Below are 116,388 nucleotides of genomic sequence, written 5' to 3'. Positions count from 1 at the left end.
AAGTTTCATTATGGAGCAGCCCTCAAGCAACAGAGTGGCACATACAATAACAATATATTTACGGAACAACTCTTAGAGCAAAGGTTTGTAAGTTGTGTTGGGGTCTTCATTTATGAGCTGAATCCTCTTGGAAGGTTTTTTGAAAAGCATGACTTTGATGGACTCTGCCTCACTAGGTAACTGTGGGTCATGTTCCATTTACTTATTTTTGAAAAAAAAATGTAAATTGGCCATACACCTTGAGATGTATCTGTAGTGTCGGATATGATGGGCCAAATTAGCATGCGACAATATAAATCAGCCCCCAGGCCAACTAGGGAATTAGGAATGGGGAGAGGATTGCACCAACATGTCATTGTAGTCCTAGTTCTACGGGATGTTCAACCCTGCCCGGTACATTGACCAGACACTGGTCAGATGAAGGAACTGAATCAGCAGCTTTTATCTTTACGTGTACGGAGAGTTTTAGGCTCAAATTTCGCTCGTTGGATTAATCATGAAATCACTTTCATCTCATAAAATCAAAACTGGGCCTATGTGCCTTAAAGTGATAATTAATTGCAGGAAAGAGTGAGTAATTCCAGTGTGTGACAGCCAACGCTAGCAGGAGTATTTGTGTAGTTTTTATTGAGTCATTTAGCAAAGTATCATCTGCCTGTGTATAATTCATTAGGAAGACATGGAATATGAGGTGAAATTCCACACGGAAGATTCAATAAAGCCCAGAGATGGGTTGTCATATTAATACAAGGCTTGGTGGATCTCATTTATGAGAACAGGGCTGGTCATAGAGACATTGCTCCAACAAGTGAGTTAATTACCTAGTAATAATGTAATAAAGTGATCCATAGAATATTTTCTCTGTAGATCTTTGGATCAGTAGTAAATCACATATGAAGTAAAAATAAAACCATTGCATATATACATATCGATAAATGTCCTTTAATCAAATTAATGTAGCCTTGGCACCATAGGCAAATGACAAGTTTTGTGATAGGGGAGGCTAATTAAAGACAATTTTTACACAAATCCCTGTATACCATGCCAGGGTCCTTTTGACATATAATACCCAAGAACACATGCTACCCCAAAAACAAGCAAAGCAGCGTATTGATTGCCATTTGAAAGTAAACATCTGATTGGTTGCTATGGGTTACTAGATCTGGAGCAACCATGGTGACATTAAGTACATTAATTCCCCAATTAAATGCAGTGGGATCTCACATTACTGGATCCTGAATATCTGCTATTTCAGTTCTAGCGAGTTATGGTATCGTTTTGTCTGCCAATCTGCCATCCAATGGGATAGGCCAGTTACCTGGGAAGGAAGTAGGACCAAGGAGAAACCTGCAGTTGAAGGTGATTCCACCTGAGTTTATTAAGGACTCTCTATAACCATTCCCAGGAGAGACAGCTGGGGGCCCAGGAGGGCAATGAGTCATAAGCAGTTGCAGTAAATGGTTATGTCTTATTTCCAAAGGCAATAGTTTTGCTGCCGATTGTTGCTTTACAGGCCCGGACTGGCAATCTGTGGGTTCTGGCAAATGCTAGGCTGCTATAAGGTGCCATAGAAAGTAAGTATTTGGTGGGCTGGTGGGGGCTGTTTGGGCCTCTGTGTACCTGAAATGCCAGGGCCTATTTTAATTCTCAGTCCGGACCTGTTGCTATATCTGTGTGTTTGTATTTTAGTGGGACTCACCAAGGTGTATCCCTTGGAGCCCATTAATTAGAGGCACCACGTCATTAAGTGTCAGGTTTCCCAGTTTCCAAAACAGTGGAGGATTCTCACATCTGCCTGATCTGCGGGCAGGTATGCTCCATGTTGACTTGTGATTCTGTCCTAAAAGATAATGCTGAGAAAGATCTACACGGGCTTATTGATGTCATCAGTTATAATCGATGCTTAGTGATGTCATTTCTCTCATATGATGCACTGAAATGTCTGTGTGTGTATTATAATAAATAATGTACTCCCTGCTGTAAAATATGAGGATATTAGAAGTCACCTCGGGGTTCCCTGAGTCCTTCAGCTGTTATATGGTCATGGAACTTCTCTGCGACTTATAATATCCTTATATTTTACAATAGGGGGTACATTATTCACTATGTAACCACAATAGGCCACACCAATTACTTATTTCCCTGCAATGGTTAGAGCTCTGCATAAATCTCAGCGATAACCTCAAACTCTGAGCTCATGGAGACAAGGAGAGCAACTGCAGGGATCACTTAAGGATCTGGATGTTTGTGGGTGCATTTGCAACCATAAGCTATTTGCTTGACTACGTCTATATGAATCTATACAGTCTTCTGCTGAGATGTCAGTATCCCCTTAAGTACGTGTGCTTGGAGGATGGATGAAAGGGCTGCTAATTGCTTTACAACTTGTCAGCTGTGTTCATGTGGAAAAGATGTGGATGTGGATAACAACAAGCTCATTTGTTGACCAAAATGGAAAAGCAATTTATCAGTGCAATCTGTTCTGTACACATATGCAGTGAGCTTACTGAAACAGGGAGCCAGAGCAACTTATACAGGTATGGGATCCATTATCTGGAAAGCTCTGAATTACAGAAAGGCCTTCTCCCATAGACTCATTTTATCCAAATAATTAAAATTTTTAAAAATGATTCCCTTTTTCTCTGTAATAATAAAACAGTAGCTTGTACTTGATCCCAACTAAGATATAATTAATACTTAATGGACTCAAAACCAGCCTATTGGGGTTATTTAATGTTTACATGATTTTCTAGTAGACTTCAAGTATGAGGATCCAAATTATGGAAAGATCCATTACGTGGAAAATCCCAGGTCCTAAGCATTCTGGATAACAGGCCCCATACCTGCACAGGCGTGCCAAATAGGGATGCACCGAATCCAGGATTCGGTTTGGGATTCGGACAGGATTCTGCCTTTTTCAGCAGGATTCGGATTCGGCCGAATCCTTCTGCCTGGCCGTACCGAATCCGAATCCTAATTTGCATATGCAAATTAGGGCAGGGGAGGGAAATCGTATGACTTTTTGTCACAAAAAAAGGAAGTAAAAAATGTTCTCCCCCTTCCCACCCCTAATTTGCATATGCAAATTAGGGCTTGGATTCGGTTCGGTATTCGGCCGACTCTTTTGCAAAGGATTCGGGGGTTCGGCCGAATCCAAAATAGTGGATTCGGTGCATCCCTAGAGCCAACTAGATGCAATTTCAGCTGATTTTTGCCAAACTGGATATCCCTCAGTCCATGTGCGGGGGTCTGATCAGGCCATGACTAAGGTTTTTGAAGGCTGGATGGATTTAGTCGGCTCAACAAATCTCAAGTCTAGTTACACATTTATTTCAAGTGGACTGGAATTTGGTATGCTATGGGACATGCCTAGCTTTAGTCATGGTGAATTAGGATGTGGGCTTAATATCCCAATGGTGCCCAAAACCAACCCAGGCAGACCAGGATTCATGTAGAGTGAGGACAAATGCAAGCCTATATTCAGAGCAAGAACAGAAATACGGTGTAACTTTGACACAGCACCGGCTCATTCTTGTGTCAAAGGGAAGACATATAAATAAATAGATATATATTCGTTTGTTTCTTTTTTTTCTAAATAAACATTGGTTCCAACTATATAAGGCTGCAAGGTTATGAAATTTGAAAGAAGAGGCCCAGGAGATTTTCATTTGTGCTCTAATCATTTGTTTACATCATTGAGGTCAAGGATGAGTAAATATGTAATCAGGTTCCACAACAGTTGTATCTATCAGAATGGCACACACATTGTGTGAAGGTATCTGTTATCCTAAGAGGAGTTTCTGGTCCTGCTCAGGCTTGACTGGTGCTGGGGTAAGGGTTACTTTGTCAAATTTGTACCTTTACTTATAAGAGTATAAAAAGATTAACACTAGCTCCTGACCTAAACCAGTGGTGTATTGTTGATATTACAGAGAGAAACTTGCTTGTAGTGTATTTTTTTTTACATTTTTGGTTTAAGCCCAGAGCTCCCTACCTCCCACGAAAAACCAACCAAGTTCTGTGCCTTGCTATGATTCTCAATAAAATAAAGAGTCCTGCTTACATTTTTATTCCAGCCTATGGAAGAAGGCACCATGGCCAGTCGAGCATCACCTACAGAAGTCTCCCTTATTACATCTCTTGTAGAGACAGGAGAAGATAGTAGTGCTAGCTGGGGGTGTGCTTAGGGACAGTTTGGCTTAAAATATATTCTACTGGTTCATCACAAGTGTTACTGACATTAGATGTGTAGTGAACTGTAAAGTGTATTTTTGGCAGTCTCGCATCTTCATTTGTATTTTTGGCAGTCTCGCATCTTCCTTTGCTTTCATTTGTTAAAGAAAAATGTGCCCTCTGTTATTTCCTCATTGTAGATAATGCGGTGCATGAGCAGGGACAATATAGGCCAGAACCTGTAGTAGGAGGCCCCATGTAGGATATGCGGAGAAGCATTGGGGACTCACCAAGGGAAATCAGAACTTAAAGTACATAAGACCAGATCCATGATCTACCAAGAGTAACCATATGGGGTATTTTAACACTAGAATAGAGTTGCAATGCAATTAAATGAAAGCAATAAAAGGACAATACCACAGTCATCCAACAACATTTTATCAATATTGTGATGCTGTATATTGTTCTAGTCAGTGCGTGCCCTTCAGGTGTACCAGGCAGCCAGCACGGCTTTCTGCTTACACATGAATCCCCAAATTAAACTGATAAATTTCATTTGTCTGCCATTAAGCGACAGTTAGACTTTCAGGCTGACCAGTCCTATTTTGTACAGATAGACCCAAACTGTTGCACACAGGCTCAGTATAAAGCACTGGCCTATGGCATCTTAAAGCAGCCCCTGGTCTAATTGGTCCTTTAAAACAACAGCCCTGTCCTGGTTTTCTTCTTACCTCACTAATTGTTCCTTCAGTGTCTCCTACAATGGAGTTGCATCTTCACCCCTACCTCTTTCTGTTGGGGTTCCTCAAGGCTCTGTCCTGGGACCCTTATCATTCTACCACTATACTTCCTCCCTTGGCAAATTAATCAACTCGTATGGTTTCCACTACCACCTCTATGCTGACGATACTCAGATCTATCTTTCCTCTCTTTATCTCAACCCAGAACTCCTAACTCGCGTCTCCTCCTGTCTGTCCACTATCTCTACCTGGATGTCACAAAGCTACCTTAAATTAAACCTCTCTAAAACTGAAATGGTTCTCTTTCCTCCAACTAACAACAGTAACATCCCGGAAGTATCCATCATAGTTAACAATTCCACTATCACCCCTCTCCCCAGGTCTGGTGCCTTGGGGTTATCCTAGATTCTGCCCTGTCCTTCACTCCTCTTATCCAGTCACTTATTAAATCATGTCACTTCCACCTAAGGAACATATCCAAAATACAATCATTTATCACCAAAGATGCCGCAAAAATTCTTATTCACTCTCTCGTCATATCACATCTAGACTACTGTAACTCTCTTTTAATTGGCCTTCCCACGTCAGATACTGTCACCTCTCCATTCTGTCAATCCCTGCACTGGCTTCCACTACCCTTCAGACTAAAATTCAAATTAATAACCTTGACATTCAAAGCACTTCATAACTCTGCCCCACCCTACATCTCTGAACTCATCTCTATATACTCACCCAACTGCTCACTATGCTCCTCTACTGACCTGCTACTCAACTCTTCTCTCATTACCTCCTCACATGCTCTCATTCAAGACTTTGCAAGGGCTGCACCCCTTCTCTGGAACTCTCTCCCATGGCCTGTCCGACTTTCTCCCAACCTTTCTGCTTTCAAGAAATCTCTTAAAACACACTTCTTTCGAGAAGCCTGCCCTCACTCTGCTTAGCTACCAAATGCAACACCACATACAGTACCACATTTCTCACCCACTTAATTTGATGTGGCCCACTCCCACACCTTGTGTATTACTCCCTTCCTTTTAGAATGTAAGCTCTTTCTGCATAGGGCTTTCCTCATCTTTGTACCGGTATTGATTGTGATGTATGTAACTCCATATGTTCTATGCATAAAATTAATGTGATTTAGTTGTATAATCACATTTACTTTCCAGCGCTAAGCAATATGTTGGCGCTATATAAATACATGTTAATAATAATAATAATAATAATCATAATAATAATTATCTATGCATATTGACACATGCAGCCCCCTTCTCACTTGCAGCTGACATTTCTTTATCTCTGTATCAAGCATACACACTGTTGTGCTCCTGAACACACAATTTGTGAACTCCAAGCCTGGTGTCAGGAATAAAAGTGAGATATGTCTCGCCTACTCTGCAGGGTAATGAATGCACACAATAACTCACAGCAGCCTTGCACGAGCCTTGAGCTTCCCATCTTCTCTTGTCAAATAAAGCCCCATTACCAAGTCATTTCCTTTACTGTCTCGGTGGGATCCCTGTGCACTAAAATAATGGGCCTGGGATTTCGGAGAAACTTGTCACATCAACAAGAGATATGTTCCAAACCCAAGCATTCATGAGCTGGTAGTGTCAGGTTTATAACACCAAAATATATTTATATATAGCCATCTCTACAACATGGGCAACAATGAGCCACTTGGCAAATTGCTTCTGTTCATCTCTCTGCAACCAATGGCTTATCAGGGAATTCATGAACCATATTCTAGAAAACATTTCAAGGGAAGTATACCCCCAACAGGGTCCCACAGTGCTTAGTACAAACAACACTGAGAGTGACACTCAACACTACAAGTATGGGATCCATTATCCGGAAAACTCTCTGAATTACATAAAGGCAATCTCCCTTTTCTTTTTCTCTGTAATAATAAGGCAGGACCTTATACTTAATCTAAACTGATATATAATGAATCCTTATTGGACGGAAAAACAGCCTATTGGGTTGATTTAGTGTTTACGTGATTTTGTAGTAGTCTTAAAGGGGTTGTTCACCTTTAAATTAGTATGATGTAGCAAGTCATATTCTGAGACAATTTGCAAGTGGTTTTCAATTTTTATTATTTGTGTTTTTTGTGTTTTATTTAGCAGCTCTCCAGTTCGCAATTTCAGCATTTGGTTGCTAGGATTCAAAAAAAATCCTAGCAACCATGCATTGCTTTAAATGAGAGACTGGAATATAAATAGGAGGGGGCTTGAATGAAAAGATTAGATGAGTAATAAAAAGAAGCAGTAACAACATATGTGTAGCCTTTCAGAGCATTTGTTGTTTAAATGGGGTCACTGACCCCCATTTGAAAGCTGGAGAGAGTCAGAAAAATAAATAATGAAGATCAATTAAAAAGTTGCTTAGAATTGGCCATTCTATAACATATTATAAAATAACTTGAATGTGAACCCCCCCTTTAAGGTATGGAGATCCAATTACAGAAAAATCCAATATCCGGAAAACCCCATGTCCCAAGCATTCTGGATAACAGGTCCCAAACCTGTACTACAATTATTACAGTCATTTATGGCAACCTACTAGCTGTCGGCTTTATTGAGGTAGGGTAGTTGGCATAAATAAACCAAAATTATGGTTTTTAAGTGTTATATTTACCCTTTATATGAGCTCTAACCAGTGCTGGGGTCACTATTTTATGGCACCACAAAATATAGAGCAAACACTCCAAATGCATCAACCCTTAAAGAGCAAGGAGGGCTTAGAAATGGAAGCTGGCAGTCAGTCAGAAAGGCAGACAGAGGTCAGTGCAGACACTCAGAAAACAGAGAGAGAATATGTCGGGCTGGAGCTCTTCTCGTCCTTTGCTGTTTTCCTTGTTTGCGCCAGAAGCCCAGCATTCCGGAGGGGCCTGTGGGAAATGGGATGAACAGATGCAAGGTTCTCCTTTGGGGTGACGTGCTCTGACTTCTGATTGGAGGATTTATCTGTTCAGCTGTGAACCGTAGCACCCCCACGAGTCCCATTTCCAACTGTTTATAAATCTGCTGACAGTTGGCATCCCCAGAGATTTGGATCGTCAGCTCTGGCCATTAATAATCATGTCCCCACCTCTGTTTATGCATGGAGGTGAATCTGCAGCTATAGGGTTTATATCCCTGTTATATCTGTGGGGTTTATATGGAATCTGTATTCCATTGTCTGTATCACAGTCTACACTCTCAGTCTGTTCACAGATTATCCAAGATATCCTTCCTATAATAATATGCAATTAGGCTGAAATAGATATGACTTAAAGTCTGTATTACGCACCTGTTTTTTTTTTCTAGTCTATCCCTTGAACAAAGAGAAATAGATGAATGTATAATGTATATAACATATCATTTGCATCTCTGCTTTTACCCACATCTGAACTGAATACTATCATCAATTCACGACCACTAGATGGTGCTGCTCTAGTCATGTTAATGGAGAATTCTTTTGCTGGCAATTTGATTCCATAGTTATTTATCAATGCCCTGGATGCAAATGCAAGGAGCAAAACACTTTGCTTATTCACCAAGCACTTGCATCTAAGGCAGGGGTCCCCAACCTTTTTTTACCCATCAGCCACATTCAAATGTAAAAAGAGTTGGGGTGCAACACAAGCATGCAAAAAGTTCCTGGGGTGCCAAATAAGGGATGTGATTGGCTATTGGTAACCCTTATATGGACTGGCAACCTACCGGAGACTCTGTTTGACAGTACATCTGGTTTTTATGCAACCAAAACTTGCCTCCAAGCCTGGAATTGAAAAATAAGCACTTGCTTTGAGGCCACTGAGAGCAACATCCAAGGGTTTGGTGAGCAACATGTTGCTCGCGAGCCACTGGTTGGGGACCACTAATCTAAGACATAATTGTGCTTTGCACCTTGCACCATAATAACAGGTCCTGAGCCACCGAGCAGTGATATCAGGGTGGGGTGCAGAAAGCATGGTGGATTTCAACACCTGTGAATGAGGCCCACTGTCTATTGATGGCAAAAACATGGAACTGTAACTGTTTCAGCTTTCCATAATGTTTGGATAAATTCACATCTGGTTTTGAGCATTCAGTTTGTTCAACCTTAAAGGGGTTGTTTACCTTTAAATTATTTTTTATTATGATGTAGAGCAGTGATCCCCAACCAGTAGCTTGTGAGCAACATGTTGCTCCCCAACCCCTTGGATGTTGCTCCCAGTGACCACAAAGCAGGTGCTTATTTTTATATTCCAGGCTTGGAGACAAATTTTAGTTGTATAAAAACTAGATGTACTGCCAAACAGAGACTCCTGTAGGTTGCCAGTCCACATAGGGGCTATCAAATAGCCAATCACAGCCCTTATTTGGCACCCCAGGAACTTGTTTCATGCTTGTGTTGCTCCCCAGCTCTTTTTACATCTGAATGCTCACGGGTAAAAAAAGGTTGGGGACCCCTGATGTAGAAAGTGAAATTGTGAGACAATTTGCAATTGTTTTTCATTTTTAATTATTTGTTGTTTTTACATCATACTAAAAGTTAACTCAAAGGTGAACAGCCCTTTTAAAGTTGAACGGATGTAGTACAAGTATAGTCAATGCCAAAAAAGTACTATATTGCCCATAGTCATTGCCTAGCAGGACAGTCCTATGAGGTTGATGGGGGGCATACTATCCAGTGTGGGCAACATATATATTTTCTACCCACAAAAAATTCTCTGCTGCCCAGGTGGGCCCCAGAGCCGGGCCAAGCCGGGCAGGTGCCCTATGCTGCTGCGCGGGCTAGTTGCGCGCTTCTGTGCATGCGCTAAAAGACGCTTCAGAGCATAGATGCTTCAGCGTATGCACGAATCGACGCATGCGATCGCGAACTCGCACAGATGGGCGGTCGGCAGAGAAGGGACCGGATTGGGGTAGGAGTAAGTACGTGCCTGGCTCCCCTCCACCTTTGCGCCCTAGGCACGTGCCTACTCTGCCTACCCCTAGTTCCGGCCCTGGTGGGCCCAAAGGGATACCTGCGGGCATTTTTGAAAGCAAACATCTGATTGGTTGCTATGGGTCACTAGCTGCCTTTATACAGAGCCCCAACATTTTTCTAACTCTGCCACTAATTTAATTGCTACTAATCTGAATGCTGCTTTATCTGCTTCCTAGATGCAAAGCTCATTGGGTCCTATTTCAATATAAATGCCACACACACACACACACACTATATAAACTAATGATAGGAGTTTTAATTAGAAGCCTCTGTTTGAACTTTACTGTGATGCCATATTTACAATGCAGGTATGATTCACAATAGGTGATATCCAGTAAAGAAAGTCAATGTAAATACTGGGTAATTAGCAAACAGCAGGTCATTGAGTCACCTAATTAAATTAATGGCACTATGTGAAAGGCCGTATTCTTTATTGGATGCCATACAAATCCAATATACAAAGGCTGTGCACACTATGCTATTCATGTATTTATACTCAGGAGTGGGTACAGTCGTATGGTGCTAAAATTAACATTGAGGGGAAGAGCTGGAGAAATTAAAACATGGCAGCTACATTCCGTGCCATGGTTTTAATATTTTATTATTTGAGTTTTTTTTATTTATTTATTTATTTTACTTTTTATTCAGTAGCTCTCCAGTCCAAATTACTCTAGTAACCATGTACTGATTTGAATAAGAGACTGGAATATGAATAGGAGAGGGACTGTATAGAAAGATAAGTAATAAAAAGTAGCAATAACAATAAGGGGCAGATTTACTAAGGGTCGAATTTTGAAGTAAAAAAAACTTCGACATTAGAACATCGAATTAAAACAAATTTCAACAAATTTGGCAACCCTGCGATCAAATAGCGAAGGATTTCATCGATCGATCGAACGATTTTACTTCAATGTGTAAAGACTTAGAAAATGGTTGTAGAAGGTCCCCATAGGCTAACATAGCACTTCAGCAGGTTTAACTTGCCGAAATATTGAAGTCGAAGTTTTTTTAAAGAGACAGTACTTCGATTATCGAATGGTCGAATATTCGAACGATTTTTACTTCGAAATGAAGTTGAAGTAAATTCGAAGTCGTAGTATCCTATTCGATGGTCGAAATATCCAAAAAATGACTTTCGAAATTTTTTACTTCAAATATTCCCTTGAATTCACTTTGACCCTTGATAAATCTGCCCCTAAATGTGTAGCCTTACAGAGCATTTGTTTTTAGATGGGGCTAGCAACCCCCATTTGAAAGCTGGAAAGAGTCAGAAGAAGAAGGCAAATAATGAAAAAATATAAACAATATAAAAATAAAGGCCAATTGAAAAGTTGCTTAGAATAACCCATTCTATCGCGTAGTAAAAGTTAACCTAAAGGTGATCACCCCTTTAATGCAATGTCCAGTTGATAGATGGAAGCGAAATGACTTTTTATTCTGCTTCTTTACAGCAATGAATTTACAATATCTAGTAATTAGGGTGAGTGGCCAGAAACTGTTCTAGATTGCAAAGTGGAAAAGAAATAGGAGAGGACTTAGATGGTACCTTCTAGTGATCTATCATTATTTAGCAGCAATGAGTATTATGCAAATTCTTAGAAATTTCATCATTTAAATGCAGTGCTTAGTGATGTTAATTGAAACCAGTATAGCTGCATAAATACTATGTGAACTGCCAGAAACAGATATAAATGTATTTGTCTGTACACAAACATACAGGTATGGGACCTGCTATCCAGAAAACTGATCTTTCTGTAATTTGGATCGTCATACCTTAAGGGGCAGATTTATCAAAGGTCGAATTTCGAAGTGAAATATACTTCGAAATTCGACCATCGAATGGCTATACTTCGGGGCAGATTTATCAAGGGTCGAAGTGAATTCGAGGGAATTTTCGAAGTAAAAAAATTCGAAATTCAAAGTAATTTTTTGGATACTTCGACCATCGAATAATCAAAGTACTGTCTCTTTAAAAAAAACTTTGACTCAATACTTCGCCAAATGAAACCTCCCGAATAGTGCTATGTTACCCTATCTACAACCATTTTCTAAGTCTTTACACATCGAAGTAAAATCGTTCGATTGTACGCTAAAATTGTTCGAATCGTTGAACGATTTTTCTTCGATCGTACTATGACCAAATTCGTTGAAAAATACTTCGACTTTGATATTCGAAGTCGAAGAATTTCAATTCGATGGTCGAATTTCGAACTATTTTACACTTATAAAAAGAATACTAATACTAATAAAAAACGTACAAAAATGCATTAGAAGGATCTCATAGGCTAACACAGCACTTCGGCAGGTTTAATTTGGCGAACTATTGAAGAGACAGTACTTCGATTATCGAGTGGTCGAATATTCGAAAAATTTTACTTCGAATTGAAGTCGAAGTCATAGTATGCTATTCGATGGTCGAAGTCTCCAAAAAAAAATACTTTGAATTTCGAATTTTTTTACTTTGAAAATTCCCTCTAATTCCCTTCGACCCTTGATAAATCTGCCCCTAAGTCTGCTGAAAATGATGTAAACATTAAATCAGAATTGTCCATACTTTACTAATGCGAGGTCTACTTTTAGTGATATTGTCCAATTATGATCTTCACCGATAAAAGCATTGTTAACATTCTGTTCCATGGAAAATATTACTTAAATATTGATTTATAAGAAAATGTAGATTGCTATATTTAACCAACAACTATTCTTTTAGGAGGGTGATTTAGACAAGCTGTTTGATGACCTTGAGATCTACTGATCACCAGCTAAAGGTCTACGATCTACCTTTTGGGCTTCCCTGCATTAAATAAACCCAATAGGCTGGTTTTGCTTCCAAAAAAGATTCATTATTTAAGTACAAGGTACTGTTTTATTATTAAAGGAAAATAATTTTTTAAAAATCTGGATTTTTTGGATAAAATGGAGTCTATGGAAGATGGCCCTCCCATAATTCTGAGCTTTCTGGACACCGGATCCAATACCTGTAGCTCATTCTGTATCCCACCCCAGAACACTTTTGGTCTGAGACTGCCTTGGACCCTTGTACTAAAAGCAGCTCCTCAATTTAGGAAACAGTATTATAAAATGAAGGCAGGGAATTTCATATTATCCCTATAAATGCAAGGGATTGAGAAGCAGATCTTTAGTGACCAAGATAACAGATGGCCCTCCCTGTCGGCAACATTCTCTGCAGGATTGTCAGCCCAAAGCACTGAAATTAAAATGAGTTGTGCTGAAGGATCACACACATACACACACACAAGCACACGGCATCAAGCAGACAGCAAAGTATGTGCTAGAAAACCCTCTGAATAGATATATTCCTGGTGACAATATTCTTCCCGTAGCTTCTGTGGAATCCGACGCAGCACGAGGGGCACAGCTGGCTGACAATCATTAGTGCCTCTTTCATAAAACAGGCTTTATTCTATTCTTTATTCTACGCTAAGAATATCCAATAGATTTATTCTCTTGGGGGCTTGGGAGGTGAGATCAAATGACATTACATGACTAGAAAGCCAAGTCGTTTTTTATGTTCACCAAAGAGATGTTCCTTTAAAGCGTTTGCCTGGCATGGAAACGCCATCCACCCACGGGCAGCCTGGGAGTTGTAGTTCACAGCGAGCGAGATGGGCCTGCTAGATACCAGATGAATAAATAATGCCTTTGATTTCAGAGATGAGCCTGCCAAACGTAAATGCATTATTTAGAGCTAGAAAATCTGACAGCAGAAAAGAAGCAATAGCTCCATTTTCAGCCCCCTTAAATGATTTAAGCAGATCTCTCCCTTGGTTTTATCATTTGTCTTCCATAAAAACATAGTGAATTATTGTTTCTGCTTCGCAGAGAGTTAGCAGCGCAAGCATTCCGTTCATCTACGTTGGCTTTTTTAGACCTGAGATTGATGCTATCAGTGCCAAGCAAAGAGAGTGCCAAGTGCTTCTTGCAGCGGCTAGACAGTCGGGTACCTTGAAAAGGTAAAAGTAACATTGGCAAGGGATTAGGGAGCATTTTGAGTTCTGTTTCAATGCAAATGAGTTGCTGTTCACTTAGGGGCAAATTCATCAAGGGTCGAATATCGAGGGTTAATTAACCCTCGATATTCGACTGGGGAATGAAAATCCTTCGACTTCAAATATCGAAGTCGAAGGATTTTGCGCAAATACTTTGATCAAACGATCGAAGGAATAATCATTCGATTGAATTGTTCGATTCAAAGTCGAAGTCGTAGTCGAAGGTCGAAGTAGCCCATTTGATGGTCGAAGTAGCCAGAAAAACACTTCGAAATTCGAAGCATTTTTTCTTCTATTCCTTCACTCGAACTTAATGAATGGGCCCCTTAAAGGTGTTGTTCACCTTTACGTTAACTTTAAGTATGTTATAGAATGGCTAGTTCTAACCAACTTTTCAATTAGTCTTAATTTTTTCTTTTTTTTATAGTTTTTGAATTATTTGCCTTCTTCTTCTTACAGTTTCCCATTTTCAAATGGAGGTCACTGACTCTATCTAAAAACAAATTCTCTGTATATTTATTGTTATTGTTACTATTTATTACTCATCTTTCTATTCAGGCCTCTCCTATTCACAGGGTTGTACTGGGGGGCTCGGGGCCCACCGGGGCTGTTGTCACAGGGCCCACCTCCCAGCAGTCCCTCTCACTCCCCTGCCTGCCTCCACGAATGCGAAGAAAAAACGCAACGTTTAGATGACGTGCCGCGGCATTAATTTCCTTTCTTACTTTTCTTGGGAAGCAGGTCTGGGCTGGCAGGGACCCACCGGGTTTCTTCCCGGTGTCCCGCCAGCCCAGTCCAACCCTGCCTATTCATAATCCAGTCTCTTATTCAAATCAATGCATGGTTGCTAGGATAATTTAAACCCTAGCAACCAGAAATGCTGCAATTGCAAACTGGAGAGCTGCTGAATAAAAAGCTAAACAACTCAAAAAGCACAAATAATAATTCTCAGAATACCACTCCCTACATCATACTAAAAGTTTAATAACTAAGTTTACTAAAAGTAATTTTAATTGGTTTTAATTTTTCATTATTTGTGTTTTTTTGAGTTAATTCGTTTTTAATTTAGCAGCTCTGCAGTTTGAAATTTCTGTAATCTGGTTGCCAGGATCCAAATGACTCTAGCAACCATGCATTAATTTGAATAAGAGGCTGGAATATGAATAGAAATGTAGCAATAACAATACATTTGTAGCTTTTTAGAGCATTTGTTTTTTAATGGGAAAGCTGGAGAGAGTCAGAAGCAGAAGGCAAATAATTAAAAAAAACATAAAAACTACGTAATGAAGACCAATTGAAAAGCTGCTTAGAATTGGCTATTCTATAACATATTAAAACTTTTAAAGGTGAACTACCCTTTCAATCATCGCAGGGGATACCTGCAGGGGATGTCATGTTGTACATAATAGTGCAATTTCTAAAGAAGAGCCCTGGTTAGAAGGTTAGTATATTTATTTACTGATTTGTATGTCATTTCTATGGTGACTTCATATAACATTCTATTGTACAACGTAATGTTTAAAGTTTGAACATGGAGGCTACAATGTCATGCACTAAATGACAGACAAGATCCAGAAAAGCCAATTCCCAGTCATTAATTCTGAGCTGTTTTACAGCATTGCCTCCATCTGACATACAGATCTTGACTAAAGCACAGACATATTATAGATATGTGTATATCACTTTAACCCTTTTAGAGTTTTTTTATTTTAACTCAGTTAATGTGTATATTGTTTTCTTTTAACTCGTTTCACTTACCCTTTGTCCTGCCCTCTGTGACCTTGGGTTACCCCTGTCTCCACCTCACTTGCACTCTGCAAATCCATAATCCTCCCTGCGTCCCATACATTATTCAGGATTTGCAGCCACCCACTTACTGAGCATTCCTGTGTCACCATGTGTTGCCTGATTCTTAAATCAATAATCATTTCTGACACCTCTCCTTCACCTCAAGAATACAAGGGACAGGCAGGAGACTGCTAAAATCTTCAGTAATCTCAATCAAATCACAGGTTTGACAGATAGATAGATAGATAGATAGATAGATAGATAGATAGATAGATAGATAGATAGATAGATAGATAGATAGATAGATAATAGATAGATAGATAGATGATGGTGATGATAGATAGACAGACTGACCGACAGACAGACAGACAGACAGACAGACAGACAGACAGACAGACAGACAGATAGATAGATAGATAGATAGATAGTGATGATAGATAGACAGACAGACAGACAGACAGACAGATAGATAATAGACAGACAGACAGACAGACAGACAGACAGACAGATAGATAGATAGATAGATAGACAGACAGACAGACAGACAGATAGATAGATAGATAGATAGATAGATAGATAGATAGATCGATCGATCGATCGATAGATAGATAGATAATAGCTAGATAGATAGATAGATAGATAATAGACAGACAGATAGATAGAAAGATAGATAATAGATAGATAGATAGATAGATAGATAGATAGATAATAGACAGATAGATAGATAGATAGATAGATAATAGACAGACAGATAGATAGAAAGATAGATAGATAGATAGATAGATAGATAGATAGATAATAGACAGATAGATAGATAGATAGATAGATAGATAGATAGATAGATAGATAGATAGATAGATAGATAGAAAGATAGTGATGGATAGATAGATGATGCAGAATGTGATGCAGAACTCTGGCTGCTGAAGGGTTAACCTGCAAACCATGTGGTCGCTTTTGCTTGTGTGTAACGTGTGGCAGCTTATTATGTGTGTGTGTGTGTGGGGGGGGATATCTCACCTCAGCCCATCTCTGCTAATTAAAGACATATCATCATGTACATGTAAAGGGGTAGGGGGAGTGTTCATTAAAAAGGTGTAAATTGAGTAGTATGAAAGGGCTGTGTTTCTTTGTCCAAGTCTAAACATGCAAGAAAGACAATACGTGAGTATAATTCCTGTATCAGCCACATAATGAATCATATCTGATCTGCTTGGAGCTGATACTCCACACATAGTCAATATACAAATACATGGCACAGACACTGGGCAACAGTTAGTATGATTATCAAGCTAAATAACCTCATAGTATTAGAATAATTGCCCCATGATTCTCTTCTTCATAACCTGATCCAACACACTTCTAATTGTATTTCAGCTCCCTTTCCAGAATTCTTCACTTATTGCATATTTTCGTCACCTATCCATTCACCCCGAGCACCATCATTGGCCAATTTCCCTTGTGCTCGTGAAGATGGAATGGGGCTACACAGGTCAGTATTTCGGTTGAATAGAGATTGTGTATGCTTTTTTGTCATCTCTTTGTCATGCACACTGTGCAGTGTGGTATAATGTCCCATTAATCAGCTATAAATATTTAAGGTCTTGTTTGCTTGGAATTTTTAGCCTTTCTCCCTCGCTCTCACTCAGATTGAGTCATTTGTTACCAGCCAATGTTCCCATGTGATACAGGTTCCCTCAATGGAGCAGCATGTATGTGTGTTATTCAACATGTGTATCATTAATATGTTGATCTCTCTCTTCAGTAATTCTAACCTGTTGCTTGACAGTTAATTCAGGTATGGGACCTGTTATCCAGAATACTCAGGACCTGGGATTAACTGAAAAAGGGATCTTTATATATTTGTATCTACATGCCTTACGTCTACTAAAAAATCATTTAAACATTAAATAAACCCTATAGGATGGTTTAGCTTCCAATAAGGATTAATTATATCTTAGTTGGGATCAAGTACCAGACACTGTTTTATTATTACAGAGAAAAACTTAATCATTAGAATTTTTGATTAAAATGGAGTCTATGGGAGATGGTCTTCCAGTAATTTGGAGCTTTTTCGGTAATGGGTTTCTGGATAACCTGTCCCATTTCTGTGTTATCTGGATATTGGGTTATGGGCCGCCTACTTGTATAAATCCCATGGGGTGATTAGCTTCCACTGATTTATTCTTATGGTGCCAATTATAATGAGGTATTTTGAGAAAGATATTCCATATTGTACTGCCAAGGCGAGCTGAACAGAAGAGTTTGTTCCGTACAGAGACCTCCAATGTAGGGACTAGACTTTGGTGAATTATCAGCCTAACTAGGGCATACATTCTCTTATTGAAAGGCTGGGCCCCAAAAAAATGCACAAGCAGTGGATGGGGGTGGTAGTGTCAGATTTGATGTAAATATTTTTACATTGTTTTGGATACTCCTAAAACTATAGTAGGGTAAATATGATATTTTATATATATTATCTGAAGTCTTCCTTGGCCATAGGGAGTAGATAGCAATGTAATATTACAGTTTGGGACAGTTCTACATACATTTGGGAAAATTCTCAACTTTTTTTTCCTGAATGAGAAAACAAATGAGTATTTCCCCAACGGACATTAAAAAAAAAACTATATCCCCATGCAAATAATAAAACTTTTCGAATTGCAATGGTACATCTCCCCTTTTGCAGATAGGAGTGGCCAGTTTGAGCTCATCAGAGATCCATTTAATTCTTCCATAGCCAGGAGAAGGTTATTTGCTTGGGATTGGTAGTTCGCAAGGGCCCATTTGAACCAACACATGTAGACTAGTGATGTCTTGGTCAGGTAAAATCCGACTTCCGGGTTCCTTTTATAGACCCACGCGACCTGCCCTGCTGATGATGTCACAAAAGGGGTGGGACGAGCAGGCGCACGGCTATAAAGCGTCATTTGAAAGTTGCCTTGCGGGCCAACTACAAAGAGGAGTGCGGGTCCCGCAGGTATCGGGCGGGCCCTCACATCAATAATGTAGACCATAAGGGTAAGGCCGCAGCTTGTTTATTTGACCAACACTACTATAACTCTTGAGTAGATTCCCAATTAAGCATTGATAACTGAAAACTTAAATGATCCCCTTTTTAACGACCCGCCTCTGTTAACCTCAGCAGGCTGTCTTATCATATGTTTAAACACAAGATCTGCCATAACCAGGCCAGAAATTAACTCCTTGCTATTTCCACTTAAATCTCCTCTATGCAAGCTGCGACAATCAATGCATTAATGTGTGTTTTTTTTATAAAATCAATCTTAGTACTGGGTGGGCGGGTGAGTAAACGAATCACGCCCTTCCTCCACTGGCTTAATTAGGAAAGAGGGTAAGTCCGCACTTTTGGGGAGATTCAACCCCTCTGCTTCCTTGCTGTTTCTGAACCACCAATAAGAAACCTCCTGGCAGCACTGAAGCAGACGCACAGCACAGTAGCCTACCTGCGCTTCCTACTTAATCCCACTCGCACCAACCACATTGGTTTTGCAAGAGAATTAACTCCCTGCTCTCTACTTATCTGGTGAAGTGGTTATCTAATAATACAGGGTGCAAAACCAACTGCTGATACAGTAAAAAAAAGTATTTGAAAAAAATACACAGAAATATAACAGAGCTGTGTGTTTTTGCATCTGGGGCTGATGTGCCAGGGGTGTAACTATAGAGGAAGCAGACCCTGTAGCTGCAGGAGGGGGGCCCTGGAGGTATAGGGGCCCTAAATAGTGAGCAATTTCAAAATGTATTGGTCAAAAAGGACAACCTCTGGATATTGTAGGGGCCCTAGAATTAATTTGCTGTGAGGACCTTTAATATCTAGTTCAATGGAATGAGCCTTTTTTTGTAACCTAAAAATTGCAGTGGGGGAAATTGCTTTTGTTGAAAACTTGGACTGCAGGAATGTCAGCAAGTGGTTATAGAAGACAGATTTATATGTTATATATCACCTGGGCCAACATCATTGAGCACTGCTCTGTGTGGCCCCATCATAGAGGGACATGACTGAGGTGGATCTCAGGGACATGGTTGTGCATGTGCAGGACAATTTATTAATTGGGACACAATTCTACTTGTCGGCAGGGCTCTCCATCCAGGGAGGGCAGGTGACCAATGGATGGGATGGCCCTGATAATTTAGTGGTATAGAGCCCTGTAATTCCTGATGGTGGCCCTGTATCACTAGAGTTGTCACAAAGCCTCATACAAAGAATGCAGGCAAGCAGCTGAGGTAGTAGCCAACTCAAGCTCGCTGGTGCAATAATGAGCCTCATATCTGTAAGAATTTTTTACCACTTTACAGGAAAAATTTCTGCTAAAACCAGGAAGTGGATTCATGTCCCCACCAGAGATTTGGGGCAAGGTTACAGCTGATCTGCAGAAATCTTCATCTGTCCAATCCCCTTTCCGGAGAAAGCATTCCTATTATTTGTGGCGACTAAAGGAAAGGTAACAGATGCGTGCCGTGGGAATAGATTTCTGTCGCTTCCGCCTGCGATTAAATTCTGAATTATGTTCTTTCTGCATTGGTAATGAGGTTGGCGGAACAGATGGCGTTGCTCTAAGTAGAAGGGACATCATCGTACAGAATACTTGCTTCATGCTGCTGAGTTTTCTAGTTGATATAATAACGACGACTATAAAACCCCTTTCTCGCTGCCATTTGAGGCTCATTTGTCCCAAACTAGATGGCTGTGTTTTCATCTATGGCTTCAGTAAAGAGTCAATCATTTTTTACTTTAGTACTTATATTGTAAATATCCACATTCTCTTTCTTCTTTATATTACCTTTGACTTTAATGTTGTATCGTGCCCCTCCCTTTCCATTCCTACTGCAAATGGGATCAGTCAGTCATCACATATCCATATAATGTAAGTATATATTTCTGTTCCCCAGTTCCAGAGACTGGGGCTAAATCTTACTCATTCACAGCCAGTGAAGCCGTGTGCATGTTATCCAATAAAAGAGACACACGAGACAACCCCCTTTGTGATATACAGTTTTAACTGTGTGTGTCTAGTAAGTTGTGCTGTTAAATATCCAAGTTGACTAAAAATAATTATTAAAGAACAGCTGTTGTTGTGTTTGTTTTGTATCTGTTTCTGATAAGAAACCGCAGCAGGTCATGAACAAAGGTAGTGGTCAGAGGGTAACTATAGGGGCAGAAGGCTTTGTGAGTGAGGGTCCCAGGAGATTGGGTGCCCATAAAGACTTCCCACTCATGCTCCCGCCTGCCTGCACCTCCCAGTGTATACTGTACATATGGAATGCATGAGGGTCCCAGGAGATTGGGTGCCCATACGGACTTCCCACCCATGCTCATGCCTTCCTGAACATACCAGTGTATACATGTGGAATGCATGAGGATGCCAGGAGATTGGGTGATCATAAGGACTTCCCACCCAGGGCTGCCATTAGAAATCACGGGGCCCCGTACAACTAAATTTTTGGCCCCAGCACCCAAGCCCCACCCCAGATCCCACCCACTCGACATCAAAGTTAAAAGACCACACAGACAGCAGCGCTAAAAAAGGTAAACCCCCCCACACAAGTTATAAAAAGCTTTTGGTGACCAGGGCCCCCCTTACAAGTTAAAAATAAAATTGGGGCCCCAAAGAATATTTTTTAAAAAAACATTGGCGCCAGGGCCCCCCTTACAAGTTAAAATAAAATTGTGGCCCAAAGAATATTTTTTAAACACATATTGGCGCCAGGGCCCGCCTTACAAGTTTAAAAAAATTGGGGCCCAAAGAGTATTTTTTAAACACATATTGGCGCCAGGGCCCGCCTTACAAGTTTAAAAAAATTGGGGCCCCAAAGAATATTTTTTAAACAAATATTGGCGCCAGGGCCCCAAAGAATGTTTTTTTAAAAAAACATTGGTGGCAGGGACCTATAGAATATTAAAATAATATATTGGTGGCCAGGGGATTAAAAAAAAACCACACACACACATTGCTGTTCAGTAGAATTGAACTCGTGGCTTCAGGACTTCAACTTCGCCTCCTTTCATGACTTCGGGCCTTTTTGCCGCTTCAGGACTTTTTCGGCTGTTTTCTTGACTTCAGTCTTTTCACCGCTTCGGAACTTCGGGTGTTTTTGTGACTTCGGGTCTTTTAGTCGCTTCGAGACTTCGGCTTTAGCTATTTTTGTGGCTTAGAGTCTTTTCGCCGCTTTGGACTTCGGCTATTCGGCTTTTTGACACTTCCACATTCGGGACTTCGGAAGGAGGCGGCGCGGCTTCGGCGCTGTCAAGGGGGGCCTGGCTCTTTTAAAAGTTCCGCACTGCCCCCCTTCAGGCCCGGGCCCAGTACACTTGTACCCCCTGTGCCCCCCTGAAGGTGGCCCTGTTCCCACCTGTGCTCCTGCCTTTCTGAACTTTCCAGTGTATACATGTGGAGGGGAGATGAGGGGATCCCAGGAAAAATTTTGCACACAAGTTTGTAAATGATGCTTAACATTTATCTAAAGTAAATCTGTTCTGTAGAGCTGAACTAATTAATTATGTGTTAATTACCCGCACACAAGCACCAACACACCTATACTAATGACAGCCTCCCTGGCTCATTGTAAGACCCAAAGACACTATTGACCAACTATTGACCAACATTTATTGGAGATTTGTCTCTGCCTCTTATTCACAGATGGTTGAACCAGAATTACTCTCAGAGGTCTAATACAAAACTATTATCTCCACTGGTGCCTTACAAAGAATTGTGTGCAAATGCACCTACCACCACCCTGTACTTCCAGGGTTCCCTCAGTGTGTTTCATCAATAGGCTTGCAAAACTTGCACCCAAAGAAGAAGCATTCCCATTGCAAAAATTCTAGTCACAACTTGATTTCACAAGCATGCATGCAACTGCGTTTATTGTGGTGCATGAAGCTCAACAGCATCAGACGCAACTTAGAGCACAGCTGCAATTGCACTGGAACAATGGGAAGAAATGCTGCATTATGGGTAAAAAACATGGTTTGTGTACAAAAATGCCCTTTACAAACTGCACTTGTGGTCCTTAATGGACCCTTATGTGTTAACATAGTATGGGAATCTTATGATAATAATCTTGTAAAAGCTGCTGTTTTTTATACACTTGAACAGATATTAAATTACTGATAAATCAGGGGACCAGGAAATGCACAGAGTTGGGGGTCAATCATCAGCAGAGACTAGAAAACCCATGGCACTTTCATTGAAAGACTGATTTGTGTAGTCACCTCTGCTGTGACAATGTCAGATATCAAAATCTCTATTCAAAATTATTAACATAGGATCGGCAAATCACAACACATATTTAAAGGGCAAGTCAACCCCAACATCAAAAGAAAGCTTAATTCTAAGCAACTTTCCAATATACGTTTATTAAAATGTTCAGAGCTTTTAAAGTTATTTGTAAAAACAATTGCTGTTGAAAGCAGCATTTGCTTAACTCCTGGAAGTTGCAAATGTCTTTCCCAGCAAAAACAGGTCTGTTAATCAGCTGCCTTGCCTTTCAACAGTCTGAGACACCAGTGCAGAGAATAGAAAGGGACAGACAAACATTGCTTTCAATAGCAATTGTAGCAAAAAAATAGTAATGCATGTATATTGCAAAGTTGTTTAGAATGATGCTTTCTTTTTTTAGGAAAAAAATTGTTTTTTTTTTGGGTTGACATTCCCTTTAATCCCCTGTCCAATAAGCTTCTTGTCATGCCTTGAGCATATACAGTATATGTCTCTGTGCTTCTACCATGATGAGTATGTTGTAGAACAGGCCAGCTGAGGAGTTGTGGGCTCCCTACCTTCTTACAGCCTATTATATATGCACAATGACCATGGTTTGAGATATATATCGCTATATAAATATATTCTATGTTACATATGACCAGATGGTTCAAAATTCCTGTAATTACTGCTTCTGTATATTAACAAAACCCCTCCAGTCACATTTAATTTCTTTCATTTGCCTCTGGACAGGCCACAATGCACATTTAGTAGCCACAGGCCTGTCACTTGCTAATAAAGCTTTGCCTGGGGTTCAGCTGCTAGGAACCAGCAATGCATTGATCTTAATGTAATACTTGTCATGCCATGACCCCTATGTAAGTTTATTCCCAGGAGGGTGACCGGCACACACACAATTACATCCTCACAGTCTCTGATTTACATAGGGACGAGGGAGAAAATGATTAAGCGATGGCCCCGCCTGGACAAGAACAAAGAATAAAGAATTTGCTCTATTGATATTTTTGTTACAGGCTTATTGGGGCGATACCAACCATATGATCCCTTGAGCAAAGCTGTCCAGCATTTCTTTAGTAAACACTTTCTTCATACTTATTAATATACTATTTATTGCTTTGAAGGCACCAACAGATGCACCTGGGTGCAGTTATAATATATGCATTGTATACAAAACACACAGCCTCTGCTCTAGAAGTGAATGCTATTATGTACTGAATAAACTATTCTTTATTTATGACTGATTTCCTTTTACACTATAACAAGTTGGGGAAGGGAAATAATGTTTTCTTCTTCAAAAATGTCTATTTTCAAGGAATATGAAGCTTACCCACTGGGGTTTGACGCTTAACTAAGATCCCATCTATATACCTGTTTTGCCTTTATGGGCTTCAATTTAATCAGCAAGGCTGTAATGCTTTAAGATGTGAGATGATGTGGTGTTCATTCCTAATTTTTGAAAAGGAGAAGCAAATGTTTCATATTATTACTGATTCTGGACACCTCTTCTCTACCACATCATTAACATTGGAGTGCAGCAGTGCCATGGAGGCCTTTTTTTGATGAGCGTAGACAAAGGCAGAGAAGCGGCTTTCACAGATGCAGAACATGACTAGGAATAAGAGGGTCAAAACCCCCACAAATTTGTATGTACAACAGTAGGAAACCAGTGAAGGTATCAAGGTTTCACACTTTTTATAGCATAGAGTTTCCCAGACATTGTAACTATAGGTATGGGACCTGTAATCCAGAATGCTGGGGACCTGGGGTTTTCCGGATAAAGGATCTTTCTGTATTTTAGATCTTTATACAGTACCTTAAGTCTACTAGAAAATCATGTAAACATTAAATAAACCCAATAGGCTAGTTTTGCCTCCAATAAGGATTGATTATATATTAGTTGGGATCAAGTATAAGATACTGTTTTATTATTACAGAGAAAAAGGAAATCATTTTTAAAAGTGTGGATTATTTGGATAAAATGGAGTCTACGGGAGATGGTCTTTCCGTAATTCTGAGCTTTCTGGATAATGGGATTCTGGATAATGGATCCAATACCTGTACTTCCCTAAGGAGGGCCAAAGCATTGAATGGGGAACCCAATTATCTCAATAATGAGGGAGAATGTTCATTATTTTAGTGAAACCCCAGTGTAAAGGGCGAGTACAGAAAGATATGCAGTACTCACTGGCAGGCATATATTTATTGATACTATAGTAGAACTGCTGATGTGACAATGTTTCTATAAATGAATTATTGTGTTATTCTATAAAGGGGACCTTGACCAACAAATGAACCCGAAATGAGTGGAGTGAAAAGCAATGCCCATTAAGCTGATGCTTCCAGTGATCCCCAACCTGTGGCTTCTGAGCAACATGTTGCCCACCAACAACTTGGATGTTGCTCCCAGTGGCCTCAAAGCAGGTGTTTATTTTTCAATTCCTGGTTTAGAGGCAAGTTTTGGTTGCATAAAAACCATGTGTACTGCCAAACAGAACCTCCATCAGGCTGTCAGTCCACATAAAGGAAAATAGCCAGTCACAGCCTTATTTGTCCTGCAGGGACCTTTTTAATTCTTGTGTTGCTCCCCAACCTCTTTTTCCAAATGAAGTGACTCATGGGTAAAAAAAAGGTTGGGGACGACTGGGTTAGATGCTAATAAGCTCCTTCCGATCAGCATCTGCATTGATAAAACCATTTATGAAAATTCCCTTTCCCAATTTATTTTGCTGCAATTGTGTCTCAAATATTGCAGCCAATTTCTAAAGCATTGCATTAGGTTTGACTAAAATTTGGATGAAATGTTGTGAAATATCACCAGAATATTGAAACTTTTTTTTTTTTTTTAAAAATATAGGTTATTGACATTTTGTAATGTAATTGAATATCACTAACAATAACTGTCAGTTTTTTGCGACCTTTTTGGGGTAATTAACAAAGACCCTGGGCAAAAGTGTGAGAGCATGAAGGAGCCCAGAGCAGCACTTCTGTCCAGGATCTGGCTCCTCTCTGCAGGGACCTGTTGCAAGATGTGCCTGAATGATGCTCAAGTTAAAGGATTATAAGGGGTGGATAAGAGGACACCTATGTGCCACCCATCGCCTACCATCTCATAAATACAGCCCTGCCTATATACAGAGTGTGGAGACCTGCAGCAATTTATCTAGGGTGAAAGGCCAGGTACAAAATCCAAAAAGGTGAACAGATTTGCCCATTTCTTGCACTTTGCACCCTGCCTTCCCTATTGTAAATGATCCCCTTTGTGTAGGAATGCGAACTTTCTGTTTATAAAGCATTGAAAGCTGCCTCACCAGTATCTTCTGAAAGTTATTTCTTAAGAAACAGGCTCCAGAGTTTGTAAAGTCGCATATATCCACCGGTTTAATGGCAGCTCCTACTTCTAGCATCAAGTACAGTCTCTGTACAACATGCAGTGTCCTCCTTATCAAAAGTTAAAATTGAAATAAAAACCCTTTTCATAAGACTCTCTGTAATGTAACAAGACTCCCCAGTCATTTCACAAGTTAAAATTTTTAAATATTAAAAATATAAATAATAGTAAATTAAGATTATCAGATTATTCGAGCATAAGGGTCAGGACCCTTTTTTATCTTGCAGTGGTCTATATTACTGTGTATTGTAATAAGACTAAATATATTCTCTGCCCTACGTTTGAATTATTTGCTTTCTGTTTCTGACTCTTTTCAGGTTTCAAATGGGGCCCATTGACTCCATCTAAAAACAAATGCTCTGTAAGGATACAAATGTATTGTTTTTGCTACTTTTTATTGCTCATCTTTATATGTAGACCCACCCTGCCCATAATCCAGTCTCTTATTCAAATAAATGCAAGGTTCCTAGCGTAATTTGGACCCTAGCAACCAGATTTTAGGATTTTTAAACTGGAGAGCCGCTGAATGGTATAGGACCTGTTATCCAGAATGCTCTGGGCCTGCGGTTTTCCAGATAACAGATCTTTCCTTAATTTGGATCTTCATACCTTGTCTACTAGAAAATCACTTAAACGTTAAATAAACCCAATAGGCTGGTTTTGCCTCCAATAAGGATTAATTATATCTTAGTTGGGATCAAGTACAAGCTACTGTTTTATTATTACACAGAAAAAGGAAATCATTTTTAAAAAATTAGGATTATTGGTTATTTGGATAAAATGGAGTATTTGGGAGAGACATTCCGTATTTCGGAGCTTTCTTGATAACGGGTTTCCAGATAACAGATACCATACCTGTAATATTATGTCGATATTCTCATCTGCTAGCTGTGCCTTTTTTGGGTGTTTAACCTTTATTTTCCAGACAATGTAGAATCTATGGCCCAGGTGTAAAACTACCATCATGCTGCCACCATAGATTCCACTTTCCCGGATTCCCTTTTGATTTATTCCTGTGCTTGTAGTTGAAAAACACACTGGCGCTAAAAGTGTCCGACTGGATCTAAGGATCTGATCTAGGGGTTGGGCTTAAAGGGAAATGGGGTGGGTTTGGTGGATCATCACATGACTGGTTTTAATTGGGCATGGCCTATACAGATTTAAGGGTGACCTAAAATCTATCAAGTTTGAAATCAGGAATGTTAATCGGGAAATTTGCTGTCTTGTTCTATCTCAGCTCACAAACCAACAACAATGTTTTAACAAACAGTGACTAATTGATCAGTCTCACCCCAGTACCCTATCTGAGCTGGGGAGCAGCTGAAACTATAAATGGCTTTGTAGGCTAATAAACAAGACGTCTGGGAGGAGGTCAAGCAGCGTGACAGTTTTATTTTGCTCATTTAGCTGCAGCTCTGCCGCTGATTTCCAATATTCATCACTGAAATGTCAGATGTTGCCACATTAATCTTTCATTTGTTATTGATAATATGTGCCGTTAATTTAGCCATGGTATAAAACATTTAGTGATTCTCGTGTTTTTTCAAAGCTCTGTTCCAAAGATTTTTAATGCAATAATATATTTTTTTTTTTTTTTGAAAGACAATGGCAATTTTCTTGTAGCAAAGTCTCGTGAACACGTGAATCTTAGCAAGTGACAATACAATAGTTTTGTGTCCTATATGTTAGTTGTCCCATAAACTCTGCTTGGAGAGAATTCCAAGGGTTTTGGGTTGGCCGCTTGCATTGCAACAGTTGACAAGGCACTATATAATGACTTCAAAATTTTATTTTTCTGAAAATAGTTTTGTGGCTGAGAAATGCCTTTATCTTACTCTATATTAGTTCAAGAACAGCTGGCACATACTGTACACTGAACAAGGCTCTAAAGCCTAAAACACCTTGCAGGTCAAGTATGAAGACAGTTTCATCATTTTGAACAATTCTTCCCCAACTGTGAGGCTGTTCCCCCACAGGGAGTACATGAAACAGTGGTAGGGAGACTAAGGGGGAAGAAGTTAAGGGGACAATAGGAAGAATAGACATTTGCCCTCCTACAAACACCTAAAAGCCCAGCTTGAACATCAGTTAGAGTTTAGGATATTAATATTATTAGTTGTTGACCTAGATATTCTTGAAACTATGGCTGAATGAATAATACACCAATATTTTCCTATAATTATACCAATTTCACAAGCTAAGGGGTTCCTGTTGGGACAGGTTGGATTCCAGGAGAACAAATCTCACACAAATTGGTCTTTAGGCTGAGCCAAAGTTAGTGCTGTGGTCCACCATTTGTGACAGAGGGTAGTATGAGCAATAGAGATACCAATGATGAACAGCAGCATTGTGAAAGTTAAGAAGGCTCAATATAATATATAAATAATAATAATAATAATATTATAAATAACAATAATAATAATATTATAAATAATAATAATAATATGTTATTATTAACATTATTATTAATAATACTAATCATAATAATTATAATAATAATCATAATAATAATATTTCCTTGGTTCACACAAGACATTATTAAAAGCAGTTGAGCAATACAGGCATGGAACCTGTTATCCAGAATCTGGGAATTTCCGGATAAAGGGTCTTTCTGTAATTTGGATCACCATACTTTGTCTACTGAAAAAAAATAATCATTTAAACATTAAATAAACCCAATAGGAACAAGTAAAAGGTACCGTTTTATTGTTATAGATAAAAAGGAAATCATTGTTGAAAATTGAAATGATCTGATTAAAATGGAGTCATGGGGTGATGGCCTTTTTTGTAATTCTGAGCTTTCTTGATAATGGGTTTTCTTATAACAGATCTTATACCTGTATAAGGTTTACTATAACCTTTACCTATCTAGTTTCACCATGTTCCGCAGCACTGCACAAAGATTTTACTGTACATCATTCACATCAGTGGCTGCCCAATAGAGCTTACAATCTAAGGTCCTTATTACATCCATACACACTAGAGTCAGTTGTATCAGGATCTTTCATCCATTCAGTAATTTAAGAGATAGCAACAAACATGTAATAATGGTGTACATACTATTAACCCTGTACCCTGTAAACTACATATCTTAATTAGTTTAACTAATTATCTGCATTGACAATGTTGACACGAAGTGTCGGACTGGGGGGCCCAGGGCCCACTGGGCCTGCAGCCTCGGCCCCCTACTCCATCCCCCCCAGCCTCAAACTTCTCTGTGCAGCCGTTTCTCCTCCCACCTGCTCACGCGCACATGAATTTTTCCTGCGCTGCAGCGTGAAAAAAAAGGGAGCGCAGGAGCGGGTCTGGGCTGGTGGGACCCAAAAGAGCTGGGGCCCACCAGGGTTTTTCCCAATGTCCCACCTGCCCAGTCCGACTCTGTTGACATGTGACAATTTTTTTCAACGACAAATTTTTTCACCCATGGTGTCTATGGGAGTCCTTTTCACAGCAAAACTTTCAAATACGCAACTACTGATATCTATAATGGAATAGTAAATCTTCAGTGCTGAAGAGACTAGGGGTATGTCATTGACATATCTACAGCATGCACATCTAAAGAACAACTGCAGCCCAGCAGAACAAGACCCCACTGACCAATAAAATTGCTAGGATGTATGAAGAGCAATATTTGCAGATTGTATATATGATATTTCAAATATATAGTCTTTCAGCAAGAACATTTTACTGGCCCTATCTGATATTTGTGAGCCCCAAACATACACAGCAACGTAACTAGAGGGGGGGCGGGCCCTGGCGCGGGACGCACAGTGGCGCGCGAGCTGCCGGGGGGGTGCGGGCCCTGGCCCAATCGCACCCACTGCTCCCCCGGTAGTTACGCCACTGAACATACAGTATATCATCTCAGCACTGGTCTTAACCCTACTGTAATGGTGAGCAATGGTTACACAATATATACTAACAAAGTGCACTGCTTTCCAACATCTCCTCAGGTTTCACCAAATGAACAGATGGGTCGGCCATTGGGAGTGGCTTTTCTTTGATGCTAACCCACCTGGGCTCCACTGTAAATATACTAGAAATATACAATGTTGGGGAGCCCCAAGTCCAGATTTAAAAATCTGGCAAGTGTTTTAATAATTGGTGCACTGAGTACAAGAGTACATGAAATAAGACCATCTACAGAGAGACATTTAATGCATGTTAAATTCCCAGAGATAATACGTAGGAGAGTGTTCTGCCATCTAAATGGTTAAGCACTCATCCTCTTCCCACCATATGTTCTCCACCCCCGCCCAAGCTGTAGATTCCACTCAGTTCTCAGCTGGTTGAAGGTGGAACATGTCACACAATTTTGTACTAATGCACTGAATGCACTCCAGCCTTGAACACTGTCAGGGAATTATAAATAAATCCGAATGTGCCACATCCTCTCTGAGCTACTGAAAAGCGATAGATGATGATGATAGATAGATAGATAGATAGATAGATAGATAGATAGATAGATAGATAGATAGATAGATACATAGATAGATAGATAGATAGATAGATAGATAGATAGATAGATAGATAGATAGATAGATAGATAGATAGACACCAACTGACAAAATGCCAAATAACACAAAAAATAAACAAATTCAAAGAGCAATACGTCTGTGACTGGAGGAACAAAATATCAAACTCCCAGAAACTTTCCATCTACCAATCACTGGGGAGAGAGTACAGACTGGCCCCATATCTGGAAAGGCTACAGAACCCCAAAGACAGACAGGTCCTAAATATGTACAGACTGAGTGCCCACAACTTGGAGATAGAACTGGGACGGCACAGACAGACCTACAGACCCAGAGAGAACAGACTGTGCCAGCGATGTGACCAGGAGGCAGTGGAGGATGAGGCCCACTTCTTGCTACAGTGCCCCAAATACTCAGCACTGAGGGACACCCACTTCCAGAGATTCTCCCATCACATCCCAGACTTCACATCCACAAAAGAAGAGAGGAAACTCCACTTCCTACTGGGAGAAGAGGCACTGACAGTAACATATGTAAGAGACTGTCATAGACTGAGAGAGACAAGACTTTCCCCTATTCCCATAAACTGCCCCCCAAACCCACCAATTTCACCCCTCTACCTGCTTTGGGAATGCTTAATGTATTTGGTCCTGCCAATAAAGCTCATTTGATTTGATTTGATAGATAGATGATAGAGAGAGAGTGAGAGAGATAGATAGATGATAGATAGATAGATATATGATAGATAGATAGATAGATAGATAGATAGATAGATAGATAGATAGATAGATAGATAGATAGCTGATAGATAGATAGATAGATAGATAGATATTGTAGATAGCTAAATAGCTTGATTACTTTGAGCGAAACGCTCTTCAGACATATTCTAACCTTTTCTTTAGCCTTTAGCTTCCTTAGTGCATTCCTTCTCCACTCCTAACCATAGATTTTATCTTAAAAAGTCTCTTTGCTGGACATACTTTCTCAAAGGTGGGAGGGTGCAGCTGTATGGGTCATTCTTTTTTCCTTCTCTCTTTCATATGTTATAGAATGGCCAATGCTAAGCAAGTTTTCAAGTGGTCTTCCTTAATTATTTGTTATAGCTTTTTAATGGATTGCCTTCTTCTTCTGACTCAAATGGGGGTCACTGACCCTATCTAAAAAACAAATGCTCTGTAAGGCTAGACATTTATTGTTATTGCTACTTTTTATTACTCATCTTTCTATTCATGCCTCTCCTATTCATCATATTCCCGCCTCTTATTCAAATCAGTGCATGGTTACTAGGGTAATTTAAACTCTAGCAACCAGATGGCTGAAACTGCAAACTGGAGAGCTGCTGAAATAAATCTAAAAAAAATGAAAACCAATTGCAAAATCACTCTCTACATCATTCTTAAAGTTAATTTAAAGGTGTACAACCCCTTACATGGCACATTTTGCAGAACACAGTGTTGCCCCTGATGCATGTTTGATTTTACCCCCTTAGTGTTTCTGCATTTGCAGCAGTAAATGACCTCAAAGAACGTCTAGGTGAATTTATTTTTGTAGAGGCCCCATTTTCCTTTAAACATCTCACTGACCAATCAGGAGTTGCTTGGAGAGCTAATTGTGTCTCTGAAATGCATGCAAACTTACAACATATTGCGCTTCCTTATTTATTTTGGTGAAAAGGGGAATATGTCCTTTTGACTTTTAGTATGTTAAGGACACGCTTATATCTGTATTCAGTACAAAGTGTTCAAGTCAATAAATATCTAATCCTTTTGTTCCCAAAGCAGAAATTCCAGCTCAGCAGATCTTGTGGGCTGCTGCGACTCTGAAGCCAAAATCATCTCTAGTCATAGCCGACCTTCAGATGCTCTTGGATTCGCTTTTATGTACAAAATGCATTTGTGTTTTTGTAGCTACTTTTTATCATGCAAGTGATCCGCCCCGTGAGTGAGAGTCAGCTCTGGGGAATATGCACTAAAGCTCAGCAGACGGCTCATGGGAGTAGCAAGAGAAAATAATACATATTGTGCATTCTGAAAATAGCTCCGTGCATCATGGGTAATGCGGAAGGTAACAATTCCTGGAGATTCTGCCTCTTGTATCTTCCTGCAGACTTGAAATAAAGGTTATATACTTATAGCACTATACAGAAATGTGATATACTGTATATCTCAAAGGGGTGGTTTACCTTTCATCCAACTTTTAGGGGCAAATTCACTAAGCGGCGAAAATCCGCTATCGATGGCTTCGCCACACTTCGCCAGGCGTAGTTTCGCCAGGGCTGCTTAAATTCACTAAAATCCAAAGTTGTGCCCAGGGAGGCAAAAGGTAGCGAAGTTGCGCTAGCATTAATTCGTCAAGCAAAGCGAAGTTACACTAGCGATCCCTAATTTGCATACGTTGCCAAGTTAAAGTACAATGGACATATATGCAGCATACACTACATTACATTACACAAGCCTGGGAAACACTCATTAAATAAAATAGAGGTCTTATATTGCCCTACACATGTGCCCACCGTATAGTTTAAGGGGCCGATTCACTAACTTCAAGTGAAGGATTCGAAGTAAAAAAACTTCGAATTTCGAAGTGTTTTTTAGGCTACTTCGACCATCGAATTGGCTACTACGACCTTCGACTATGACTATGACTTCGAATCGAACTATTCGAACTATAAATCGTTCGACCATTCGATAGTCGAAGTACTGTCTCTTTAAGAAAAAACTTCGACCCCCTAGTTCGCCATCTAAAAGCTACCGAACTCAATGTTAGCCTATGGGGAAGGTCCCCATAGGCTTGGCTAACTTTTTTTGGTCGAAGGATATTCGTTCGATCGTTGGATTAAAATCCTTCAAATCATTCGATTCAAAGGATTTTATCGTTCGATCGAAGGAATAATCCTTTGATCGTTCGATCGCACTATTTGCGCTAAAATCCTTCGACTTCGATATTCGAAGTCGAAGGATTTTAATTCCCAGTCGAATATCGAGGGTTAATTAACCCTCGATATTCAACCCTTTGTGAATCGGCCCCTAGGTATCATATGTAAGGAAATGTAGGGGGGAAGGAGGGTAACCCAAAAAAAATTCGATCTTTTTCAGCCTATCACCTTGAAAAATGTAAAAGACGCCAGCGTTTTTTGGGACTTAGAAAAAATGTAAACTATTTTTGAAGCTCCTCCTATCTACTCTATTGCACTTCACCTGGTCTGAGGCGGCGAAGGCAAGTCTGGCGCAAGAGGTAACGTTCAGTAAAACCCGCAAGTTAATGAATTAGCGTAGTTACGTGTGCAACTTCATCTGGTGTTAGGGTGCGAAAGTAGCGCTAGAGTATGTCTACTTCGCTAGTGAATTTACGCCAGCACTCGTTAGTAAATCGGCGAAGTGCCAAAATGACGTCACGCTGGTGTATTTTCGCTAGCGACAGCCACTTCGCCCTTTAGCAAATTTCCCCCTTAGTATGTTGTAGAATGGCTAATTCTAAGAAACTTTTCTATTGGTTGTCATTATTTATTTTTTAGAGTTTTGTTAATAATTTGCCTGTATCTTCTGACCCTTTCCAGATTCCAAATGGGGGTCACTGACCCCATCTAAAAAACAATGCTCTGTAAGGCTATACATTGATAGTTATTGCTACTTTGTAATACTCATCTTTCTATTCAGGGCCTCTTCTATTCATATTCTAGTCTCTTATTCATATCAATGTGTGGTTGTTATTTGGACCCTAGCAACCAGATGGCTGAAATTGCAAACTGGAAAGCTGTTGATAAAAAATTTCATAATACAAAAACCACACATAATAAAAAATGAAAACCAATTGCAAATTGTCTCAAAATACGGCTATCTACATCATACTAAGGGGCCCATTTACTTAGCTCGAGTGAAGGAATAGAGGAAAAATAGTTTGAATTTCGAATGTTTTTTTTGGCTACTTCGACCATCGAATGGGCTACTTCGACCTTCGACTACGACCTTCGACTTCGAATTGAACGATTTGAACTAAAAATCGTTCGACTATTCGATAGTCGAAGTACTGTCTCTTTAAAAAATTCTTCGACCCCCTAAAAGGTCTTCATAGGCTTCCTAACAATTTTCTGATCGAAGGAGTATCGATGGATTAAAAATCTTTTGAATTGTTCGATTCGAAAGATTTAATCGTTCAATCGAACGATTATTCCTTTGATCGTTCGATTGTAGGAATAGCGGTAAATCCTTCGACTTCGATATTCGAAGTCGAAGGATTTTACTTTGACAGTCGAATATCGAGGGTTAATTAACCCTCGATATTCGACCCTAGGTAAATGTGCCCCTAAAAGTTAGTTTAAAGGTAAACATCCCCTTTAACATGAAAAGGTTTTATTTGTGCCTGAAACTAAAGTGTTATGCTTAGAGATGACGACTGTGTTTCCCGGCATTTCTCTGGCTGTCCACTTCTGTTATTCAAACATCAATTTGCAAATGTCACGTATCTGAAGATTTGGTTTCACTACAGCAGACTTCAGCAGAGATCTTAATAGGTTTAAATGACAGGCTGTTTGCAGTGGGCAGAGTTAAAGAGTTACTTCCTATTTCAGCCCACACTTCATCCATGAAGCATCATTGCAGAAATGTCCTGACGCATTTTGCAGTAACCTTGCAATAAGTGGCCATGAGCAACTTACTGTTTAGAACAAAAACTATATTTTTTATATTTGTTGTTCATCTTCCTACCAGCAACTGGTATCTCGGCTTTATATGGCAAGTTCCTCATTGTCAGACATTCATTTGTTTTTCTTTGTTTGTTGAAGTCAAGTGACTCAAACAGAATTAAGTGGATTTTAAGGAACATATGGCCAAACATTTGGCGTGAAAGATACAGTCTTCTCTGTTTATGACTAAATACCTAAAACTGTACATTTCTAGACAATACTCCTTAAAGTAAAATCATCAATTTGCGATTTAATCACCTCTTTCCTATTGGTCTTATTTGTATTTTTAGCCATTTCAATTTCGCTCCGAGCACTGATGGCCCTGACTTTAGCAAAAGGGGATTTGGTAGCCAATATCTATGGAAATCAAGCAGTTATTAAGGTAATCTAATAGCCTCACTATTGCCACTCTAAACATACCCTTGGCTGCATTCCAGATAGTATCCATCCATTATATGCACTTGGCAGTATTAACACACTGCAAACATGCTCGCATGAAACCTGATTTCCTTGTCTAGTGCAGGATAATTCAATTGGAATGGCTACTCTTTTGATCCATCATCACAGCACAATAACACAGAACCCTTGATACAATAATAAATACCTTTGATGTCAACAGCTGATGAAGATTCAAGACTTTATTGGAAATTAGAATAGAGAGCAACATCGACAACACGTGAAAGCCAAGCAAGGTTCATTATTTACATTATTAACAGATGGGCACAGACACAGGCACTGTTTAGTTCCAGATAGGTACAAAAATATATAGGGAATAAAGTGCCCCCTATGGTAAAATATAAGGATATCCTAAGTCACTGAGGAATTCCATGACCATATAAAAAAAAAACACAAGGCAGACTGCTTTTATACAGGTCATGGTTACTTCTAATATCCTCATATTTTCCAACAAGGGGTACTTGATTTATTATAATACACACATTTTAGTGAGTCAAAAATGACATCACTGATCACTGTGTATAACTGACGACATCGCTAGTCACCGTTTATACGGATATAATTTGCAAGATATTCATCGCTTTTGTGTACAGGTATAGGATCCCTTATCCGGAAACCCGATATCCAGAAAGCTCCGAATTACGGAATGGCTGTCTCCCATAGACTCCATTTTATCCAAATAATCCAAATTTTTGAAAATGATTTCCTTTTTCTCTGTTATAATAAAACACTAGCTTGTACTTGAGCCAAACTAAGATATAATTAATCCTTATTGGAAGCAAAACCAGCCTATTGGGTTTATTTAATGTTTAAATGATTTATAGCAGACTTAAGGCATGAAGATCCAAATTACAGAAAGATCCGTTATCCGGAAAACCCCAGGTCCTGAGCATTCCTCTGGATAACAGGTCCCATACCTGTATAATAAGATTATAATTTACAGTAGGGGAAAAAGAAATGCATACTTGAACCACTATATATCTTTATAAAGGGTTAGTGAATATTACACCTGAGCAGGAGTTCCTTCCCTAAATACACAAAAACAAATATATAATTTTGCTGAATTTCCATGCCTCCTTCACCTGATTAGCTCAACTTCACGCTAGTGATATTGGGTTGATATTACTATCAATTTGCTTTCATGCACCTCGTGTTTTAACCTTATTTGTCACTGCCCCATGTTGTGTGACTCAGAAGGGAATGCAGCCTTGTGTTCAGTGCATGTTAAAATGATACTGGCACTAAAAAAACTACTCTTCAAAATACCAATGCACATTCAGGGTCAGGGACAAAACTCCTCTTCTTCGGGGTGACTAATCTCCCCGAACTGCCTCCCGCCAGCTAGAATGGTAATCGCCAACGGGATGGCACTTGGGAGCGCTTTGTTTTCTGAAGTAGCTTCACAAGGAAACTTTGGGCGACTTCAGAAAACGAAGCGTTCCAAGTGCCATCCCGCCGATGATTTACATTCTAGCTGGCGGGAGGCAATTCAGGGAGATTAGTCGCCCTGAAGAAGAGGAGATTTGTCGCCGGGCGACTAATCTCCCCTAATCTGAGTGTGTGCCCTGACCCTAAACGTTACCTATATGTCATGTTTCTCGCTGATACGGCTGCTTTTTAAAGTAATTGTTACTTGAAGCTCCTAAACCTGGCTGTTTTGCCAACCTGACTGTCACCACTCAGCCTGCCAGTTAGAGTTTCTAATGCCAACGGACTCCTGCTGCACAAATATGGCAGCCTCCTCATACAGGAACAGGGCAGTAAGAAAGGTAATATAAAAGCATGTGGAAATTTTTATGGCATAAGTATAAGCAACATGCAAAAACAATGTTATGTTCGATGTAAAAAAAAAAAAAAAGATTTAATTTCTGGTGTTATGCAATAGCAGGGATTTTGAGTTTGTGTTGCATTCCTGCCTTAACCTACCCCAAGTCACAGTAAGTCCCTTTTCAGATTAATATGAGTCATGTGTCTTGTTCCTTCCCTGCTCACCCACCTTCCTGCTGACCCTCCTCCTCCCTCCACCCTTGAAATCAGCTGGGACTAGCAGGAAACGTCTTCTAATCCTCCTCCAAATATAGCAGTTGGAGTGGAGCAGTCTGCGGTGCTGAAGGTTGGAAGGGAGAGGTAGGGGGTGGAGGCTACCCTGAGCTGCACACTTTGCCTTAATTGTGTGAAAATCCTTCCTTGGGAAAGATTTGGGGATAAATGACATTACAAGCTGAGAACTGTCGGGCTGACTTCTACCAAATGTAGTGGTACTAGAGCGCTGGCCGTGGTGCTGATACTGTATAAGCCGGGGAACTGTCCATGGTGCTGATTATAGAGGCATATGCTGAAGTTACAGTTATTCCTAGCAGGGACACCTTAGCCTGGACACTGGGACTGACTAGAGGCATTTTCCCTCTATCTCTCTTTCTCTCTCTTCTTTTCATGGCCATCCCACGCAAGAAGGAGGGATATTTATTGGATATTCTCCTGCACTGCAAAGTCTGATCCCCCCTCCTCATTCTGATGGCTCTCCCCATTACTACCTAAGCTGCTATCTCGTTATGCCTGTCTCTAGCCAGGCCACAGCTCCCACTTGTATTCATTAGAATAAAGCCCCTATTTATCACCTGCACTGGACACACTGACATTTCTATATATATCGGCCTTAAAAGTCGTTATGAGAACTTTTTCGTAAAAGAATCCCCCCTGACAGCTGGAAAGAAGAAGAAGAAGAAAAAAAAAGGAGGATCACAATGGAGTTTAGGAAAGATGAATTCAAGAAACTAGCTGGGAATACACTAGGACGTCTGCACAGGTATTTACTGTTCTTTATAAATATAAATATATATATAAATATATATACACTGGTCTTTGAAGGGAATATTTCTTTGTAGAGAAAAAAAAAAGAAAAGTATAAAGAGGGGGGAAAAAAGAAAAAAATGATCTGATAGCAGTATTTCTGAGATTCGATCAGAGGAAACTCATTTTAATGTTGGAATATTGTTTTATTTAATTAGAGATTATTGTTCTTACAAACTGCATTTGCCTTTAAACGAATATATATATATATATATATATATATATATATATATATATATATATATATATATATGGGCGGCCCATTGTTCTCTTATAGAGATTTCATGGTACTTTTATATCTCACAAGTAATGATTTGTGTTGACACCCCCCCCAAATTTAATTAAATTCTCGTTGGCTGGTTCTAGTGTAAGTTATTTATTGTGAAAGCCCAAGGGGTCTGTACAAGGCGTTGGACTTGGGGGGGGGGTTCATTCATTTCCTCCAGAAATCCTAATCCTTCAGGGGAAAGCCGATTTTGCCATTCAGTCTTTCCATTTTTCTATCTCCTTGATTAATTTATGTTCTCTTGTCCAGGGAGTGGGCAGAGAGGGACCTTAATGTGCTTATGGGTTTAGCACGGGGGTAATAGTGAGAGAGGTGATTACGTTGATGGGCTGCAAAGTATATTATCCTGTAATCCCACTGTGAGGTTAGGGGATGATTTAATGGAGGGGCTTTTTTTAAATCCGTAATTGTGAGGCTCTCTTTTATGAAAGGACACACGTTGTGAGATTTGAAATAAGGACAGCACGGGTCGTGAGTGGGTAGACATCCACGTGAAAAGAAACTAAAGCTCCAATGTATCTAAGACATGACTGTGGCAAGTGGAATGTTACTGGGATGGGAAGACGCCATGTTTTGCTCCCCTCCCCCACGTCAGGTTGGTATGGGCTGTCCCCTGCAGTAGGCAGTGACTCAAGCTTGGCATTGTGACATCACAATCCAGGTGAGAACAAGTAGTACTGCAGATATCTCCCCCCCCTCCAAAGTCACCTTGGGCTTCACCTTGGGCTTGTGCTGCTGTATCTGCAAACAAGGGGTCTATGGCTATGGAGTAAAGGGTGGGACTGGACCTTGCAGTACTTTGATTTCGTTAACAATAAACTTTAGCATACAATATATGGCAAACGTATTGGCTTCATTCGTTGTATTTACATTTTTGAGGTGATTAGGAATGAAACCCAAAGCACATAATGCTATAGACAAGTCATTCACTGAGTGAGTGAAAGAATATTCTGCAGTCTGCTGTGTCAGGAATTCTGAGAGTTTTCATTCACTAACAGCTGGAGGGCCGCACACTATTGTATGTACTGCAGGGGCCAAAATCTAGTAGACTTTTTCTTCTGCCAGGCTGGAGCCGGTGTCTCTTTCTTTCACTATAGCCTTACGAGAGTTTTGGTGTTCAGGACAGAATTGTCTGGTGTTCCTATATTCTTGCAACATACAAATAAATGCAATAAATAGTGACAAGTGGATCATATTTGTAGCAGCAGGGAGACTAGAGATAGAAGGGTACATGATGATAAAAGATTGATAGATAATAAAGAATATGTTATGTATATATATTTGCATATCCAAATTCTTTATCATCTATCAATCTTTTATCATCATGTACCCTTCTATCTGTAGCTTCCCTGCTGGTAATATATAAATATATATATATATATATATGTATTCTTTATCTTCTCTATATATATATATATATATATATATATATATATAATATCAAAACAGGAGGGCTGTGGGAGCACTCTAAAGGCTTTAAAGTATATATATAAGTATAATAAATGCTGTTTTGATATTATATTTATATATATATATATATATATATATATATATATATATATATATATATATATATATATATATATATATATATATTATTCCAGCAGCCGCACACTACTTTGGTATTTAATAAATACAGTATATATTTTGCACATATTTTCTTGGTGTGTATTTCTTTGTAACACGGGACATGTGGCCGTAGATATTATATATAAATATCCATCCTTTTACAGCATAAGTAAAGCAATCGCATCTGGGATATTGATTAAGACCGGCGGCTAATTGTAGAAATGACTTGCTGAGAACAGGTTTAATAATTGATACACCCTGTCATATATATTTCATACATTTAAACATTTGTGCTATTTGGAATCTAAAAGCACTGATGTAGCGTGTATATATATATATATATATATATATATATATATATATATATATATATATATATATATATATATTTATCTCTTTTTCTTTCTCTCTCTATGTATGTAGATATATATATATATAATAAATATATATATATTTATATATCTTTATCTATCTATCTATCTATCTATCTCTATCTATACATATATATAAGGTGCACTGTTACAGACTGATATATGTTATTCAATTACAGAGCTATATGTTATTGAACCTTTTCCTGAGCATTTTTGATGTTAATTTGATCATCTGAGAGCAAGAAAGTCTGTTGACAAGGAATAAGATGAATATGTGGTGCACTGTTACAGGTTCATTGTTGCACACATGTAAAATAAGTAATTCATACAATGTGTGGCACAACCCCTCTGTTTCACAGAAGCACTAATAGTGGCAAAACACCCTGGAATGCATTCGAGTAAGAAAAGCTGTGATTGCGAATAATCATAAACTATGGATGATTGGAGAAAATAAATGTATGTATTTGCACTTGGGTTTGTACTAAAAGAACAATGGGAGACGATAAAAACTGCATGCTTTCTATTTTCTAACCTTCGGCTTCGAATAAGCGAATAAAAAGAGATGTGGGTAAAGGCTAGTCCATTTACAAAACGCAGGCGCACACACTGTGCAAAAATGCGTCTCCCCTCCTCCCCATTGCCTTTTACTATAATCTGCCAATTAAAACTCTGTAAGAACTGCTTTAAATTTGACATTTCAAGAGTTTATTGGCTGCCTTTGCACATTTACATTTTTTAAAGTAAATTAGTATTGAAAAATGCATGAATTCCCCACCCCAAACCAACCACTCGGATAAAAGAGTTTGCGCTGTTCTGGGAAGTCATTTACAGGCTAATCAAGTGTTCAAGTATTTTGTACAATCCTCCCAGTCTTTATAATATAATTACACCCACTGGGCTCCACACATCATTAAGAGGCAGTAGTCACCTTGTTTAACCTACATTGCAAAACAAAAAAAATAAGCTGCAGTCTGATCAAATAGGCGCTAAAATGAAAAGATTTTGCGCAGTGTGTGCGAGTAGAGGTTAACGTTTTCTGGTTATACTGTATTCGTTTTGATGAATGTAAATATTCTCTTTGAGACAGATAGAGAGAAAGAGAGAGAGAGCGAGAGAGAGAGAGAGACTTTGGATTGATAACAAATTATATACTATTTCTAAAAAAAACCTCCATAGATTGCAAAAATCTAAATATATAAAACAAATTGTATCAGACCAGCAAAAGTAGAATCAGGTTGGTATAAATACAAACGATATTAAATTCAACTAGTCAATTGGAGTAGTATTTTTGCTGCCATGTTTAAAAAATATTTTAGTTGCAGAACATTATTTGGAAATTGGGGGTAATGGCTTGGGGTTGGGGGTCGCCAGACAGAGAAGACTAATAGTATAATAGGAGAATTAGCAAACAGATATATGGGGGATATTTGAGGGTGCGCCCCCCATCGCCCTACAGCAATTAGAGGGTACAAACCTTCCCCTAATGAACAAAAATATTTAGATTTAATTCTAACACGTGAAAGAAACGTATCAAGGAGTGAAGATCTTTGTTGGGTCCTGTCCATCTGTCCTCCCACTGTCCAATGTCAAACCCTTGGAAACGAAACCCTTACAATTAAATCACACCCCAAAATGACTCCCGGAAACCCCAGTCCCACACTGGCGCAATAATGACCCGCATTCCTCTACTGAATTCAGTCTGTTTGCTGAACGGTAACTCAGTGTAGTGCAGTAGAGAAGTAGCAACTATTCGTATTTTATGAACGTATTTATTACACTCATTCGAATTAAGACCTCCGACATTCTGTTTTTACTTTATATTTAAATTCCGTCCACGTTTCTCTTTCTCTCTCTAAAATTGATAATCTCTCTCATACTGTCTCTCTCTCTCACTCTCTCTCTCACTCTCTCTCTCTCTTTCTCTCTCTATCTCCCTCTCTCTATCTCCCTCTCTCTCTCTCTCTCTCTTTCTCTCACTATCTCTCTCTCTTCCCCCTCTCTCTCTCTCTCTCTCTCTCTCTCTTTCTATCTCTCTCTCTTTGTCTCTCTCTCACACTTTCTCTCTCACTCTCTCTCTCTCTCTCTCTCTCTCTCTCTCTCTCTCTCTCTCTCTCTCTCTCTCTCTCTCTCTCTCACACACACACTACACTATTACTATTCCTATTACATACAAACATATTTATTATCTGTCTCCCCACCCCTCCCAACAGTTTTTTGTTGCTCCCTCTCCCCCCTCACACACTCGCTTGTTACTCATTACTCATTACTCTCTCTCGCACATACTCTCACACTCATAAACTAAAACAGGATTCTTTGTCTCACACAGATAGAGATGATACTGTACTGATGGGAAGAGAAAGACACGCATTTGATTTAAAGATATCAAGATAGATAAGAGAATGAATAGAGACAGACAGGAGAGAGAGAGAGAGAGAGAGAGGGAGAGAGAGACAGACAGACAGATGAGAGAGAGAGAGAGAGAGAGAGAGAGAGGTATGCAGACTTGATGACAGACAGAAGAAGATACAATACACAGATAATAACACGGGTAAGGAATACTAAGCAGTATTGGCAGTGAGTATAGATGTATTTAGATGTATTTATGGCGCAAGGTGCGGGCGGACGTGCGGATTTGTGCAACTGAAAGGATATTTAGGCGCAGCTCGTTATTGCAGGTTCTGTGGGCGAGGAACCGTTTGGCCCCAGACATAAAAGCGATCTTTGTATTTGTCTGAGCAGCAGCAGCGGCAGCACAATCCCTCGGCAGCGGCCCGTCCCCCATATTCCCATTCATTATACATCCCATTATACATCCCATTATACACACACATCACAGACTCATACTCCCCCCTGCCTGCCCCGGACCTGCTGCTGCCGATCCTAATTATAATCCTATTTCCCACCAGCACCTCCAGACTTCTGTCCTGCAGCACCCACTGCACCCACGTGACTCTGACAGTCTAACACTCTCTCACACACACTGACACATATTTACACAGTCACACAATCTCACACACTCGTTGTCTCTCTCCCACTCACACTCACATACACACTCACACACCCTGACAAGTTCTTTCCACTTGGTTCCAACCACACACCTTTGCTGTATCTCCATTATATGAAACCCAGAGCATACCCAGGTGCATACTATCTATCTATCTATCTATCTATCTATCTATCTATCTATCTATCTATCTATCTATCTATCTATCATCTATCTATCTATCTATCTATCTATTTATCTATCTATTATCTATCTATCATCTATCTATCTATCTATCTATTATCTATCGATCTATCTATCTATCTATCTATCTATCTATCTATCTATCTATCTATCTATCTATCTATCTATCTGTCTATCTATTATCTATCTATTTATCTGTCTGTCTATCTATCTATCTGTCTGTCTGTCTGTCTGTCTGTCTGTCTATCTATCTATCTATCTATCTATCTATCTATCTATCTATCTATCTATTATCTATCTATCTATCTATCTATCTATCTACCTATCATCTATCTATCTATCTATCTATCTATCTATCTATCTATCTATCTATCTATCAATTATCTATCTATCTATCTATCTATCTATCTATCTATCTATCTATCTATCTATCTATCTATCTATCTATCTATATATCTGTCATCTATCTATCATCTATCTATCTATCTATTCCTTTTGTCTCAGTTGTCATGTTTTGGTGATCATTCCGGAAAAACCAGGGTTAAGCTTTATTTCTTCCAGTTGTCATTTTGTAGGGATTTACCATCGGATTCATGTAATCCTCCAGGGAAAGCATTCACGCTCTCAGAATTACTCCCTGAAATCCAGAATAGCAGGAAAAGATTAAGGAGGAAATGAAGGGTCTGTAACAGGGTTTCACCCTAGTATGCAATGTTTCTATAATAACATGGTGTGAGGGGGGTCAGGTCTGCGCCTTTCGCTCCCAACAATCAGCAGCATATTCCAGGGTGTGCGCCAGTTAATGAGTTCAGCAGCCACAGCTCCATGTTAATAAATCTGCAGCAACAGCTTCTCCACTTAACACCCATTTATTTGCAGCCAAAACGCTGCAGTCTAGATACACATGAGTGAGCAAATAAACAACAGGAATATACAGATCAAATCTATCCTATTTGTAAGTAGGATTTATTCGTTGTCTTCCCTGTTGTATGGGCAAACATTGACAGTAACCCTTTCCATTGCATTAATCCAGCAGTTTATTGAATTCCTAGTCAACTACAAGGGAATAGTTTGTTGGACTGTTTTGCCAATTTGAAGTGATCCTTTGGGAAAACGATATCTGGCTCTGCACTCCCATGCATACCTACAAAACAAAATGTGAAAACAAAATATTCTTTAAGGAAGAAAATGTGTCATTTTAGGCACACGGTGTTAAAATGCAATTTGTTTGGAATACAATTTAGGCAACCTGCTATGGGAACCTGGGAATTACCAACAGGCGCATTTGTGTGTGATTCATCAGAGTAGACTGGATGATTGCAATGGTGCTTGGCGCAAAAATGGGGGAAGAACAAGAATTAGAAGATACGCGACTAATAAATAACCATTCAACTCTCCTTTTCTCCATATCTCCCCCTAACCCTGCTACTCTCTTTTATATAACCCTCATTGATCTTTTTATCCCCTTTTGTTTCCCTTATAAATACTTTCCACTTTTCTCTGTCGCACCTATCTGTGGCTTGAGAAGGGAAAGGGTTAAATATAAATGCAATAAATAAAACAAAAAAAAAAATTCACTTATTATAAATCATTAGCTAGGCTGTTAAACTTTCGTTAAACCCATGGTTCGGCCAAATCTTTATTTAAACCTGGTCTCATTTGGGCCAGGGTGCTAAGTTGATGAGAGGGGTTCTGGGACTTGTAGTTTTCAGGCTGAAGCTTTTGGTGACCAAAAGTCGCGGTTAAGTAAATTGGCCCCTTAGTGTTTTGGCACAAAAGTGTTTTCAACCTGTACCTGATCATGGAACCATATTAACAGAAAGAGTATTGCCCCTCTCTTAAAGGGGTGGTGGGTAATTTAAAAACCGGTCTAGTTTTTAGGGGAGCTCTCAATCCATCCAGTGCAGTAAAAGACTAACTAACCACAGTGAGACTAGGCGAAATATTCAGACATTGCTCATAGAAGAACATGAGACAGCAATGGAGTTCCTATTCTGATCTTTTTCCTTCTGCCCTAAAATCACTGTGCATTGAAAGGCATAGAATTTAATGCACAGACAGGGCAGATTTTGATTCGAAAATGCAAAGGCGCCTTGGCTCAATTGGTTGGTCAAAAAGTGGCCTGTTCTTCGATTGATCGTTCTGTATCACGACACTCAATACCTATGATTGATATTGAAAACAAAAACAAATGAAGCTTTTAAACAGATATACCAGTTATTCTTATCTTATAAATAAATGTGTCCTTTGAAACAGAAATCCAGATTTTGTATTGCCATCAGCACTGGCGCATTGAAACTGATGCCCAAGCACCACCCTATGTATCGTTTTCTATAGATAACACATGCAATTATTGTATGTTATATTGAACATAGCAATACACATCTTTATCTGGATCACTGATGTCCAAGGGGGTTCTGTGATGGGTTCAGCTTGTTGCCTTTTGTTCAGTAATAGAAAATGTTCAAAACATGTTTGATTGGATTTCCCGTGGACTATTCTACCAACATTAAGGGCAGAGACAGACAAGAAGATTCAGGGAGAGAAATCACCTCTTCTTCGGGAGACTTATCTCCCCGTACTGCCTTCCTGTTGGCTAGATGCAGTTCGGGAGATTAGTCGCCCGAAGAAGAGGCGATTTGTTGCCGGGCCACTGATCTCCCCAAATCTTCTCGTCTGTCTCTGCCCTAAATCCAACAGGTTGCACAGCCTCCAAAAGCAAAAGGATTAAAGAGTACATCATTATACACATCAATCTTTACAACGGGATCTCTTTAATAACAGCTTGCCAGTTAGTCGTTATGTTATTGCCTATTGCTTTACACAAAGGGGGTGTTTTAAGCCAATCCTTTAAACTTTCCAAGAAAGACCCAATAAAAAAGACTTTCTTTTATTATGATATAATAGTTTAAATAAATAATCACTGCTGTTCCTTTGATGACTTATTTTAACCTAATAACTATTTTTTAAAGGGTCAAGGAAAAGTCTATCAGCCTGTAGCTACTTGGACACGATATTCTTCCCTTCTTTAAATATTAGTTGCACCTTGATTTTATTCTTGCGGTACACAGTACAGTAATGTCAAGGTGCTACTTGTAATTAACGAATATGAACAAGAGGATAACGATGAACCTAAGCCTTATGTTGGTAGTGGGAAATGTTTTTGGAGGGACATAGTAGAGACTGTGCTCTAATATTAGAGGATGAGCACTGCCTTAGGAGGGATTTGTTGCGTCAAACTAATCTGATTAGCTTTAATGAAGAGTAGTAGAAGAAGTAGTAAACAAGATCGGGGCTAGACATACTATACAAGTTGCTATGTCTCGTCTCTCTCCACCAGCTCATAAATATCCTTCTGCAAAAACGGCACTGTATACTCCAGGTGAGGCCTTGCCAGGGACCTATACAGAGGCACAATTATTTTTTAATCCCTTGAGTAAATGCCCTTTTTTAATGCAAGACTTGTGGATAGTGTAGAATGAAAGGTCACATCTGACTAGAGACTCAGAGTTTGGCTACATGAAGATTTGGTTTATTAGAAATAAATTACAAATGGCACAAGACTCAGGGCAGGCAAATGTAAAGCCTTTTAAAATCAGGGTTGTTCAGGGTTGTTACAAAATAAAAAGAACAAATGTAGGCAAATAATAAATTGGCCAGACAGTTGCTGCACCAAACAATCCAAACACAATCCTAGTATACATAACATGTGGAGACCCAGTTTGAATATGATGTGCAGGTGAAGGCGGGTCCAGATTGGTGGAAAGGCCACAAAGACTTGGGCCTACTAGAAGCAAGCTACAGCAGTTTGAATGTCATGCAAGCCCAGTTCACCATACAGTCCCATTCTCCCTCAAACAAAACCAACCATATAGGTAACCACTGCCTTCCATAGGTTATGAATAGAAATCCTGGAAACACTGGCCTTTAAACTACTCAAGTATTTGTTGTGAAGTTTCAGTGTTGCTCAGGGGGTCTTATTCAAAATTATCAGTTATCTTAAAGAAGTTACCTAAAGTGAAACTGAAATATCACAATAAATATTTGAATTGTTTAAAGGAGAAAGAAAGCTCCAAGACAGTTTATTGACAGATTAGCCACAATAGTGCAAGATGGAATGCTATATTTATTCTGCAGAATGCTTTACCATACCTGAGTAAACAGCCCTAGACACTGTCTCTGTTTGTTTAGTATAGAAGCTGCCATATAAGCTTGGTGTGACATCACTTCCTGAGTCTCTCCCTGCTCACTAACAGCTCTGAGCTCAGATTACAGCAGGGAGGGGAGGAGGGAGAAGGGAGAGATGAGCAAACTGAGCATGCTCAAGCCCTAGCCCTGGAGGTTTATGCAAAAAACAGGAAGTCTGATACAGAAGCCCATGAGTACACAATAAAAGGAAAGAAATGCAGTGTTTCTTTTGACAGAGGACTCAGAGGACTCTTTTGAGGGTTTACTGGTGTATTTATATAGACCTTTCTGATAAAGCTTACTTAATTTTAGCCTTTCTTCTCCTTTAAGTCCTTGGGATTGTACCCATAAGTCAGGATTTGTATATCTTAGAACTGTGCTGGTTGGACTTTTTTGGACTATTGGTCCAGGCCCCCATAGCTCATAACAAGGCGCATCGGTCATTCAGCCATAACTACAAGAATATCTCGGACAGAAGATGCATTGTCCCCCCAAATATCACAATATTTGATCTTCAAGCTGGGGTTTCAGATATCAGAAGCAAACTGTAATTTTACTTAAATCTCACCATAATTTGCCTTTATGCTAAACCACACCTACTATGATCAACATTCACAAATAAATATACAGTTCAGTGTACCTGGAAATAAATACCCAAGACTGTTGTGACTTCTTCTTCATGATAATCATCATCATCATTGGAAGGGTTTGTTTATTACAAAGGAAGCTTGGTTATGGGATTCCCTTCAAGGTGAAAGTTTAATTAGTGATCTCTCCTGGGTGCATTTCTAGCTTGATAAGGTATATAAAGTATATTATCAATATTATTATTAGCAAATCAATCCAGTGATTTTTCTGAATGCTATTTTTCTAGCTGGAAGGAAGGTTTCCCAACCCTAGGAGGTTTAATTGGCAGCTGGCCTCTTGGGGAATTTGTTTGCTTTCTACTGAATCAATAGAAACGGGGATTTGAAAAGGTCAGGCATGATGTCTTTATATCATTTTTTCAACCTCTTTCAGAAATACAAATGGAGGAGAACAAGATCAGTCCTTGAAACACTATCCTGACATACATGACTGCCATTTCTGTAGGAGTTACATTTCCAGGTTGCTTTGATCTATGCTGTGAGTTGTCTGGCAACACGTGGCTCAGCAACATCCAAGGGCAGATGAGGGGCTCACAACTAAGTTAAGCTTACCAGATCAAGTGAAAAAAGAACACTTCTAGAAAATGCAATTAGTAGAATCAACCAGATGTATTCAATTCAAATCAGATGACAATCACTGCTTGTCCACTGATCTGGTCACCTGAAGCTCAGTTGTTTTTAACGAGAGAAAGTGATGGGCGAATTTCTGCCATTTCGATTCGCCTAAAAATTTGCGAATTTCCCTCAAAATTCGCGAAATTCACGATAAGGGCAAAAATTTAGCGGAAAAATTGTGAAATGAAGAAGAATCGTGAATCGTGAAATTCGAACGGTTTCACTAACAAATTGTGAAAATCTGAAATTGACTCCGGTGAATTTTCGCTAGAGATTTGCGAATTTATTCGCCAGTGGCGAATCACTAATGAGAGATCTTTCCTGATAGAACCAAACCTCCAGTAAATAATAATAAAATAACAACCCAGTCAGGTCAACCTTTATATTATCAGTCAGTATATTTTACCATTCAATACTTGTACCTACTTTCCAACTCCAGTACTTGTATTGTTCACAAATAAACCATTTGCACCTGCTTTGCACAAGGCTCAATGCGTTTCAGTGCAAGAGTTCACTATAGTTTACACCTACAGGCAAGGCTTCATTTTAGTTATGCACCAGTAGGTGCTCCTACTTGTGTCTATTAAATTGCAAGCAAATTCTGTTTTTATGACATGTCAACACCTGATTTAATAAACATGTGCAAATACTGACAAATACAGTGCAATTTATTGCTGAGTAAAAAGGACTGCGTTGTTGGCTAACAAAAAAAAAAATCAGATTTGTAGCTCCCTGAAGTGCTGCTTTGGCAAATAAGTCCAATGATGATTTAGTGAAGGCTTTGGACACCTTATAGTGACAACAATTTCATTTTCTTTTACAAGTTTTGCTTTTATTTCCTAACCCATCCTCACCCTCAAACACTTGAGAAATGTCAATGTCATACCCCTACTATCTTGAATAGTTAAGAACCATAGACCTCAAGTGGAAGGTCTATCACTGACTTGCAAGTGACTTGCAACCCAAACCTTTGACTTAGGGATTTGCAGACCCAGCAGCTGGAAAAACAAAGGAGCTATGGTACACACTTATTGCTGATATTCAGTAAGTAGCAGTAGTAAAAATGCAGTGCTCCCCAACCAACCCCTTGGATGTTGCTCCCAGTGGCCTCAAAGCAGGTGATTATTTTTCAATTCCAGGCTTGGAGACAAGTTGTAGTTGCATACAAACAGATGTACTGCCAAACAGAGCCTGCCAGTCCAAAATTGGCTACCAAATAGCCAATCATAGTTCTTATTTGGCACCCCAGAAACCTTATTCATGCTCGAGTAGCTCTCCAACACTTTTTCCATTTGAATGTGGCTCACCCGTATAAAAGCTTGGGGACCCCTGTCCTAATCAATAGGAGTACCTTGCCAGCAATGCTCCCTGATATCTCTGTCCCCACTTCTATTTCCCAAATGCCTGAACCCATGTGGGCTTGGGTAATAGCCCTTTTTTATAAACTTTCTACTGTGCAGTAATAGCATTAAAGATAGAAAGCATTTTGTCCTAGCACACCATGGAATAGGTATAATGTAAGCAGTAGTGTGGCATAGTAGGGACAACTCACTAGATATTGTTGTATCCTTCATAGAAAGACACCATCAAACTATTCCATTCTCCTGTACTTTAATAGGAATATATACTGGCATAGTCACGATAGTCATATCAAGGTCATTCTGCTTCCAGGCAGGGCAATAGCATAACATTTATCAATTGAATAAGTAGTCACCGTTAAAGGACTGTATGTCCTGCTATAGGCAAAGAACATCTTACCAGTCCTTATTCCCTGTTGCTCACACCTTGCTTATATTTCTCTCTTTGTTAATTGCATTACATGTGCAACTCTAAGGGGCACATTTACTAAGCTCGAGTGAAGGATTAGTATGAAAAAAACGTTGAATTTTGAAGTTTTTTTTGGCTACTTCGACCATCGAATTGGCTACTTCGACCTTCAACTACGACTACGACTTCAAAATGAACGATTCAAAGTAAAAATCGTTCGACCATTCAATAGTCGAAGTACTGTCTCTTTAAAAAAAACTTCGACTACCTACTTCGCCACCTAAAACCTACCAAGCACCAATGTTAACCTATGGGGACCTTCCCCATAAGCTTTCTAAGTAATTTCTGATAGAAGGAAAATCGTTCGATCGATGGCTTAAAATCATTCGATCAAAGTAAATGCGGTAAAACCTTCGACTTTGATATTCGAAGTCGAAGGATTCTACTTCGATGGTCGAATATCAAGGGTTAATTAACCCTCGATATTCGACCCTTAGTAAATGTGCCCCCTAGTGAGTCATTCTCAGCTTCTTCTCTCTCTCTCTCTCTCTCTCTCTCTCTCTCTCTCTCTCTCTCTCTCTCTCTCTCTCTCTCCCTCTCTCTCTCTCTCTCTCTCTATATATATATATATATAACGAGAGAGAAATGGCACTACTCATATAGTAGGTATATCGTGCCTGGAGATACTATACAATGTAGACAGAGGATCGCACTCACAGGACTTAATGCAAAAATTCTGATATTAATTGGAGCAAAAAGTTATATATATATACATACATACATATATATATATATATATATATATATATATATATATATATATATATATATATATATATATATATATATATATATATATACAGTATATATATATATATATATATATATATAACTTTTTGGATAACAGGAGTTAGTGATGCAGAGGACATAAAGGCTGATCTAAGGGTAATGATGTCTCTTGGCCCTGGGCCTTGGTACATGATGCTACCCCCTGTTTTAAAGACTATTATTGGGTTAGTAAATTAAATCACCTTGCTTCTTCCATGTGACTAGAGGGGGGCATCTTGTGAGTCATATCACAACACATTTACTCACCTTCATCATATGAGTTTAGTCCAACTGAAAGAATTGCTATAAATTGCTATAAATACATTGTTGTTGAAACTACATTGTAAAATAAATTACTACTTATAATAATAGTATGAATTATTTAATTGTATGTATGAGATGGTGACAAGGAATGCCAGAACATCAATAATGAGAGGCATTAATGCTAGTCCTATTTGGTCAAATCCACTGAAGATTAGATTGTAAGCTCAATGGGCCAGGGACTGCGTTGTCAAAACAGCCCTTTACGGGTTCCCTTAAAACTAATGATGTTATCTGAGAATGAAGATAACTTATCATTGTAGTAAAAGATACTATGTAGAAATGAGTGAGATGCTGTAGAATGAATCGATTTCAATGTATTGACTGAAGCTATAGATTTTCAGGAAATTACTCCAGATTCTCCAGTGTAATCAGCAGAAAATGTGATGTTTATTGATGGAACCTGCCATGATACTGGTGCTAAATATATATATATCTTGGTAGATGTATTGTTTAGAGTGAAAAAATGCAGGCTGGGAAATATAAGAATGTACAATAAAATTGTTCTTATTCCTGAAACAATGAATATAGTTTGCGGACAAATAGCCTACAGGAGGCTCTGTTTGGCAATACATCAGATTTTATGTAACAGAACTTGCCTCCAAGCCTGGAATCCAAAAATAAGCACCTGCTTTGAGGCCACTGGGAGCAACATCCAAGGGGTTGGTGAGATGTTGCAACATGTTGCTTGTGAGCCACTGGTTGGGGATCACTGTCAAAGGGTATGCAAGTGAAGGAATTGGAATGAATGTATTAAATTAGTTACAAGCAATAGTCAGTAAAAACCCCAATTCGAGACAAGAAATACAGTCTGGCTCAGTGATTCCCAACACCTGTCTCTACTTGCCTTCCCTTCATACTTTTCAATCCCTGCATCCAACTGTATTATCATTATCACCACAAAACAGCTCTTCACTAAAACAAGTTGGGCAAGTTATAGGAAATGTTCCAATCCCTATTAGACTGCCCAAGTTTCCCCATGCTGCTTCTCTTTAGTGGCAGCCAGATTATTCTTCACCCCAGCAGCTCATTATTGAGCAATGTTATCCACTTACCAAAAGCAAGATTGTGTGGCAGACAGTGGGACATTGTTGAAGACACAGATAGGTAAAAACAAGGCAAGTTTGCAGAGAATGGACTTCACCTGATGATCACTGTCAGGCACTTTATCATATAAGGAGGGACCTTCAACTAACAGCATTGATGTACATTATGATGTAAAACTGCAAAAGCTCAAGTGCTCTAATATTGTTTTTTGGCATCAGGGGTACATTATGTGCTGATCTATTTGAATGAATTACTTAATTTGTTAAAAAGTGCTTACAAAGAAGCTATTCATGTCCTTCACTAGCACAGGAGCACTAATGGCTAATGCTGCTCAGATGCAGATCTACACCCACTTACTGCCCAACTCCAGCTCGCCAGCACAGGGGGCAATGCCACCCAGGATTTACCAACACATGCCAATGATCCACTACTTCATATATTTGGGACTGAATTAGAATAAAACAATGTCCTACGAAGAGATCTATGGAGGAGACCTTGCTGGGGGCTGTGGGAATGCAGCTGGCCAGTCCAGTACTCAGACATCACACAACAAGGGTATAAATATTATATAGTATATAAGTGCAGCTAAACTGAATACACAGATATGCATCTCAGATAATAGATGTCACTAAATCGGATAGTGGATCAAGTTGCAAATTACAGAAAAAAAAACAAAAAAAACCCCAACATTCTCATGATGTAGTAAAAGCAAAGCTCGCCAACCTAATAGTTATCTACTGTATAGTCAATTAAAATAACCCTAATAAAATTGCATTTGATACTTTAAGGGGGACAATCACGAAAATTTTAATTCAATTTTATACATTATGTCTTACAATATTGCACAGAAGGGTTTCTGAAATTGGAATGTGAAGGTATATTGGCGGGAGATGTAGATGTAATGACTAGTTATGTGCAGGTTAGGGTCAGTGCGGATTGTCAAGTAAAACCTTAACCCGCATCCAACCCTTAAAATGTTGCCATTGTAGAACCCACACCGACCTGTAGCCCATCATTTCTTCCATGTGCTCTTATGGTTCCAAGACAGGGAATCTTTTGTAGCAGTGGAGGAGCATACTTGCCCAGTCTGACCTTGCCCACATTTCAACCCAAACGCACCCAACCAGTGGTCAACCCACGGGTCACTGTGGGTTTCGGGTCAACACAAACATTACTAGTAAGAACATAAATAGCTGCCCATACCATGAAGTGACATTTGAATCAGCCAATGATGCAGAAGCTAATAGTAGCAGGCAAGGGTTCTATTACTTGCAAATTTGTTATCCAGAAGAATCGGAAACAGTGGAATGCCATTTCCCATAGGGTTCAGAAAACCCCAAGTCCCAAGGATATGATCATTGGATAGACTACAGACCTCAGACGCTGCCCTCCAATACAAAGTAGATGGGATGGCCTCAAACCACAGTCCTTATAAAATAAACAGACCACAAGAATATATCAAAGGAGCCTGTATGTGAAGGGTATGGTAGGGGGCATGCAAGAGGACTGTCTATCTGGAAGGTAGGCTGCATCATCCATGAAGTACCTTCTCATGCCTGACACTATGTGACACCAAAGAGTAACACATACATTGCCCCCTGTAGGGAAGTGTATAGAGTTTTATAAAAAGCTGAGGTGGATTTTAAGCATTCGAATGAATTGTATGATGATATCAATAACAAAAATTTAGATTGGAAGTATATTGAATATGCTGTTGGCAATTGCAGGATATGTAGAAGGCTACAATTTAAACATCCCCTTGTTTTAGTATAATATTATAGCCATAGCCTCATCTTTCAACTGGAGATGGCTAGATGGCTAGTGATGCACTGTAGCCAACCCCCTGCAGCCATGTGAGATTATTTATTTATAGGTACAGAAGGGTGGCTCCCTTTGCTGCTCCACTGAATATTTTATGAGTCTCGGAGCCTGCAGATCCCTTCATCACTTCCTGAAGATGTCGGTGCCAGCTCCATATGTTTCTACTCCCTCAGATGCAGGAAACCAGCACGACAAGAATTAATGAAACAGTCAATTAACAAGTCCATCTGAGAGATGCTGAGTAACCAAGAAACTGCAAATGTCAGATTCTGGAAGGAGAAAAAAAAAAGAAAAAAACAGATAATTGTTCTGTATAAGTAGTCGAACTGTAGATGGAGAAGCATCCGATGGCCTTGGCAGCCCCTACTGGCTCCATAGAAATAAAAGATCATTCTGTAATAGTGGTCTGGGAATAGTTGTATTGATTGCAAAGGATGAATGTGCCCATGAAAATGTGCAAGTATGGCACAACCAATTTAAAGGGATACCAGTGCTTAAATATCACTTTTGGCACTGACCTGTAGGAACAATGAAGAAGTAGGTGCTTATATACTAGGGACCAACCACTTTAAAATGGAGGGGGGTTCATATTGATATGAAGAGGCTAACTTATTTTAAACATCATTAAAGATGAATCTAATAGTTATCAATAATGTTAAATTGGTAAATATCAATCTTTGTCATAGTCATCATCGTCTTCCATGGGATTCAGCATCCTGGACCAGAGTTGTTCTTTTGACCAGGTCTGGACAATGATACTTATCAATATTGATCAATATTTATCCTATGGATGCTACAAGCCTATGAAATCAACTAGAGTTCAAACATCATCGCTAAAGGTGGCCATACACGGGCCGATAAAAGCTGCCGACAGACTGTGTTGGCAGATTATTGGCCCGTGTATGGGGCCCCCCGACGGGCTTCCCCAATCGAGATCTGGCCGAAAGTCGGATGAGATGAAAAATCCCGTCGGATCGCGGCCGCGTCTATTCGTTGATGCGGTCACGCGATCAGACCGCCCATTACTATTCGTTAGGATCCGATCGTTGGGCCCTAGGGCCAAACGAGCGGATCTCTCCGTGTATGGCCACCTTAACGCACAAAGGTTATTCCTGTTCCAAAGGAAACGGGGCAGCTGGTAATGATCATTCTCTGGGTTCTGTTCTGAGACCTACTGCTGATTAAAGATCCCTTTAGAAATCTTTATGTGCACTTGTTTTAATCGTGGAGTGTAATGAAAATCAACAAAGTTACAGTATGCTAAAATTGGTAATTAAAAGACAAGACCTGCAGTAAGGAATTACATAAATGACGGCTAAATATAGTCAGGTGGGTGCTTTCATCCCATTTCCATTAATCGCATTTTGCACATAGTTTATTCATCAGAGGTGAAGTGGTGGGGGTTTTTTGCCTCAACCCCTGTTAACAACTCTAATGTGTTAAGCGCAGAGCCGTCAGAGCTGTTAATTGGCAATTTCCAGAGATGAGCATTGTGGGAAAGTTACCAGCTTCCAAACTTCATCTGAACACTGTGCTATTTTTATTGCAAAGTCTTCTGTGATAGGAAACCAGGCAATGGCGGCATCTACTCTACATTCTAGTGTAATTGGGGGAATAGGATTTATATATACATCTCAATTTACAGCACATTGAATTGAAGTCCATCCCTCCATTTGGAGTCTACAGAGTTATTGTGGAAGGAGAGGGATCATTTATTCCCATTCTCTACCCCAATGCAAAGATAATTAGACTGTAGGGATCATTGATGAAAACCTCAGGCAGAAGTCTAAATAATGCATACTTTTAGTATGACATAGAATGGCAAATTCTAAGCAACTTTTCAATTGGTCTTCATTATTTTTTTATATAGTTTTTTCAATTTTGCCTTTTTCTGACCCTTTCCAGCTTTCAAATGGGTGGTCACTGGGCCTGTATAAAAACAAATGCTCTGTATGGCTACAAATGTATTCTTATTGATAATCTTTTATTACTCACCTTTCTATTCAGGCCTCTCCTATGTGGGAGGGGCTTCCAGATTTTAAAGGGGAACTTAACCCCACTTGTTACTCACCACACGAAACTTGATGTAAAAACAGGAGATTTTTATTTAAAGGACACAGAGGGTTCTTACAACAGGCACACTTTACACACTCCAGTACACGCTTCTTCAAACACTTTCAGTTACAATTACTACAAGGAATCAGTTTGGAGTAGGCACACCTGCTGTAGGATCTTGGATCACATCTAACCGACTAGTAGTCCGATATATACTCCACCTGTATCTCCCCACTCTCCAATAGTGGCCTGATACCTTCTGGGTGATACCCCTCCACTCTTCCAGGTTAGGACCTTTTCCATCCAATTCCTGTCCAGAGACCCAGGTTTCCTTCCTACCTTGTCCTAAACTATCACTGATTCCCTTACTTACTGAGTGCCTGTAGGAAACTAATTCCACTTTCCTCCTTGATGGGGCCACAGCTGCCGTTACTAACTATCCTCACTATCTCATGCACTTAGTGCTCGCTTTACTTAAAATCTCACTATACATCTTTTCCTATCTGTCAATGATGTCTCCACTCACCGACCAGCTGATGTTTCTTCGGACACGCCCTCCCATCATTACCTTGGACGGGGCACCTCCTTTTATAGCCCTTCTGTGCTCTATAGTGGCCTCTAGTGTCTGTGGTAGAAGTTACACTTGAACTAAATTAAAAATCTACTGTCATCTGGTGGCGTTTTTACACAAATTACACCCAACAATTTTAAACACACATACATTTTACATCCATGCACATTTTTGTCACTCACAAGATAACAACATTTTCACATCTCACTGTTTTCATCTGGTTCACCCTCTTACACCTATTTATATTCCAGTCTCTTATTCAAATCTATGCATGGTTGCTAGGTTAATTTTGACCCTAGCAACCAGATTGCTGAAATTGCAAACTGGAGAGCTGCTGTGGTTTCTAAACAATTGGAAAACCACAAATAATAGCAAATTGTCTCAGAGTATCATTCTCTACATCATAGTTGTTTTAGTGGGAAGGTAGCACTGTATTCATGGGGGTGGCCACAAGTCTGTGCAAAGGCCTGCATCAATTGATTTAGGCCTGAAAGGAGAGTTCAAAGTGCAACAAATGGCAGATTGTGAGCCTTCAAGTTCATCAATGACCCCTCTTTTTCCCTTAAAGGAGAAACAAACCCCTTATTAAAAAAAAACCGTAACCCCACATAGATTCAGAGTTAGTCAATAGCAGTGGCTCTCAAACTGTAGAGCTGGCTCCCCAAGGGTAGCCCAAAAAAGTGGCTGGGGACCCAGACTGTCAACCTGTTAGGGTGTTGTTAGGAGGGGATACACCTTTAGTCAAGATGGTTAATTAGGATGAGATTTGGGGTGACACTTAAAACTATGAATAAATGACTCAAATAGTGTAGAGGCCTATTATCCTGCACATTATCCAGTCTATAAGTACCTATACCTGTATTGCCTTGCTTACATCTCAGAAATATTTAGCTTTTACTTGATTCTTGCTTAAGAAGCAGCGGGACAGAGGCAAAATGTGGAACCTAATAACTCATGCTAAATAAATAAAAGTTTCTTAAAAGTTAACTCTGGCCAGGGACAAAATTTCTGCCCGGATACTAAAGTTATGCTTCGCATCATGACGCAGAATGTTTTAGCCAATTAAAGTAAAGACAATGATTTTAATATGACATATGTGATGAATATCTGTAATGGTCAGCTTGGGCAGAGGTCTCTCGGAGCTACTGAATGCTTCTGTATTCTGTGCTTGTTGAATAAACTTCATTCTCTGATTGAAACTTGGTCAAGGGCATTGCCTGAATCATTGGGAAAACCTACCACTGAGGACCAGACCTAACAATAGCAATGTTTTCATATATCTCTAACCTAGTTAAGAGCCATGGGAGGCTTTGACCAAATACTTGACCACAAAGTGGGTTTGAACCAAAAAAGTCTGGGAACCGATGGTCTACAGAGTTTGCTGTAAAAATAAATATTTTCTGTATCTACTATTTAACAAATGAATAACTTCCTTTCATAACAATGAATTTTATTTGTGGCTTGTGCATGATTTAAACTTGACTTGTGTACCCTTTTGCTTCATTTTGAAACTATAGGATATTGGAGAAGAGGCAGACAAATGGAGAAACCATTGAGCTGACAGAAGAAGGACAGCCTGTCGTCAAAGAAGAAAAACGGCAGCCAGTAGTAGATTGTACTTGCTTTGGGCTTCCTCGTCGGTACATTATCGCCATCATGAGTGGCTTGGGCTTCTGCATCTCATTTGGCATCCGATGCAACTTGGGTGTAGCCATTGTGAGCATGGTCAACAACAACACGGTCTACGAGGGGAATAAGCTTGTTATCGAGGTAAGGAAAAAACATGTTATTGTACATATGATGCCATCAACAATCTCTTTCTTATTTACAAAGGGGTAATAAAGCATATTAAAGGGAATTCTCCAAACTTTCCCCCAGCTTTTTGAGGAAGTCATAACCTTTTGAACAAACTCCAATAATATCAAAATACTTTGGATAACCCCAGTGAAGTCACCATGCTATGGATAACTTTTCAGAGGGGTGATGTTCACATCTCTCCTGTATTAGGGGGTCATCATAAATCATTTATTTTGGTTTTCATTGTTATATTTCACATTAATTTTTTCAACATGGGCAATTTCTTGGACAGGATAAATCAATTGAGTCTTTCTAATGTACAGGCAATGAGGCCTAAATGCTCAATAATAATAGGAGGGAGACCTTGCATAGAGAAACTCATTACAAGGGGACAGAGAAAGGTCATAGAGTCCCATATTCATAATATAATTCCTTAAGCCGGATATTATTGATTCACTTTAATTCAATTCAAGGAACTTAAAGGAAAGGTGGATGGTAAAACAACTACCACAATTTTTAAAGGCCACAAGACCACAGTCTCTCCAGTTTAAGTGTTTAAACCTACCAGCATCATGCTGAGATCAAATATCCTATGGACTACAACAAAACAATGAATCAGATGCTTTTCAGTTGCCCTCGACCTCTAACATCATTGGGCATAAGCCAGAAGTTCTATAGACCCCATTATTTAACTGCTATCCCTACCAAATGTGGTGTGGGAAGGGTGTCATGAGTCTTCTGATTATCAAATGTGTAAGGTGGAGACTATATTTCTATAGCAGTCCTATGATGCCATAAAGGGCCACCCTGGGCCATTGATGGACATTCTCTAGAAGTTATTTTATAAAGCCTCTTGAATCTATTCATAGGCACTTAAAAAATACATGTTTCTCACATTCCTTCAACTAGAGAGGTAAAACAACTTGATCCCACCCGTCTCTCTTCATCAAATGGTTCTTATTAGATAAAATCTGTTTTATCACATAACCTTTTCACACTTTCTGTTGCTTCATGACACTCATTTTGTGACTATTGTGCCCTTGTGCATGTCCCAGAGCTGCCCAAAGTGCTATCTTTCCATGTCGTCTATCGAATCATTTATTTACTGACAGTAGCACTGACATTATATTCTCTCATGGGTAAAGTGAAATCAGTAGGTAACACTCCCAAAGTACCATCCTAATACATTACGCAAAGGGTGGCCCATGTTTCTCCCGAACAACATTTACCAGGAGACAAAAAAATGGTTGAACATCGATAATGATCTACAACCGACTTACTCCATAGGCCTGGGACCCCCCTCCCCCAATACTACTTCTTTCAGAGAACAATTATTCACAATATGGTCCAATCCCAATTGTTGTGCAACATAAAGCTGTCTGTCAGCCCATAGTGGACTGGGCTGACACACAGGAGAACTAAACCATAAAAATGGATATGGCTAAAAATGCCATATTTTATATAGTGAACTTATTGCACCAGCCTAAAGTTTCAGCTTGTCAATAGCAGCAATGATCCAGGACTTCAAACTTGTCACAGGGGGTCACCATCTTGGAAAGTGTCTGTGACACTCACATGCTCAGTGGGCTCTGAGCAGCTGTTGAGAAGCTAAGCTTAGGGCTCGTCACTAATTATCCAGCAGAAAATGAGGTTGGTCTGTAATATAAGCTGATGCTACAGGGCTGATTATTACATTCTGATGCTAATTGTACTGGTTTCTGTGCTGCCATGTAGTAATTATCTGTATTAATTACTAATCAGACGTACAGGGTTCCCATTGTATCATTATACAAAGCTGACATACCCCAAAAAATCACCCACAGATGTCATTTTAACTTTGAGTGGCAGAAATGATGCAGTCCTCACTCATAAAATTCTAAGAGTAATTGGGTCCAAATTCGAGTACCAATCTGCCTGCGACCAGAATTACACTGGAAAAAACCATGTCAAATTGCATCTGAAATAGCATTTTAGACACATAACTTTGTAAATGAGCCAGAATGGGAAATAGCATTTCTGTAATTTAGATAATTTTTCTGGATAACATATTTCTGTTCAACATATATATTCAGTGGAAGAGCCCTGAAGGTTAGGCAAGTGTGGCCTTGGTGTGTAGACATGTAAAGTTCTCTAGCAAATATTTTTATACCTATAAATTAATTAATGGAGCTGATTTACTAAGGTAGGGGCTAAATTGCACCAATGTAGTTGGCTCTAACAAAGCAAACACAGGTGCAGATTAGCGCCGTTATTAGTAAATCAGTTCCAGTAAATCTTAACAATAAGAGCCTAGAGATTTTAATGTAACATGCTTCCATATCTCTGTCTCCTACAGCAAGCGCAGTTCACCTGGGATCCTGAGACAGTCGGCATGATACACGGTTCCTTCTTTTGGGGTTATATAGTCACGCAGATTCCCGGAGGTTTTATATGTCAAAAATTTGCAGCTAACAGGTATGTTAACTGTATCAGCTAGTTGATAAATAGTATTGAATCACTGTTGCATGCTGGGGCAATGTGGTCCCTCCAGTACTTACCTCTCCTGCACTAGGACTGGGTGGGCCGCAGGGTGCACAGTTGCCCTATCTGTAGTACCAGGGCAAATGAAAACAGAAATTCTATATTCTTTTATTTTGCATTTTTGTTTCTAATAGCTGTCCTATGCTGATTTTTTTCTAGCCATCTAGTTGTTAGAGTCACCAATCTCGGCCAATACCAATACCAGATTTACTGTGAGGTTTTTTGTTTCATCATTATTCTTAGTTTTATTGCTTATCTTTCTTTTTCTCTATTCCTTCTCCATTCTGACTTATGAAGCCTTAGCTACCAGATAGCTCTTAAATTTACCAAGAATGGATGTTTTGTCACTTTTGGTAAGGTGCAAAATGGAGCAGCACTGGCTGAATGAAGACACAACCCATTGTGGTTAATTTTTGTAGTATGACAAGGTTGCAGTGTTCTATGACACTTTGCTGTTACTTTTCATTTTTATCTGGTTTTTGTTCTGCAGGCTTGAACATATACTGGTAGCTAAGGCTTCATAAGTCAGAATGGAGAAGGAATAAAGAAAAATAAAGATAAGCAATGAAACTGAGAATAATGATGAAACTGGAACCTCACAGTGAATCTGGTTATTGGTTGCAGAGATTGGTGACTCTCAGGGGTGCTTCGCCAATGAGGCGAGTTGAGGCTGTCGCCTTAGGCGGAAAAGCACCCCTAGGTACCAGGGACATCAAAAATGCTGCTCCTGGTACTTTAAGAGCGAATTTCTGGGGGAGGGGGGGGCAGGAGCAACTGCTGCTGCCTCAGGCGGTGGAGGGGCCAGGATCCCCCCTGGTGACTCTAACAACTAGATGGCTAGAAAGAATCAGCATAGGACAGCTGTTAGAAACAAAAATGCAAAATAAAGAATATAGATCAACTGAGAAGTTGCTTATAATAAGTCTATCTATAGAGTACCAAAAGATCATCCGAAGGTGAACTTTTAATTTTAAAGAGAAATTATATGTAATATGTTTAGAAGAGAAGGAATTGACCTGATAATGCTCTTTTATAAAGATGATTTGATAAAGAGCCTTGGTGCTCGAAACATGTCGTGTTAAATAAAGGCACTTTTGCAGCAGAACTTCTGCGCTGTTTTGTAATTTCACCTATTTATTGGAACCACTATTGATGGCTTTGGATGGAAGCAAGGTGCTGCGATACCAAAATTAAACCACAGAGGAAAAAGTACCAGTTTATAACATTTACTGACAATGCTCTCCACCTTGCTCCCATCCTACAGTATGTAAATGTCCCCTTGACATTCTCGTTTCACAACACAAGGCCCAAAACCCAAATGGCAATAAACAGAGGACCTAGCAACCTATAGAAACCAACCAAATGTTATATTTGAAACAAGTGATGCTACAGTTACAAGACATGGTGCAAATGTTTTTCCTTTCCTAATATTACCACTTGCAGAAACTGTCTATCAGAAAGTAACTAAACTACCAATATGCTTTTAGACTGTGCTCGTAAACTGAATCACTAAACACGGGGTGTCGGGGGCTGGGGGGAATGTACAAAATCCAGGCACTGGTTGGTATCGGAGCTATGAACCAGCTCCAAGAGGCACAGGTACAATTGATTGTGGCACTTTAGTTACAGTTTTACAGGCTCTGTGCAAATAACATCATGTTTCCTGGCAGAATGAGGTGCACATGGCACCTTGAGTTGCACTTTACATGACCGCGGTGTGCCAGGAATGTCACCTTTGTGGCAGTGAATTAATTGCTGAGCACTCTGCTGCACATCTGCCTGGATATGTTACTGACGATAGGACCAGAATTGGATCTTTCTGCATCAGCAAACAAATTGTACGGCTATGTATATCCTACCTTTGGGGGATATACATAGCAGCATCAACATAAAAGAGGGGAAAGAAAAGGCATGAAAAGGCAAAACTGCGCGAGTGATATAGAAGAGAAGAATAGCTTCTCCGCAGGAGCTCAGCAAGACCCTGTACATAAGCCAAGGATATACAGATGGATATACAGATGGTGCTTTACATTATAGGACAGGTAGGTATCTCAGGAATCGCTGCATTTCTGATTCTGGAGAAACCTTGCCTTTTCTTACATATCGGGGTAAGGATCTTACTGTGTGTGGGTGGCCAATATCTGTGTCCTCATTTTTATGCCATATTGGGGCAGATTCTTTGAAACATTTTGAAAAGTCTCAAAAACCAAACAAAACCTGTGGCACAGACTTTTCCAGACCTAATATTTATATGAAGTCGTTTTAATGCTGCCTGCTTATCTGTTGGCACATTCTCAATAATACGGGAGGTATAGTCTTTTAGGAAGGTACATAAATAGCACACGCATAAGCATAACTGAGGTTTTCATCCATCAGCTGCCTCTAGATGTATCCAAACAGGAGATTGACATGCCACTCGTCACTTGAAAAATGTTCTGTTCATTAAAACCATGAGTAATAATTCATGATATGTCAGACTGTTCCGCCATTGCAATAGCAGCTCTGTACCCAGCTGAGTCATCAGTACTCGATCTAGTGAAAATCTGAATTTATTCTAATTATTTGCAATTTCTTTCAAGCACTTATGACTGGAGAAGTGACAGGCAGGCAGAAATAATGCCATCTTGTTCCCCTTGACTATTTGGCGTGCTCTTTGTAGAAAAGGATTATGGGTAGAAACAGCTACCAGAATAAAGACACTATATAAACTGTTTGCATCTGAAGTGGTTTTTTCCCCTGTTGCAAATGAGATGAATTTGGTTGTATAAAAGATCTGCCTTGTGAAAATGTGCCATTAATTGTGAATAATGTAAAATCTAGAATAACATGCAGCCACTGAATAAGATGGGACATGAACTTGTTCCCAAACATTTTAGCACTTTTATGAACCCACTATCCACCAAAGAAAGAGCCTTATGTATATGTTATTGTAGTGGTCTCCAACCAGTATCTCATGAGCAACATGTTGCTCACCAACCCCTTGGCTGTTGCTCCCAGTGGTCTCAAAGCAGGTGCTTATTTTTTGAATTCCAGGCTCGAAGACAAGTTTTGGTTGCATAAAAACCAGATGTACTGCCAAACAGAGTCTCCTGTAGGCTGCCAGTCCACATAGGGGCTACCAAATATCCAATCACAGCACTTGTTTGGCACCCCCTGGGACTTTTTTCATGCTTGTGTTGCTCCCCAACTCTTTACATTTGAATGTGGCTCACTGGTAAAAAAGGTTGGAGATCCCTGTCTTATTGTATCCTCCAAGACTCATCATTGTGATATCACATAGGCTTTTTAATCTCATAAAAATGGCTGGGGTAATTAAAATGCCTCAATCCAAGTCGTGATTGGTAAACTACTGTCAGGTAAGTTGAATGGGTCACGTTCTACCCTTCATCTACAATTAAAAGAGCTAGAAGTTGCAATGATGGAGCTATTCAAGGTGGCCATTGGGTTGAAACCCAGAGACTACTCTTGTCCTGAAGCTTGGGGGGTGGGTGATGTATTCTCTTTATCACTGATGGGTAACCAAAGATTATTCCTCAAAAGCAAGTCCCAGAGCATTTTCGGGTGCTAACTGTGTGACTTTGACCACTTTCAGTCTTCTAACTGCAATTAGATGAAGGAGATCCACAGAGTTTCCCAGATTGCCGCTACTAACTACTTATCCATCTTATCAATGAAATGTGATCTGTGGAAAGCAAACATAGAGCCGCTTGTATGTCAATGTGAGTCAGTCTTTGCCCATTTTGGGTGCAGCCTAATTAGTGTGAGCCAATCATCTGTTAGCAATTAGATTACACTTGAAACCACTCAGACCTGTTGGACAGAGGCCACAATGGCTATTTAGACCTGACTGTGATTGTGCCAAAGGCTAACCATTACCAATATAGGATGTGGCTCTATTTATATCCAGCATCGAAAACCTGATCACTTTGAATTCCCTACACCTGAGATTTTAATGTGCTGTCCACTGGCAGTGAGTCATTTAGCTCCTACCCATCAGTACAGACATATGTTACAAGGAGCCTGCAAACTCCTGGCAGCAAAGTGTGGATGACACATTTTTTTAATCAAAAAGACAGAGCTGAAGTCTTCTCACACTAATTTACTGTGTGTCAGTGCACCGGGGTGAGTGTTAGAGTCGGGTAGGAGGACGGAGAAGAAAACCCAGAGGTGAGATATTTAATTCCAAGGTATCAGCAGCAGCAGCAAAACAAGCAGCAGCGGGAGCCATGAACCTTTATTTATGTCGTTATTTTCATTCTTCTTGCAATTCTTTAATCCTCTTTTTTAATGACTATTCAATTACATTGGCAGATAAAGGGGATTGTGGGAATACGACACTACGGGTCTTAAAAATATGCTGTGCAGGAGACAAGAAAATGGCATGCAAAGCATTAACAATGGAACATTATGTAATAAGATGGCTCCCTGCCACAATCTTCTTATAATTTTTAAGTACTGTTACAAAGTATTAATGGGGCCAGTTTGGTAATACAGGTATGGGATCTATCCAGGACCTGCGGTTTGATGGATAACGGATCAATCTACCATTAGTATCTTCATATATTAAGTAACAGGATTGTTTTGCCTCCGAATAATTAATTATATCTTAGTTGCGATCAAGAAAGAGGTACTGCTTTAATAAAGTTTACAAAAATTTGGATAATAAATGAGTCTATAGCAGATGATCTTCCTGTAATTCAGGATTTTCTAGATCACAGGTTTCTGGATATCAGCTCCTGTACCTGTAATGATAATTACATACTGGAGACCACTGTGGTCTAAATACTTTTTTTTCTAAAGAGAGCAAGTAGGACAGCCATAAAGCATGACCTAACTGCTGCTGTGTGATGAAAGAAGGCGGAGCAACCAAATGCAGCAGCATCCAAACCAGACAGGAACTTTGCTGAATTCTCTTTTCTAGAGAGGGCAGAGGAGGCAGGAGTTTTAAAGGAACAGTGACCCCTTTCAACATTTTACATAATATTACATACTATTTTAAGTGTTTACATAATATTTTAAGTGTTTTAAAGATATTAAAATATTATGCACAGTTGCTATGCATTGGTAAAAGTCATGCCTATAAAAGCTGCCAACAAACTGAGTCGGCAGCTTATTGGCCTGTGTGTGGGGCCATCCGACGGGCATCCCCGATCGATATCGTGCGAAAGTCGGCCAGATGTCGATCAGGCAGGTTAAAAAATCCCGTCGGCTGGCGGCCTCCTCATTTTCGTTGATGCTGTCCGGCATTCTGACCGCCTGTATTGCTTCAATTATGATCTGATTGTTGGGCTCTAGGGCCCATGATCGGATCAGCCTATCACCTACTAGGGATGTAGCGAACTGTTCTGCTGCGAACTAGTTCGCGCGCACTTCGACCGTTCGCGTCCGCCGAATGTTCGCGAACATTTGGGAACGTTCGCATTTTGAGTTCGCGTTCGATTCGAATACAAGTCGTTCGACCATTCGACCATTCGAATTCCTTTGACCGCTAAAAATCGAACGATTTCCATTCGTTCGAACGATTGTAAGCATTCGATCGAATGAAAAGCATTCGATCGAATGGCTTCTATCGTTCGATTCGAATGAAAATCCTTCGATCGAATGATTAAAATCCTTCGATCGTTCGAAGGATTTTAGCGGGTGTTCGAAGTTCGCGAACTGTCCGCGAACGTTCGCATTTTTTGCCGGTGTTCGCGAACGGCGTTCACGAACACCAAATCGCCAGTTCGCTACATCCCTATCACCTACCTCGATGTGGGCATATCGGGGAGAGATCTGCTCGTTTTGGCGACATCGCAAAACAAGCGGATCTCCCTGTGTTCCCCACCTTAAGAAAGACAACAATAGTTTATGTAAATAGGATATTGTGCAGCCATGGGGGCAGCCATTCAAGCTTAAAAAGGACAAGGAGACAGATAACAGATCATTTCTATAATAGAATACAATGATATTCTACAGAGTACTTGTGGTATCTGCAATGTAACCTGTGCTTTGAATGGCTACACAGCAGATTGTTTATATAAACTATAGTAGTCATTATAAAGCAAACACAACAGTTGTACCAGCACAGGGAACAGAACATTATATTATTTTTACTTTAAAACATTTTATTTTTTTGGTGTTTCTGTTCCTTTAAGCTTGAACTCCCCACCATGCTACCATGTAATCTTGGTAAAAACTATTACTACTATAGTTTATATAAACTATAGTAGTCATTATAAAGCAAACACAACAGTTGTACCAGCACAGGGAACAGAACATTATATTATTTTTACTTTAAAACATTTTATTTTTTTGGTGTTTCTGTTCCTTTAAGCTTGAACTCCCCACCATGCTACCATGTAATCTTGGTAAAAACTATTATTTTACCTAGCTTCTCTAAATTTCTCATCATTATGTTTCCAGGTGCTAATTTGTCATTGATAAGAGTGTTCCTTTAAATATACTGCCTGTGAATCACAACCATCGTGCTGTAACGTTGGAATTTACTGCAGTAGATCCAATTTTACAGTGTAAGCCGTGCCATTGCCTGATTTTAACAACCTGGCTCTCATTTCATCAGCCAGAAAGCCTTTTGTAGAAGAACATCAAGACATGTGTAGGCCGGCCAGAGCACTCGCTTCAAGCTACACATTAATGAGGCCGGCCGAGTCGCTTCTCAATAGCCCTACCAGCGTGAGCCGAGTGCTGAGGCAAACAATGGAATTTCATCGCTATGTTATCATTCTTTCCTAACATGAAATAGGGTTGTTCTCATTCAGTTCAACAATAGCCTAAAAGGAGCGTGGTTTATAATGAAAAAAAATAAATGGGATTTCATCTCCTCTTTATAAATAGGATCTTAGGGAAATTCTGAATGATAATTTCAAATGTGTCTGGGCTTCTTAGTTCTGCAATATCACCCCCAACATCTGGTCAACTCTCCATTGGTTCCTTAATAGGAACAGCAAAAGATTTGGCCCCGAATCGAACCATTATTTTTCTCAGTTTGGCTCCCCAAGAGGTCAGAAACACAATTTGTGCACTTATAATGTACAGCTCTGGCAGGTCAATTCAAAGCATTCCAGTTACAAAACCAAGTGAGACCCCTTTAGGCTTCAATTATTTATTCTATATAATGGTCACTATACTTTATCATTTTCCTAATGCTTTGTGCTAATTATGGGGAAATTAATATACAGGTATGGGACCTGGGGTTTTCTGGATAGTGGATCTTTCTGTAATTCGGATCTTTGTACCTTAAGTCTACTAGAAAATCATGTAAACATTAAGGGGCAGATTTGTCAAGGGTCGAAGTGAAAATTAAATTTTTTAAATTAGAATTTCGAGATCATTTTAGTGTACTTCAACTAGAGAATAGTCCAAATTCAAATGGAATTTGAAAATAATTTGAAAATTCGAATATCGAAATTTATCATGTACTGTCTCTTTAAAAATTCGCCTTCTACTATTCACTGTCTAAAACCTGCCAAATTGCTGTTTTAGACTATGGGGAACCAGCTAAAACCTATTTGGAGTGATTTGGTGATTTCATTTTCAGTTTTTAATTTAATTTAATATACTTTGATTCTAATTCGATTGAATACGATCCGAATTCAAATCGAACGATCGAATACAACCTATTCACCCGGAGTTAAAAAATTTGATGTTTTAAATACATTTCAGTTGGTCTTTTTTTATTTGAATTTCAAGGTGATGGGAGTTTAAAAAAAATCGACCCTTGATAAATCTGCCCCTAAATAAACCCAATAGGCTGGTTTTGCTTCCAATAAGGATTAATTATATCTTAGTTGGGATCAAGTACAAGCTACTGTTTTATTATTACATAGTAACATAGTAAGGTTGAAAAAAAGACACATGTCCATCAAGTTCAATCTTTTAAGTCTGTAAATAACCTGTATAAGTTGAACCAGAGGAAGCCAAAAAAAACCCCCATCTGAAGCCTCTCCAATTTGCCTCAGAGGGGGAAAAAATTCCTTCCTGATTCCAAAAAGGACAATCGGACCAGTCCCTGGATCAACTTGTACTATGAGTTATCTTCCATAAACCTGTATTCCCTCACTTGCTAAACAACATCCAACCCCTTCTTAAAGCTTTCTTACAGAGAAGATGAGAAATTTTTAAATTTAGATTTATTTGGATAAAATGGGAGACAGACTTTCTGTTATTCAGAGCTTGGATAACAGGTTTCTGAATAACGGATCCTATACCTGTACTAGCAACAATATATGGCATTTCTCTGTAGATAGATTTTCTTGGGTGTTCCTCAAGGAATCTGTAATGGAAAGGACTTTGTATTCTACTGCTCATTCCCCCTTATGTAATAAAAGGCACCACTAAGTTTGCCCAGGAGCAGTAACCCATAATGACCAATAAGGTGTTTGCTTTTAAACAACTGACCAGTAAATGATATCTGTTGATTGGTTGCTATGGGTTACTGCTCCGGGGCAAACTTAGTGCCTTTTATCACATAACACCCAATAGTGTTTATATCGCTAGATCCTCAGTATTGTATATCAAAGGCATCAACCATAAGTAGGTCAGCACTGAATCTCTACCCAAGTGCATCAAATTCATTTCTAGAATCTAGAACCAGGTTATGACCTCCTGAAGCCACCGTATGCCTTCAAATGACAGAGTCTAGTTAGTAGGGATGCAGCAAATCCATAATCGTGGATTCCACAGAATTCCAAATCCTCGACATGAGATTTAGCTTAATAACAAACTCTTATACTTCCGACCATTCCTCTCTGCAGAACAAATGAAGATTGTATCAGTGCTGAATAAAGCCAAATATTGCCCTGTATGAATGGCAGCGGCTTCTACATTTGGTAACAAAAATAATATTACTCATTGCTCCATGCCTTTACTCTGCAGGGTATTTGGGTTCGCCATCGTAGCCACGTCGACGTTAAACATGCTCATCCCGTCTGCTGCCAGAGTGCACTTCACTTGTGTGATCTTCGTCAGGATATTACAGGGCCTGGTAGAGGTGAGTTGGTTTTATACTTTGCTATTGCCTGCACGTTAAACTCCAGGAATAAGAAAGCAAAAATGAATTGTATGTAGCATAGGTTAGATCATGGCTCCTTCATCCCAGATATGTCTCTAGAGGGAGGCGACTAGGGCTCCAACTAAGTAGTACTACAGCCTCATGGCAGCTCAAATCATACAATACCAATAATAGGTCCAGTAAATGAATTCTCAGCCTTTGCCATAGAACATTACAGCTATACCCAGCACTGGAGATTTGGGCCTCCATCTCTACTAAGCTTTGATGCTCAGAGACTCCCTTTGCCCCAACCCTCCATCAGAATCCAGCAGCAGGGCAATGCATTTCTTGCTGTTACTGAACATAAAGAGCTTTCTGGTGAGAACAGAAAACAGTACAAAAGGACAGGGCGGTCGGACACAGAAAATGACATAAAATTCTTGTTTTAAGACAATTACCTGTCTCAGGAGTATCATCTGCACTTTATATTTGTGCTGCCTGTGCATTTATTTCTTTGCTGATGCATCTGAGATACTAACATTTACATCTATTTTACAAAACTTTGTTACTGGTTTGATTTGCTACCAAACCTTAATGTTTTTATATGCTGTACACGCAGGTTAAAGAAAACTGCCAATTCTGAAAATCTATTTTTTATTTTTATCTCTAGACTAAGGTTATTTATCAAAGTCCAATTTTATCTCAATATTTTCTGCTACAAACTCCGATCAAATCTGCTCTGGTTTTTTATAATTATTAATTATTAAATTTTCCTGAAAATTTTACCCGAAAACTCAGATTTCTTATGCTTTTATGCCCCAAAAACTCTGAAAACTTTGGGGTATTGCACGAAACCCAGTGCACATCAAAAAATGATTGGGACTTCTCCCATTGACTTATATGCAACCTCGGCAGGTCTGAGATGCCGGATTTTCAGATTCTGACTTTTCCATCATCGGGTTTTAAATAAATTCCGACAAATTCATGATTTTTTTCATGATTTTTGCATCCGGAGTTTAGTAAATAACCCCCTAGATGGTTGCAATCTGAGTTGGTAAACGGCTATTCATGTGCATTTCCCAGCAAGCTCCCACAAAAGGATTATGTGATACAAATACATGTAGTAGTAGGAGTAGTGGCTAGAAATACACTTTCCATGACAGCCAATTTGCTCTGCAAAAAAAAAATTAAACCTATTTCCAGCCAGCTGCAGGTACAGATATTGAGTTATTCAAAATGCTTGGGACCCGGCATTATCCGGATAAGGGGGTCTTTCCATAATTTAAATTCCAACCTCCATAAAACATTAAATAAATCCAATAGGATGGTTTTGCCTCCAATAAGGATTAATTATATCTTAGGTTCTGTTTTAGAATTACAGAAAAAAGGAGATGTTTTAAAATTTCAAATCATTTAATTAAAATAGAGTCTATGGGAAACGACTGCCCTTCTTTCTAGACAATGGGTTTCCGGATAATGCATCCCATACCCGTAGTACCTTTTAGTCTCCCCTTGTGAGTTACCAGTACTGGGTATAACTTCTGCACTATATTTCAATTATATTACTTGGTTCCCCCAGTTATAATGGGGATATAACTATAAGGGGCTCAGTAGAGAAGCCAGAGGCAAGGTTCTCATCTGATAGATGTCTGGGTGTAAGAAATTCTAGAAATAGAGAAGGGAATATCGCTTATGTATAGTGATGGGTGAATTTGGGGCGTTTCGCTTCGCCAAAAAATTCGCGAAACAGGAAAAATTTGTGAAACGGTCCGTTTTTGACACTGGCGTCAGTTTCACTGGCATCCAGAAAAACGGACACCGGCGAATTTTCGCGGAGGTTTCACAAAATTATTCGCCCATCACTATTTATGTATTCATGCGATACTTTTAGTTTAATGTAGAGAGTGATATCCTGAGACACTTTGCAGTTGGTTTTCATTTCTTGTTATTTGTGGTTTTCGAGTTATTTAGCTTTTTATTCCACAGCTCTCCAGTTTGCTATTTCAGCCATCTGATTGCTAGGGTCCACATTACCCTAACAACCATGCATTGATTTGAATAAGAGACTGGACTATGAATAGGAGAGGGACTGAATAGAAAGATGAGTAATAAAAAGTAGCAATAACAATACATGTGTAGCCTTACAGAGCATTTTTAAGATAGGGTCAGTGACCCCCATTTGAAAGCTGGACAGCATTGGAAGCTAAGACAAATAATTCAAAAACTATAAAAAAGAAAAAATGAAGGCCTATCGAAAAGTTTCTCCGAATTGGCCATTCTATTACATACTAAAAGTTAACTTAAAGGTGAACCACCCCTTTAACATGTCAGGCCATTTAAACAAGTAATTATCACTATTTTGTTTAGTGAATGTTTTAAGTGTAATTCAATGTGCTCAGTGTCAGTGATCTGCAGCAATGTTATATAAACTTATAAACTCACAGGGTTCCAGTCAACTGACTTAGTGCCAGAGATGTCAGAGACTATAGCAATATTCTATGATAACACACATAATAACACATTAACTTATTTTTCTGCAGATTATGCCCTAATCACTTTGCTAACAGGTTTAGTTCCTTTTCAGGGAGTAACGTACCCCGCATGCCACGGGATCTGGAGTAAATGGGCACCACCGCTGGAGCGCAGCAGACTGGCGACAACCGCATTCTGTGGTAATGTAACTTCTACCTCAATGGCACTGTTTATGAAAAGAATAAATATATCTTTTATCATGTCCGTTAGAAATAATGGCTTAAAAGGGTTTCATGAGCCAGAAGCAGCAGAATAGAGACTAGAAAGGGACAGGCAGATGCTAAGTAATTAATAAGTTAGTAATAGCAATTACATTCATATATATGAAGTTGATTATAATTATATTTTCTTTCATTAGGCACAATTTTGAGGAGTTTACATGTCCCTTAAGTTCATAAACTTGGGATGGTTTAGGACAGGGGTGCCCAAAAGGTAGATCGGGATCTAACAGGAGACCTTTAGCTGGTGATTAGTAGACACTTAAAGGACATGTAAAGCCTACATTTTCCTACCATGTATATAAATTGGGCATATCTTCCCCACCCAAGCCTCATCATTTGTAATGCATATACCCCTCCATTTGGCAGCACCATCACATTTTCCTAAAACAAATAGCAGCTTTCGCCCGGCGGCCATTTTCCCTCTGACACATCATCAGTAACATTGAGACATGTATGCTGTAAAGTTTATGCAATGCAGAATACAGGTTTACACAGGCACAGCATACTCTGATAAAAGGTTCTGCCGGGATTGAGCACTGTAATGGTTAATCTGAGCTCAGTAGAGGGGGTAGGAGAAAATAATAGGATCAGACAGCTAGAGTTTCTATGGGAACCGGCAATGCTATCTCTTTATTGGCTGTTAGACTGGAAGGTGAGTTTAGTAATCCGAGCTGAGAGGAACCGAGCATGCTCATAAGTCAACAGCCAAAGCAAATTCCTGAGGGAGGGGGCTGAGGGGGTTAGAGGAGGAAAAGGATTTCTAAGTGATTAAGGGAATGTTGCAGCCTTACTGTTAACCTTTTAACAACCAGAGTGACAGTTTTCTAAAGATTTCAAAGAGGCAGTTCACTGATTACATTTTTGTGGAGGTGGTTTACATGTCCTTTAAGCTTGTCTGGATCACACTCCTATTTAATGCTTTCCATTCAGATATTTATTATGTTAAGGTTATCTAAGAAATATTGTTTGTTAAAAAAAGCAATATACATTTTCCCACAAAGTAATATTTTCCATGGAACAGAATGCTAACAATGTTTTATGTAGGGATGCACCGAATCCACTATTTAGGATTCAGACGAACCCCCGAATCCTTCATGAAAGATTCGGCCGAATACCGAACCGAATCCTAATTTGCATATGCAAATTAGGGGTGGGAAGGGGAAAAAAATTTTTACTTCCTTGTTTTGTGACAAAAAGTCACGCGATTTCCTTCCCCAGCCCTAATTTGCATATGCAAATTAGGATTCGGATTCCGTTTGGCCGGGCAGAAGGATTCGTACGAATCTGAATCCTGCTGAAAAAGCCCGAATCCCGAACCAAATCCTGGATTCGGTGCATCCCTAGTTTTATGCAGGCTCTATCCTTATATAACAGTTCACACTACAAATCTGAACACATTTTCTAGGGGAACCAGTGGAATATAATGCGTCCGACAAGCTAATGGGCAGCAAGTGGAATTCTTCATTTGTTCTGCATACATTTCATTTTGTTCAGTGGTTCATATTTTTTCTTAAGCTCTCAGGTTCATAATATAAAAAAAGAACAGCTTTTATCACTCAGGATCATGAATAATGCGCACAGCAAAGGATCCTTTAAATAATAATGCATAGAGAGACCTGAATATTTTATAGAGATTTGAGCATTACTATGCTTTTTTTTGTAGGATTTGCATATTCTTGAATCATCATCATCGTTTATTTCTAGATTATTGCAATTTGATGCTATCAAAACATATTCAGACTGGGGTTCCACACTGGCACATTAATGGGTTTATCAGTCAGTACAGAACAGAGTTGATCATAATTTTGCCGTCCATGAGTGAGGCCAGATTACAGGCTGATTGCCCAAGGTATTGGTTTAACGTTTGATTCGAACACCACACAGATAATGAAACATTATTTTGTAAATCCTTTGGGTTCATAGACTGAATGTTTTCACATTGACAGTCAGGTTCCTAAATATAAATCGGTATCAGATGTTAAAAATAAAACAATCTTGATAAAAGGCCGCGTGGCCTGAAATGTTGCTGTGATGCCCTAAAGCACTAATAAAGGCGTTTTAAATAAGAAGAATACTCTGTGGTGCTGTTCTTAAACGTTCCTGTTGAAAATAAAACAAACAATCCTCTTATCACACATATGGGGTTATTAACTAGGGGCTTTTACAATTTAATATACCCAGAGCAGCAATCATCTTGACTGAATTGCATAGTTGTTGTTTGCTCAGTGTTTTAATTTCATGAGAAAGAATCCTATTAGGAAGGTCAGCTTGTCTCCCTCTCTTATTCCAGTCTTTCCTATAAAGCTATGAACTGCACAGGTCTTGTACTATGTGCAATGCAGATTTTATACATGGTTCCTGTAGTAAATTTGGAGCACCAGATGAGCATATAGTAGATCCAACTTCTTTTATGGACCCGTGGAGAGCTGAAGGTGAACAATGTTTTTTTGTGATAGTCCAAATATGATTTTTGCACTGATGGTCCCCACTGACTTGCTCCTCCACTAGTGCATCTGAATTGTAAATGAATGCTCCTCCGTGTGTGTATATATTAGGGATGCACTCAGGGCCGGACTGGGAGTAAAAAGCAGCCCTGGCAAAAAAAATCAAAGCAGCCCACACAAAATGCATGCTGGTCTTTTTACTTATACACAAGCATATTATAGAGAGAGAGAGAGAGAGAGAGAGAGAGAGACCCATACATTGGTTTAAAACTGCCTTTATATGGTTAGTGACTTCTAATATCCTTATCATTTACAGTAGGGGGTACATTATCCCTTATAATACATGAGTGATACTCAGAGTTCCCTGTATAACTCAGCCTGCAGCCTTGTGCCTTTATATGGTCACAGAACAACCCCTCAGTGACTTCTAATATCCTTATCATTTACAGTAGGGGGTACATTATCCCTTATAATACACGAGTGATACTCAGAGTTCCCTGTATAACTCAGCCTGCAGCCTTGTGCCTTTATATGGTACACTGTAGTGTATTTTTTAATTAATGTAGTTAAGTACAAATTCTCAGCCTTCAAAAGGGCACTCAAAATAATAAAAACAGCAGTACTTACATACTGCTGTTTCCATCTTCAGACTGTTGAGGCACTGCTGACCCACTCTCCAATCCACAGGTCCACTTTAAGCACCAGCTCTGCTTTGCCCTAAAAAAATACCTCTCTCCAGCTTCCAGCTCTGCACTTTGTTTGTAAATAAACCTGCGTGTGGTGACGTCACGCAGGTGTCCTCACCCACAAATTGAAAGTTGCTGCAGTCCTGCCCCCCTCTGCTCTAATGTTACAATACACATAGCAGCAGGGCTGTTTTAAGCCCTTGGTGGGCCCTGGGCAAAGCTCATAACAGAAATAGCAGGATGGCACAAAGATTATTTCGTATATACATACCCCCTGAATTTAATTGTGACGATGGGCCAGGCAAGAGGCACCACAGGGTGGCAAACCAAAAAAACATCTTTTTAAATATTTGTGCAGTCACTGACAGTGGGCCCCAAAATGAGTGGCCACTGTAAGAAGTGCCAGTCAGTTGTGGCAATAAACATTTTCTAACAGGGGACATTGCCTTCATACTTAGCCAGAGGAGGGGGGGGAGAGAGAGAGAGAGAGAGAGAGAGAGAGAGAGAGAGAGAGAGAGAGAGAAATAGACATAAAGATTTTTTGAGAGAAAGATGATAGACCAGGAAGAGGTTAGAGAAGGTGTGCATGAGGGTGCCTGATTCAGCTAGCTTGGACCTGGTGGCGAATGTGGAAGCCGGTCACTCACTGTGTGCGACAGACTCAGTGCGGTGTGGTCGGTGATTCCCTGATGGCTCTTGGCTCATGACGTGTATGTGCAGCGCAGGACCAGGCCAGCTCGGCGAGTGTTGTTATGTGGCAACGCGATGCGTCGGCTCCCTTTGGACTGTTTATCATAGCAGTGGAGGTGGGAGGAGGCTGCTAGAGTCAGCGTGCATGCCAGAGTGTGGGGGAGGAACCGGAGAAAGAGCAGAGAGATGACAGGAGGATTAGAAGCTGCAGACTGCGGGTCGGTGGACTGCGCGTTCTAGTTCAGGGCAGGTACGCAACTCTGGTGGCTGTGATTAATAGCTAACAAGTGAAGTGCCGCACCGCATCTAATTAGACAGCGGGCGGCCCACTTAGGCAGAGCGGCCCCTAGGGCATTTGCCCGAACGGACAGATTACCAGTCCGGGCCTGGATGCACTGAATCCATGATTCGGTTCATTATTTGGCCAGGTTTTATCATTTTCAGCAGGATTTTTATTTTTAGGGGTCAGATTCGGTTCTGTTTTTTTTTAATTTGCTTAATATATATATATATATATTATATATATATATATATATATATATATATATATATATATATATATATATATATATATAATATATATATATATATATATATATATATACAGTATATATATATTAGTCTCATCGGCACTCACCATTCCATCCATCACTGGCCGGGTGCTCACCAATGTCTTTAAAGAGAGCACTCACGGCAAATGAATTACTTCTAAGCAATATAGAAAAAAAGGAACTTTATTCGTGCATAGTTACGAAGCGTTTTACGATTCTCAGGGAATCGTCATCAGGTTCCAAAAAATTTGACGTTTATTTCGACGTTTCGGCTTAACAACTTAAGCCGTCATCAGGAAGAAATGTCGCAATAAACTACAATTTTAGGGCCGGAACTAGGAGTAGGCAGAGTCGGCACGTGCCTAGGGGCGCAATGCTTTCTCCTACCCCTAGTCCGGTTGCACCTCTCTGCTCTGAAGCCGGCTGTTCAGCTGAGAGGGGGTGGGGGCGCGGTAATTCTCCTTGACACATTTAGGTTGCGTCTACGTCATCAGTGGGAGTCAAGAGGGTGGTAGGGACACGTCATGGAGGGGTGGAGGATGGAGATTCGCGCAAATTATTTTATATGTAAGGGTGAATTTTATTTTGTTTTGTAATTTTGCGAAAGGCTGAAGAACAGCCGAAACGTTAGTGTGTTTCTACAATAAACAATTTTGAATGTTCGTAATACCTGTGAGTGCAGCTTTTTCAGGGGAATATTGAGCGAAAAATTGGTGGTGTGCACCCAGGCAACGTTGAGCATTGTATCGTTAGTGCTGATAATATATGGATTATATATATATATATATATATATATATATATATATATATATATATATATACACATATATACACATATATACAGTATATATATATATATATATATATATACAGAGACACAGAGAGAACGCTCTCCCAGAAGATCAATTTAGCTGAATTTGAAACAGAATATTAGGTGTCTGTAAACAGTATATGTTACTTATTATTTTACATCAAATTCACATGGGGGTAATGTAATAAATGTAAAACTGTTGGCACCCCGTCTAAAAACCCATAGCAAGCAATAAGCAAGTAGAGTTTATACATCACATGTTATTTGTAGGGTTGGGTTACCAGGTCTAGTTCAATTGAAGTGACTTTTATTATATTACCACCATAGACCCCCTAACAGAAGGCCAGTACCAGTGAAAAAAGGCTTAAATGGACAGTAACCTGTGTATATTCACTTACCAGCCAAAGTGTACTGTATTTTATTACATTGACATTAATCTACTGTGAAGTATCATAGATGATTAATTCATGCATGACAAAGGTTTCTTTACTTGTCTTTGCATCTATGTTTCTGCAATGGTTGTTCTGTTTCTTTTCAGGTTCCTATGCAGGAGCGGTGGTGGCCATGCCTTTGGCTGGAGTTTTAGTTCAATACTCTGGGTGGAGTTCAGTTTTTTACGTCTATGGTAAGTTCATGTTCACTTGACACCTTAGAATGGGGTGATAGAGGATTTGGATACATACATAGTAACATAGTAACATAGTAAGTTAGGTTGAAAAAAGACACACGCCCATCAAGTTCAACCTTTTGACTTTTTTTTTAACCTGCCTAACTGCCAGTTGATCCAGAGGAAGCCAAAAAACCTGAAGCCTCTCCAATTTGCCTCAGAGGGGGAAAAAAAATTCCTTCCTGACTCCAAAAAGTCCCTGGATCAACTATATAGTTGAATAAATGAAAGCCTATTTATTCCATAAAAAGCCTTTAGTGTCTTCATAAATGCATTACATAGCATATTAATCTATACAATTAAAGATTTGGAAAGACACAGATCATAATGCCTGGAATCCATTTGGGGTATGTAATAATAATTAATGCTTTAGAGAACAATGATATTATGATTTTACTAGTTGCTTTCTTTTTCTTCCCTATTTGATTCAATATTTATTTTGATGAGAGTCACCTGTAATAGAATCCATACAATAATAGAATCCATTTGTTATATTAGGCTCATAGTTCTGATATTATAATGTGTTTCAAGTTCAACCACTAAATTGAATATTATTATATGCGTTGGCAGGAAGTTTTGGGTTAATGTGGTACATGTTTTGGATGCTTGTGTCCTACGAAAGCCCAGCGGAACATCCTTCAATATCCGAAGAAGAGAGGAAATACATTGAGGAAAGCATCGGAGAATCCACAGGTCTCATGAACCCATTGACGGTCAGTTGGACTTTTAAATTCATGATATGTTAACAACAACAACAAAAAGATCAAAATTAAGAAATGTGGAATGGGATGCAAAATAAAGAAAATATGAGGAATAGCTTCAGGTATAAAGTTTAGTCCTAGTAGTACTTCAACAAAATAAATGGTTGTCCAACGAGGGGAAATTGGACCTTTTCGGGTCATCCCTCCGCCTTGGAGGTCCAGTCATTGGTGAGGGGCACCACTTAGCTCACAACAAGGTTACAGAACAAGGAAAACATTGCTGTATCAGACATTCAGCCACAGTTCCAGCAAAACATAGAAGAACAAACAACCACTCACCCTTTATATCAACTCTATTTAACATTTATGCTCTAACAGCATCTACAAGACCAAATTTAACCCCATCTTGCCTCCAAGCTGAGCCCCCAACCACTGCTCCAGGCACCCCAAGGGAAGTCATCTCCCATCATGCCACTGATCTAAAGGGAGAAGTTTGAGAGCAGAATTCAGTTGAGGTTAAACCCTTAAATATATACCGTGTACAAGAACGGCTTGATTATTCTATGGGGCAGATTTACTAAAGGTCGAAGTGGTTAGGGCTTGCGACTTTTCCCAACGCTGCCACCCGCAGGGACATCACCAATTCACTAACAGGTAAAGGCGCCAATTCGCTAGTGAACAGAACCATCACTAGTGTTCATTTGCACTCTATCGCCAGGTGACGTTAACTCAGGTGAACAATCGTTACCATACTGCCCAACATTTTAGAAAAAGGGACAAAAAGATTTGCTGCGGTGAATTTTTTTGACCATGACCATTTTTGTGGCCACACCCCCTAATTACCATGTCCATTTTACATCATTTGGTAGGTTATGAACACATTTCTATGGTTTTTATATGTTATTACAGTTTTGCTAATGAAGGTGAATTGCCCTTTAAGCTGTGAGTCTTCGTTCTTATCTTATCTGAAACTGTTACAAAAGTATCTTAAGTATGTGTCCTGGGCTCTCTGCCAAGAGCCAATTAAGATAGAAACTTTGTATCTTTTTCTGGCTGTTCAGTGCACCAGATCAAAGAGAAAGGGTGGGTTGAGCTGTCAAAAGCGGGTCTGTCCCGCTCAAAGCGGGACAGTTGGAAAGGTATGTCGTTACTCTGCAAATTCACTAAAGTGCAGATTTTACTGAAAGTTACCTCTTTCGCCAGAGTTGAATTCGCCACCTCAGACCATGCAAAGTGCTAAAAAGAAGATCTTCCTTAATCTGATGTCAGTGACATCATATCCTGTGTGCCGAAAATGCATTAAAGTTCCAAAAACTATAGCGACTTTTCCTTTTTTGAAGTGGAATTGCCTACTAAAGTCCTGACTTTTTTTGGCTGAAAAACTTTTTTTGGGTAACCGGTTTTCTCCAGACATTTCATAAAATATGGAACATTCATTTTACAGTGGGCTCATGTTTAGGGCATTATATTAAATCTTTATTAAGGTTCCCTGGACATTTGTAATAAAAAGTGATAATTTCAAGCATTTGCACCAACATTTATACTAAAAGGTCCATACAACTTTAACTTCCCCGCTGTATGCAGGGGCACTTTGCCAATAAGGCGAGTTGAGGCCTCAGGCGGCAACGCCCCACTAGGTACCAGGGGCGCCAAAAATGCCGCTCCTGGTATATTAAGAGCCGAATTTAAATGTTTTCAAACTGGGGCCAGGATCACCCCTGGCCGTATGCAAATTGACCTAAGCACAAGATCACTAGCGAATTATCGCAAGGCACAAACGAATGCCAGAGTTTGGCGCCCAGGGCGCAACTTCGCATATTAGTAAATTAGCGTAGTGGTAGCGAATTTGCACCTGGCGAAGTGCTGTGATGTAGGCGAATCAGTCGCTGGCGACAATTCACCCATTAGTAAATCTGCCCCTATATGTGGTCAAGTCCCTCACATATCACAAACTAATGTTTCTGTTACTTCTGGGTGTTCTGATACTGGACAGCTTTGGGTTCCAAACGAGCTAGTGCTAGTTTAAGAGAGATACCTAGCAATTCACATTTCTACCCACAAACATGGACAATGCTTTGCACTGTGGATCAACAATTACAGTCTAACGGTATTATACTGTATCTAACTTATGTTGAAGATTAGTTGCGAGATTCACATCCCACCTATATATTCAAGTGTCACAATAAGATTCATTTTAATAGCTCACTTTCCAGCTAAAAAATTCTTTCCCCAATGGTAGACTGATGACTGCATAAAAAAACCCACAAGGAATTAAAATCCTAAATCCTCCTTCCATCTTATTTCTCACAGAAATTCAAGGCTCCGTGGCGCAAGTTCTTCACCTCCATGCCGGTGTATGCGATCATTGTTGCAAACTTTTGCCGTAGCTGGACCTTCTACTTGCTGCTAATTAGCCAGCCGGCTTATTTTGAAGAAGTATTTGGGTTTGAAATCAGCAAGGTATGTCTGCGTTGCCTACGTTGCATATGCTATAGTCATTTATCCAGTCGCTCAATGTAGCTGATTTAATTCAACACATATGTTCGTTTAATGAGTTAATGAATAATTCATGTCCTGTACTGAAATAGCACAGAAAAGTAGAAATCTACTCTTATTAAAGAACCAGTAACATAAAAAAAATGTATAAAAAAAATGTGTTTGTACATAAGGAAAAAAACCCACCAAGACACATTTAGGGGCAGATTTATCAAGGGTCGAAGTGAATTTGAGGGAATTTTCGAAGTAAAAAAAATTTGAAATTCGAAGTAATTAACCCTTGATATTCGACCAATAGTAAATGTGCCCCCAGATGTACATTCATAAGTCTCAGTATCCTTTTCAATAAAATTTATATCTTTTCATACCAAGTGACAACTGATTTCGCGAACAGACATGAAAACGAATTCCTGGCAAAAATTAAGAACCCGTTTGATTTGGATTTTTTTTATTGATATAATTTTTTATATGTTTTATGCATAGCATGACATTTATTATAAATTTGCTTATTTCTTGATACAATTCATTTAAAGGGGACTTGTCACCTAGACATAAAAAGCTTTACAGGCATGGGATCTGTTATCTGGAAACCCATTATCCAGAAAGTTCAGAATTATGGAAAAGCCACCTCCTTTATTATAATCAAATAATCCAAACCTTAAAAAATTATTATTTTTTCTCTGTAATAATAAAACAGTAGCTTGTACTTGATTCCAACTGAGATATAATTAATCCTTATTGGAAGCAAAACCAGCCTATTGGATTTATTTAATATTTACATGATTTTCTAGTATTTTTAAGTTGCGAAGATCCAAATTATGGAAAGATCTGTTATCCAGAAAGCACCAGGTCCCAAGCATTCTGGATAATAGGTCCCTTACCTGTACAATAAAAGTATTTTTCTGACTTTTTCTTATTGAAAATAGCTCATATCAGAAAGTAGACCAAGGACTGGTCCAACTGCATATTGAAGCCAGGAAGGAATTTTTCCCCATATGAGAATATTGCAAAGGCTTTGGAATGGTTTTTTTTTTTGCCTTCCTCTGTATCAACTAGCAGTTAGGTTTTATATAGACATAACTATGTAAATTAAACAAATATCTTTTCTTACCTGTTATTAAAGTATTTAAATATGGTCAGCTGTCAATCATATATTGCTTTCCCTGGCTCTATGCATTCCCCTTTCCATTCTGCTTTCCTAAATGTCACTTCCCTCCTCACATTCCCACTATCTGCTCACTGTCTATAATTGTGTAGCCTGTGCATGGGCATCAGGTCCCCCATTGACTGAATCCATTTGCATTATGTCTCATCTCAGACAAGTCAATCTTGCTGACCTCACATGAACCAAAAAAAAAAAAAAAGATTAAATCACAAAAGGAGGGGTGCTATGATAACCAATCCAATATGCAAGTTTGTAGAGTTCTTTATTTATTTTATTTTATTTTTCATTTGGCTATGAAATTGAGCTATAGCTAGGATGCTCTTCTGTTATTAGGGTAATGCTTACTCTTCAATTTCAAATAAAAGTATGATATCTTATGTTTTCTTATTGATTGATTATTGATTATGGATCAGTTGATTTGTCCATCCACATGTGGCCAACTTGCTTTAATATCTGTCCAATCCAGAGATAATTTTTGGTTTTGCTGAAAAGCAATTATTGTCCTTGGTTCACTATTGTCCAGAATATGTTCCTATTAAAACACCATACATTAACAGCTAAACAATACATAACAACGTGTTCCCATTTGTCATGAAATGTTGTGTTCTGCACAGGTTGGGCTTATCTCGGCTTTACCCCACTTGGTGATGACAATCATTGTCCCTATTGGTGGTCAAATTGCTGATTTCCTACGGACCAAGCGGATCATGTCGACAACCAATGTGCGCAAAATGATGAACTGTGGAGGTGAGTTATACACGTATGTGGAAGTGGAGTTATGTAGTCAATAATGGAAATTAGAAGGCTGTAAATGAATGCAGTGTGTTTCTTACATTTGTTGAACTATTGCTGATTTTATTGAACTTGGTGAACTTCACATGGAAAGAAATAACTGGACGTGTTATTTCCCCCAACCAACCTACAGTATAGGGAACCAGCATATGAAGTATCTCACAGAATTATGTTGCCTTTAAAGGAGAAGGAAAGGCTAAAATAAAGTAAGCTTTATCAGAAAGGTCTATATAAATACACCAGTAAAGCCTCAAAGTAATGCTGCTCTGAGTCCTCTGTCAAAAGAAACACAGCGTTTCTTTCCTTTTATTGTGTACTCATGGGCTTCTGTATCAGACTTCCTGTTTTCAGCTTAAACAACCAGGGCTTGGGCTTGAGCATGCTCAGTTTGCTCCGCTCCCCCTCCCTCCTCCCATCCCTGCTGTAATCTGAGCTCAGAGCTGTTAGTGAGCAGGGAGAGACTCAGGCAGGAAGTGATGTCACACCAAGCTTATATGGTAGCTTCTATCCTAAACAAACAGAGACAGTGTCTAGAGCTGTTTACTCAGGAATGGTAAAGCATTCTAGCTTGCACTATTGTGGCTAATCTGTTGGCAATAAACTGTCTTGGAGCTTTCCTTCTCCTTTAAATGGGGTTGTATCTTGTGCTGGTTGTGTGCCAAGTACAGATATACATTAATACTTGTATATGCAGTGCAGTTTTACATGGGAGGCTGAAATAGCATCTCTGTATAAATTCTAATTCAGACTTTGGTGCAGTCAGGAAAAGCTGAATATGGTCAAGCTCAGATTCAGAAATAAGTTGTTTTCACTCATCTCTCTTAAAGTCAGGTACGATTTAACCATTTGGCCAATCTATTGCTACAAATGACAGTAACTATAGCATGGAAAAGGAATGGTTCAGGAATCGGGAAGTGCTAAAGAAGTGGAGCACACAGAATGTTGGTAGATTTGGCACCAAGAAGAAATTATACCAGAAGTGAATTTGACTATTGGAACAATATAACGTTTAATGTTCAACTGGGATCCTGTTGTGATGATTATTCCTTTTTGTATTCAAGGGTTTGGCATGGAAGCTACACTTCTGTTAGTTGTGGGTTATTCACATTCAAGAGGCGTTGCCATCTCCTTCCTGGTTTTGGCCGTGGGATTCAGTGGTTTTGCCATATCAGGTGAGTCTTTTCTTTCTGAGTATGATAATGGTTTGCACTTATTATAAGCACATCATAGTTTCATTGAAATAATAGAGACATGATGCCAAAAGGGGTGCCAATGTCTAAAATTGTTCATTTATAGGTCTGAATTTTGAGGTACAGATTTCATGAAATGATAAAAGTGTTACTGATGCTTCATAATCTAGAATGGGGGTCCCAAACCTTTGTTTTCCCCATGAACCACATTCAAATGTAAAAAGAGTTGGGAATCAACACAAGCATGAACCAAATTCCAAACCTGGAATTAAAAAATAAGCACCTGCTTTGAGGCCCCTAGAAGCAACATCCAAGGGAATGGCGAGCCACTGGTTGGGGAACACTCATCTAGAATATAGTGTATAATGGTTCTCAGAATAAGATATACTATGGCCATTCTTTGATTTCCCAAGAACCACAGACTGTTCTCTGCATTTTTATCTGCATTTTGTGGAATTCTTTTGAAGCCTCACAAAATAACTCTCTTTGAAAAAATCAACTATAAATTAGGAAAATCAAATGGGCAATTTCAGTTTTCTTATGTTTACAAAACATTTTCCCTACTTAGCATTCATGGGGTATCATATGAAGATATCTCAGAGCAGCAGCGAACTACTGTAGACAGGGTCTGACCCACAGGGATGCTGTCGCAGGGCCACCTCTCCGTGTCCCCTGCTTATCCGGGCCCCCCCTCTGGGTCCCTTGCTGAGCTGGGCCCCCCTCAAAACCACGCATATGGTAAAGGTCACGGCAGGGAGATTCTGCAGGAAGCGGATCTGGACTGGTGGGGCCCACAAGAGACAGTGGCCCACCTGTTTTTTTTCGCCGAGCCAGTCCGACCCTGACTGTAGATAATATGACTTTTTATCTCCCCTGTTATTACTAAAGAAGGCAGATGATTCATGAAGTGTAGACTGTGTCTATAAGTGATGCACAGGAATGTACATTTTTTAACATATGCCACCCCTTTTCAAACCAAAGTCAACTCAGGTCAAGGGTGAGAGAGGATTTGAGAACCTGCACACAAACTGCCCTCTCTAGTCAGGTAAAGGCTGTCTTACTAGTGATTATGTCACTGGAGAGGACAGGGAATTATAGGTTCATTAGAATCTCGAACTGGCTTGGTTCAATGTTTGACCCATGACCTGCTCCTGCAGCAATATGTTGGCCCTCTGGGTTTTGTGATGACTTTTACATCCTACTGTGCAAACTTGCAAAGATATAATTGAGAAATCTGAACACTGTTGAAGTTCAACATTTTGACGATGGTTCAGATTGATTACAATGGAAATGAAGATGTATTTAGTCTTATAGTGGTTTGGGCAGCAGTTAGAGTTCTAATCTGATGTGTATTGTGTTCTGTTTTCCTTGTCTCGTAATTATCTTAGGGTTCAATGTGAATCACCTGGATATTGCCCCCCGCTATGCCAGCATCCTCATGGGTATTTCCAATGGAGTCGGAACTTTATCAGGAATGGTGTGCCCACTGATTGTAGGAGCCATGACAAAGCACAAGGTAAGGCGGGCAATAGGACTACGTTAACTAAGATTTATGCTGGGTCTGTTACTACTATGCCTTAAATCTATATTGAAATATCACATACAGTTATATTTTCAGAATAGCTATTGTATTTACATGCATTTTTTATGGTTTAACTGTATAAATAGCAAGGCTTTTCCCTTCATCTAACCCTAACCAACCTTTGATTACAGACCCGTGAGGAATGGCAATATGTCTTCCTGATTGCTTCCCTTGTCCATTATGGTGGTGTCCTTTTCTATGGGATCTTCGCCTCGGGAGAGAAGCAGCCATGGGCAGAACCAGAAGAAACCAGTGAGGAAAAGTGTGGCTTCATCCATGAAGATGAGCTGGCGGATGAAAGTGAAGAGCAAACCCAAGCGTTTGGAGGGTATGGCAGCTATGGTGCCACCCAAACCACAAGCCAGCAGAATGGTGGCTGGCCAGCTGAGTGGGAGAAAAAAGAGGAATTCATCCAAGACCAGGGAAAGGACCCCTATTTATATGGGACTGTTGCTGAAAGAGACTTATCATGAATAGAATTAAAAGCAAAAAAATATAATTAAATTAATATCAATGTCTCACCTCTAACTGCAAGACTGGCGAGTACGGAAGAAGAGGTGACTGGTATTTCAGTGTCTCCCCACTTTCAGCCACATCATCACATGGCACCCTTTCTATTGTTTAAGTACCTTTCCATTTATTATACATAAGGGGGGGGTTGAAAGCAGTGCCTACTCTTCCTTGGACTGCCCTTACATTTCCATTGGCCAATTCTGTTTCTGGTATCAGTGATTTGCTTGTTACGTGTATAGATGCCGCAAAGGCACGTGTGTTATAAGAGTCTATCACTTGTATAAGTGTGTAAGCAATAACAAATGAGAAGGTGCGTTTATCATTGACAGTGAATTGAGTTAGATGTACACATTACTGCGTGATTCCCAGGGATACGGTGTAGAAAATATCCATGAGGATGGGGCATGATCAATTCTACATCACTTGGTTTTCAATATTAATTTTTTTTTAAATAGAGTTGTATGACAAATATATATTTCCAGATATCTATATAGAGCATTCCTCCTAGCAAATGTTTTCCACCACTCTGCCGTGCCAGACAAGCCTGTTTCACAGAATTAGTGACAAACAGAAATGCCAGGCATGAGTTGTTGAGCGGTGCAACTCCCAGCAGCCTTCAGCTACACCCAGCAGCCTCAGACAGCCATTGACTGGGAGGATGTGCACCATGTACCATGTCTAACATTTCTGTCCTGGAGTAAAGATGAAACACGGGTGAGTTAACCTTATAATCCATGGTATGTGTCTCCATTTTGGGTTAAACTCACTTCAACATACTGTTGTGCAAATTGTGCGGTCATGGCATGTCCTTTTGAAATGATAATACGAATATGTAAAGCCTTTAATTGGCTGCCTACTTTAGTGCCCACTGATTTATCCTCTTTGCACTCCAGACTTCTTGGTCTTTTTAATCCAGTGTGAACAGTTCCACCACCATACTGGCAAACAACACATACACAAAAGAAAATTACATTTTCCCTACTAAAACAACATATTTCCAATCCTAAATTAGTAACAGGTAAGGGGCTTTTACAAATATTTGAGATTGTAACTAAATGTAATTTTATTTCACCGCAGTTAAGGTTCACAGCCATCCCATGCCCTTTCATAGTGCCCCATTCATTCTTAACAAGGTTATAGTACATGCGACCTTGATTGTTACTGTGACCCTGCTATAGTTATAGAGGTGTCCAGTACAGTAAATCAGCCTCTGCCCTCAATAACATAGTAACATAGTTAGTTAGGTTGAAAAAAGACAAACGTCCATCAAGTTCAACCTTTTAAATCCATTTAAAACCTGCCTAACTGCTAGTTGATCCAGAGGAAGGCAAAACACCTAATTTGAAGCCTCTCCAATTTGCCTCAGAGGGGGAAAAAATTCCTTCCTGACTTCCTGGCAATTGGACCAGTTCCTGGATCAACTCATACTATGAGCTATATTCCATAACTTGCGCTATGAGCTATATTCCATAACTTGCGAAACACCATCCAACCCCTTCTTAAAGCTATCTAATGTATCAGCCAAATAATCACAACCAAACTGATCCTTTAGGATAAAACTCCCACTACTGTCCTTTATTTTGAGGCCAGAAAGTATTTATAAAGCTATTTTATCAGGAAATGAATGGTCCAAGCCAATGAACAGTATGCAACATCATTTCTGGTAGAACTTGAGAAGTGCATTGCTATGGAATTTCAGAGTTACCTCATTGTCCATGATATTGATATTCTGTTTGGCTTATTTCTTAACCACAACAAGATTTTAATTGTGAATAGGATGCCAGACACCTTAGTGTCATGCCAAAGCCTTTCTAGACCTTATCCAAAGAAGAGACTTGGATATCGCTCTATGAGTTTCTTCGCTTCTTGAAGAAACCTAAATCCAGCAGAGACAGGTGATGGTTTGCATGCAGTGTTTAGGTGTGGGCCATTATAAGTTCTATTCTCAGGAGCAGGCCTGGCCACCGCATGACCAAAGGCTTTAAGCAACCTTCAAGATCTGCTAACAATCCCATCAGCAAACTTGAGGGCTCCATGTATGTCATGGTATTGCATCACTTCATGTAGAAGAGTGACAGCAGTGCTCTTGAAATAGAATTACATCGGTGTTATAAAGCCATCGTTGAACAATGCACACTGAAATGACAATGAAGCCCTTATACTACAAAAGGGTAGGGTTTCTGGAAAGAGTTATGGCAGTGGACAATTAAACATGGAAATGTGCAGTAATTGTACATAATAAATTATATAACAATTCTAAGTTTTGAGAATGTTATTTTCCACTGCTGTTTATGAGTTTGTCAGTTAAGTTGCTTTGCAGTAAACAATGTTATCTCATAGGAACTGGAGTGATTGAATTATTCTCTGTGTCCTTTATTCCTTTCCGTTTTCTAATGAAATGTAATGGCTCAGCATGAACCCTTTAACTGATTGTCAGAGGAGTTCAGCGGCCTTTTCTGATTGGTTCTCTTCTCTGACATGCAATGATTGGCTCCTACAGTCTTTCAATTGTAAAACAGTTTTTTTTTTTTAGTTGATATGACCAGGATCAACAAATCAAAAGAACAGCCTCATACTTTAGGAAAACCAAGATTTATTTTACTGAAGGTATGTCATTAGATGGCATTTTGGCAAAAAAAAAAGTGTACTCAAAAGAGGTGTGTTTTCAACCAGCTATCCAGAATGCTCGGGGCTTTGGGTTTCTGTAATTTTGATCTCTATTCCTTAAGTCTACTAGAAAATCATATAAACATTAAATAAACCCAATAGGCTGGTTTTGCTTCCAATAAGGATTAATCATATCTTAGTTTGGATCAAGTACAAGCTACTGTTTTATTATTTCAGAGAAAAATGAAATCATTTTTTAAAAATTGGGTTATTTTGATAAAATGGAGTTTATGGGAGATGGCCATTCCGTAATTTGGAGCTTGCTGAATAATGGGTTTCCGTATAACGGATTCCATACCTGCGCAAGCTATTTCATTTTTTTGCATTTTTTTTAAACCTTAAAATTCATGAAAAGGAATGTAACAACCCGATCAGGAATTAACGAAATAGGTTTTTTCTATTTATGTTTTTCTTCAGTAAATATTGTAGCAATCGAGAGAGAAAAACCACAGTCAAGTTTAGAAAAAAACTGAAATATGAAAATAAATAAGTCAGATCAGTTTTGGCCAATTGACTACTAAGGTAAAACAGTACCATTGGACCCCGCCACCTACTTTTCCCTTTTTTGTAAGGCCAAGTGAGCACTTCTTTTAAGACCAGTACAGGTATTTGGACCTGTTATCCAGAATGCTCTGGACCTGGTGGTTTTCCAGATGACAGATCTTTCTGTAATTTGGATCTTCATACCTTATAGAAAATCATGTAAGCATTAAATAAAACTAATAGGCTGGTTTAGCTTCCATTAAGGATTAATTATATTTTAGTTGGGATCAAGTACAAGCTACTGTTTTATTATTATAGAGAAAAAGAAAATAACTTTTCAGAATTTGGATTATTTGGATACAATGGAGTACATGGGAGATGGCCTTTCTGTAATTCGAATCTTTCGGGATAACAGGTTTCTGGATAATGGATCCCATACATGTTTATAAACTGGATCTTGATCTTTGGTTTAAAACCAAGCTTCATACTGTAAAATTACAGGTCCCAAAATCTACATTTTGCTTTTGCAGGTGTTATTTTCTCCCGCTTTTGCATACTTTTTGAGTCAAGGACCCCTAATTCAGTAAGTTATGTTTTAGGCAGATACAAACGTGAAGATTCAGGAATATTTAGTAGCCCGGCGACAAATCACCTCTTCTTCGGGGGACTAATCTCCCTGAACTGCCTTCTTGCCGGCTAGAATCTAAATTGGCGGTGGGATGGCACTCGGAGGAAACTTTGGGCAACTTTGGACTGGTGGGGCCCTGGGACTGCCATCCAGGGTCCCCTATGGCCCCCCTGCCTTCCCTCCTCACCACCTCCCCTTTTGCAGCGCCGGCCGAACACACGCGCTGACGTCACTACCTTGCGCGCCGCGCCCAGCGCCACAGGTCACAAACTTTTTATTTTAAAATTGATTGGGATTGGTAGAGGGGGTCTGGCCCGGCAGAGGGTTGAGGGTTGGGGGCCACCAGTCCAACCCTGTTCGGAAAACAAAGCGCTCCGAGTGCCATCCTACCGACGATTTCGATTCTAGGCAGGAAGGCTTTTGGGGGAGATTAGTTGCCCGAAGAAGAGGCAATTTGTCGCCGGGCGACTAAATCTTCCCGAATCTTCGCATGTGTCTCTGCCTTTAGGTTAAAAGGACAACTCAACTTGAATTTTCTAATGACGTACATGGTATTATAAATCATTCTATGGTTAGTCTTATGTTTGCTGTTATTCGCCTTGGTCTGTGGCTTTGCAGTCCAGTATGTAAACTCCACATTTACCCTAATAACCAGACAGTGGTGTGAATGGCAGACTACAAGAAGACTGAATAGATATTAGAAAACTAGCCAAAGAACTAGTTCTCGGTCTGGTTGCGGGGGTCAGTGATCACTATAGTTAGATAGAAAATAGGCAAAATAAGGAAATCAAACACAATAAAAGCCAAATGCGCATAGTCTCATACTATCACTGTCTACACCAAACTAAAGGTTTGATTACTAACATAATGCTAGGACAACCAGTCGACTTTTGATCGATCACAAAATGAAAGCCAGTATCATATTGGTTGCTATGGCACGTTGTGCTGGTGTAATGTAACACCTCCTTTAGAAAATGAGCAATTAAACTGATATTTTTAAAGGGGACAGATTGTTAAAAATAAACCAGCAAGTGTGTCCACCCACTAATGAAAGGAACAAAGGGATCTGGCGATTCTTTTATCATTGGCTTTTCCTTCTGGGATTGAGCAGGGTAATTTATTATATAACATCTGGTGCAATCGGGGAGGGGGGACTGGTGTTGGCTTATAAATTTGTTAACACCACATTAAATCTCCTGACAAGGAACAGCAAAAGGCGCTCGTGCCTTAGGCCTGCAGGGAAAAGCAATCAATCTAAAGTCAATAATTAAGCAGTTAGTGTCACCGCATCTGGACTTGCTATCTCGGAGCCCCATTAACAAGTAGTAGGGTCGTTCCCCATTAATCACTTTCTAATTGCTCTCTACCCAAGCAGCCCTGTTAAACATAGCATCACTTACTGTAATTCAGTTATGGATAATAATACATCACATGCACATATTTGCACAATTTGGACCTTTGCTCGTGCAGTGATAGCAGACATTATAAAATAGACATTAACTTTATTGGCTTCAAGCCTTCTTACTGTGCAGTCAGTGCTATCACTATCCTGCCCCTCTGTATCAATAGCAGAGAAGTCAGCTAAGCCCAGGTCATTAGGGTGATAATGAATGATCCACACCGGGCATTTCTGAGACCTTATTTTATATTACCATTAGTGTAAAAAGGAATTGGGTCTTTAAAAAAAATCCATGACGGGTGCAGCATTGATTCTGTACCTCTCCCTTCAGCCTCCCCACCACAAACCTCCTACCCCAAATAATACATACACACCACTGGTTTGGAAAGAGATGGCCGCAGTTGTTTATTTAAACACAGTAATAAAATAATTAACATGTATAACATTTTAACAACCGTTTGTATAACAAACCTTTAACATATTATTCCCCCACCCGGGGGAGAGAGGAATGGGGGTGGGGTGGCTGTACCCCAACTGCCAAGATAGGTTCCTGTTCCATTTCTCCCAAGCCCTAAACAGGGCTGCCTACCGTACCATGAGGACTCAGGCCTACCAGGCTACTTCCACTCACTATGAAATACCCCCTTTTAACTTCCCCTGGGGGTCCTTGCAAAGGTACCCTCCGCAACTGCGACTAAAACAACATTTTACAGGGAGGGAGGGTGGGATGCTGCGTCCTTCTACCTCCATGTCCCGGCGCCGAATGGTAAGTATTACTGCTCCTGCCTCTGATCACTTGCCCGGGACCCACCAGCCAATCAGAACCCTGGAATAGAAAAAGGGGGCGGGGATAGTTGCTCTCCTAGGCCCCGTCAAGACCCTATTGCCCCTATTCGGGCCATGGGGTCCCAGGACTGACACTCCCTGGAATGGAGGACATCCATGCAGAAATTAAACGTATTCTAATGTATGAGCACACTTTTGCAGCCTCCACGGAAAAACTGGACTCTGATTAGTTTGGAACTTGGGAACAGGGCCAACCAATATTTTGAAAGCTAAATGGAAAAGTAAAAAGGGTCAGATCTATCTAACTAATGTAGTTAATTGTTGTTTTAAGAATTAAACATTATGTGCCGAGCCTCCTCACTCTGACTCTTCCTAATACCTCTCTCTCCTCTCTCCTTTCTTTACTTTACTTACTCTTATACTTATTGCACAAAATGTATAATTGCAAAAATTGTTGATAAAAAAAAAACCCCAGGACTGGATCATATCACCCTAATGGCATGGGGTTAATTGGCATCTCTGCTATTGTCATATAATTTGTCTTTATTACTAGGCCCAAACTGGCAGTTGTAGCAAGACGCCAGATGGGGTGGGATAGACAGTCTCTGTTTATTGGGCTGCTTGGGACTCCATGTGCTTGAAATGCTATTGGAATTTCAGTCCAAACTGTTTACAGAGAACCAGTGGACCCAAGTCTAGGAAACTTCCATTAGCCCATTCTTATTTCAACCATGAGCCTCCACACATTTGGAACTGTCTCCATCTAAGGGGAAGATTCACTAACGGGAGAATTTTCGTCAACGACCGCTTCGTCACACTCCACACAACTTCGCCAGTCGCAAATTCGTTACCACTAAACCAATTCAAAAAATGTGGAGTTGCATCTCAGCAGCCAAACGCTGGTGAATTTTTGCTAACGTTACTTCGGCAGTGTGAGCATTTCACAGCGAATTTTCGCTAGCGTTAATTTCTGCCTAGCAAACTTCGCTAGCACTCTTGCGCTTATTTTAATTAGAATAGGGCGGGTACCTAAAAGTTGTATGGACATCTTTATTAGTGATGTTGGTGCAAATTTTTGAAATGTTGGTGCAAATGTTTGAAGTGGCCACTTTTTGAAACACTTTTCAAAACAAATGAGTCATAATAAAGACAGAAGAGATCCTCTAATGCCCTACACACAAGCCCACCCTTATATAAATGGTGCATGCCCCTCAAATTACGTAAAATAAGTCTTTAATAGTTTGGACTTTTGAAGGCAATCCAGATTTTAAAAAAAGAAAATTCGCCAGTGTTTTTTTTTACAACTTTAATGAATTTCCGGCATACAGGATATGATGTCACTGACATAAGATTGAAGAGGATGTAGCTTCGTTTTATCAGTTCGCCTGGTCTGAGGTGGAGAAGTAAACTCTGGCGAAAGAGGTAACATTCAGTAAAATTCACACTCTACTGAATTTGCGGAGTGACGGCTGTTTGTCCAAACGAAAAGTAGCCTGGTGATAGAGTATGAACGAACGCTAGCGACAGTCTTGTTTGCTAGCGAATTGTCCTCGACGCCTGTTAGTCAATTGGCGATGTCCCTGCGGATGTGATTTCTGGTGAATTGACGCTAGCGTTGGCCACTTCGCCTCTAATTGATCTGAGAATGGACCCTGGATGTCAGGTTCCTTGGTGGGACCCTAATTCAATCAAATCCCTAATGAAGAACAGCCAGGGCAGCAGTGGGCCCTAGGCAACCTGGCCAGCTTACTCACCTTCCATTTTGGGAACCAGCGTAAGGACACACGCATGCGCTGTGCAGTCAGAGAGGGGAGGAGCATGCATTCGCATACACGGGGTACCAGCGGCAATGAGGGGACACAGGCTCAGAGAAGGGGTAGCCAAAGGAAGAGGTACATGCCAGGTGACCCCTCATTGCGCCCTAGCCATGTGCCTCTTCTGCCTACCCCTAATTCTTGCCCTGTGCCAGGGTAACCCTTGAACCTCTGCAGTAACTGATACCGATAGCTGCTGATTGGTTGCATTACAAGACCTGCAGCAAACCTTGCATCATTTATTACATTATTATTTAAGTTTTATATGAACAAATAAATATATCTATGGAACATTTTCAGATTATTTCCTTTTAATGAGACACCGGCTGTATCTGCTTGAACATTTCATCCTGTAGAATTCAGAGAGACTGACTGACGAGTGAGGCTTGTGCTCCGCTGACCTCTGCAATGAAACAGAAGCATTTATACCCACACAGCCGTCCCCCGATGAAAAGATAAACCGCATTAAAAGACTGAATGATATGTGGCCAACATGGATTTAAAGGCGGAACTGCTATTTTTTTCATCAACACTTTGGTTCCCCTCACAGCTGCTCCCTGTCAGCTTTGTGCAATAAAAAATTGTTCCCATACTCCCAAACTCCCCAGAGTCATTACTGAGGGAAGCACAGGAGCCACACAAATATTGTCGGGGGGAGGGGGGTCGTTGAGAGTTTGCCAAGCCTTGCAGCACTTCATTGAGTGCTCAGTGATCCCTTCTGAGATGCATGTACATACAAGTGACCCCTCCACCCAACAGCAGACACACGCTCTCCTCTTGAATAAGAAATCACTTAGTTAATGCTAATTGTTACCGGTGCTGCCATAAAATAGAGACACAGTTTCGGTGTGTGCCTATATGACAGCTGTGGGCAGTCCATGGCTTACCAGGCATGAATACAAGGAATAAATATGTTTATTTTTGTTAGGATCTGTTATCTGTAAACCAGTAGACTCCCATAGACTCCATTTTATCCAAATAATGCAAATTTCTAAAAATGATTTCCTTTTTCTCTGTAATAATAAAACAGTAGCTTGTACTTGATCCCAACTAAGATATAATTGATCCTTATTGGAAGCACAACCAGCCTATTGGGTTTATTTAATGTTTACATGGTTTTCTAGTAGACTTAAGGTATGAAGATCCAAATTACAGAAAGATCTGTTCTCTGGAAAAAACCCAGCTCCTGAGCATTCTGGATAACAGGTCCCATACCTGTATAAGGATTTCTGTCTATTTTAAAATTAATAGTAGAAAGAGGGAGACTCTGTGAAGCTTAAAATCTAAGGGGGTAGGTTACTACTTGCATGTATGTGTTTATAAACACGGGGCAGATTTACTAACGGGCGAAGTGGCTAACACTAGAGACTTTTCACTAGCGTTGCCACCCACAGGGACATTGCCAATTCACTTACAGGCGACAATTCGCTAGCAAACAGGACCTTCGCTAGCGGTCATTCGTGACTTTTCTCTCTGGCAAACGATTGTTACTCTGGAATAGAGATGTCGCGAACTGTTCGCCGGCGAACTTGTTCGCGCGAACATCGGGTGTTCGCGCTCGCCGGAAGTTCGCGAACGTCGCGCGACGTTCGCCATTTTGGGTTCGCCATTGTTGGCGCTTTTTTTTGCCCTCTCACCCCAGACCAGCAGGTACATGGCAGCCAATCAGGAAGCTCTCCCCTGGACCACTCCCCTTCCCTATAAAAACCGAAGCCCTGCAGCGTTTTTTCACTCTGCCTGTGTGTGCTGAAGAGATAGTGTAGGGAGAGAGCTGCTGCCTGTTAGTGATTTCAGGGACAGTTGAAAGTTTGCTGGCTAGTAATCGTTTTGATACTGCTCTGTTATTGGAGGGACAGAAGTCTGCAGGGGTTTGAGGGACATTTAAGCTTAGGTAGCTTTGCTGGCTAGTAATCTACCTTCTACTGCAGTGCTCTGTATGTAGCTGCAGTGGGCAGCTGTCCTGCTTCTGATCTCATCTGCTGACTGCTGCAATAACAGTAGTCCTTGTAAGGACTGCTTTTATTTATTTTTTTGTTGTTTTACTACTACTACTACTACTACTATAAGAGCCCAGTGCTATTAGTCTAGCAGTGTTGGGGAGTGGGACTGGTGTGCTAATCTGCTGCTCCTAGTAGTTCAGCAGCACCAACTTTAATTTTTTTTTTTAATATTCATTTTTTTTTATTTTACTTTTTTTTATTTTACTACCGCTGTAGTAGTGTATAAGTTGACCTTTTAGGCATTATTTGCCCTGTAGGCATTATTTGCACACTGTTTTCTTCAACCCGCCATCTAGCTGTGTGACCTTGTTCACATTCTGTCTAAATATCCATAATATTACCGTCTCCAGAAAAAACACCGGAGTGACTTTTTTCAAGCAGCATTCATATATTTTACGTAATCCGTATCCACCGCTGTAGTAGTGTATACGTTGACCTTGTAGGCATTATTTGCACACTGTTTTCTTCAACCCGCCATCTAGCTGTGTGACCTTGTTCACATTCTGTCTAAATATCCATAATATTACCGTCTCCAGAAAAAACACCGGAGTGACTTTTTTCAAGCAGCCATAATATATTTTACGTAATCCGTATCCACCGCTGTAGTAGTGTATACGTTGACCTTGTAGGCATTATTTGCACACTGTTTTCTTCAACCCGCCATCTAGCTGTGTGACCTTGTTCACATTCTGTCTAAATATCCATAATATTACCGTCTCCAGAAAAAACACCGGAGTGACTTTTTTCAAGCAGCATTCATATATTTTACGTAATCCGTATCCACCGCTGTAGTAGTGTATACGTTGACCTTGTAGGCATTTTTTGCCCAGTGTGTTATTCAACCAACTGCCATCTAGCTGTGTGACCTTGTTCACATTCTGTCTAAATATCCATAATATTACCGTCTCCAGAAAAAACACCGGAGTGACTTTTTTCAAGCAGCCATAATATATTTTACGTAATCCGTATCCACCGCTGTAGTAGTGTATACGTTGACCTTGTAGGCATTATTTGCACACTGTTTTCTTCAACCCGCCATCTAGCTGTGTGACCTTGTTCACATTCTGTCTAAATATCCATAATATTACCGTCTCCAGAAAAAACACCGGAGTGACTTTTTTCAAGCAGCATTCATATATTTTACGTAATCCGTATCCACCGCTGTAGTAGTGTATACGTTGACCTTGTAGGCATTATTTGCACACTGTTTTCTTCAACCCGCCATCTAGCTGTGTGACCTTGTTCACATTCTGTCTAAATATCCATAATATTACCGTCTCCAGAAAAAACACCGGAGTGACTTTTTTCAAGCAGCCATAATATATTTTACGTAATCCGTATCCACCGCTGTAGTAGTGTATACGTTGACCTTGTAGGCATTATTTGCACACTGTTTTCTTCAACCCGCCATCTAGCTGTGTGACCTTGTTCACATTCTGTCTAAATATCCATAATATTACCGTCTCCAGAAAAAACACCGGAGTGACTTTTTTCAAGCAGCCATAATATATTTTACGTAATCCGTATCCACCGCTGTAGTAGTGTATACGTTGACCTTGTAGGCATTATTTGCACACTGTTTTCTTCAACCCGCCATCTAGCTGTGTGAGCTTGTTCACATTTTGTCTAAATATTGATAATATTATCGTCTCTAGAAAAACCACTTGAGTTACTTTTTTTCAAGCAGCATTCATATATTTTACGTAATCCGTATCCACCGCTGTAGTAGTGTATACGTTGACCTTGTAGGCATTATTTGCACACTGTTTTCTTCAACCCGCCTTCTAGCTGTGTGAGCTTGTTCACATTTTGTCTAAATATTGATAATATTATCGTCTCTAGAAAAACCACTTGAGTTACTTTTTTTCAAGCAGCATTCATATATTTTACGTAATCCGTATCCACCGCTGTAGTAGTGTATACGTTGACCTTGTAGGCATTATTTGCACACTGTTTTCTTCAACCCGCCATCTAGCTGTGTGAGCTTGTTCACATTTTGTCTAAATATTGATAATATTATCGTCTCTAGAAAAACCACTTGAGTTACTTTTTTTCAAGCAGCATTCATATATTTTACGTAATCCGTATCCACCGCTGTAGTAGTGTATACGTTGACCTTGTAGGCATTATTTGCACACTGTTTTCTTCAACCCGCCATCTAGCTGTGTGAGCTTGTTCACATTTTGTCTAAATATTGATAATATTATCGTCTCTAGAAAAACCACTTGAGTTGCTTTTTTTCAAGCAGCATTCATATATTTTACGTAATCCGTATCCACCGCTGTAGTAGTGTATACGTTGACCTTGTAGGCATTATTTGCACACTGTTTTCTTCAACCCGCCATCTAGCTGTGTGAGCTTGTTCACATTTTGTCTAAATATTGATAATATTATCGTCTCTAGAAAAACCACTTGAGTTACTTTTTTTCAAGCAGCATTCATATATTTTACGTAATCCGTATCCACCGCTGTAGTAGTGTATACGTTGACCTTGTAGGCATTATTTGCACACTGTTTTCTTCAACCCGCCATCTAGCTGTGTGAGCTTGTTCACATTTTGTCTAAATATTGATAATATTATCGTCTCTAGAAAAACCACTTGAGTTACTTTTTTTCAAGCAGCATACATATATTTTACGTAATCCGTATCCACCGCTGTAGTAGTGTATACGTTGACCTTGTAGGCATTATTTGCACACTGTTTTCTTCAACCCGCCATCTAGCTGTGTGAGCTTGTTCACATTTTGTCTAAATATTGATAATATTATCGTCTCTAGAAAAACCACTTGAGTTGCTTTTTTTCAAGCAGCATTCATATATTTTACGTAATCCGTATCCACCGCTGTAGTAGTGTATACGTTGACCTTGTAGGCATTATTTGCACACTGTTTTCTTCAACCCGCCATCTAGCTGTGTGAGCTTGTTCACATTTTGTCTAAATATTGATAATATTATCGTCTCTAGAAAAACCACTTGAGTTACTTTTTTTCAAGCAGCATTCATATATTTTACGTAATCCGTATCCACCGCTGTAGTAGTGTATACGTTGACTTTGTAGGCATTATTTGCACAGTGTTTTCTTCAACCCGCCATCTAGCTGTGTGTATTATCGTTTCCAGAAAAACCAACTGAGTTTTTGTTGTTGTTTTTTTAAAAATAATGCCAGGCAAAGGCAGGCCGCCACGCAGAGGCCGTGCTAGGGGCCGTGCTGCTATGCAATCCTGTGGCCCTAGCAAATTGCCCAGTTTTAAAAAGCCAATGACCCTGAACTCCCAAAATGCTGAAGAGGTAGTTGACTGGCTTACACAGCACACCCCATCCTCTACCGTTTCTAACTTTACCACAACATCCTCCTCATCCTCCACTGCTATGGCCACCCCACGTAACACTTCCTCCACCACCGGTGCCCCTTCTTCACTGGGGTCAGAGGAGTTATTTTCCCATGAGTTTCTTGAACTGAGTAATGCGCAACCATTATTGCCAGAAGAAGATGAAGGAGATGAGGACCTTACACCAGATTTAATTCTGGCAGAGAACACGATAGAGATGGACATAATGAGTGATGAGGAGGAGGTCCCCGCTGCTGCTTCCTTCTGTGATGTGTCAGAAGAAATTGATGCATCTGAGGAGAATGATGATGAGGAGATTGATGTTTTGTGGGTGCCTAGTAGAAGAGAGCAAGAGGAGGGTAGTTCAGATGGAGAGACGGAGAGTCAGAGAGGCAGTAGGAGAATAAGACTTAGAAGAAGCAGGGAGGACAGCCCGCAGGGATCAGTAGGGCAACAACATGTATCGGCACCTGTGTTCAGTCGGCCAACGCACCCGCCATTGCCGCCAATGCCGCCAACTTCTACTGTTACCGCCAGATCGCACACTTCCAAAAAGTCAGCAGTGTGGGATTTTTTTAATGTGTGTGCCTCTGACAAAAGCATTGTAATTTGCAATGAGTGCAGTCAGAAACTGAGCCTTGGTAAGCCCAACAGCCACATAGGTACAACTTCTATGCGAAGGCACATGAGCGGCAAGCACAAAGCACTTTGGGAGCAACACCTCAAAGGCAACAGGCAAACTAAAAGCCACACTCCTTCTGGTCCAGCATCTTACTGCTCTACCTCTGCTCTCCTTGACCCGTCTGAACCACCCTCCACTCCGCCTTCCACCTTGACCACCTGTTCCCATTCCCAGTCATCTGCCACCAGCCAAGTTTCTGTGAAGGCCATGTTTGAGCGTAAGAAGCCAATGTCTGACTGTCACCCCCTTGCCCGGCGTCTGACAGCTGGCTTGTCTGCACTCTTAGCCCGCCAGCTTTTACCATACCAGCTGGTGGACTCTGAGGCCTTCCGCAAATTTGTAGCAATTGGGACACCGCAGTGGAAGGTACCCAGCCGCAATTTTTTTTCTAAAAAGGGAATACCACACCTGTACCAACATGTGCAGAGCCAAGTTACCGCATCTCTGTCACTTAGTGTTGGGCCAAAGGTCCATATGACTACTGACGCATGGTCCTCCAAGCATGGTCAGGGCAGGTATGTCACCTACACTGCCCACTGGGTGAACTTGGTAATGGCTGGGAAGCAGGGAATGGGTAGCTCAACAACAACAGTGGAGTTGGTGTCACCGCCACGGATTGCACGCGGTTCTGCCACCACCTCTACTCCTCCATCGCTCTCTACCTCTCTCTTTCTTCTTCTTACTCTGCTGCTGGGTCCTCCTTCTCCTCCTCCACACCTGTGCACCCCCAGCTCCCCCTAGGCTATTCGACGTGCCAGGTACGCCGTTGTCATGCTGTCTTGGGGATGACGTGCCTGGAAAGCAAAAACCATACCGGATCTGTACTCCTGTCATCTCTGCAGTCACAGGCCGATCGGTGGCTGACCCCACACCAAATGCAGATCGGAAAAGTGGTGTGTGACAATGGAAGCAATCTGTTGGCAGCGTTGAGACTAGGCAATTTAACACATGTGCCCTGCATGGCACATGTGTTAAATTTAATAGTCCAACGTTTTGTCTCCAAGTACCCAGGATTCCAGGACGTTCTCACCCAGTCCAGAAAGGTGTCGGCCCATTTCAGACGTTCCTACACAGCCATGGCACGCCTTGCTGACATTCAGCAGCGCTACAACATGCCAGTCAGGCGTTTGATTTCTGACAGCCAGACTCGCTGGAATTCAACGCTCCTTATGTTGGAACGTCTGCTGCAACAACAAAGGGCCGTCAACGAGTACCTTTTTGAACTGGGTGGTAGGACTGGATCTGCACAGCTGGGGATTTTTTTCCCCCGTTACTGGGTGCTTATGCGCGATGCCTGCAGGCTCATGCGACCTTTTGAAGAGGTGACAAATATGGTCAGTCGCACCGAAGGCACCATCAGCGACCTAATACCCTTCGCTTTCTTCCTGGAGCGTGCCGTGCGACGAGTGACAGATGAGGCTGTAGACCAGCGTGACGAGGAGCTGGAAGCGCACGATTTCTGGTCGGAATCACCAGAACGAACCCAGGCACCTGCTGCAACGCAGGGAGAGGTGCCAGAAGTGGAGTCAGAGGAGGAAGGTGGCTTTGTGGAGGAGGAGGAGGAGGACCAACAGGAGCAGGCTTCCCAGGGGGCTAGTGGTGACCTTTTGGGGACCCCTGGTCTTGTACGTGGCTGGGGGGAGGAGACCGTGGATGATGCAGTCCTTGATAATGAGGAAGCGGAGATGGATAGCTCTGCATCCAACCTTGTGAGAATGGGGTCTTTCATGCTGTCATGCCTGTTGAAGGACCCCCGTATCAAGAGGCTTAAGGAGAAGGACCTGTACTGGGTCGCAACGCTACTAGACCCTCGGTACAAGCATAAAGTGTCAGAAATGTTGCCAACATACCACAAGTCCGAAAAGATGCGGCATTTACAAACCAGCCTGCAAAACATGTTGTACAATGCTTTTAAGGGTGATGTCACTTCAGGAACTCATCAACATTCCAGGGGCAGAGGTGCCAGTAATCCTGCCACGAGCACACCTGCAAGGACAAAGCCCTTTGGCCAGTCTGTAACGTCAGACATGCAAATGTTTTTCTGTCCAAGGCAGCGCCACAACCCTTCTGGATCCACCCTCAAAGAACGCCTCGACCGGCAGGTAGCGGACTACCTGGCATTAACTGCAGATATCGACACTCTGAGGAGCGATGAACCCCTGGACTACTGGGTGCGCAGGCTTGATCTGTGGCCAGAGCTGTCACAATTTGCCATGAACCTCTTGTCTTGCCCAGCCTCAAGTGTGCTCTCAGAAAGGACCTTCAGTGCAGCAGGAGGGATTGTAACTGAGAAGAGAACTCGCCTAGGTCACAAAAGTGTCGATTACCTGACCTTTATTAAAATGAATGAGGGGTGGATCTCGGAGGGTTACTGCACGCCGGAAGACTTGTTCTGACTTCTATGCAGCTGTCCTTCTCTTCAAGCCTCATGACTCCACACACAGCTGTCCTTTAGCGTCCTCCTCCTCCCTCCGCCACCGTTACAAACTAGGGTGCAAACCCTACTGGTTTAATTTTTTCTGGCCTCTGTGCTTCAGTGGCTGCAACCAAAAAAACTGGGCAAACAATGTCTACAAGGTCAAAAATGACTATTTTCAGCATTTATATGGCATATTTTTTCTGGCAACTGTGCTTCAGTGGCTGCGTCCAAAAAAATGCATATTTTCAGCATTTATATGGCATAATTTTTCTGGCCTCTGTGCTTCAGTGGCTGCAACCAAAAAAATTTATATTTTCAGCATTTATATGGCATAATTTTTCTGGCAACTGTGCTTCAGTGGCTGCGACCAAAAAAATGCATATTTTCTGCATTTATATGGCATAATTTTTCTGGCCTCTGTGCTTCAGTGGCTGCAACCAAAAAAATTTATATTTTCAGCATTTATATGGCATAATTTTTCTGGCCTCTGTGCTTCAGTGGCTGCAACCAAAAAAATGCATATTTTCAGCATTTATATGGCATAATTTTTCTGGCAACTGTGCTTCAGTGGCTGCGACCAAAAAAATGCATATTTTCAGCATTTATATGGCATAATTTTTCTGGCCTCTGTGCTTCAGTGGCTGCAACCAAAAAAATGCATATTTTCAGCATTTATATGGCATAATTTTTCTGGCCTCTGTGCTTCAGTGGCTGCAACCAAAAAAATGCATATTTTCAGCATTTATATGGCATAATTTTTCTGGCAACTGTGCTTCAGTGGCTGCGACCAAAAAAATGACTATTTTCAGCATTTATATGGCATATTTTTTCTGGCCTCTGTGCTTCAGTGGCTGCGGCCAAAAAAACTGGGCAAACAATGCCTACAAGGTCAACGACGTTGACCTTGTAGGCATTGTTTGCCCAGTTTTTTTGGCCGCAGCCACTGAAGCACAGAGGCCAGAAAAAATATGCCATATAAATGCTGAAAATAGTCATTTTTTGCCATACGTTGACTCAACGTATATGGCAAAAAATTACTATTTTCAGCATTTATATGGCATATTTTTTCTGGCAACTGTGCTTCAGTGGCTGCGACCAAAAAAACTGGGCAAACAATGCCTACAAGGTCAACGTATGGCAAAAAATGACTATTTTCAGCATTTATATGGCATATTTTTTCTGGCAACTGTGCTTCAGTGGCTGCAACCAAAAAAACTGGGCAAACAATGTCTACAAGGTCAACGTATGGCGAAAAATTACTATTTTCAGCATTTATATGGCATATTTTTTATGGCAACTGTGCTTCAGTGGCTGCGTCCAAAAAAACTGGGCAAACAATGCCTACAAGGTCAACGTATGGCAGTTGTTTAAAGAGAACAGTAGATTACTAGCCAGCAAAGCTACCTAAGCTAAAATGTCCCTCAAATCCCTGCAGACTTCTGTCCCTCCAATACAGAGCAGTATCAAGCAGATTACTAGCCAGCAAACTTACTATCATCTGTCCCTGAAATCACTAACAGCTCTCCCCCTACACTATCTCTTCCAAGCACACACAGGCAGATTTTTCAGATACATTTTTGCCCTTGATCCCCCTCTGGCATGCCACTGTCCAGGTCGTTGCACCCTTTAAAATCATTTTTCTGGCCAGAAATGTCTTTTCTAGATGTTAAAGTTCGCCTTCCCATTGAAGTCTATGGGGTTCGCGAACCGTTCGCGAACCGCTCGCATTTTTGCGCAAGTTCGCGAATATGTTCGCGAACTTTTTTTCCGACGTTCGCTACATCCCTACTCTGGAAATTCACTAAAGTGCGGATTTTATTGAACGTTACCTCTTTCGGCAGAGTCCACTTCAGATCAGGCGAAGTGCTAGAAAGCAGCTAGATCTTCCTCAATCTTCTGTCACTTACATTATATTCTATGTGCTGAAAATGCATTAAGGTTCAAAAACGCTGAACATTTTTGGGTAAGCGGTTTTCTCCAGACATTTTATAACATATGGAACATTCATGTTACAGTGGGCTCATGTGTAGGGTATTATATTAACTCTCTTGTCTTTATTAAGGTTCCCTGGACATGTGTTATATAAACCGGTAACTTTAAATTTGCATCACCATTTATAATAAAGACGCCCGGGACGAAATGTTGCATTTTAGAGAATAAAGCGTATTCGTAGCGTATTTGCAGCTGGTGAAGTGGTGTGATGTGTACGAAGCTGACGCTGGCGAAAATTGGCCCGTTAGTGAATCTGCCCCCTAGGGGATATAAGTGATATAAATGTGATCAGTGAGTTTCATGTGTAACCCATGTGTAATGGCTGGAACACGTCACGGTGCAAGTTAAACCCAATTATCACATTTTAAGAACCATAAAGCTCTACCTTGGATTCCATTTCCAGTTAAACCCAGGTGTTTTTACATTACACTTACATTGCAGCCCAAGGAAAGAGCAATGCTTTATACATACAGTGTGCAGAGAGCTGGATATAACTGACACTAACCCTAATAATAAATAGCACTTCAGCTTGTCTTTTTATTGTCTATTTAGGTTATGACACTGAATAAAACACAAATGGATTGTCCGACACTCCTATAACCTGCAGGAGTGTTGGCTTAGATAGAGACAGTTACAGTTCACAGCAGGACAATATGCAGCACTGCCAGGCTTTTAACTAGAACAACAACATAATAAGGCAATGAAATCTTCCCTTTGTCAAATAATAACATTATTAAAGGGGCTGTCCATTTATAAGTTAAGTTTTAGGGTGTTATAGAATAGTCAATTCTAGGAAACGTTTCAATTGTTTTGTTATTTTTTTGTCATATTTTAATTATTTGCCTTCTTTTTCTGACCCCATCTAAAAAAATGCTCTGTAAGGCTACACATTTGGGGGGTTATTTAGTAAAACTCAAATTAATGTCAGTTTTTTACGAAAACAGTAGCCCAAATTCTCTTCCACAGGCCCCGATTTGTTACAAGGCCACAGAGGCCCGGCATAGGGCGGCAGGAATTCAGGGGCAGCATGCCGCCCAACCGCATTCAACAAGTTGCGCATATATACGCATATTCAAGATGTGCGCATATGTCAAGGCACAAGCGGAGGATGACTCGGACTGGAAGGGGAGGGTAACGGGGAAGGTGACCTGTACAGGGAGGGGAAAGGAAGGTAAGAGAGAGGCGGACGGGGATCGGGAGGTGCGCAAAGGAAGAGGGACAAGGAAGGGGAGGCGGAAGGGAAGGGGTGAAGGGGGACAAGGGAAGGGGAGGTGGGGCGATGAGGGGAGACGGCCTAGGGGCGCCCAGTTTAGAAATCCGGGCCTGCCCTTCCATGAATTGAACTCATTTATCAATCATTTTTTTTAGAAAAAAACAGGAGCGACAAAAAGTTGTGACAATATCGAGCGTCAATTCGTATCATACAATTAACACTCCGAAAACTCAACTTTCTCGATTTTCTCGGAGAAAACTCGACTTTTTTGGATTATCGGTTGAAAACCCTCATTTTATCGCATTATCCTGTGCAGATCCCCATATCCAGAAACAACTTCAGGGGCATCTGCCATTGACTTCTACATGACCTCGACAGGTTTGAGATGGAGTATTTTCAGATTTGGATTTTTAGCAGCTTTGGGGTATGATAATTTTTTAAAAATTCAGGGGGGGTTTCGATTAAAAATTCGAGTTTTCCCCTTGAAAACCCTGACCACATAAATTCAAGTTTTAATAAACGGGCCCCTACTTTTTATTACTCATCTTTCTATTCAGATCCTCTCCTATTCATATTCCAGTCTCTTATTCAAATCACTGCATGGTTGCTAAGGTAATTTGGACCCCAGCAACCAGATTGCGCAAATTGCAAATTGGAGAGCTGCTGAATAAAAAGCTAAATAGCTTAAAAGCCACAAATAATAAAAAATGAAAACCAATTGCAAATTGTCTCAGAATATCACTCTCTACAACATACTACAAGTTAACTCAAAGGTGAACAACCTATTTAAGAGGTGACTGAATAGCTATGTTTTCCCTTCAGCTTCTATGATGATGTTACTGACTCAGCCTGAAATTTCATGAAAAGACACGTGGGGCAATTGTTTCCACCCACCCCTCCTACTGTGAGTGTAGTAGCAGAGCCGAGCTGCATCAGAAGAAAACCATCCAATTCCAAGAGCCTGCTCCAGGGTGTCCCCACAGGGGTTGAGACCACATTGAGCCCAATTTTATAATGCTGCTGAGGGTTTTATTGGTACAGGTATGGGATCCATTATACAGAAACCCGTTATCCAGAAAGCTCCAAATTTTGAAAAATGATTTCCTTCTTCTCTGTAATAATAAAATAGTATTTATGGGTTTATTTAGTTTTCTTTTTTACTTATATCCGAATTTATGTTATTTAAAAAAAAACAAACCAAACTCCCATTCCTGATTTTAGCTTATTTATTAATAAATAATAATCAATATAATAATCAATAAAATTGAGCAGAACCCGAATCGTTCTAATTTTTTAGGTTTTTTTTTTCCGAATTGCTCTAATTTTTCTATGAATTGTTCAATTTTTTGGAGTTTTTGCCCGAAAATCCCAGAAAAAGTCTGATTTCGGGCTAAACCCAGGGCAGGCCACGAAAACTTCAAATTGAGATAGGTGTCTCCCCTATTGACTTATACAGGACCTCGACAGGTCTGAGATGGTGGATTTTTCAGGCTTTTTGCAGCATCAGGGTATAATAAATCTCGAAAAACTCAAGGTTTTTTTCTTCTAAAAATTCGAGATTTTAACATTTGGATTTTAATAAATAACTCCCTTAATGTGTAAATGATTTTCTAGTAGACTTGAGGTAAGAAGATCCAAGTTATGGAAATATCTGTTATCTGGTAAACCCCAGGCTCCGAGCATTCGAGATAACAGGTCTCTTACCTGTATATGGATGAACAGTGGTGGGTTTTATTAAAACACTGGTGGTAACCAAGGAGGGGAACTGAATAAGATTATTTACCAGGACCCGGCAGCTACTCTACTTCTAGCTATACCTCTAACTTGTAAAGAGAAATATCATTTCTCTTGTATTGTATTTACTAAAACTAGAAAATATTAGACTACAGAAATCCTTTTTTCAAAAATACACTGATTGTTATAAAAATTTCCAGCAGGTGAATGGTGCTGATGAGAGGTGTAGTACAACATCACCTTAATGGTCATCACACACAAAAGACGCTTGAGTCATTTGTAGAAATCCTTTAAGTGCCATGGAACGATGAATCTATGGAACACAAGTAAAAAACACTGGAGGACGGGCACCTTAGACTGGCTTTTTGATCTATTCGGCTTGTTTGTTTCCATGGCAACATGGGGAATAAAATGAGCCAGGCGCCATAATGAAAGGGTTAATCACGGGAGATATATATATATATATGAGATATAAGAGCAATCACATTCTGGTGCTACTGAAGCTTTCTTATGCTTTTTAAAGGGGTAATTCACTTTTAGAATGTTATAGAATGGTTTATTCTTATCAACTTTTCAAGTTGAATGATTTGCATTTTTTTTCTGCCTCTTTTCAGCTTTCAAATGGGGGGGGGTCGCTGACCCCAGTCAATAGTCAACAAACGATTGTTCTGGTAGGGTAAAATGTTATTGTTTTTGTACATTCTATAACTTATCTCTCCAATTCATCTTCCAGTCTCTCGTTTAAACCAATGCCTGGCTGTGACCAGATAGCTGCTGAAATTCCAAAATGTAGAGCTGTCTGAAAAAAAAGGCTAAATACAGGTAAGGGATCTGTTATTCGGAAACCCATTATCCAGAAAGCTCTAAATTACGGGAAGTCCATCTCCCTTAGACTAAATTTTATCCAAATAATTCAAATTTTTAAAAATGTTTTTCAACTTTTTCAAACAGTAGCTTGTACTTGATCCTAACTAAGAAATAATTAATCCTTTTTCTTCTATATCTTTTCAGCCCATTATCCAGAAAGCTCTGAATTATGGGAAGGCCATCTGTCATAGACTTAATTTTATCCAAAAAATCTAAATGTTTAGAAATAATTTCCCTTTTCTCTGTAATAATTAAACAGTAGTTTGTACTTGATCCCAACTAAGATATAATTAATCCTTATTGGGGCAAAGCCAGCCTATTGGGTTTATTTAATGTTTACATGATTTTCTAGTAGACTTAAGGTATGAAGATACAAACTACAGAAAGATCTGTAATCCGGAAAAAAAAACCCTGAGCACTCTGGAAAACAGGTCCCATACCTGTACTACAAACAATGCAGAATAAAAAAAAAATGAAGACCAATTGCAAACTGTCTCTGAATATCACTGTCTGAAAGTTACATTGAAGGTGAGCTACCCCTTTAAGCAAGAATGAATCATCATATTTCTTTGCAATTAAAAGACACGGCAGATGGTATCATTTTTAAGAGCTGGATTAATACATGTCACGATGCCCAGAATGTGCTCCACACGGGGTGAGCTGAGCTCATCGTAACGGGATTAAATCCAATTGTGTTGCTTTTTCCTTATTTTAATTCTTATGAATCTCAGACAGTCGAATGTCATCTCGTCCCCGGGTCACGCGTGGCAGAACGTGCAGCTCGGTTGACCTGTGGGATATGGATTCTATTCTCAGAGCATCTGTTCCCTTCATGCGAGTTCTGCCTACTGAACCCAGGGACTGCTAACTGGGGGCTGGATCTTATGTCAGATGGCAGAAAGCAATGAAAGCCGAGACTTTGCTAAAAGCCTTTATATGATGTAAGAGGGCTGAGGTTAGGCTGTGAGCATCAGATCAGAGAAACGCCGGCAACTGGGGGGGGCGATTTGTGTTGTTAAACAATTATATAACACCACGGGGCAAATTCACTAAGAGGCAAAAATGCGATAGCGACACCTCCGACGCACTTTGCCAGGGCACCGCTAATTCACTAAAATCCAAAGTTGCGCTCAGGGAGGCGAAAGGTAGCGAAGTTGCAGTAGCGTTAATTCGTCAAGCAAAGCGAAGTTACGCTAGCGATGCCTAATTTGCATACGGCGCCAAGTTAAAGTACAATGGACGTATATGTAGCAGTAAATACATTACACTACACAAGCCTGGGAAAGGTTCATAAAATAAAATAGAGTTGTTATATTGCCCTATACATGTGCCCACTGTATAGTTTAGGTGCCATATGTTAGGAAATGTAGGGGGGAAGGAGGGTACCCCAAAAAAATTTACGATCTTTTTCAGCCTTAAAAAAGTAAAAGACACCAGCGTTTTTTGGGACTTTTTCAACTTTTTTTGAAGCAAGTCCTATCTAATCTATTGCACTTCGTCTGGTCTGAGATGGCGAAGGCAAGTCTGGCGCAAGAGGTAACGTTCAGTAAAATGAGCAAGTTAGTAAGTTAGCGTAGTTACGTCCCTTCGCCGTAGAGCAAATTCGTCTGGCGTAAGGGTGCGAAGAAGCGCTAGAGTAGGTCCACTTCGCTAGCAAATTTACGCAGACGAAGTAAAGCAAGGACGTCACGCTGGCGAATTTACGCTAGCGTTAGCCACTTTGCCCTTTAGTAAATTTGCCCCCATGTCTTGCAAATGAGCCATTGCCATCAGAAATGGAACTTGCTGCCAGTGAGACCCCATTTCTGGAGCTTCCTCATCATCACACAATTGCCAGGCCAGTTCTAGGGGCGTAACTACAAAAGAAGCAGACCCTGCAGCTGCAGGGAGGTACAGGAGGCCCCACGATGAGGCCTTAATTAATGAGAAATTTTAACAGGTCACCCTCTGGATATGTTTCACACGATAATGAAGTGCTCAACCCCTGTGTTCCGTCTCGTCAGACCAGGTGCTTAGTGGTCAATTACCCTCTCTGCCATGGGTTGAAATCATATATTCAGTCCATACGACCATAGCACACTGACAAACAGGTTTCTGTTGCGTTTCAAGTGTTTTATTGGCTCATTACAGTAGAAAAAGGCAACGTTTCGGGCCGCACAGGGCCCTTTATCAAGACTCTGGATATGTTTGTGGCCATAAAATTAATTTGCTACGGGGCCCAGTAACATCTAGTTACACCTCTGAAGGCAACACTATAATAATGCCCTGTGAGCCCCGGCAGCGTCAGACTCTTCTGCCGTGGATTATAATGTCTAACCACAGGGGGATGAAGATTAAAGATGTCCCTGGTGCATTCGGGGCTGTGATTTAAACATGATTTGTGGCCTTTTTATGACATAGTGCAGGGACACAGGTAAATGTTTACATGGTGCAGACACATGCATGAACACCAGCAGAAACGGGAAAATGCATGGAAAATTGTGCATATTGAAAGGGATGGTTCACCTTTAAATTAACCTTTAGTATGTCATAGAATGGCTAATTCTAAGCAACTTTTCTATAGGTCTTCATTTTTTCTTTTTTATAGTTTTTGCATTGTTTGCCTTTTTCTTCTGACTTTTCAGCTTTTAAAGCTTTTTAAAGACTGGAGCAGAGATTTTAGAGATGGGCTAAAACGCTAAACGCATTGAAGTTTACGTGAGCGTCAATTTTAACGTAAGTGACAATTTTTATACGCACAACTATTTTGTCCAAATGCATCAAAGTCAATGGACGTCCAAATAATTTTGACGCAACAATATTGACACGCGTCAATTTTTTTCGTCATGGCGTTTTTTTTGCCGGCAAATTTTCATTTCATTTAATTTGCAGGTGGCGAAACATGGAAATTTGCTGCGAATCCATGCCTGGCGAAGTTATTCGCCAATCACTACACATAATCCCTCACTCTCCATTCACACCTTGGGGCAAATTTACTGAAGGACGAAGTGGGATTTTCTAGCAAAAATTTGCCAAAATGACATTTCGAGAAACATCACCAATTTACTAAAAGGCAAAGAGGACCATTTGCCAGCAAGAAATCTCGGCGCTAGAGAAGTGTTGCTACGTTATACCGGGTGAATTTTCGCTCAGGCGAACGATCATCCAAAAGGGATTGGATTATGTTTAAAAGTTGTAACTGTTAAATATATTTTTTTAGCAATTTTTTTAACCATTTGAAGTAGGGATGTACCAAATCCAGGATTCGGTTCGGGATTCGGCCAGGATTCGGCCTTTTTCAGCATGATTCGGATTCGGAATCCTTGTGCCTGGCCGAACCGAATCCAAATCCTAATTTGCATACGTAAATTAGGGGCAGGTAGGGAAATCACATGACTTTTCGTCACAAAAGAAGATTTTTTTCCACTTTTTCCTTTCCTACCCCTAATTTACATATGCAAATTAGGGTTCGGATTCGGTTCGGTATTCGGCCGAATCTTTCACAAAGGATTCGGGGATTCGGCCGAATCCCAAATAGTGGATTCGGTGCATCCCTAATTTGAAGCTCATGCCATATTTGTATTAGAGTGGGCTCCTGTCTAGGACAATAGAGGATCTCTTTTGTCTTTTATATGTCTTTATTTTGCTTCCTTGGCCACTTCCAGCAATTTCGCCAAAGCAAAAAAAAATCTGTGTGGCAAATTATTGATGGGGGTTGGTGAAAATATTTGCCGCTGGTGGAACACAGAAATTCGCAGCAAATCTACACATGACAAAATGTTTTGCTCATCTTACAATTTTTATGCATATTCATAAATTCAGTTGGTACAAACCATTAACTCTATATCTTTCCTTAAACTGCTGGCTGGACAGAGAGCTCGGCGGATGAAAATGCTTTTATACAACATAAATGTCAAACTTGATGATTTAAAACTGTGTTTTGCTGTTCCTGCTGCTGCAAAGTGTATTCATTTTATATATAATAATGCAACAATTTATCCTTGCTTCATGGACAGCGAGAGACAAATATCAGCCAGCGGGACAGGACTGCTCATATAAAATACCAATCGGTGAAGATGAATGCTCTGCTTCTTTATTACTTGCAAAGAATACATATTAAAATTCATAGCATGACAAATCAGTGCTGTGTTTAGGCAAAACAAACAATATTGCAGGATCAGACTTTGTGTGCAGCAGAGAAATTAATGAAATGATGTGGTGGGTTTTCTCAAAAATCCAAAAGAAAAGTAAATTAAAAACAGAAAACCATTTATTAGAACAGTAGAAGAGAGGCCTAACGCATTTCGTGCCTATTGGTGCACTTACTCATAGGATAATGGGCAAACCCATGTACATGTCTTTTTTTCACAATCCCTATAAAAAACATGTACAGGGGTCTACGCATTAGCCTATGAGTAAGTGCCCCGATAGGCATGAAACACGTTAGCCTATCTTCTTACGTACTAATGGTTTTGAATTTTTTATTTACTTCTTTTTGGATTTTTGGGAAATCTCACTACTAGTGATGTGCGGGCTGGCCCGAAACCCTAGGGACCCACAGGTTGGGCAGGTTCGGGCTGGATACCTTAAATAATTTCACTGCCAGCTTCAGGTCCATCAATTTATAGACATCACCGTGCAGGCCCGGACTGGCAATCTGTGGGTTCTGGCAAATGCCAGAGGGGCTGCTATAAGGTGCCATAGAAAGTCAGTATTTAGTGGGCTGGTGGGGGCTGTTTGGGCCTCTGTGGACCTGAAATGCCAGGGCCTATTTTAATTCTCAGTCCGGACCTGTCACCGTGGGGCGGGCACAGAAATAAAGGGACGGAGCAGGCCGGGCCAGGTTCGGGTTGGAAGGAGGCAGCTGCGGGAAAACTCAACCCACACATTACTACTAACTACACATTTCTATTTTTCTGCTGATGGCATGCACCCTCAGACTGGGGTGGGCAGGGAGATCTTTTATTCTTTAGGTCTGAATTTTTGAATATACCCAGTGTGGTGCTCCCACTTTCATTCTTGAGATGGACTTTATGCACTGCTTCTCTTTCCTTTTGCTTTGGATTCCAGTACATATCACCAAGCTTTCTTTAAGGAAACCAAATAGAGGTGAGCACAAACAAGGTGGGGGGTCTCAAATATTAGAATATAGTATGGTATAGTAGGAGAACATAGTAACATTACATCAAAATCTTGACAGTAGCTTTAAATCAGTGTTTCCAAGCTTCTGTCCTTCAGTAAGGTCATGGACCTCCATCCTGTATTTATTGCCCTGCCATTTCTAAACCCAACCTGTCCAAAAACAGCCCCTATATTTTTGTTTCGATACTGTTGCCTGGGAAATTCTGCACCATGAGCCTATTTCATAAATTAAATTAGATATTTCAGAATATTAAATCTCATGTTACATCCTTTCAGCCTGATGGTGCGATGAAAAGCACATGAAATCAGCCATTCCCCCAGGTACGTTGAGCAGAGACATGGCTCATACATTACCATGAGTTTACTGTGCACTTGCCTGAGCTTTATCTTCTCATGTTTTAAAATTTTAAAAAATATAATCTCTTGACTGTAAAATTTCAGCACAGTGGACTCTCCAGTTTTTCACTTTCAGAATAAAATGGTGGGAAAATAAGCATTGGAATCTGTTTTTCTTTCAATCACAACACTTTTGTGTAACCAAAAACAATGTTTGAGTAATAAACAATACTGTGTCCTATGGCTGAGCTTTTGCAAGACCACTTCTCACTTTGCTCTAGCGTTAGCTGCACAGCCAATCACAATGCTTGTTTGGCAGATGGCCCCAGGGAATGGGATTTTCTATTCACAAGGTGTTTAGGATTATAAACACTTATATTTTTCTCATTTACCGAGGACAAATAGGTGTTTTAAAGAAAACAGGAGGAATGTTTAAGTGTAAAAGCAGGTAAATAAGATGCAATTTCCAGGGGTGCATAAGAATTGTCGGGAGCATATAATCAGAATTGGACATTGGAAGTAGTCGATACATATCAC

General features: G+C 40.0%; 1 protein-coding gene and 1 long non-coding RNA gene across 2 annotated transcripts; both read left to right on the top strand.

Moving 5' to 3' along the window:
• Positions 1-13,716: 13,716 nt before the first annotated feature.
• On the top strand, positions 13,717-20,222 carry LOC121395781. Its single transcript, XR_005962677.1, has 3 exons — positions 13,717-13,843; positions 17,042-17,156; positions 19,985-20,222. It is a non-coding gene; the product is annotated as an uncharacterized LOC121395781 (long non-coding RNA).
• Positions 20,223-38,573: 18,351 nt separating this feature from the next.
• Positions 38,574-88,831, top strand: slc17a7.L (solute carrier family 17 (vesicular glutamate transporter), member 7 L homeolog). Its single transcript, NM_001089635.1, is given in 14 exon segments — positions 38,574-38,714; positions 59,549-59,778; positions 59,780-59,801; positions 62,164-62,174; positions 62,177-62,282; positions 71,226-71,340; positions 73,925-74,012; positions 79,814-79,900; positions 80,513-80,655; positions 82,954-83,103; positions 84,919-85,051; positions 86,158-86,268; positions 87,675-87,802; positions 88,000-88,831. Coding segments are annotated over 14 exon segments (1,728 nt in total). The 5' UTR covers positions 38,574-38,652; the 3' UTR covers positions 88,342-88,831.
• Positions 88,832-116,388: the final 27,557 nt, after the last annotated feature.

Source organism: Xenopus laevis, chromosome 7L (assembly GCF_017654675.1).
Source record: "Xenopus laevis strain J_2021 chromosome 7L, Xenopus_laevis_v10.1, whole genome shotgun sequence".
Classification (NCBI taxonomy): Eukaryota; Metazoa; Chordata; class Amphibia; order Anura; family Pipidae; genus Xenopus; species Xenopus laevis.
This window is presented reverse-complemented; position numbering and strand designations above follow the sequence as displayed.